The 141,467-nt window shown below is 45.4% G+C and overlaps 5 protein-coding genes across 36 annotated transcripts in view; 2 read left to right on the top strand and 3 right to left on the bottom strand.

Moving 5' to 3' along the window:
* Window positions 1–8,561, top strand: part of KCNQ2 (potassium voltage-gated channel subfamily Q member 2) — a 55,470-nt gene extending 46,909 nt beyond the window's left edge. For all 10 annotated transcript variants that reach the window (XM_015881654.3, XM_015881651.3, XM_015881655.3 and 7 more), the window contains 2 exons: window positions 4,099–4,222; window positions 4,887–8,561. In XM_015881654.3, coding sequence (XP_015737140.1) covers window positions 4,099–4,222; window positions 4,887–5,606 — 844 coding nt within the window. In that variant the 3' untranslated portion in view covers window positions 5,607–8,561. The remainder of the gene's footprint in view (window positions 1–4,098; window positions 4,223–4,886) is intronic.
* Window positions 8,562–44,061: 35,500 nt separating this feature from the next.
* Window positions 44,062–61,690, top strand: CHRNA4 (cholinergic receptor nicotinic alpha 4 subunit). 2 transcript variants are annotated; one of them, XM_015881693.3, is made up of 6 exons: window positions 44,062–44,739; window positions 45,921–46,072; window positions 49,007–49,051; window positions 49,143–49,252; window positions 54,461–55,841; window positions 61,119–61,690. In XM_015881693.3, the coding sequence occupies exons 1-6, from the start codon at window positions 44,679–44,681 to the stop codon at window positions 61,242–61,244; spliced, it is 1,875 nt and encodes a 624-aa protein (XP_015737179.2). In that variant the 5' UTR covers window positions 44,062–44,678; the 3' UTR covers window positions 61,245–61,690. The 2 variants fall into 2 exon arrangements, with proteins under 2 accessions (XP_015737179.2, XP_085376514.1); XM_085520388.1 differs by lacking the exons at window positions 44,062–44,739; window positions 45,921–46,072; window positions 49,007–49,051; window positions 49,143–49,252 and adding an exon at window positions 52,441–53,056.
* Window positions 61,691–66,892: 5,202 nt separating this feature from the next.
* On the bottom strand, window positions 66,893–106,548 carry COL20A1 (collagen type XX alpha 1 chain). The gene is made up of 40 exons (XM_015881694.3): window positions 106,411–106,548; window positions 103,534–103,618; window positions 101,544–101,654; window positions 100,356–100,499; window positions 99,784–99,942; window positions 98,992–99,186; window positions 97,688–97,843; window positions 96,887–97,006; window positions 96,576–96,740; window positions 96,126–96,290; window positions 94,625–94,797; window positions 94,312–94,441; window positions 93,657–93,802; window positions 92,822–92,945; window positions 92,271–92,410; window positions 91,970–92,099; window positions 91,342–91,484; window positions 89,989–90,121; window positions 85,946–86,088; window positions 85,261–85,390; window positions 84,910–84,966; window positions 82,353–82,391; window positions 80,485–80,623; window positions 79,193–79,335; window positions 78,705–78,814; window positions 77,660–77,818; window positions 75,785–75,862; window positions 75,308–75,394; window positions 73,575–73,628; window positions 73,097–73,192; window positions 72,547–72,600; window positions 72,311–72,364; window positions 71,922–71,975; window positions 70,892–70,963; window positions 70,476–70,511; window positions 69,112–69,178; window positions 68,699–68,887; window positions 68,520–68,597; window positions 67,753–67,908; window positions 66,893–67,249 (listed from the first exon to the last, which is right to left on the bottom strand). Exons 2-40 carry the CDS (start codon window positions 103,604–103,606, stop codon window positions 67,236–67,238), a joined length of 4,416 nt encoding a protein of 1,471 aa, XP_015737180.2. The 5' UTR covers window positions 103,607–103,618; window positions 106,411–106,548; the 3' UTR covers window positions 66,893–67,235.
* Window positions 106,549–107,709: 1,161 nt separating this feature from the next.
* Window positions 107,710–120,130, bottom strand: LOC107322979 (DEP domain-containing mTOR-interacting protein-like). Of its 4 annotated transcripts, XR_014935985.1 has the most exons (10): window positions 119,772–120,002; window positions 114,312–114,490; window positions 113,106–113,229; window positions 112,009–112,187; window positions 111,286–111,471; window positions 110,779–110,919; window positions 110,579–110,649; window positions 108,849–108,953; window positions 108,475–108,623; window positions 107,847–107,983 (listed from the first exon to the last, which is right to left on the bottom strand). XR_014935985.1 is itself a non-coding variant. In XM_015881615.3 (9 exons), the coding sequence occupies exons 1-9, from the start codon at window positions 119,855–119,857 to the stop codon at window positions 107,858–107,860; spliced, it is 1,197 nt and encodes a 398-aa protein (XP_015737101.3). In that variant the 5' UTR covers window positions 119,858–120,130; the 3' UTR covers window positions 107,710–107,857. The 4 variants fall into 4 exon arrangements, 3 of the variants coding, with proteins under 3 accessions (XP_015737101.3, XP_085376529.1, XP_085376530.1); XM_015881615.3 differs by lacking the exon at window positions 108,475–108,623 and having other exon boundaries at window positions 107,710–107,983; window positions 119,772–120,130; XM_085520403.1 differs by lacking the exons at window positions 108,475–108,623; window positions 114,312–114,490; window positions 119,772–120,002 and adding an exon at window positions 112,657–112,875 and having other exon boundaries at window positions 107,710–107,983; window positions 113,106–113,222.
* A 4,581-nt stretch (window positions 120,131–124,711) lies between these two features.
* ARFGAP1 (ARF GTPase activating protein 1) lies at window positions 124,712–140,618 on the bottom strand. 19 transcript variants are annotated; one of them, XM_015881617.3, is made up of 14 exons: window positions 140,433–140,618; window positions 139,704–139,767; window positions 138,988–139,097; window positions 138,012–138,183; window positions 137,791–137,891; window positions 136,976–137,062; window positions 136,339–136,435; window positions 135,199–135,255; window positions 134,844–134,876; window positions 133,581–133,610; window positions 132,175–132,231; window positions 130,514–130,573; window positions 129,341–129,417; window positions 124,712–128,888 (listed from the first exon to the last, which is right to left on the bottom strand). In XM_015881617.3, exons 2-14 carry the CDS (start codon window positions 139,761–139,763, stop codon window positions 128,534–128,536), a joined length of 1,296 nt encoding a protein of 431 aa, XP_015737103.1. In that variant the 5' UTR covers window positions 139,764–139,767; window positions 140,433–140,618; the 3' UTR covers window positions 124,712–128,533. The 19 variants fall into 19 exon arrangements, with proteins under 19 accessions (XP_015737103.1, XP_015737104.1, XP_085376518.1 ...); XM_015881618.3 differs by having other exon boundaries at window positions 124,712–128,882; XM_085520392.1 differs by lacking the exon at window positions 130,514–130,573.
* Window positions 140,619–141,467: the final 849 nt, after the last annotated feature.

The raw sequence follows: 141,467 nt of genomic DNA, 5'->3' as shown, positions 1-141,467 counted from the left end.
GGGCATCAACTCTTTACAAGTAGATAATGGCAGAATGAGGGGAAATGGTTTTGAGTTGAAGGAAGGAAGATTTAGGTTGGATATCAGAGGGAAGTTCTTAACCAAGAAAGTGGTGAGGTGCTGGAATGGGCTGCCCAAAGGGGTTGTGGATGCCCCATCCCTGGAGGTGTTCAAGGCCAGGTTGGAGGGGCCCTGAGCAGCCTGGTCTAGAACTAGATATGGATGAGAGTCTTTGAAAATGAATTCAGTCTTTTATCTGGACCAACGTTTTGATATGAAATAGGGATTCCACTGCATTTTGCTCCATTTACTTTGTAGATGCAATCAGCCTTCAACGGCTGGGCAAGATTTCCACATGGAAATGAGTGCCCTGCACATAGGATGGGCACTAGGGAGGGAGGCCCAAACTCTGGGTCAGGATTAGCTGTTGTGATGCTCTTCCTTTTTTAGCCCATCCCTGTTTTAGCCAAGTGTTGCCCATGCAGAGAATTGGGATTAATTCCCCCCCCCCCCCCAGTATCTGATTTAACATAGACTTGTTCTGAAATAGTTGCAACCTCAGCTGGAATTCGTAGGCAACAGATATTGGTCAAAATAGGTCTAGAGCAAACTTGATTGACAAGTGGGGAGATAAGGAGCAGTCACGTGACATGGATGAAGGGGGTTTGGCTTCAATGCCTGGATTGTGTTTAAAATAAGTACATAAATAGATAAAAACAGATAAAGAAAACAGGAAGTAATTGAATATATATTCCCAAACACTTCATTTTTTATCTCATTTGAGCCGTTTGACTTTTTGATGTCTGCTTCTGGCCCGAGGGTGACATATTACACCTCTTTGCATGTACTGTCAGCATGGAGCATAATGAAGCATGAGAAAACCTGCACTGTGGCTGATGCAAGAATTTACATTTTTTTTCGTATCATGAGAAAGAAGGAAAGATATCAAAGTTCACTTCAAAGAGCAACTACCCTTCTCTCCCCTTCCCAAACTGAGACCCAGCAGAGCGTGTCACATGCAGCAGATGGCACAGCTTGTCATGCATCGCTAGAAATCTTGGAATCCTCTTCTGCAGTGAAAAGAAGAGTGTGGGTCTGCCTCCTCTAAAGCCCCAGCTGGGGGCTTTCCTTCACACATGTCTTCAGCCCAGCCAAGATAATGTTGGGAGTGCACAAGGCTGCCCATGAGATGTAGTGCAGAAGGGCGATTTGGCATCTCTGAGAAGATTCGTGGTCCCTTGTCATGCCATAAGAATTCCTATGAATTCTTACTTAGTAGGAATAAAAATTCCTACTATTCCTCACCGCTTGCAAGGGTGAAATGTATCTGTTCTTCATCTTTTGAGCTTTGTTGCCCAGTTTGGATTAGACAGACTCTTAGGGTGGCTAAACGGGCCACCTGCCCTTTGCTGATGGTTGTGTGTTTGCAGTGCTCAGGCAAGATTGCACCTTTGGGTTCTCAAGAGGAAATTCCTCTTTTATCTTCTATCAGACAAGGCAGAAGGAAAGCTCCTTGTTTTGCTGAGGATAGGAGCACGCTCTCCCCAGCTTTCTAGCTTCTGCCATGAGGAGCAAAGGGATGAGAAATCTTGAGCCTGGTTTCTCCTACCCATATGCCAAGAGAAGGGCTTGCTTCACCTTCTGCGCTGAAGCCAGTGTCCCACAGCTGCCAGCACCCTAAGGTCTGTGAGACCAAGGTGACATCAGGCTCTGGTTTCTCAGAGCTGCAGAAGATGTAAAGGTTGGATTGTGGCATAGCTGGGAAAGGAATGATCCTGATAGGAGTTCTGCCAGGCTCTGCTATCAAGGACATATGGGCAAGGGCTTCTGAATGCCTTATGGATGAGCTCTTTGAAGCTCTGCTTATAAGTCACAGCAGGTCTATAGGAAGTTGTATCCCGCCTGATGGTGGTGGAAGAAGTCAGTGCTTCTCTGTGTGCGGTGGTTGATCACTCCATCTGTGAAGTACAGTCAACCTGTGCTTCCTGTGGGTCCTGTAAGGCTCACTTACTGGATAGCTTTTCTTTTAAAGACGTGGAAGAAAGCAGAAGTCCTTCCTCAAATTCTGCAAGGTTAGAAATAAGGTTGCAAGAGACTCTCTATGCTATTACAACATACAGTAACATGGCCATGTTTGGTTTTTCTCTCTGTTACCATCCTGCCTCCCTGCTCTTCTCCACAATTGTTGAAGGACATCCCATTTTCACTAGTGCACACATTTAGGTGTTAGCATTGTGCTAGATGTGGCAGAGTATCCTGATTTTTCTTGGCCTTCCCCAGTATTCAGTAGCAATTAGGCTTTGAGCCTCTTAAAATGCATGTTCATTGCTTTACTAGTTTACTTGCTTGTGCATACAGGAGAGGAGTTCGTACAGTGGCTGTACTACGCCTTGACTTGTGATTCCAAACCAAGGTAGCCCGAGGTATCTGATTTAATACCTCTTTGCTTACATGGTAGCAACATTGTCTTAGGATTTCTTGTGCTGTATGTCATGTCAGTAATTGCATCCCTTGTGGGGAGTTCCTGTACATGTCAATAATTTGCTTCTCCCATTACAAGAGAGAAATAAGGCATGCATATTCCTCACACTTGTAATTATAGCACTTGGTGCTCCTTGTACTCCTGTGCTTATGTTGCTAAGCAAAGGATCAAATATGACTTTAAAAACTGAATGGTATTTTGTCGCATCCTTGCCCAAATGAAGTATGTTCTGGGATCAAACATAAACTCCAAAACAATGGTTGGCTTATATTTTCTGTCTTTGGTGTGATGTGCTCACCCACTTCATCACTTTGAGCCAGATCTTCTGGTGCTGCAAACTGCTGTCACTTTGTTATAACCCAAGGGAGCTGCATTGGTCTATACCCACTGATATCTGTCCCTTTATGTCAACAGCTAACATACATACTAAGTCCCTGTCACGTGTGAAGAAAACAGATGGCTCTTGTGTTGGAAATAGCCTCACGTCTCATTCCTTTCCTTGTTTTTTTTTATGTTTGTTCATTTTCCCCTGTCTGTCTGTGTTCAGCTCCTTCCTTTTCCTCCTCCTGGTGCATGGACCCATGGCCCACACAGCAGAACTGCGTAAGAAGCATTTTGAGTTTTCCGCTCAAGATACCTCAACTTGATTTCAGTCAGATTAATTAACCCTTCTTTTCCCTTGCCACCCTTACATTCGGTGCATTATGCAAGAGTAAAGTTTGCCTGGCGTAGAATTGGGTTACGAACCAGGCTGCCATTAAGAACCTGTTCCAAAACTGGGTTGCTTCCCCTGGCTTTGGAGGGATCAAATAATCGACTTCCAGTTTCCAAACTGGCTCTGCCATCCTCTTTCCTGAGGTGTTTATGAACCCAGTTATTTTCAGACTGGGAAGGAGGAAGTGCAAATGTAACGTATGTAAATAACTTGTCGCCAAACAACGTGCCCAGTAGCTTTACCTGCACATACTGCAAGAATGTCCTCTGATGTTAACAGCTCGGAGCCCTGCTAATAGAAAACGTCTGATGACACAGGTGAGAGCTGCAGCAGCACTGAGATGGAGGCATTTTGGTGTTGTTTGGTGAGTTATGACCAAATTCAGCGCAATTCCACTAAAACAGCACCACAGCTGTTGGTTTGGATCTGAGGGCAAAGGGGCTCATTTTCATGGGCATGAGAATTGCACGTCTACATTTGCATGAAGGAGAGGAGACTGCTGCAAAGACTGAAAAAAAATCCCACCAACATATGCTAGACAGAAAACTTGATCTTCCCCCAAAATAATACAGCCTCAGTGCAAATAAAAAGCTAATTGATTTGGAAGAAAGCCAGTTACAGTGATTCTTTGCAGTGGGTAAATTTACTGTGCATAATGTGCCAGATTTTATCTGTATAAACAGAAACGGATAATTTCAAACTCTGCTAATACTGCTCTGAATTTTGCATCTGAATTAACACTTCAGTGCCACTGCGTGTCTGTGAGTAATTTGGAGTGCTAGCGGGGAGAGAGGCTGCTGCTTTATCCCCCAGAGGCGCGATGAGCAAAGCCCCCTCCCCTGCTGCCTCCGACTGACTCCAATCCTTTTCGGGGGGTGGGGGGATTTTCTGATCCTGGTAGAGTTGACCAGATTGTTGGGCGAGGATCCTCCATGACTGACAAAGATCGAACCAAAGGCCCAGCTGAGGGGGAGCTGCCTGAAGACCCCAGCATGATGGGCAGGCTTGGGAAAGTTGAAAAACAGGTATGTTGGAGTGTGAGCGTTTCCTGTCTGTGGGTATTACCTACATTGTGGGGTTGTTTGGGGTTGGATTTGTTGGTTGGTTGGTTGGTTGGTTTTGTTCCAATTGTATATAATCATTTGGAGGCAAAACTGAGAGCAAACAGTATTTTGCAAAGGAAACGATGGGTTTTATGAAAGGGTATGAACAGATTTAGGCACTTGGAAGTCTGTTTCTTAGAGGCTTTCTGTTTCTTTTTGATGAGTCCACCAAAAGTCTATTTTTGAAGATGGCACTGTGCCACTCTGTTAGATGTGTTTCAAATGAGCCCATGAGCCTGGCTGCTGCTTGCTGAACATGGAAATCCTCACAGAGAGTGAGACCCAGAAATCCTGCTGAGCACCTGAGCCCAGGCAAGTGCCAGATGCAGCAAAGAGTTGGAAGGATTCAAGAGTCCTCCAGCTCTCCTGGAATTTGGTGCATGTCAGAAGGATCGCAGGAGCTTAAGGAGACCTGCTAATGAGCAGGAGAATTAAAAGTTCTTTCAGAATATGACAAATATCTACCGAAATTTCCACCTTAGAGTAGGTTGGTGTAGGCAGTGAAGTCGAAGCCCATATTTGTGCATAGGTGGATTGGAAGCTGCTCATCCTCAGGATGTAGTGCTGGATCTGTGGTGTTTTGTAGGTTCAGTCGATGGAGAAGAAGCTGGACTTCCTGGTGAACATTTACATGCAGAGGATGGGCATCCCACCAACGGAGACAGAGGCCTACTTTGGGTCCAAAGAACCAGACCCTGCCCCTCCCTACCACAGCCCCGAGGACAGCAGGGAGCACATCGACAAGAACGGCTGCATCATCAAGATCATCAGGTCCACCAGCTCCATGGGCCAGAAGAACTTCTCAGCTCCGCCGGTCCCAACCAACTCGTGCCCACCCTCGACGTCGTGCCAGCAGCAGCCCTACCAGCGGCAGAGCCATGGCTCCTCGCCTGTTGGAGACCCCGGCTCACTTGTCCGCATCCCACCTCCTCCCTCCCACGAGCGCTCCCTGTCAGCCTACAGCAGCGGGCACAGGGCGAGCGCGGAGTACCTGCGGAACGAAGACATTACCACCAAACACCATGAGAGTGCCCTGAGAGACAGCGACACGTCCATCTCCATCCCCTCAGTAGACCACGAGGAACTGGAGCGCTCTTTCAGCGGCTTTAGCATTTCCCAGTCCAAAGAGAATTTGGACATTCTTAACAACGGTTGCTATGCAGCCGTGGCCAAAATCAGACCCTACATTGCAGAAGGGGAATCGGACACCGATTCTGACCTCTGCACGCCCTGTGGCCCTCCTCCCAGGTCGGCCACGGGCGAGGGACCCTTCAGTGACATGGGCTGGTCGGCCCCCCGGCAGTGAGGGCTCCGTGCAGCCTCAAGCCATGGCCGAGCCCCGGCAGCTGCCCGCTCCAGCTGTCCTCATGTCGAACTTCTCAAGGAGATGGACAGCTAAGGGTTTCCTCCATCTAGGACATCCTTAGCTGCCGGATGCTTTCTTGCAGCTTACTCTGGGGGGCAATGAGCAGGCCCAAGCCTGTGGGAGTGGAAGAGGTCACGGTGGTGAGCGAACTGGAGCCGTGAAGTCCGGATTTCTTTCATACTCTCTTTCTAAGATCCTTAGGTGAAATTCTTTCGTGGTGCAGGATAGGCAATTTGCATTTCTTGGGAATGTTCAGAGATGTGGGGCAGGAATAAATCATGCAGCCAGGGCTTTTGGAAGTCACATCAAGAGTTAGTGAGCAGTGTCACTTGGTGGTTGCCATACCATGACACTGGTGATTACACCTATCAGTATTTTGGAGTCACAGAACGAACACGTGTCAGTTTCTAGCTTAGATTTCAGGTCGCATGAGAATTGCTGGGGGGATGTTAATCCGTGGTTCATCATTAACAATCAGGAAGATGGGAGAGTTGCAAAATAATACATGGAATTTTGTATGGGTCCCTGGAAGAGAGGGACAGTGGCTGGAATATTTGTGTAAACAGAAGTTATGGTCTCCAAGAGGGACCAGTTAAGGGAATGCTCTGAACCAGCATGGTTTGGAAATTCTACTTGTCCAGCAGCTTAGGAAAATGAAAAACTCGTAAATATGAGCTTTCATTCAAGAGCTGAGACAACTCAGGGAACTCAGAAACAAGGCACAGAAGGAGGACAAGTGACTGTGTGGCTGGAATTTTGTATTTCAAACCATGTATTATCTTTAATTATCTCTCCTCCCATTGCCATGACCCGGAGGTGCTTTGGAAGCAAAGGCAAACCAAAGGCAACTCCTTTTCAGGACTGCCATGGTATGAAACTGCCCTTATGGCCAGCAGGGCTGTTGTGGAGTCACAGCAACAGCAATCCAAAGGGAGAGCTGGATATGCAAGATGCTGCAGTTCCTGCATTGCTGCAAGCAGAGTGCTGAGCTCCATCCTTTTGAATTCCTGTTGGTCAGAGCAGGCCCTTTTCTTACAGTTTGCATTGTGCCTGAACACTTTTGCATACACTATACCCCCTTTCTTCTTCTGCCCTGGCAAGAATCTCACACTCCTGTCCTCTGGACATATGGCTTGTTTGGATCTCTTAAGCTAAGAGATACTTATTTGTTTCTTCATGAACTTTCAGAGGCCTCTTTCTTCAATGTGCGTGCCCACAAGTTGTGCCAATCCAAGTCTGCCCCATTTTGTTGTTCTTGTTTGTCTTGGAAAGATTGTGTTGCTATCAGGAACTCCGGCGGTGTATTCAGCTGGGGGAAGGTGAGAGGAGAAATGATGCTTAGTGTTTCTTTTGGGACCAAAAAAAAAAAAAAAGCCACGAAGTGATCTTTTACATGGATAGAGAGATTTCTTTTGACAAGAGAATGGATCAGATAAAGTGTGTTTTGGGATCCATCTCCAAGGCTAGGACACCACAAACAGTGTTGTGCCTCTGATGCCTCCTGTGTACCTACAGCCCAAATCCTCCATGTGTTTTTTGCAATAGCCATGACTGTATCTGTGATTTTAAATCCCATCTCCCCACTATCTCCCCGTGTTGTACCAACAGCTCCTGAGGATATTTAGGTGACAGCTTAATTTCTGCATGGCCTTTGAGAGGTTGAACATTGACTTGTTTGGGTTGAAGGGAGAATCACGGCTTCCTCTGGCAGCAGCCAGCTGAGACCCAAACTGTTTTGGCCTCTGGGAAGATGTGGGTACAGTCTGTGAGCTTACAGACAGGAGGTAAAACCATCCTTTTGCTAGTGCTCAGACTAACATGCAAGGCTCCACGTGGAATCTAGGAGTAATAGGAGTGTAAAATGGCCATAAATTGTGCAGATTTGGCCCTGCTGTGTTGCAAGTTTAGATTCCTTCAAGTAGAGCAAAATCTTCACCAAATCAGAGATAACAAACACTTGCAATCTTTTTTATTACTATTATTATTATTACTATTTTACTGGGTTTTTTTGCAACTACTTTTTGAGGCCTGCTGGAAATTTGGCACAGAATGCTCCAGATGAGGATGAGGGTGATGATGTCTGGTCCTATTACAGCAAAGGTACTTGCCTGGTCTTAAATATAGGTGACAAAGCCAGTGTTACTTCAAGGCACAATTAAAGCTGAATGTAATTTTCATCATGTCCTAAATTTGAAGCTCTGTTGGCTCTGATTTGAATGTGCATTTTCCAGTTTTTAGTACAAAACCCCTTTCTCTTGCCCAGCTGATGTTATACCCTCAAACAGAGGTAATGCCACTGTGTACTGAGGGGAAACAGTTCTATTCTGCATCCACTGTAGGTTTTCCACATCGCAGTCCTTTACGTCCTTAGGGACTGCACAGGAAGAATTGTGTTTCCCTCTTTAGACCAAAGTCTATAAAGATTTTGTGACTTGTAGCTTTAAAAGGTGTTGTTTCTGTCCCAAGATCACAGGAAACAAGTTTCATATCTGTACAGCATAGATTGCATCTTAATGCTGCAAATTTCATCAAAGATTGTTTGGAAGAGATAAAGCAATATTGCATTCTGATCCATAGCATCATTTCAAAGAACTCCTACCCTCAGCCATCCCATAAATCAGCACTTCTTGTTCATCCCAGCAAAAAGGCTTGACCTGGATTTTTGGGTTAACTTATGCCAGAATTGACTCCAAATAATACTCTTATTTCTAAGAAATGATTCGTGGCTGTGTGAATGGGAACAGAGCCTGCTCTAACTAAAGGTTTCGTTCTTTATCAGCAAAGCTCCTTGCAAAGCCTTTGCTTTCAGTCCCTTGATTTCCCCATGCTCGTATCACACACTCCTGTTGATAATCTTCCCCCAGAAGTCTTAACCACTAAGTTAAAAGAAATAAATTGGTTTTCCTTTGCTTGTAAGACAGTCCCAGTGATGAAGACTCTTAAAATGATGTGCAGGACAACTTTGTCCTTTTGCTGAGCCTCTCTTGGGCTGTCTTTGCTCCCCTATTCTTCTTATCTTTGGTTCCATATTTTTTGTCAGACCCTAAAGGACTGAAAGGAGCTTCAGGCCATACTAAGTGTGAACACGGGAGAACTGAAGAGCACTTTGAAGGCCCAATTTCCAGCAGGCCATCTTGAGCTGCTCCAGAGCTGCCCATGTGGACACATTCTACAGGTGACTGCACCTTATGGGATGGGGTAATCCCTGACACACTCCTTTCAAGAGGTCAAGTTGCCTGAGATATCTATGACAAGATATGTAGCCAGAGATGCTGCAAGTTCCATGCAGGTGGCCTTTCCTAACATGACCCTGAGATGTAAGAACAGAGCACTAGCCATAAGTTGCATTTCCCAACATTTGGGAAGAGAGACTTTAATGTTACTCCAGTGCAGATTTTGTATGTGAATTTCCTTGTTGACTCATTTTCTTATTAATGATTTTTAGAACAAGAATATCAAGGAACTCACTGAAATAATAAACCAAATCTTGTCCAGCTCAGAAAGCCATCACAGTTCTTTAGACAGACTATGCGACTATGTTTCAAATGCTGCTTAATAGATCCAAGCAAATTCAGCAGGGCCATTGCAATTTACTGATAAATAGGTATATTTTTACATTTTTAATTGATTTTTAAGATTTTGAATTGAATTTTTAGAACAAGTTTATATAATCTACCTGAAAAGCCAGAGCATTGCTGCAGGTACAAGTGCTCCCCTTCCTAACTGTTACCCAAGACAAAGGAAAGATGTTATTTCTTCATCCCTTTGTCAGGAGGGAGCTACTGCAAGCTTCATTTCCTTTATGTCCTCAGACCATTGTGGTCATGGCAACATTATTATGAAACACAAAATGAAAGTGTTAAAAGAGAAACTGGAGTTTCTGTCCTGCCAAGGCCAGAGGAGGAAGTGTGGAGCCAGGTGGGCACTCAGATGGTAGCACTGAGGTGGGGTATTCTTGTTTCTCACCCAGAAGGGTCTTTCTCTTGCCTGAATAGCAACTGCTATGGCCTTGTGGCCACATTCATCTTGTAGGAGACCAGAAAATGATACTGGCTTGCTTCAGGACTCCCTTTATATGAAATTCCTAAGGAATATATACGAGTTATCCCATATAAAAGCCCATAGCACTGAGAATTACATTGGGAATGTTAAAAAGCCCAGGAACAGAGTAAGTCTTTCTGTTTCTCCATCCACACTCACGCAAGCCTTCAGGTTGGGAGAGCCACCAAGCCCCCCATCCCTTCCTCCCCAGACGCTGCTCCCTGTGCCAGCAGTGCTCCAAGGCACAGCTGCACACCCTTGTCCCTTTCTGTTTTGATCAGCTTCCTTTCCATGAATGAGGAACAAGGAAATCAGATACAAAAGCTCCTTCACCTGCATGTAACATTGAGGCTGTGACACAGAAGGATGTTGCCCTGGGGTGTAAAAGCAAAGTCTTGCTTTTAGCACACAAACCTTTCTGTCTCAAACCCCAAAGCTTCTTAGGGCAAAGGCTGTGGGTTGGTTGGTTGTTGTCTTTTTTCTTTCTTTTTTATTTTTAACAATAACAATAGGGTTTTTTTAAAATAATAATATGATAATAATAATACATAGGAATCTTCTTTAGTATACCTTTAGTGTTTGATGCCCCAGTGACACAATACTGCTTGCCTTATATTAGTGTCTAGAGGGAGAGGGACTACACACTTTTTGATACCGTATTAATCACGCTTGTAATTTAGGCAGCCCCAAGGAGCGGCTGCTGCAAGAGGAGCAGCCAGGTCCTTTTTAATGTATGAATGTGCTTTCCAGCCTATCTCACTGACTGTAGTCTCAATTTTGCCTGCTACTGCATGCAGCCTGAGATGAGTAGACAGCAATACGCTCCAGCTGTATCTGCACTCCCAGATTGCTGTAGTACCTGGAGAAGGGTGACGTAGCTAAAAGTATTATTCTGGGGAGACACAATCCTCCCAGAGACCCATCACGTAGGGTGCTGCGGTGCTTCAGTAGGTAACACTGATATACCAAGTGTCTTTCATGCTGCAGCTGATCATTGCCTCATCCCTCTGATACAGCATGCACAAACTCCACTTCTTCTGCTTGTTAATAAGGGGTAAAGAACGCACATTTGTAACCTGCGGGCCATTGAAATGTGTATATGGGGAGAAAATAAGGGAAAATATGTGAATTTTATTGGCTCTGTGTAACAAGCTCCTTTCCACCCAAATGTCTCTGAAGAAGGGCATCCCAGATAGCCCTTCCTGAGAGCGTGGAGGAGCAGGCAGAGCAGGGCAGGTGATGCCAAGGGCAGAGCCCTGACCTTCATTTTAGAGATGCTATTTGATCCCACATGTGTGGGACTTCCCATATTTCTCATTCCCATAAGGCTCTCTGGTGTACATGTGCATTGTGCCTGCAGCCAAGCCTAAAAGGCAGGGGAGAATGCAACTCCCAGACTTTGGAAACCCTCTTTGGAGATTTCATTGACAGCACTCGGGGATCCTGGGAACCCTGCAGCTGTGCCATATTGATATTTCACATAAGCATTTCTTACTCTCCTTATGGAGGGGCACTGAGCTGCCTTCATATCGCCATAAAAGTTTTGCCACTGCTATCACCCGCCATGATAGCAGTCTCACAAGGCCTTCAAGATTTGCCCACATTGCTGGTGTTTGAAGTCTCTTGTATCTCTTGTGATGTTGCTGCAATCAAGTTTGCCATTGTGTCTTTGCATTCCTTGTCCAGACCACATGCAAGTGAACATGCAGTGCCAGAACTCTGCTCTGAGACTTTCTTTTGGTGTGGCATCTCTAGATTCCCCTTTGGGAATCTACAACACATTTTTTCCCCAATCCCCTTCAGCAGTGCACATATGTGGCTTTGCATGCCAGCCTCCAGCTTGGTAACAGGGAGACCCTGAAAGCAGCTAGTCCAAGCTGTGCTATTTTCAAAGCTGCAAGGGAAGTTTGAAGCTTCTTCCTCTCTCCTCATTTCTGCATCTGCCTCAGATGAGTTGTTCAAGCAGCATCTGTTTGCCTAGTCCTGAGAAACTTGAGCTAACTGCAGCTACGAAGTTTTCCAAAACTCAGTGCCAAGCTCAGGCTAGATTTCACCTGCAGCTATGCCTACAATCTTAGGGCAGGGTTAGTGGTTACAGGTAAAAGCCATGCTCAGCGCTCCAGCTGGGATGGTTCTGGCCCAAAACCAAGGCTGAATGTCATGCTGCTGGTGCAGCCTGCCCTGGGATTTCAGCTCCATGTGGCACTGCTGAGTGTGGACCTGAGGAATTGCTCCCTCCTTCTCACTCTGCACAAGGAAAGCAAGCCAAGATGAGACAATGCCTCTGTATTTCAGCATGTTGCGTGTGCCTCCCATTTAGGCAGAAGCAGCATTTCACTGTAACCTCTTGAATCTGACCATCACAGTGAGCATCACCCAGTATTTCACATGTGTAGTGGTGCTCATGAAAGGGATTTATTACAGATGTGGGTGTAGAGGGCTTGTTCCTCTAGCATCTTTGTAGACAATGAGTTCAGTTCTTGCTGATGGAAAACTCATCAGTGCTGGTGACAGATCTCTTCTGTCCTGCCAGGTTAGCCATGTTGGTCCAGCATCTCCCCTAGAGCTGGAGCTGCTCCAGTCTATGGGTGGGACATGGACCATTCTGTGTTAGTTACTCTTCCCCATTACCTGACCCCAAGCCCTAAAATTCAAATTAAGATGGTTTTGTGTTTGGTTTTGTTTTGGGCTTTTTATTACCCCCCCCCCCCCCCCCCCAAAAAAAAAAAGTGACACCTGTGTAGAAAACCTGAAACTTTCAGGATGCTGGGGGCAAAAACAGCTGATAATTACAGGGATTTTGTTATTTTAAATCAAGAGCAGATTTTAAGCATAGTTGCAGTTGCTGCGTGGTATCATCAAATGCTTTAGGAGATTCAATAAATGATTCTCAGAAATGTTTTGTTCTTTTATCAGTAATTTGTATAGGTGGGTGCTACTGCTCTTACACAGCAATGCCCCATATGCTAAAACTGTACTCTTTCTCCAGTATAGCCATTGTATGTATGAAATTTATCTTGCCTCGTGTCACTTTGGCACAGTACCCACATGTACTGCAGACGGATTGCACATTACATGCACATGGCTGATATCTGTCCTTACATGTAATAGGCATTGTGTGTGCTGAACAGATGCCAAACAAAGCGTTACCTGTCTGGTTAGTGGTGTGACTCAACATAAGTGGGACAAAAGGGAAACAAAGATCCTGTTTTGTTAGGAAATACACCACATTCAAATGCTTCTTTAACCAGACTTTACCAGGAAACCAAATGAAGGGAGATGATTGTTTTGCAATGTGACTTAAAGACAGCGGAACAAAACCGATCAAACAGCTCTAGAATACTTCACTGCTGTATTTCTATATATTCTTCACTGCTGTTCATCTGAACTGTAAATTCTGTACAGATTGAATGAGGTTCACAGTCTGTCATGACCTGCGAGATAAAAGGACAACACGACTTTGGCTGCAGCTGGTGTGTGTTGTTTGCACACATGCACTATATACACGTGTGTGTATACAGACACATGCACATGGAAGCTTTAAGGCAGAAACATTTGCATCTAAGATGCACAGGGGAAGAAGTGGCAGGAGAGTAGGTAAAACCAAAACAAGAGGCTATTTTGATAGCACTCCTATCAAAAATGAAGTCTCCAATTGACCCTGTGCTGAGATTTCAACGACCTTAAACAATTTCCCCTCTAGGGTTTAATTTTGCCCATATTTTCACAGATAAGAGATTGGATAGAACTTATTCTTCAGTGTTTAATATAAACAAAAACGCCAATGCACCAAGTGCTGACTTTTCCAGTTAAATGTTGTTTGGGTGCCATTGAAAACAAATTGTAACTAAATTGTTACTTGAGCCTGAAATTCACCTCTAGTTCTGAAATTATAAGAGCCATTTAAAGATACCACACCAAAGGTACACTCGCTGCTGGAGCATGTCACCATTTCCCTGAGGTACCTTGAAGCTTAGCATGGTTTACAGCAGGATCTGGCTCTTTTGGCCTTAACCGGGTCAGAAATGGTTTGTGTACTGTCCTGAGGGTGAGCAGAGAGGTGAATGTTGTGCTGCAATGGGCTGCTCTTCACCTCCTGCTCATCAAAACCTCAGGCTCCGCTGAGCACTGAAGTTTGGTTGTCCTTCAGAAAGCAAAGGCAGCTGCTGCTTTGCTTCCTTTCATTTGCTCTGTTGCCTTGGCTTTTTTGCACTTTTGTTTCATCTCCAAAGAATCTCTCATAATGCCTTTGGTACTTCTGTACAACTTTTGAACGTTTTGTATGTAACTGAATGGTACACACTTGTAATATAGCAATCGGACTTTTTTTTTTGGTGAATGTGTAATTTCCACTGTACATTTCCACCATGACTTTTTGCAATGTACATTTTCTAGGGACAGACGCCAAGGGAATGACCTGTAGTTTTCTAAGGTTACAGCTAGGAGCAGAACGACACAGACACAGATGGTTTCACATTAGCACTGCAGAAGAGCAACGTAGCCCAGGCTTTTAGCATTGAGCATGACACAGGGTGTACCTTCACGTGGATGACTGTGGCAGCTGCAAAACTGTCTACGTGTGATATTAGTCAGCAGCGATGGTTGCAATCAGAAGGGAAATGGAGGAAAATTCAATAATCACACTCATTAATTTAAGCCTCGAAGCATCAGAATGGAAAAATTTGCATTCAGTAAAATTACCAGAGATTTAACCTTCATGAGATGAAATACACATTTATTTTTCTTTGCATTTCTTGAGTGTGCTTTGTTTGTTTGTTTGTTTGTTGGTGGTGATTTCTCAGTGCTTTGGGGACTTGCTTAATGTGGGATGTACTGAGGAGGTGTGAGATGGTGGCTGAGGGGCCTGGCATCAAACCTTCACACCTCCTTCTCTGCTTTCTAACTTCAGACAACTCTCTTCTTTCTGATGTATAAAGTCAAGCTCAGAAATCTCAAGAGCCCGTAGCTGCAAGGACACCATCCATTTGGAGCCCTTGGAATATATTGATTTTCTTACTGTCTGGCATCAACCACGTCCTGGCAGATAAAGGATGGTTCCTGCAGCTGTTTGCCCCCATGCCAGCTTCTTATCACTGTGCTCACATAGAGGTTGGTGCCATCAAAGCAGGCTCAGAGCCAAGGAACTGCACCTTTATCTGTCCCACACGTTATCTTGCTTACCAGGCACCGGTCCTAAATTAAGAAGGCACATGCTGGATTTTGGAGAGTACTCTCGAGGATTAAAGTGAATGGGCTGACAGTATTTTTCACAGCAAGGCTGAGCGATGAAACAGCAGTTTCGTGTTGCAAGAAAAAAGGGAAAAGCAAAACCCATCCGTTCACATGGATTGTGTTATGCCAAAGAGATAAACAGTGAGAATTGAGTGCTGGGATTTTAGAAAGTCTCCCATCACGGACAAGGCTGTGACATGAGCTCAGCAAGAGCAGTGGCTCATTTTGGGCACAGCAGATGATTTGGCTGCGAGCCGCCAGCAGTGCCCATCCCCCCAGATGCTATTACAGGAGCCCAGGTGTAAGCCTTTCCCAGATGGAAGGGCAAATTAAGGTGCACTTAGATAACATGGTTTTATTTGATCCCATTATGTTTCTCTCAGGTGAGATAAACAGGAAAATTCTCAGCTTCCTAGATTACATTCCCCTGCCATCCCAATGGGCTTAGTGCCAGGCTCTTTGCTGATGCAATAAAAACACAAACCCTTGTGATGCAGATACAGTGTGCTTATTGCATGCTTACATAGATAGTAAGTGCCAATTGGCTGTGTATACCTTCCCTTTAAATTACCAGGGAGGACCCATAGCTGATCACATGCACTGTTAAAAAGCCTGCCTGCTGTTGTGTGCTCCCATCTATAGGACTGCAGTCATTCTGGCTGTTGTATGAACACTTGTGCATGGTTGTCTCAGAGCTCCAAAAACACAAATGCATTGGGGTGGCCCAGCAGCAAACCTATGTGGGTTTGCAGCCCACTGACTCCAAAGCAGCTGTTTCAGGAAGTTAAATAGAAGCTCTTTTCCTAACGAAGCATGATTATTTGGGGTTGGAGATGTATTTGCAGTGACAGGGCGTGAACTTCTGCAGGATGAGTTCATCACCATAAGCTCCAGCAAGGTTTAAGCTCTGGATCCCAATGCTGGTATCTCAGTGCCTCATTCACTGACTAATTAAACCATACACTGTCCTTGGCAATTAAAGACAGGTTTTCTCCTTGCTCACTGGGTAAGCATAACTCCTCACAAGCACTCAGGCTGTAAGATGTCAGTTCTAATTTTGAGCAGGCAGCTGAAGACACCTGCAGTTTCTCTGCCCAAGGAGCAGCTCCAGGCTCTGATCCCACTAACACACCTGAGTCCAGCACTTCAATTGCCAGCCCAGGCAGAAACAATAGTACTACTAATGGACTCCATTTTCTTCTCCAAAACTGTGCAATAACTCAGCAGCAGAGTCATGAAAGAAGTCACTCATCCCTTTAACGTTGCTCCACTGTTGCTCTGGAGCACAGCTTCCCTCTATTGACTTCTTGGTAGCAATCTCGTTTGCCATCAATAATAATGTAATGGTGGTTTTGGACATAAAGCATCTCTCCGGAAAGAGAAACCTTCTGAGCAAAGGCAGCTGCTGTTTTCTTTTACCTGCACTGTACTACAAGCAAGTTAATAATGCATAGCCAAACAGAAAGACAGACACCAGAGCATTAGGAAAAGCACAAGGGACATATTTTAAAGGATAACGTAACTTGGCATGAATAAGAGATTCGGGGGATAATAGAATTCTCTTCAATTGAATTTTCTTCACAAAGGTGATGTTTTGTGGGCTGGCTGTCCCTGCTGAGGTGCAAACACAGCTCCCACATCTCATGTCTTGATTTCTTCTTCAGAAGTCAAACTGACTCAGCTGAAGCTTGTACTAAAATCAGAGCATGCAGGAGTCGGTGAATATAAATCAATTAGGGCAGCTGTAATTAAAAGCCGTTAAACAATGAACAGCATCCACCAAGGCTCGGTGGAGCAGCCTCAGCTCCCTGCCATTCACAAATGGGGCTTCATCAGAGGGACCACATGGAGGTAAGTTGTTCTTGGTGGGAAAGCATTGAGATAACAGATAAAAAGCTGTCATAGGTGAGATAGCTCCTGTGCCGATGCATCTGATGATGCCAGCAGGTCAAGCAACGGCACTGCTTGAAGCCACCTGCATTAACTCATCCCTGAGCAGCGCGTTGGTGCATGCATTCGTGTATTGTGCACGTTGCATTTATAGTACGGGTTGTGCGCTCCAGGTTGGAGTTTCCATGCCCTGTGTGGACCCTAGATGGCAGAGCGAGCTCACCGTAAGCACAGTGCTCCCGTCCTGCTGCTGGAACGGAGACTCCCTGCTTCCAGGGGCTGACAACGTGATGAAGTGCTGCTAATGAGCCTCTGTGCTTGTTTATTTTAACAGCCAGAAAAAATTACATTAGTGCTCTGCGGTGAGCGGGCAGCGTGGGTTTCTTCGGGGAATCCCTTCGGGTTGCTCGGAGCAAGCAGCGGAGCTCCCCTCGCTTAATTGGGAGCGGACTAATTTGCTGCCTTTTCCAGCTGAGCTTCTGGGTCCCTCAGAGTCCGTAGACCGGCTGACCACTGCTCAGTAATGGTAATGAAGTGCTAATTGGACAAACGCAGTGGAGTTGGCAGGGATTCCCAGGGAAGCGGCTTTTAGCAGCACACACCTTGAAGCTGCGCTGCTCTGTCCCCTAAGATTCTGCATGGGGAAAGTTTGGGCTCTTGCCCAGATCTAGGAGGTTTCCTAGCTTCTCTGTTGTTTGCAGAGCAGTAACTCATTCGGAGTTCGGTATTAAAGTCGGAGCAGGTATTAAATTAAATTAAGGAGGGTGGTTTTCTGTATGGGGAAAATGTATTCTTGTAAGTGAAGGAATAGGAAACCACCCAAGACTTGGGTGTCAGCATCTGTTGGCCTCTTGTCCTTCCAGCTGAGGGTGAAAGCTGGAGAGGAATTGCATTTTTGTTTCATGCTGTGATTTATTGGTACTATTAGAAACGTAATTCAAAGCTCCCTTCTCAGTGCTTTACAGGGAAGGCAGCGGGCATTTGCAGTCCCGTATCCTCACCTCCAGGTGAGCGTCAGGCTTGGTTTTGCTGCAGCACTCAGAAATCGCTGCCTTCAGCCTCACGGATGGGAATTCCGTGGCAAGTTGGCTTAATGTAGTGGTTTAACAAGTGCTTTTCCTTGAGCCCCCTGCGGTCGGGCATGCAGTGCGCCCGCGGGCTGCTCCCAGCAGAGGGTGCAGGAGTTTCATTTCCAGAGCCCGTAGCTCATAGCTGGGCTCATTCAGGAGCTTTATCGCTGTGCTGGTGGTGAACTGGTCCTGTTTGCTCCCACTTGTGTTGCTGCAAAGAACGGGGGCTGTTCTCGTTTTATATGTACGCAAAGATTTGACACAGTGCTGGGAAAAGGGAATGAAACTGCCTCATAGCTTCAGTTCTCTGTTTTCCTCCCCCCGAACTGTGCTGTTACCCCCATCTTGCATTATTACTTGCTCGCACTGAGCAGTGCTATTTAGCTAATGGACATGAAGCTCTTTGAAGATGTATGGCACTCTGTAAAGTCTTTGTGCGCTTACTCTGCATTAGTCATAAAAGGCAAGGATGCAATTCATCTCCTACCTCAGGGCGGGAGCTGCTGGGGCTGCCTGAGAGCTTATTTACTTCCTTTCTTCTTAATGAAGAAAGGTTTGGAAAGGCTGGAGATGGTCTTTGAGAGAGATGCTGTGTGATGGGTATCGATACGGTGGTTGAGAGAGGGATGGGATGCCTTAGAAAAGGACTGAAGCCCACTCCTGCACAGCATTCAGGCTGCCTCCTCCAGCTGCAGAGCATTCCATGAGCTTGTGTTGGGGCACAGGGATGTGGGGGGGCTCTGAGCACTGCCTGGCACAAAGAAGGGGGATAAAAAGAAGAGCCACATGCTGGATTGCATTCAGAGTCTGGGAATTTCATCTGCTGTATGATGGCTTTCTAAGAGTAAATCTTAAATAGGTTTTTCACTATGTTAGCTATAAGACATTTCCAGTAGTCAGAAGGCAGCCTAATCCAGCTGGGGGGGGAGGGTAGGAGGGAGAGAAGCTTCCAAGGAGCAGAGGTGCGCTTCCCAAAGCTTGCTTCCTCCTTCAGTCTTCACAGATATTGATCTGTATTAAAATGGATTTTTACAAAGAGGAGGGGGGAAAGCAACCCCATGACCTTCACATCTATTTAGTGATTGGAGTCACATGGGAAAAATACCTTGATTATAGCCAGGCAATTTTCTCCAGCTGTTGTGTTTACAAGAATTGCCATGTAGGATACCCAGCAGCTTTCCTAGGAGCCACACAGCTGGGGTTTGATCAGAGACAGTGCAAAGCCACACCAGGCATTTCCTTCATAGTCAGTGGTACATCAAGGGCATCATAAGGTGTTTGCATGGACTTCTGATCCATCACTGAGCATGTATGTGCTTGGGATGTGCTTGGCACAGAGAAATTCTTATCAGCTTCAGTTCCACCAGCTGCAGGCACCGTCAAGCAAGCTTTCCTTAGGGTTTATATGGGGCACTCAATGCTAGAACAGAAAGAAGTGTTTTGCTTGAGATATTTCATTAATTCCCCATGCAGACAAGACATGCACAAGCCCTAATAGCTTCGTCAGAAGTTTCATGCCCTCTGTAGAGCTGCAGTCACAGAGCCCTGCCCAGTTGCTGCCATGCTATGATATGCTGAGTCGATTAAAATTCTGTGCTTATCATGGTCATACAAAACAAACGTTATCTACCCCATTAGCCTAGTAAAGCACAGGGCAAGCTACTGTTCTTCGTGATAATAAAATAGTGCATTAGCATAAGTCAATCAGGAGCAGATTTTAGAAATAATTGGTTTAGATTTTGAGCTAACAGCTGCTTTGGTTATTAGCTCTCGGACACTTTGTTTTTAATTGGACAATCTGAAGAAAATGTTATCCAGTGCCTCCAGGCTTCCTTCAGTAGGAAAATTCTCTATTAGAAAGAGGTCCATGAAAGTCTGCCTTTCTATAAAGACAACCGTGTGCAACAGCAGCTGTGACTATTACTAATAGCAAATGTGGCCAAGGTACTAAACTGAAGGAATCAAAAACTGATTAACCATTTTGAAAGGAAGCAAGGAGGAAGCAGAGCATCCTGTGGGTGTTACTACATGTGGGGTTGGATTGTTCGGCGGCATCCAGGGACCTCCTGTGGCAATCAGCAGCCTTGCTGGTAGCCTGAGCTGGCAGGAGGAGCCCTATTATCTTCTGCCCAGCTTAGAAACATAGGACAGTCAGAGCCCTGAGTTAGCAACAGCCCAAAAAGTTTTCTATTATAGAAAATGGATCATGTGTTTGGAACTTCAATTTAGAGAGCTAACAATACACACCAGATGGACACCCTGTTACTGACTCCAGAAGCTTGGACTGCTCTCTGGCCACATCTGCCATTGCAGTCCTTCATTAGAACCTTATCCCCATCAGATCAGGTGTGTGGAGGGTCCTTCAGGGGGGTCAGAGCTCCCCTGAGTCACTGCTCGTACAGAAGCCACTGCCGACCCTTCCCAACAACTGCTCCCTTTCCAGCACAGCCCTCTGGAAGTAGCAACCTGCCCACACTTGGGCACCTTGCTTGAAAGGTGGCAGATGATGCTTATAAAACTCTTTTTCCTGACATTCAGAGCTGCTAATTTTTAATACAAAGTGTTGCCTTGGTATTTGCATTTGAAATGAGTTTGCATTTCTTTAACTCTTTGCCACCCCCTCTGCAGCTATGTAATTTCACAGGAGCAAGCAAAGACACCAAGATATCACTGGGAGGTTTACTTGGGTCCCAGGATGTGCAGTTTAATAGCTTACTATTGTATTTCATCACTTTCTTTTGTAAGGATGTTAGCTACAATAACTTGTTGTTGCTACCAGTCCCTCTGTTCCTGCAAGCCTGTAGAGAAACTCACGTTGATGTCTCGCCTTCCTTGGGGAAAAAAAAAGATGGCATCTGCATGTGGGAGTGCAGTGCTGGTTGGAAGTGAAGTGAAAGGATTTAGTGCCAAGCATGAGCACGTTTCTCATGAAAATGAATTGATTCCAATGTACTCAAGCTGGAGATGGAATGTTACGCTTCGTTAGCTTCTTCTGATGTTGTAATTTATATGGGAACTGTTTGTGCGACCACCAAAGTGCTGAGATGAGTGACTTCCAGAGGGGGATGAAGCTCAATTCCCCTGGGTGCCACAGGCAGAGAGCTGAGGCACCTCCCAGAGCTCCCTGCCCCATCCTTCTCCCAGAGAAAGGCTGGCTGTGACCTCAGACCCCATTTTGAAGTCAGAAGTCAATCTGTGAATGCCTTCAGGGTTGGAGACATTCTGAATGGCAGGAGAGTAGACACCAAGTTGGCTCTATGGGTAACCCAGTGGTGGCAAAGCTCATCAAACAGACAGCGCTCAGTTATCTAAGCTGCATAGACACATATGGAAGTGTCATAATCTTCCTTTTGGCTTTTTTTCTTTCCCCTGCCAAATCACATAAGCACGTAATCAACTAAAATCAAATTATGTCAAAGTTGAGCTTGCCAGATGAGGCAGGGCAGAAAACCTTAAATGTGCTTTTATCCCGTCGGATGGTGAAATGTGTTTGTTTAAGCTTCTCTCATTAAGTCAATCTAATGTGATCGTGTCAGCTGGCACCCTGTAACTGTTTATACTGATGTGGTGGGTAGGATTATGGAAACAAATCGGCACTGTCCCCTCTGTCCTTCCCTTTTCCTCTCTATGCAAAACAAATCAAGACATGGCTGGATTGGGGGAGGGAGGAAGGGAGGAATGCTGTTTTGTCAGGTGTCAGGATCATGGGGAAAGTCAGTGTTATTCACTTTTTAAGGGTGATAAGCACTGAATATGGCAGTAGGAGATAGCCTGTGGGCAGCGAGCTGTTATTTGGGAGCTTTAATTTACTGCTTTTTGCAGGAGATAGCAACCCGGTACGATAGAATCTGGACACAAATAATATAATTCAGCCAGACAGCTAGGTGAAGGAGATGCTTTGCTGTCTCAGGAACCACAATACGGTGTGATTTTAGGCTATGATAATCAGCATGCAGCTATTTTGTCACACCAAGAGTGACTGCAGTGAAACCTTCCTGCAGCATTATGGTTGAGATATCTGGTCCCAGTGGGAACCCCAAGGAACTGTGTTAGAAGTCAAAAGCCCCACCCTGCAGGCAGCAAATAAATTCTATTTTGTCAAAATAGAAGTATAACTTTGATAGTATCCAGACTCAAAAGACTGAAATTTCAGCTCTGCAGGCACTGGCTCCAGAGATTGGCACAGCATCCGCAGCACCACAGAGCTGTCCAAAGCAGTCTGAATAGATCTCAGGTACCTTAGCTCAGGATTCTCAATCTTAAACGCATTATGACCTTTTCTGTTAACTCTTTAGAATCCTGTACTTAATCTTTAAAGAGGAGCCTGTCATGTCTGGCTCTATCTATGAGATCATCCTTTGAGCTTTTTGGAGCATCCATTCATCCATCCATACTGTCTTTTCAGTCCCTTACCAGAAATACCTCAGAAACAGAGGTTGCAGGACATGGTTTGTAATTTATTCTGTGAAAGGAATCTGTCTTCATTAGATCTCTGAGCAGCCAGGTGCATCCAAATCCTATGTTAATAATAAGCAGTCCCACACTTGATTAAAATGGAGGCACAAGTCCAAAATTCTTCAGGTGCAATGGCCCAAATCCTATAAATGTTCCAGGTGCCTTAATTACAGTAGATGAGTGAATAGATAGATAGTCCTGTACTTCTTGACAGGCAGTTCCTCTGTATGACAAGGGCACAGAGAGCACAGAACTTATTAGAATGCATTGCAGAACTGCAGCCCTCAGAACAGCCTGAGGAAAATATCTACCATATTTTAATGATTATTTTTTTTTCAGCTAATTTTCCACTTAAGCAAGGGAGCAATATCAGTTTACAATCAGCTGAGACTGTGACACTAGCCCCCAGTGCTTCCTTATCACATTTACAATAGCTGTTTTGTATGGTTTGGTGGGAATTAGCATTCAGGACCAGCAGCAATGCAGGCTCCCAAGCCAAGCACCTGTATAAGATAGGAAATGAAAATCAGGAGCCAGAACTGAAAGCCAGATCTTGCATACAAGCACCCCAAATCTCTAGAGACGTAGTGTGTACTGGAGGATTTCATGCTGTGTTGAGCATGAATGCAGCCTCATTCCTATGTCCAAATCCATTCTTATTGCAAGCATAGAGAGTAAAAATAACTCACAAGGTAGGATTTGGGATTGGAGACCAGGGGAATCTTCTTTGCTACAAATTAATTTTGATCAATTGCTTTATTTCTATGCTCCTCAGTTATGGGTAAAATAAAAATGGCAGCTTTTCTCCATCCATTCAAAAGGCTGCAAGATGCTGAAATCTGGGTGGGAGAATAGAAGAATAGAAGCTCTATCACCAATGGCTTCCATCAGTGGGGACTCCCAGTGTGGAGCTCCTCAGCCAAAGGGAGAGAGGAGTGTGGTGTGCTTCCTGCATTCAAGGAGCAGCACTTAGATCCTGACCAATTCATCTGCTCCAAAGGGAGCCTGGGTGAGCTGGGCAGCTCGACCTTCAGGTACCCGTGGGTTGCAGCTACTCCCATGTAGAGCCAAACCCCATCTCAGAAAGGACAGGACCCATCTTAGTGCTGAAAGACAAATATATTAATCTTCTTCTCACACCTTCCCAAGCAGGGTTGAAATGTTTGCCAGTTCTTAGTTTATATAAGGCAGATAAGAGTCTGGAAAAACAAGATTATATACACCGAACACTTCAAAGGCAAGAGGCAGCAATTTCATGCAGTAGAACTGGCTCTGCCTTTCTTGCACATGCAGCAGGGTGGTAGGAGCACTTTGGGAGGGGAAGCAAATTGGCTTGTTCCAATCCTTGCTCCCTTCCTGTCCCCATCCCAGCTCTGCACTACAAGCACAGCAAAGCTCTCTCCTTCAGGAATATTAAATCTGCATTTTGCTTCTCCCTGGCATTTTTTCTTTCATTCCAGATGGCACGTGATTAGAGTCCTAATCAGCTATTAACTTATAAACACTGCCCCTAAGTACTGACAGCCCCATGATAAGGAAAAGCAAAAGGAAAGGGAAAAAAAAAGCAATCAGTTGATTGACTCATCTGGGCCACACGGGTCTGTGTGAAACAATTAAACAGAATCCTTTGGATTAACTTTCTATAGCAAAGGATGCCCCTATGGACACCTTGGAATAAAATTCATTATGAAGAGTTATAATGTGAGGGGGAAAATCTTGAAAAGGGTTTAAGTTCATTCCTTCACCTTAAACAAACAAAACAGAGTAAATAATTGTTTGCACCCAGGCACTATTCCACCCCTCCCAGGCTCAGAATCACCCTGACGTGCACAACCTGAGGTGAGTCAAAACCTACTTCAGCTCAAGCAAGATCTCTTGGTTACATCCACAGTTAATCAAAAAGCAGCTGGATTTGCTCATTTTCACTGCAGTGATGCTGATTTGTGTCCCTTTGATGACCTGGCCTCATTTTCATAATGAGCTGCCCTTTCTCCTCCACTTCAGAGTACCTTTAGGTGGCAGCTCACGTCTTGGCACCAATTATTTCCTCCTCATTACAACTTGGAAATCCTTTTATTGCCACATTGTCCATCTTCAGACAGGCTACACTGAGGATTGCTCACTGATGCCCTTTCCTAAATAGAAAATCTCTCCTGCTATAGTTAGAAATGCAGTTTATTTTCCTGTTTTACAGGAACTAATCAGAAATTTGGCACGATCTGAGGACACTGCCTATCTTTCCTCTTGCTGGGCTGTGTTGAAATAATAAGAAGCAAGGATGTCAGGTCTCAGGGTCCTTTTGAAAGAGATAACGGATTCATGTAACCCAGGTCCTTTGAAGCATCAGCTTCTTCATTACATGCAGCTTAATGGTTTCTCGGGATGTCAGACAAATCAGATCTGCCTCTACAGGTGGAATGAGTGTATTGATAAGATGTTTTATTCATATGCAAATACAGCACTGATAATATGGCATTGCTCAGTGTGTGCTGAAGGCACAAGAGGTGGCACTGCTTAGGGTCCCTCTGACAACACCCTGGAGGGCTCAGACATCTGCACAGCCCCATCTGGGCTCTGCCCTTACCTCGAACTCAAGGGCTTCATGTTTCACTTGCTACCAGTCCTATAAATAGGATTCTAGGCTGACCCTTCAGACAGCTGATCCTGGCCTCCTTCCCAGCCTCCGTAACTCTGCCCGATCTGCTCCAGATCAGAAACGAGTTGTAGAAAGTCCCTGAAGAGTGATGTGGAGCTGTTCTGCATGGATAGAAATTTTAGGGTGAGAGCTATGAAATCTCCCACATTTTGGATAGCGCAGAAAACTGGCTGCCTCACTAATTCTCTCATCATATATGTACATGTGTTACATATCGGGCTGCTTGTAATTAAGGACAGCTAGGTGGCAAAGTGGCTTCCTTTCTCCTGTCTGATTTCTCACAGCCCTTTATTATGGCAGAGATCATTGCCACAATGTTTTGGGTTGTTTCTCCAAAAATTGATCAGCTCTTTAGCAATTGAGGGAAGGAGACTTCTAGGAATCTCCTGTGCAAGGGGGAAGATAACAGCAGGAGTGAGGAAGCCCAGACCCCTGTGAAGCTTTTTACTTCCTTGGAGACAGAGTGAAGGCTTCATGCACTCTTAACAGCCACCCCAGGGCTTCCTCTGTTGAAATGGAGAGGGATTGTTAGTATAGAGGGGCAGCTTTGCTTGGTAGGATTGCTCACTTAAAAATTCCATGCACTTTGTTTTTGTAGAATCATAGAATGGTTGGGGTTGGAAGGCATCATCTAGTTCCAACCCCCCTGCTATAGGCAGGGACATCTCCCTTTAGACCAGGTTGCTTGAAAGTCCCATCTGTTTTTATTATTCTCTTAAATAAAGGTAGTGGAAGATCTGAGTGAGAAACTTATTTAGGTTGTTCAACAAGAAGAGTATGACAAAAGAGAGCAGATTTTGGGGTGGAGCTGCATGTTTTAGTTATTAAACCTCCATATTGCACCGGCCAGGTATTTTAAATCAGAGTAAGCAGACTGAGATTTCACCAATTCATGCTTTATATTGACAACTCTTAACAACAAAACAAAGGAAATGAAAAAAGGAGGTAGAAATGAGTAATGTGAACTGAAACACTTTGCATGAGACTATTAATGTTTGATTGCTGGTGCCCAGAAAGAGGATATAAATAATGTATTGTTGCTGAAAGCTGTACCCAGCTTGGAGGGGAGGACACAGGATGACAAATAAAGCAGCAAGGTACAGAAGTGAGCATCACAGTCATCCACCAGTACATTTCCATTCTACCTTTTATGCTTAGAAACAAAATAATGACAGAGGCAATGAAGGTACTTAGCACAACTTGGAACAGGTCATCGCATCTGTATCATTACATACGTTATTATAAGTCTGGATGCAGAGTCCCTGCTCCTTTCTGAGGATAAAATACCTGAGATTTATCAAAAATATTCAGCGTATTTTAGTGCTTAATAACTGCTTTTGAAATCTAATTGAAGAGACCAGAAATCTCTCTCTCCCATTGGCTAAAATGGTCACCAAAATATACAGAATCTTTAATGAGAGCCACCTAGGGAAAAGCATATGATGTTAAATTACAAAATACATCCCATCAGAGTGAACTGCTAAGAAGGCCATTATTACCCTATTTAAGAAGCTGTCAATATAGCCTTGCATTTTCTCTTCTCCAGCAAGAGTGACAGTGCCTCTGGTCAATGCCATTAGATTGTGGCTACTGGAAGCCTTTGAAAAGTTTTTCTCCTACAGTGAAAGGGAATGAGTCACATCAAAGTTGAATAATGCCAGTTAAAAAGCCCCTCTTTTCCTTTTCCACTTCCTAATTAAGATTAGTGTGTAATCTGCATGAAGAGTGAGGTTCAGCAGAACCAAGCAATGGAAGTGCTGCAGATACAGGGCGAGAACTTTTCTTTGCTAATTGAAGCTTTTCTAGTAGCCTCCACAGGCCACCAAGAGACAAATTACATTCTGGATGAGTAGGACGAGGGAGATCTCTGAAGATGAAAGTAAGAGGAGGAAAAAGGGAAAAGAAGATATTCTAAGGGATATTTTGGGTGGGAAATTTCCAATTCACTTGTAACATCTATGCAAACTTTATAGCTCTACTTGGCCTGAGATTGGTGATATTCACTCTAAGTTTCAGCCTGAACAGCCTAACCAGTGATTTCCAGTATGTGGCTCTAGAGCAGGCTTTGAAAGAAATAGCATTGACTTCCCTTCCCTATGACCAGTCCCAAGGCAGTTTTGTGCAGGAAAATGATCTTGTAGAGCAAACTGGGCACTGTAGGAACTGAACAGTTGAAGAGGCAGAACTTTGCTGCTGCCTCTTTTTGCAGGCAGCCTTTAGGACGCAGCAGCAATGCTGGGTGCTGCCAACCTGGCTGAATGCTTGCTTGCCTTCTGGCAGAATAATTTGACACAGTGAACCAGAGCAGCCTTGTGGATGGCTCCGAACAGTTCCAAGTTCAATCCAGGGTGCAGAAAAGGAAGAAAACTGGAGTTTGCAATAGTAGGTCTTGGTCCTTCTGCCCTGCTGTCTCAAATCATCTCTACTGCGCAATACTGCAACCCTTGTACAAAACCTGGCCCTGACTCCTTTGCTTCTAGCATCTGGCTGGCATTAGACAGTGGCCTTGTGTTTGTGAGGTGAGCCCAGGGAATAAATAATTATCCCGCTTTGTGGCGAGACGTTCTGGGGGATGGGAGGACGAGATTAAAATAATCTTTTTGGAAAATGGATCATAAAAAAAAAAAAAAGCCCTAAGCGGAGATTATCTACTGCCCAATGCTATACATTAAATAAATAAATAAACAAAATCTATTAAAATGAAAAGTCAGAAGATTGACATAAACCCCACCAAATACAGCCATCCGTGGGTAGCTCGCTGCCTGGCTGCTAGGGCCAACAGCAGCAGAATGACAACAGCCAGCTTAGATCAGCAGGGCGCCCTGTGAATCTGTTCCACTAATCGCCTCCTCCCACGGGCTTATTATTATCATGTGTGGGTAAAAAACCAGCTTGTTCCCAGAATATCCATCAAGGGCTACCAAGAAACTCACATAGGGCTTTTCCCACTGGCGGCAGATTAGGGCAATCCATCTGTAAAGAAGGCCAGGAGCTCAAAAGTTGCTCTAATGATGAGTGGATGGCTTTATCCTTTCCAAATCCAGAACAACAGGGTGTTCTGCTACTTTTTTAGTATAAGAGAAGAAATCCATTGAGAAAGGGTGCAATTCCCAGTTCCCCAGGTGATGTTGGGGAATCCCAGCAGAGCCAGACTGAATGTTTGAGAACAGGAAGAGGGTTAACAGGGCCTTCATGTCAGCAGGACATCATTAGGGGGACAACCCTCTTTCTTCTCACACATGGAGATGTTTGGGAAGTGGCACAGCTGCTTAGTGAGATGGTGGGGTCACTGCCCCTGGAGGTGTTCCAGAGCCATGGAGATGTAATGAAGAGCATGGCAAGTGGGCATGTTGGGCTGGGATTGGACTTGGGGAGCTTGGAGGACTTTTCCTACCTTAACGACTCTATGATGCTATAAATGAGGTTGCATCTACCACTGCTGGTTGCTCATCCCAGGGAGGAAAAGGGTGAAATTCAGAGACTTGGATGAGAAATGCAGGCACATTACTGTTTACTTTCAAGTTCTAGATTCCTAATTTTAAAAAAATTTTTAAAAAATACATATTTCATGACTGCGTTTGCCTAAAATAAAGGCTGTGAGTCAGAGGGAAATTGGCAGTAAGTTCAAGTGGGCAAAACTAAAAGAAAGCCATGGATTCAAGGTAAAATGCCACGGGTTAACGTGCCTAAATGTCCTGGAGTCCAGTTGACTGACCATGCAAGAACACTTGGATGAAAGCTGAAGGTATGGGCCAGCCCTTGGGAATCTTTTTACCTGAATGCAGTGGGCAGAGCAATGGAGGGACTGCCATCCATCCTGCTGTACATCCAGGCAGAGGGAAGCAAAGGAAAAAGTTCATCTTACATCACTGCATCACGTCTCTTCCCCCTGCTTCTCTCCCTGACTCGCTGCTGGTTCTGATTGCTCACACCAGGCCGTTTCCTAGGCACTGATCCAGCCCAAATCTGCATCTCTCCTTCACTGAGGAGTAAATACAGCCCCTCTCCCCCGGCAGTGCTGAATCATTATTTTGCCATAAAGGACAGTCTGTTCTGCAAAAGGAAAACGGGTCTCAAAGGGGCACTTTTCTACACTTTGTCAGACACAGAATTTGTATAGACATGCCTGTAAACAGCGTTGGTCCCAGCAGGGGTGAGGAGGGAGAAGAACAAAAGCTCAGACATCAGAAAGGATTGCCAGTGACTGGGAAATAAAAGGAAGGGCAATTGGAGATGAGGAAAGGAAGGGGGTACAGAGAGGAGGGAAAGTGGGGGGAAGAAGGAAAAAAAGGAATGGGAAGGGAGGAGGGGGGAGGGCAGGCAAGGGAAAGTGAAATTGCAGAGCAATTCAGAGCAGGCAGGAGAAGGGCTGTGTTTGGAGATGAGAGCACACAGCCCTTCAGCAGAGCCTGAGGATGGGGATGAGCTCTCATACGTAGGGCCAGGGAAACAGCCATTTTCTGACCACCTGCATGGGGATGTGGGACCAGAGCTTAATTCCCACTGCTTCCCCTTTCCCTAAGGAAATTCAGAGCACCTTTGTCACCCTAAACCACCGCTGCCTTAAGCACAAGTACAGTGAGGTTCATCAGGCTTGTTTGACACCAGAGACTTCTCCATCTTCCCCGAGTGCCTAGGATCCTGATGCTTTTTCTTTCAGCTCTTGAGACATAAATAAATGAATAGAGGTGATTTTCCCCTGCCTGCATGTTCCCCAGTACTCAGCAACAGACTTACCACCTGCCTCAGTCCCTCTTGCATTATGCAGTAGCATAAAACTGTTATTTTGTACCGAATAAAAATGAAAATCCTGGTTTATGCACGAAAAGAGATCTTAAAGGGAGGAACATGCACCAAGAGGAAAGGAACGAGGAGGGGTGTGTGGCACTCACAGGCAAGGAGTTAGGTTCAAGGTCAGTAAATCAATCACCAGCCAGGAGACAGTGAAGAAATTGGACAACGTAGAATCTCTCTGTCACCTCAATCCTGAGCACAGGCCTTTGGCATGTCTCCAGCAGCACCAATAAAGGGTTTTCATTCCCTGTTGCACCTTACATGTTTCTCCTTTCAGCACCTGGGCAATTCTTCTTCACACAGCAGAGTCAGCTTTCATCATCCGTCATTACACTTACTTGGAACCTCTGGCCCATCCATCAAACATGTCAGCACTCGGAGTGTTGCAGACCTCGCATTTCATGCCCCTCGGATGTGTCCTTCCCCTTATAGGACAGACCTGCCCTTGGGTTACTGTCAGCACCACGAATTATTACAGCCAAGGGAAAACTTGGGGCTGCTCAGACAGCCCAAAGTCTCTCTTCCACCTCTTCCCATCAGCGTTGCACAACTTCAACTTTCATCTGACAACGGGAAAACAACCGCAATCTGCTGCTGCCTGTTGTTTTTGCCAAGTCTAGAGCCAAGGCATGTGATCGACATGAATTCTGTCTAACATATGTGTATTTATTTAAAATACCAGCCTGCCTGCCCTCTGCTAAGAATAGCTCCCGTTGACATCAGCCACGCTATGTGTAAATGAGTCCAAATATCCAAATAAATAAATAAGAAATAATCAGCATATACGGTGCTCATGAGAATTTTTAGAGCCAGCCACGTAACGAACGTGGGGGATTTACTATCCAAATGCATGCTGCTATATCAAATTGATGCAGCTCCTTTGCATCCCAGAGGAACATGATTCATGAGACCATACTGCTACATCGAGGCTTAAACATGTTATACAATTAAATATGATTAACCAGCTTCCCCACATCAACTCAGTCATCCCATTTTAGTCACTTTTCAGTACGAGGGTGGGGAGAAAAAAGAACAACTTAAGTACTGACTAACTTGGGGAGGAAGAGAAGAAAACATCTTCAGTTGCTGTTGGAACAAATCAGCTGCCCAGTAGATGGCAAAGGCTCAACTGGGCATTAACACTGCCTGACACCTGCGGCCAGCCCACGGCCAGCTCTTCGATTACTGAAACCAAGAGGATTTTTTTTGAGGGCAATGCTGACCTGCTTGGAACAAACCCAAGGACCCTCTGCAACCCCTCAGTGGGAGGCTGGGCTTTGCCATTTCCACTTCTTCCATTAATTTGGTTTCTTTCTGCCTGAAGGAAGAGCAAAGCAAACCTCGTTATCCTGCTGACAAGATGACATGTGCAAAGCTTGTGCCAGTCCAGATGACATTGGAAGGCTCTTGTTCCAGCCAACTCCATGCTGATATGCTGCTTCAGAGCAGAAGTCAGAAATTGGGCCTGGAAAATCAGATACACTGGGGGAGCTCAGGGATCTACACATTGTAGTGAAGAGCATTGTCTGGGCTGCTTTCACACTCTTTGTGTGCATGCTTGTCTTTTCCATGCTTTCACATGTGCATCCACTGCCCAAACACTGCTGCAAGGGTTTGGGAATAGATAACCCATGCACTCCCTCCTTCTCCCCCCTCAGCTCCCATCCTCTCCTGCCCATCTTGAAAGCCAACATGGCATAAATTGAAAGCAAAAGAGGCTTGGAGAGAGTGCAAGCCACATCTAATGACACCACTCGGCCCCTAAATGGCTGTCACTGTGCGTACAGCTTGAGTCCTGACAAGGAGTCATTATCCCTGCAGCAAACACAGGCAGAGCGTACAGCAGGCTGCCAGGGCCAGGAGAGGCTCCCAACTTCTTTCCTTTGATGGGGCTGCTCAGAAGCAAGCTGATGTTTGTCGCCTTGATGAGATGCAGTGAAAGCGACGGTAATTTTCCATCAATGTTAGCAACTCCCATTGCAACTTTATGCTGAACCAAGAGCACAAGGACTGAGGGTCTGTTCTTTGCTGCTGTAAATTCACCCATTGCTTTCGAGTATGACCTATTTTCCTCAGTGCAGCACTTTGCTAGAAACTAAGTGCTCTCTCCTTGGTGCCTGTCTCCCCTCCAGCCTCCAGCCCCTTTGCCCTTTCCCCCCAGCTTTCATCACACTGAGCAGAGGAGATAACAGAAGTGATTTCCTCATCCTGATTTCCTTTAAACTTTCCAGAGGGCCCTGTGCTGCCCCCAGGCGCATCTGACAGGAGACACCTGAAACTCTCTGTGAATCAGCTCTTCTTCTTACATTTGTAACAGAGGGAAAATACTTGGGAAGAAAAGTTCTGGGAAGAAAAGCTTGCTGAAAAGACAAGACAGAGCCTTCTGAGCAGGGAATATCAATGAGGATTCAGAAAGGGACAGAAAAGCTCTACAGCATTAATCATAGAACATTCTGAGTTGGAAGGGACCCATAAGGATCACTGAGTCCAACTCCAAATCAGACTTCATCTCTCCAGATTATTCCTGTCTTTACTTCATGCCCTCAAAAGTGCTGGTCCCCATGGAATTTGTTTCCCTCCTCTTAATGTCTCTCTCTCTCTATATATATATATAAAGAAGATAATAAATCTAGACATAGCAGGAAGCTCAGCTTGACCTGCCTGAATCTCAACATAATGAATAAACCAAATTAATGAAAGATTTCTCAGTCAGCATTCACTCTTGATATGAAGACAGATTTTCCCCTTTTCCTTGTGCTGCTGCCAGGCTCTGTCCATTCATGCTTGATCAGTGCCTTCCTGCAGGTGCTCAGAACCCAGCACAGCTCTTCAGGATCGGGCTCACCTGCTTCCATGGGGCCCATGAGTTTCTCTGCCATAGGGCAAATGAATTGTCATTTTTCCTTTCTGGATAACCAAGAGAACACAGCAATTGGATTGTTTCCCTATTAAGGAAATGGCAGCCTGGATTTCTCATGGGTGTCCCCTGAAACTGAATGAATCCCAGAGAAACTTTTTGCTGTAGATGAGATTTAAAGAGTTTCTACTGCTTGCTTTGAAAACAAAATGAAATAACCCCCCAAAAAGCCTTTTATGGGAAATGGAAACCTATAATTCCTTGTGACAGCAAAGTTCTGTTTATTTAACCTATTTACTGTGCTGGCTTTCAAGTCTTATCCTCAGAAAATGTTATGTCAGTGCGTTATCATTTTTTCACAACTTGGACTTGAAAAAAAACCCATCGTCTGTGTTATTTTCTTTAAATCTTCATAAACTTTAAACAGCATTTTTCTGCCTTCATCACCACAGCGCTCAGGCACAGGCTGACGAAACGCAGGAGCCGAAACATTTCATTTTATTCAAGCTTTTAAACTCTCCTCGTCAACAAATTATTTGAGCATCTCTGCAGAGCGTCATGTCACTTCTCTGCCATCTGTCATATGTCACTCTTCTGCTCTTGCTCCCCAAGGAGAAGCGTCCATCACTGACTTACATTTGCTTTACAAAGGAAAATCCTGTTAAGGATACAAAGGGACTGAGTTTTGGGGCTCTTGTTCAGCTTCATGGGGGATATTAATTGTTCTCTTCCAGGCACTGTGCAATTCCCCTCAACCAGCATATTCTGTTATATGTTGTATCTCTCTCTTTTTTTTTCCCCCTTGAAGCTTTGGCTTATTTTAAAGTAAAACAAACATTTTAAAAGTCTCAGGAGAAATAATGATTTCTCAGTCTTGGTGGGAAGATGCTCTTATCAAATCAAAGGGCTGTGGGTAAAATATGAAATTAGAGGGGAAGAAACATTATTACAAGTACTGAAGCCCAGGACAATCTCAGCCTCACAAGGTTTGCTTTGGGAGAAGATATTTTGCCATGGATGATTTAAAACCTTTTTCAATTAACTCTCAGTTAACGTGGAATGAGAATTTGCATATGAGTAAACAAGACCAGCTGATGTGTTTGGACAGGGAAGGACAGAATTAAGATAACTTTTGGATGTCAAACCTAAGGAGGAAGGGAGGTTCTTTTCTTTTATACTGCTCCCTCCTGCTTTTTGCTCACCCTTACAACCACTGCTCAGCTCAGGGCTCTGCTGGCTCATAGAGAAATAACAAAGTGCTGCTTTTCTGCCCATGGAAATTATGTTTAAGCTGATGTTTAAGCAGGAGATGCCCAGCTTAGCAGCTTTTGGCTGAAGAAGAGCAGTGATGGCCTCCAGCCTTCCTTCTTCCTTGGGTGCTCCCTCCGAGCCCCTCATTGCCATTGGGATGAGCAGCACGATGCCACAAGGGGAACATCCCAGCTGTGTTCCCATCCCAACATTTTAGCTGCTGAGAAAAGGAACCTTTGACACAAGAAGTGAATAATATGATTTGCTGGTTGTAATAGCTGCAGCGTGCTTGCTTGTGTTTGCTTGTTCTTGAGAGATACTTTGCTTGTTCTTTTTTTCCTTTCCATGCGCATTCACCACTGGAAAATGGTGTTCTGATCCACCACTAACGAGTCTCCCATGCCCTGTGCTGCTCCTCCACAAACATTTTCCTGACAAACCAACACTGCAACCCAAAGTGAACCAAGCAATAGGATTTCTGAGCTGAACATCCTCGCTAAATACCTGCAACGTTGAGCTAAAGAACAGGTGAATCATTTCTACAGAAAAATGTAACTCCTTGCCTTGAGGAAACCTGATGTTGTTGTTACATCCTCCCCTTGCTTGCAGTGCTTTGCTGTTTCCAAGAAAAGGTGAAACGCAGTCACCCCTCCAGATTCCTGTGCGTTGCAAATTGCATCCAGATGAAGCTGGCTCTCATTTAAACACCCTTGCAGGAGGAACATCAGGGAGCTGTGCTTCAGCTGATTAAACTTCCAGCCGTTCACCTTTGCGGGAGCTTAATTAGCTGAGAGACTGACTTCTCTATATTTATCTCATATGTCTCCCCAAGATGCATGAAGAGCAGAGGTTTGGCTTGCAGGCTGTTCCTGCACAGGTGTGCAGGAGCTTTTCAGCTCATCCCCATGCAAGGAGAGCTGCTGTGCAGCAGTGATCGAGTGGTGGGTTTCTCTGCATGAAGTCTGGATATCCAAAATACCTGCATGGTTTTGGAGAGGTGAGCCTCATAATTATAGCTGTGGTCGCAACGTGAGATATGTCAGATGCTTTCAGTGCTGAAGTGACAGGAGCAGAGCTGCTGCACGTGCAGACAGCCTCATCTGTCAGCTCTGCTGCTCTTTGGATTGAGACTGTGAAAAACAACTTTGGGTAAATGTTCTTTACTTCCAGATCACGTCCATTATGTTGAAAATAAAGTACAAAAGCCACTGAAATCCCACCCCAGCTCTCTGCATGGTGCATGCCCTGCAGCTACTTCCATTCTTGCCTGGGTTTCGTTGCTGCTGGCTTTCTTCTTGCCTCCCTAACCTCCTTGCCCAGGTTTGTTGTTGACTAACAAAGTGTGTTCCTAGTGCAGCCGGGGCAGATGCCACCTGCACTGTGAGCAACATGGCAGAGGGTTGAACAACCTGTGCTTCGTGCCTTATCACCCATGTGTTGGCTCCTCCAAAACCCTGAGAAGAAGCTTAAAAATGCTCAGGTATGTTTTCCTACTTGATATCCTCTCTGTTTCTTTTGCCTGTTGCTGAAGGATTTTCTCTGCAGGTTCACAATTTACTATAAAAAATAATAAGAATGGGTCATTTTTCTGGCTTCACAACCTCTAATTTTAAAGGCAAAGGAATTCACAGGCAAGTAGCACGACAAGACTATGAGAATTGGCTAAATCTGATGTTGATCTCAGGAACTTTTATGCACTAATTTACTACTTTCCCAGAAACAGAATCATTTGAATTGGAAGAGACTTTTAAAGACCATCTGGTCTTATGGTGCTGCAACAAACAGAGACACCTACAGCTTCTATAAGTGCTCAGAGCCCCTCCAGCCTGACCATGAGTGTCTGCAGGAATGGGGCACTCACCAGCTCTCTGGGCAGCCCTGTGCCACTGCCTCACCTCCCTTACTGTGAAAACATTTTTTTTTCTTATATCCAATCTTTATCTTCCCACTTATTGTTTTTTCATGCAATTATCACAGAAGACCTTAATTTGCTCATGGGGAAAAAAGGAGGGAATGGTATTAGAACATCATAGAAGTGCCACAATGTGCTACAGGTCAGGAAGAGAATTGCTTTGATATATATATCACTGTCTTCGCTATGTCTTGGGAAATACCTGTAGACACCCTATGATACAGCAATTAGTATTAGCAGGGCTTTGGTGGATGGCTTTGGAGGGTTTCTGATTGCCACTAATGGGGCTTACTAAGCCTCCCTTGTGCCATTTATCCAACTCAGACTTTTCTGGCTGATATATTTTTGCCCCCCTCAAGGCCAGCTCTGCTCTGTTCACACACAGCATCCTCTGCCAGATCAGATCCAGAGAGGGAGGAGGGAAATGGAAATGGGGACCTGAGGGACAGGAGCTGTCCTGTGAAGGTGGGTGACGAGTGCAAAGATTAGGAAAGCTTCTTCTTCCCACCTTTCTTCCCCAGCAGCTGTTTGTAACACTTGTCTGTATCTCTTTCAGTGGCAAAAGGGAAGGTTTTCTAAGAAGCCTTTCTCTGCAATTGATTTCTTCTGGCTCTGCCTCTGATGTAACTTCACTACACCAAGGTATTGGCATTTACAGGCTATATGGGCTACCAATCCTGCAAGACATCTTGGTTACAGCCCCTACTTGAATCTTACTTAAACTTCACAGGACCATTTATGCAGGCACATGCTTGCCTAGTTAATTGATTTCACAGCTGCCAGCTGGATTGTTTGAGCAGAGATGTTTAGTTCTTGGGTAAATACCAAGGAGTTCAGCTTCTGATCTGGAGTGAACATACCCTCAAACATTTGGGGAATTGCTTCTAATAAGTTGTTGCTATGGCTGTGGACAGGTTTTTCTGTATCATAGCAATGATAGTGTTTAAGCAAAGCTTTTCATGGAACATCCAGCTCCTGGTGGCAGTGCTCACACCACCAGCCCCTCACCTGCCCTCCTGCCATCTCTCCAAAACATGATCTCCCATCCCCACTGCTGAACTGATGGCAACATCATTCTTTGCAACCTCACAATTTGCACCTTGCAGCAATGATTGTGGTGTTGGAATAACATCAGTCCTGCATGTGACCTGACTTGATTTTTAATAAACTGCAGGGCTGGTGTGATGGGTGCATATGATTCACTGGCTGTAGCAGAGCTGAGCAGCTCTCTGCCTTCAAGCCGCTTGCAGTGAATCCCCCCCTTAGAAACCTTATTGATTTTTTGCCTGCATAATTTATACATTTGCTTCTGCCTTCTGTGAATAAAGGAGCAAACAACGGCTGGGTCTGCTCGCTGAGATGGCCCTTTCGAGCAAATATTCCTTGATGAAACAGTTTCATGAACTGCAAAGTGCTTTGATTTCCATGTCAGCAGTCAGGATGTTCTTTGCAGAAAGCAAATCGTGGCTCAATGATTTGAGCCTTCATGATGGACAAAGATGAGAAATGCTGGTGTGGCAGAGAGAAGGAACAGCAGAAACCTGCTGGAGACGTCTGGATTTGTGGCTCTCACTCATGGCATCATGGCCTTTTATTTTTTATTTGCTATTACTAGTGATTGATTTTTCACTTTGTGCTGCACTTCATGCTTTCCACTTAAAAGCCCTGCATTGCTTATGGAGCTTGTGTGTGTTATGTATATATAGCCTACGGGAGCCAACTCAACTATTCCCACATGGGAACAACTCTGCATCCACCAAAACTTTCATGCAAGTGCCTGATTTGGTTCCCCTGCCAATAAGAACAAGAAGGTCCCAGGATTGCAAATGCTGTGTTGTGTGCACTTTCTGGACAGGCAGTGAGGGTAACTGGCCTGTGCTCATCTTCTCTTCCTTTACGCAGATGGTACATCTTAATGTAGACCATACATGAGTCAGCTACTCTGAATGCACTGAAATGCCTTCAATACTCTCGTAAAGAATAAGTTAGCACAAGCCTTGCAACTAACAAGGCTGCTATTTACAGCCTGTTTATCCACATTTTTTGTGTGTGGAAAAAGCTTAGGAATCCTTTCCCATTTTTTCTCTTTGTTGAGAATGACAACATTTGAAAGAACAGATGAAGTTTTGCTCCTGATTGTCTTTATAGCACCAAGGATGTCAAAGAAAGTCAGTAGGGAGATGTCACTGTGATTTTTGAGTATTAAGAATATGCCATTTTTCTTTCCTTTAAATCTCTATTACCAGCACATTCTCAAGTGTTTGGTTGAATTTCCATCACCTATGATGAGAGAAGATACTGGATCTGGTGTACTTTGGTTGTGGGTGTTCCATGCGAGGGCTACCAACCCCCTTTGAGGCCAAGGATTCTGTTCTGTAAAGAAACCATTTGATTTTTACCTCTGATGACCAGTGGTGGGAATGGATTTCCATTCCCCTAATCTCTGTTCAGAGATGACTGGCTGCTTTGAAACCGTTTTCCAGTTGGAGATGTACTAGAGGAGATCAAAAGAGGACAATTTTATCCCCTTAGAGAACAAACTTTTATGTCCGTTACTCAGTGTAGAAAGTGTCTCCTTCCTGTTGAACAGTGGGATAAAAATGACATGCCTATTTCCATTTGCCAAGAGCATTTTCAGTCTGAGCCAGCCCAAAAGCACAACTTGGTATTTTCAAGTGTCAATCAAGCATGCTTTCCCTTCAGCTGGTTCAGGGTCCAACAATAGGCCATATGGGATGTTAGTCCACGCCAAATGAAGAAGAATTGAATTGGGAATGAAATACATCAGAGTATCTTTAGGCTATTTTCAAGCTCACCAGTCAATATGATGGGAGGGGACTTATTGTAGCCTTTCCAGCCTCAACAGCTCTGTAGGCAAAATCAGGAGCAGCACAGGTATAAATTCACCTGTATCTTTTTCACCTTAGAGTGGTAGGATAAGACCTAAAGACATAAAGATTTGTTTGCTTGTTTGTTTCATAGAAGTTCAGCCCAGAACTCCGAAGATACTCCAGCATTTGTGTTCCTTTACTCAGACTGAGCAGTGAGTAGTGATGTAAATAACTGCAGTCTAAAAACAAATGCTGTACATGAATCTGGACCCAAGTAAAGTCCTGTGTGTTATTCACATGTGGGCTTTAAGCTTTGAGCAGGGGAAAAGAAGCTGTAATTCAGAGAAAGGGAGCTTTGGAAATCAGTGGGTGCTGGGTGCCTTTAGAAAAGAACAGTTTCTTCCTTAATCAGCAAAACTCTTGTGATCCAAAGAAAAATGGGGGAGTAACAGATGGCTGATGTTTCTTTACATATAGGCCAATCAGCAGGAGAATAATACAAACCTGTGTTACTACCACGAAGATGTGGACCTGAAGGAACCAGTCATATGGGAAATGGACACAAATGAACCAGGTGACCTCTCTGCTTATTGAAACACTTCCTTATCTGTTGCTCAGAAAGGGATCTGGGGTCTGCAAAGGGAAGACTGGTCTGTGGATGGAAAATGCCCATTTTGGCCTCTTTTTCTGAGCCATGAGCTCTTGGGCTGCAGCTCCCATGCCTGGTATCTGTATGAAGTGAGTGGCTGCAGCTCATTTGGCAGCTATAAAAAGATGCTGAAATATATAAATATTTCATCCTATCCCTCCCAGGCACAAGAAGGACAAAATGCTGTTGAACTCTGAGAATCACCAGAACTCAGCGTTTCAGGGTTGCTTATGAGAGGCAGAGAAGCTGCAGGAAAGCTGCCCTTATTTCCCACGCCAGCAAGGCAGGACCCCAGTGCCAATGAGTGTGAGCCAGTCACTACTCAACTATAACTGAGATTTAAGAGCTGTCATTTCCTATTGGTTAACCAAGGAAATATTTATGGCCAAAGCCTGGTGCCAAGCACAATATTTATAACCAAGTTTTTAGCACTTTTTTAGTGCTGATTTTTGTGCAGAGGACAAAGATCACATCCACGGTGATGTGGGCATGAAACTGATCTGTATCTAGCAATGATTATGGGAAGAAAAGGGAAATAATTTGTCAATCAGTCAACTCCAGATTTCTTTAGTGAGTGAGTTGGGCAGCTTTTGCCCTTTGGTGAGGAAGGACAAGAGCTTAATTTAGATCTACAAAGCTGAGCCGTGAAACCAAAGCTATCCTTGGATAACAAACTTGTCTGGAGAAACATGCTTCTGTTCTCTCATTTAGAAATCCATCTTCTTAGATCTTAAGAGAAGCTAAAGAGCCTTCTTGCTCTTTATTGGCTCTTTACCATGAAATGCCGCATTTACAAATAAGATGTTGAGGTTCATCTCGTTTGTAACAGGAGTTCTGTAAAAGCTTCTGGACTGCAAACTATAATGAGGCCGTGATCTGCTGCTTTGCTGCCTTTTCATTATCAGTGGTTGGCTCACTTTACTTGTTGATTTGTTTTAGCAAAGACAGAATCACAAATCCCTTCACTGCTTTAGTAACAGTGAGCGTTGCTCAGAAATTCCCAAGGTATGTCTGGATGGCTGGGGGAGAAAAATAAAGGCAAAAAGGTTTCTATGTCTAGATTAGCACATTGTCATCAATGTTACTTACTGGTCAAAGATATCAGCATGGTATAAAACTGTGGAGGAAAGAGAAGGGGGGAGCAGCAAGGAGACAAAGGTGGTGGCGGAATTCCTCCTGTGCTCCATGGCACTGCCTAAGGGTAAATCCAACTGCATGCTTCATGAGGTCTAGAGGTAAATCCAACTGGAGGTTGCCCAGAGCTTCATTATGGAGCAAACCATACAAGGTGCTGAGCTGCTGTAACTCCCACCTCAGGAATGCATCAGGATTTCAAGGAAACATCTTGCATTAAAACCATGCCCTACTATGAAGTTTGTGTATTATCTGCTGCGTGTCCAAGCATCCTGCACAGCTGGCAGCTTGGGTGCTGCCCCAGGTCAGGATCTTGGTGCCATAGTGGGAGGACCAGGACCTGCTCTGGCACCCAGGGCTGGGCTCTGAGGCAAATTTGGTTTGCTCACTGAGTGCATTTTGTGATGGAAATGAGTCTAGAAAGAAATTACATGGATGGTGCAGCTTTGGAGCATCTCATGTCCGATGCGTTGCTTATCATCAGTAAAAGGTGCTTTCTTGTTGAGAAAGCTGTCATACAGCACTGGCACTGCCTTTATCCCTAGAGTCTGAGCACTGCCATAAAGATGCTGCTGAAAATTAGAGGCTGTGGTAGTATCACATGGATGGAAACCAATCCACTCCACAAGCAGCTTCCAAGAAAGAAAGAAACCTGGGGGAAGCCTGGGTTTCATAACCATATTTACTGCTTTGGAAGTGATCATTACTACGCTTGCTTTTCCTCTCTTGTTGTTACTCCCATGCAGGTGCCTCTGCTTCCCCCATGGCCAAAAGTCTCCTACGCAGTAAACAGGTTTGATTTAGTCCAAAATGTCTTTCAAAGTCTTCTGGCACCTCATAGGGAATCTGCAATAAATCTGAATAAATCAGAGTCACTCTTGTGAGACCAGCAGTACCTGGCAGATTTCCCCAGAGGCAGACTGAGCCTGTTCTTCTGAGAAGCAGCTGAGAAGCAGCCTTGCACGTCTGCTCTGCTCATTTCAGTGTGCATTTTGCTGAAAAGAAGATCTCTCGCCCTTTTAAGTGTTGGTTTTCTTTCACTGCTTTTGCTCCGCCTGAAGTCTCTGTTGGATGAAAAACCAGTTAGGGAAGGGAGAGAGAAACGTTTATTGCAGGAGTGGAGATGAGAAAGAAAAGTGTAACAGCTTTGAATGCTAAGGCGTTGTTTCTTGAGTGTGCTATTAACTAGCTGTGCCCGCTGTGTGAAGCCCAAAGAGGGAAGGAGTAAGGAGACACAATAATATATCCCACTTCTGAACATTCAAACATGCAGATGATGTTTTCCAAAATAGACAGAGGCTGAGTTTTTGCCCCAAGGACAGACAGTGACATCTAAGGCAAAATCATGGAGAGGGTAAATTCAAAGCTAGCATCTGGCCCTAGGATTCTTTGTTCATGCCTCTGTTCTTTGGCCAGTTGAATGTTTTCCACATTAAAGCAGTGATGGTGGGAGAGGGGTCTTGGGCACAGTTTATCATCAGGTACCCAACTCACAGGGAATCTCAACCCCCATTTAATGGAACAAAAATAGACTTCAGAAAGGGCTAAAAGGGCGAAGATCTTTGCAGGAGTGTAGACTGCAAGACGGTGGATTCAAGAGTTAGCAGCTCTTTGCAGATTCATGGAATTCTACTGAATGACCCCAAACACTTGAGCTTGAGTGTGCATTACTGCCTTGTCCTTATTCCAAGGACAAGTCTGAGATTACATTGGGAACCTTTGGGGAAAGCACTGCCTTAATTATGTTTAGTGAAATCTGCATTCTTCCATGGCTGGGATGTTTGCGTGCAGTTTTTATGAACATCTGGATTGCCCAAATTACCCATTTCTTTTTCAAACAAAGGAAGATGATAATAATGAGGCTCAGAGCCGGATGCCTGGGAATCAGACTGGAGTTGCAGCTTTCTCCCACAATAAAAAAATCATTAAAACCCTTAAATGGTATCTGTTGTCCCAGTCAGCCTGAGTCCCTTGCACATGTACCAATGGAAAACATCATCCTCCAACGACATACAGAGCTGATGGAAATTTTATCATGGCCCAATGATGCAGAAAGAAACAGGCAGTGAGATTTAACAAGGTCACTTCAAGGCACAGAAACCCCTGTAAAATATGCTCACTGCCCACAGCATATAGAAGAAGAGCCGGGGAACTGAGGGATAAACCTTTCATTAATCAGAAATGATGATTTATTATTAATTTCCAAATGAAGGAAATCGTTTTTTAATCAAAGTTATTTATAGAGTTAATCCACAGGCAGTATTTGCTGGCCAGTTCCCTTGTTCACTAGCACAGAAAATAAGGCAAGGAGAAGATGGATGGGGTACGTCCATGGGATTTGAATCAGCTCTGTGCAGGAGGGTCTGTAGTCAAGGATACCTGTGTTATTTATGGCCAGGATTTTCAAAAGGGAATAACTGATCTTGGATCCCTTGGGCTTGGTTGTCCAATGCTTGACCTTAGGAGCAGCTTGAAAAATGGCCTTTGTGAATCTTACTTCTCACTATACCTTTTAGGGTATTGTTAAGATTTGTCATTTCCGATGCTTCATTTGGGGCTGAAGATGAGGATATGGGCTTTTATTTAGAGACTGGACTGGGTAGGCCCTGTTGCTGGTTGAGTTTGATGATCTTGGATGTCTCTTCCACTTGGATGGTTGTACTATTCTATGACTGAAGTCACCATTAATACTGTTGGGTACAAACTGCATGGTGCTTAACCCAGTGAGGAGCAGAGTATGGAAGCACCATGCAGTGTATGGCAGTGCTGTCCTTATCCCAGTGAGGAGTGGGTGCCCATCTGCTGCCCCTCTCCTGGATGTATCAAAGAGGTGCTCAGGTCACTGAAAGGAAGGAAAGCAATCTGTACAGCAGTCCATGCACCCAACAGGAAAAAGAGTGATGGGGTATTGTCATCCTGAAAGGCTCTCATTGCTTTAATCCTTCCCACTTTCAGCTCTTCATACTGGAAGATAGTTGAGATGCTTGAGGAGTAAGGAAATTATTATGCATTAAATATTTAGTTAGTATTATTAGAACAGACTTTGATTAATTTTGCAGCTGACAAAATTACCCCTGCCTGAAAACGGAATTCATTTACTATCCATATGGAAGTAATTGTGTTAATATCAAAGCTGGTTTTACAATAATACAGAGAGGGCTCTGCTCCGTGCCTCCAGTGCAAGGAATGGGGCTGCATGCTGAAGGGCTAAGCACTAATTTGCTGCTGACAGTTTTCCTTTGCAGACAGCTGTCAGGACTTCAGCAGGGTTAATTGTGGTGTATTTAAGGTGCATTCACAGATATAGATAAATTCAGGTAAGCTCCTACCTCACCTTTGATTTGCATTTGCCTCTCAGCAGCCTAACACTTGTGTTTTTGCCATGCGTTTGTGAAGAACCAAGCACAGCTGAGCCCTGTTCTCATGGGCAGGCTCATTAGCCTCAATAACCTTTGACAGCAGCTGTATGTCTGGACCAGAAATACCTATCAGGCTAATTACCTCGTTAGCGTACAGGAGCAATCTTGAAAAGCACTCGGAAAAGGTGAAACGAACAGCTAATGTTAATTAAAAATTATTCAGGGTTCAGGTGCTATGTAAAGATCCCGAACAGCCCCAGCACCACCATTTATGGGTGCATGCAGCCAGGTTCTGGACCTCCTCTTATCGCTCAAAGTTTTCCTCGCCTGCATCCTGTTTGCTGGCAGAGCTCTGATTCCCTCCTCCTCTCCAGCTAGAGGTGGGCAGGTCTGACTACACCAAGTACCCAAATGCGCCGTGCTCTCTCTCTCTGCTTCACCAAGAGCTGCTCCTCGGCATCGGTGGTCTACCAGCAGCAAAAAACATCACCGAACGCTGCCCAAAGGGCTGGGGGAAGGGCGGCAGCAGCAGTGAACAAACCGAGCAGTCAAAGCGCCTCGGAGCAGAGCGAGGAGCGAGCAGGGCAGGGAGGAAGGCTGGGTGTTGTGTGCGTCCTAACGGGAGCGCTCTGCAACCCTCCTGTGTCTCTTGTGAGCGGGCACAAGTGTCCATCCGTATCCTGGGGAAAGAGCATCTTCCTAGTGGGGAGAGCTGGGAAGCAGGCAAAGAATGGGAAGAATATAAATCAGTTGTTATGCCCTCCTGAAAAGAGGGAGAGAAAGGAGCTGAGGGGAATGAAGCCGGAGGATTCGGAGGCACGGAGAGGAAAAGTTGCCCCGACGGGAGACGCTGCGTACTAGAGCCCGAGCTCTGCTCCACAATGGGATTTCTCGTGTCCAAGGGAAACCTCCTCCTCCTGCTGTGTGCCAGCATCTTCCCAGGTAAGTTTGAGAAGGCTCTTCTCCCCCTGCTCTGCTCTTTCTCTCTTTTCTCCTTTAGCCATTCTGCGATCACCAATCCCTTTTTGCAAGGAATTTCCCCCACTCCCACACATCTCCCCTGCCCCGTTGTTACAGATCCACTAAATAAATCGCGTAGTGCTTCTGTTGCTTCTGTTTTTTTCTCCTTGCCCGAACAGTTGGGGAAAGGGTTAAAGCACAGCAGGGGACATGGGGGAGAACGCACACAGAGCTCAGCCTCTCGCTGGGTTTTTCTCCCTGGGTGAAGTGTGTTGATGTGTCTCCGGGCGATGGCTGTGGTTGGGGAGAGCGCAGGCAGAGCTCTGCTAATGCTTCCCTTTGTATAATCCAGGACAGGCTGCTGCTAAGTAGGAGCCATATTCCACAGGGGACGCGGGGAGAGCCCCCCGCTGCCTCTTCCCATGTTGGAGGATGGGATGTAGCCCCCCGGCAGTCTCCAGTGAACTGAGGATTTCATTTTTAATTAAACCAACTGGCACCGCTGACAGCACCGTCGGCGAACGTGCAGAGTCGGGGCTGCTCTTTGCAGCATCCAACTTCTGAAGTCGTTGAGAGAAACCTCACTCGTATTACCCAGTCTGAGCTCTCCTCCTTCCTCTTCCTTCTGCCGTCGTTTTTGAGGAGGGGCTGCTGTGAAGCTTAGTTTGGAGAGCTGAATTTGTCTGTTTTGTGTCTTTTTGTTTTTAACTGATGCATTAGATGCCAGTTTTCCTGTGTGAAACCAACCCACCACCCCACCCCCCTGCAGTTTTTGGATTAAAGATGCTGCTTTTCTTTTTGCCTAGCATCCCCCTATCCTGTCCACAGACTTCTATGCTAGAAGCTTGCCACAAAGACTAAAGATTCGGGCAAAAATGGCCCGTGCAGTGTATTTCAAATGGTTTTAGTGGTGGTGCCCTCAGTTTCTGCAGACCGATCCTGTTCTGAAGTAGAAAACCTACTTTCTATACATGAGAACTGAGCAAGAAATACACAGCAATCAGTGCTTGGGGTAGTAGGGAGGAACGTCACCACGGTGGCATTGCCCTGCTTCGTCCATGCCCGGGATCAACCCAGTGGTCCCCCCAGGAGGGATTTTGCTCCCCCCCATGGCTCAGGGTTGCAGTGCACAGCAAAGCGAATTCACCTTACCCTGCCCGCAGCTTTCGGCCACGTGGAAACGCGAGCCCATGCGGAGGAGCGTCTCCTGAAGAAACTCTTCTCCGGTTATAACAAGTGGTCCCGTCCCGTCGCCAACATTTCGGATGTGGTCCTGGTCCGCTTCGGCTTGTCCATAGCCCAGCTCATTGATGTTGTAAGTGCACCCTGCCCATGAAGGTTAACTAGTTTGGGGGGAGGATGCTTGTGGTGAGTGGGGGCGTTTGCAGGCTGATTCAGGGTAAGGGTGGGAAGCCTTTGATCTCAGTAGGAGTCACCACACAGTTCTGCTGTATGAGTAGCTGGTCACCAAACCATGTCCTTTATTCTTCACTGGCTATAGCCAGAATCCCAAATTCCTTACCAAAAGCTAATGGGACTAATCACAGCAGAGCAGTGGAACAACTGGTTTGAGTGCCAAAGGATCCTGGCTAAGGGAAAAACAAGCAGCTGATTTATAATTTAAACCATAATTGTTAGCACTAATTTGCATGGGCTGATTGGACCGGAGGTTTGTACATCTCTGGGAGATGGTTGGTCTAAGGAGCTCCCTAAAAATGAAAGTCATGAGGGGTGTTAACTGTGCAGATAGATAGTAATGAGAAAATGATTCCTGCATGTTTGCTCAGATAGAAGTTACTTGTTCAAACTGCCTGTATGGAACAGAGTGATTTGCACTCTGAGCTGGTATGCATTGAATTGGTTTTTAAAGGCTTATCTTCTTGCAGTGTGTTTCCCACCATCACAAACACAGGTGATCCCCACGGGGTGATGGGATGCACACACACACTCTAGCTTGTGCACGCCTTGCTCCTATGTGCTTCTTTCAGTCCACTTGCACTTATATTTTGAGGCAAAGGTGATAAAATTGGATTTTAGAGTTTTAGACCTTAGATGTAAGGGAAATGAAGCCAAGGTGGGGCAGGAAGAGGAAGTGGAAGACACCAGTTACAGGAGGGTTGCACGAGATATCAGCTCTGCAGCAGGGCAGCAATCCTCCATTCTTCCTCTCTCTTTATGTCAGCCTGAGCAATACAGAGCTGTCTGCAGTTGCTCATGATGAAGTTGTTCAGTTCCCATCTGAATAATTGATAAGAGTAAAGATGAGACATTAGTGACTGTGGAGGCATGGTAGAGATTTCCATTATGCAACTGAAGAACCACAGAGGGGTGGGATCGATACACCTGCCTTGTAGAGCTCTTCCTGGGTTCCTGAAGAAGAATAAGTCTTTTTTAAAGTCATGTTAGTAGTCAGGAGTGCAATTGACTGGCCTCTCTGTGCAGGGGGGAGGCAAGAGGAGGGATCTCATCCCATTCCACACTACTGGGGTCAGGGGATGTAGGTGTAATCTCTGCTACCACTGCAGTACTTTGACTGCTTCTCCCCAGCAGCAGCATTCCTTGTGCAGACTCTTGTGTGACTGTTGTTCAGCTCCCAACAAGAAGTCTGAAAGAGAAATCAGAGCCGTATTCAAATCCTGGCTCCCACTGACAAAAGCTGAGAGGGAAATAAAAATCAATGGGGAACTTGACATCACCATGTGTCCTCAGCTAACCCGGGTGTTTCAGTGTCCAGAAGGGCATGAGATCAGGCAAATGTCAGGGAATGGCCACTGAGAGACATCCTTGGAGTCCAAACCCATGTCTCTACATGGTGCCGCATGCTGCGTTCACCTTGAGGAAAGAGACCAGGCAGAGCAGCTGCACTGTAGCTGCAGAATCCCCTGCTGTGCTCTGTGTGGAAGAAGTGAGCCAGGAAGGCAGCGTCACATTGCCACCACAAGGAACCTGGTGGGTAAGAAGCCATCCTTTGCTTGGACCAGGAGTACAGCAGAGCCCTCAAGTATCGCCTGGAGGGAGAAAGTAGGCAGGAATTTCCATGGGAAGATGTTCAGGATCTGGTGGCACCCATGAGTCTGCAGTGCAAGGGGTGTGTTAGAGACCTTTGGATACCTGACTTGCAAAGAAGCAGAGTGGTCCAGTCCATTGCCCCACTGGTGGCGATCCTGATGTCTTACCTGCATCCAAGGAAACAGATGGATTTTGTCTTTCCTTTGTCATTCATTTGAGTGCTCTTTGTGTTCTTCCTTCCTCCACGTGCTGCTGATGCCCATCTCCTGGATGAAGGTCTCTCTGCTCAGGTGCTACATTTGATGCCATGGCCACAGAGAGTGGGGAGGCCCAATCATGTGAATCCTTCTGGCTTTTAACGCTCAGAATTAATCCTGAACTGGCACAAGTGCAAAGTTAATGATGAGCAGTTTGTTTCCAAATGAGCCCTGTCATCCAAGCGAGGTTTGATGCCAGACCAAAGGGAGAGAAAAGAAACAAACACGCCGATAAGCTCTGAGCTCTCTTTAATTCATGCTGGTGATTTACACAGGGTTGGTAACTTGAATGCCAGGCAAGTGGAGAACAGTAATACTACTGTGCTATTAATTCAGCACTATTTGAATCTATATGTGTAGTTCTGCTGTCTCATGCTATTTCTAATTAGGGGTAGGTGCCAGTCAACATCATGGGTATACACTAGACCACCTAAAGGTTATATGTCAGTAGAGTAGCTTGGTTTTGTCTGAGTAAGTCACTCCATGATGCTTAAAGTTCATATATTTTATAGAAAGGGAAATACCACTGAGCTTCATGTTTCCAGAGCTGTGCTCACTGATAACGTTGCATGAAAATACTAAATGCTATTTGCTGCAGAGCTGAGCATTGCAAGCAGTGCACACATGTGACTGAGCATATACATCCAACAGTCCCTTCCCTCTGCTCAGGACAAAGCTGAGCTGAGGAGTGCTTCCTTCTACCCGTCCCTATCATCTGAGGATGAACCCAGTAAATTCAAGCCAGTCTGCTGGCAGGATTGCTTCAGTGCAGTCTCAGCTGTTGTGTGGTATCAGACAGCTGTGCCCTGTCCCATGTTGAATGAAGGAAACATCTGCTTTTTATTTCCAAGATTAAACTTTTATTTGTTGCAGAATTGGTTTGTAATTACAGAAATAAGGTACAATTAAGTTATGTTTAATTTAGTTTAATCCTTTGGCCACTTTGTCTGCTCTTATAACCAACAACTGATCTTACATTTCAGGATGAGAAGAACCAAATGATGACCACGAATGTGTGGGTGAAGCAGGTGGGTGCACCAAAAGATGTGCTTTTCCCTGTTGCATTTCAGTTTTGCAATCTGAACTCTCCCAGTTCTGTAACCACCTACTTCTTGGCAGGAATGGCATGACTACAAGCTGCGCTGGGACCCCCAGGAGTATGAAAATGTCACATCCATCCGAATCCCTTCGGAGCTCATCTGGAGGCCGGACATTGTCCTCTACAACAAGTGAGTGTGAGCACTGAGTCCAGAAAGCAAACGTGTTCTTGCCAACTTTCCTTTCCTGCAGCATCAAGGAGCTTCTTGCAATTGTCCTTCCTTAGTTTGCTCTTTTTCCTTGAGGTCTGTGTAGATTCTTGTAATATCTGTCCTACATTCTCACAGTATCTGTCCCAGACATGCATTAAATGACATAACTAACACTCATCACAGAGGTTCCTGTCCTCTTCTGGGCTTGCAATGCTTTGAGCTTTTCCTTCCTTAATGCTTGGTTCAATGAGGTCTGACCCAGCCACCAAACCCTAGAGCTCTCCCTTCACCAGTACTTACTGTTTATAATCATGTGTTCTCCTGATGGTTATCATGAGTCCATCATGCATTTTTAATTGGTTACTTTATCCATGAATTAAACATGGCTGTGGGCGCCAACCATTAGCCAGTCAGCAGTGGCTTTCCCTTAATTCTCTCTCTTTATTGCTATACTTTCTCGTGCTCTTTCATATAGTGTCCAACATGTCTTGTGTAGGCTGCTGTCTGTCCTAGCTGCTCTTGTCTATCTGTAGCTGCAGTCACTGTCTTAGTTGCACTACTCTGGCAGTGATGTTTCAGATTATACAGGGTTTGGTTTTCTTGTTTCCATCCTGAGGAATGTATAGAAATGGTAACACTTAATGATGTAAACATGAAATCAATTTAAGGACTCATATCTAAGCACATTGTTGTCCAAAACTTCCATTTATCCACTCTAGAGGCCCAAATTAAATGAGCAAACTTGGATGGTTTGTCCTCAAGAGTGTAGGTAGTTGTCAGCGTTCATAAGGAATCTAAAAACAAATTAATATCCTACAGGGAAATGAATGTGCTGTTGGGTTTTCAGGCTCAATGAAGTAAATTCTAAGACTCTGTAAACGGTTTCTGTTAGACAGAACAAAACGTGAATAACAGAGGAATGAGTTAATAGGGGACTGTCAAAGCTTCTCTTCTCTTAAGAAAGCCAGCTGTTCTGTATCCAAGGCTCTAAAGGCTCTTCAGATGCCGCCAAATCCTTAGTAAGCAAATTATCTAATTCACTGCATTGACTTAGATTCCCATTCATGAATGGACTTTATGTGCATTTTAGTGTTCTTGTGCCTATTTTAAGTGAAAATTTGTCAGTCTTATCAAGGAATAAGCGCTGCATTTTGATGTTTTCCCTGCTCTTCCACTGTGTTGTGTGATTTGGATCCAGCCCATCACTGAAACTCCACAGGAGTTTGGAACAGCAAATTTGCAGCCAGGTCCAATTGCTAAAGAGGAATGCAAGAACCTTGAGCTTAATGGTTGGACAGGGAACATGAAAGTTATCCAGCAAAGCTCACGTTTCGTCTAGATGTTTGAGATAGCATTGCAGCATTTCTCATCCCTGCTGAGTATAAGGAAAGGCTATTGGAAACATTCTGACTTCATAATTTACTTACACTTTTTGTCAATGCTTTCTGGAGTTGGCTCTTCCATAAGGAAATCCCTGCCTTATCCTCCATAGTAACAAAAACTGAATAAAAGACAGGATCATGCCTTAGGGAAATTCAAATAATACAGTTCTAGTAATTAGGAGGGGGACGTATCTTAAGGAGATTCACCCAGTGATAATTTGCACACAAAGGACTGCTGGACTGGATTAGAAGTTCATGTGGCAGGCAGCTTTTGAAAGTCTTGAGGAAGCAGAGAGTTCTTTGAACTGTACTGCAGTTGCTTGTTCTTTTGAACTGTACAATGATGTTTGCAACCAGTGAATTAACGCTGGTTTTCTGAGTCATTCCAAACCTCTTTGGAAGAGAAATGCCAAAAGATGCCTTAGTCTAACTTGAGAAATGTTAGAAACATGCTTGATATTTTTCTTCCTTTGTGTGCATACTCAGATCTTGCCATTTTGAGCCAGGATGTAGTTCTAAGTTGCAGTTGCTGCTTCACACTTAAGCTTACCTGATTCTTCTGGGAATTCAGTATATTTTTAGAGAGGAATTATCTCTTCTGATGCCTTTTTGATTCGAGCAAATGCTGGGATGGGACCTGAAATCAACACCCAAACTCTGTATCGACACAAATGTTTTATACCCCAGTTGCCAGTAACCTGGAGATACTCCAAACTCAACAGGACAAAGTCTTGACCGCCCTCTTGTAGCTGATTGCTTTGAGCAGGGAATTTGCAGTAGATAATTTCCAAGGGTCCTTTTCAACCTATGAATTCCTGGTGATCATTTCAGTAATACAAAGTAATTACTGAACAAAAGGTGACTTGATTTGCCCGTGGAGAGTGCTTTAATCTGAACAATACAGAAGCATCTCTGTAATATCTACCAAAAGGGCACAGGGTGAGTTGTTTAATGGGGTCCTGAATCCCCATTTTTGCCTTGTTTCCTGTTGCTGGGTGACAAATGCTTTAAATGAGGGCATTCTAACTACACCCATACGTGTGTATAGCTAATTTTCAAGCTTTTAAAGCTCTGTTTGGATTTAAATTGTATCATCAGAAATTAAAATAAGCGTGCTCCTCATTTACATGCATTCTGAAAACACTCAATTGTGTGAGATGATCCATCTCCAACTGCAGGCAAAACAGAAACGGGAAAAAAAGGAACCAACAGCAGAGGTTTTTAATGAGACATGGTTGATGGCTGCCAGCAAAACAATGCCACCCTTGGACCCTTAGGAGCGTAGAAGGTTTTAGAACTACCTGCATTCTAGAACTGAGGAGTCCAAGGCTGCAGAATTCAGTAGCACTGTTTCCATCAGAAAAGGAATGAGAAACTGTCTTCTGTCTTTATTAGTGTGCACAGTTGTGTTTGACGTGAAAATATAAAAGCTCTGGCACTTTATCACTGACAGATTTTTTAGAGCTGTCAGGACGGAGCAACCAGGAGAGCCTGTCTATCTTAATTCTCAAGTCCTTGTTGTGATATTTACCTTTCACTCACTCCTGCTTCCAAATGGATTTTCAATGCATCTGTCACAACACGGTGGTCGAGACTCAATGAGATGAAATTGTGCTACCACTGACTGCTGATTTTCCCTGTCGATTTCCCACCTGCCTGCCTAAGGCATCCTTCACGTTACATAGTGAATGTTGGCACAGCTTGACCAAGAAGGGATTCTCCTGTAGCAAAGCTTCCCGTGAGAAAAGGTTTCCCCAATCTTGTAACTGCAGACTTCATTTACAGACAGTCTTCTCAGCTTGACACCTTGGAGAAGACGGGAGCAAGGCTTTTTTGAAGACTGTCAACAGCCTGGTGATCTTTTTTGCTTCTTTTCTCATGTCAAGATGAGCAGAATGAAAACCTCACCCCGAATGAAAGCCTTTCTCAAGCTCCACCCTGCATCGGCAGCATGCCAGTGAGAGTGATTTCCAAGCCAATGAGCATATGCTTGAGGGTCCAGTGTGGGTGGGCAGCCTGGGAAAATAGGCAAATAAATATATATGTATGCACAATGGTCTAAGGCAACAGCTAACACTATCTCTGCACAGCATAACTGGCTTGGATTCCATCTGTGTACAGTATTGAGGTTAATTTAGCCTGCTTAAAATTTGCTCAAATATCTCTATGCTGAACTGCAGTGAGAAGCTCAAACACGTGCTGTAAAACCCATCCGAAGCCAGCAATTACTTTATAGCCTTGTTAGGTTGTTATGGGAAAAGCAGGAAGATGCCAGGATGTTTTAAGACTCCTCAGAGTTGTTAGCTAACCCCCAGGTGCAAGAAACAACTCTGCCTTTGGATTCGTGCCTGCCGTGGCACTGCATCAACATCTGCCTTGGAAGATAAAGCTGCAGCTATCTGTAAGTGTGTGAGCTGGAGAGGACCAGGGCTGAGGCTGGGTTTGTTGGGCATGCAATTCAAATGTCTTTCTAATCATAGAAGCACATCAGTTACTGAAATAATTGATATACAAGGCATGCAGCAACTGTTGTCCCTTAGTGCATTTTTAGCAACTTTCCTGCCCTTTAGCAGCAGTGTTAAATAGCAAAACCGTATAGCTGTGGTGTTTTCCCAGCCACTTATACATCATTCTACCTGAGAAAGGAAACACCAGTGGATGTTCATTATCTCTTTGCTGTAATACCAGTCCAATATTGTTCCATTAATGAACAATTTAATCAGACCTCCAAGGTCTCATTAAATACAGAATTGGATTCCAAATTCCTATTGAGATTTAGAAAGAAAAACACCAGGAAGAGCAAGTGCTGGAGCATCACTTGCTGCGCATGTTTTGTGTCTCAAACTGGCTTTACAGGGTAGACAAAACCCAGGAGAAAACTAGATGGTGTTCATCCAGAGAAAGAAGTTCACGACTGTAAATTAGACGTGAAAAAGAAAAGTCAAGAAAGAAAATGCATGGTACAGTGATAATGCTCTTATTCATCTGTGTTAGAGAGAAAGGTATGGCTGTTTTTGCCTTAATCCCTTGGGGAGAGCAGTCTGGGTTTGTATGTATTTTTAGCTTTCTTGTCTTAGAAAAAAAAACTTCAGCTTTTCCAAAACTTGCCACAAAGAGTAAAGACCTTTCATTATTGAAGCAAGAATTTCATTAAAAAGCTCAGTTCAGCACCACAGAATAATTACTGGGTGTCCCGGCTGTGACTTTCCAAAGACCCTGGCTTTATGAGGCTTTCTGATTGAAAATCCTGGGTTGTTATTCAAGTATCTGATGTCAGCACACATCTCCCAGTGGAGAATCCCTGTAAAAAGACACTGTAAATAATTCCCATACTGGGAAATCAAGATTCTAGCTGTTGTTATTCTTATTAATAGGATTTTCTAACTGTTTTTTGTGTAAGAGACTGACTGATTACCCAACACTGTTCACTTACAGTGGCTGTCACAACTCTACAGAACTCACAGCTACAATGGCTGATTATTTCTACCCTCTAAAGCAGAGGAAAATCAACCCTTTCCAGGGCATTTTCCTCTTCAAGGGGAATTTGCATGCATTTAGCTCCAGGGTATGGCTTATATACATCAGGATCTGACATTTGCATTCAAATCCAGTGCTAGCATAAGCTAGTAGAGTTCAAAATCTAGGTAGGGTGCATGGATCCAGCAATGGTGTGTGGTGTATGTCTTGCATCTCCAAGGTGCTCTGAGTGCATCTTTGGAAGCCAAGCAGTAAATATCCTATTTCTTTAGTAGATTAGAGAAGTTTCAAAGAAATTCAGTCTCTTTTATCTTCTCTTTCTCCCCAGTGCTGATGGTGACTTTGCAGTCACCCACCTGACCAAAGCCCACCTCTTCTATGATGGGAGAATTAAATGGATGCCACCTGCCATCTATAAAAGCTCCTGCAGCATCGATGTTACCTTCTTCCCCTTTGATCAGCAAAACTGTAAAATGAAATTTGGATCTTGGACGTATGACAAAGCTAAGATAGACTTGGTGAGCATGCATAGCCATGTGGACCAACTGGACTACTGGGAAAGCGGGGAGTGGGTCATCATTAATGCTGTGGGCAATTACAACAGCAAGAAATATGAATGCTGCACAGAGATCTACCCTGATATAACTTACTCCTTCATCATCCGGAGGCTGCCACTGTTCTACACAATCAATTTGATCATTCCCTGCCTTCTTATCTCCTGCTTGACCGTCCTGGTCTTCTACCTGCCCTCTGAGTGTGGAGAGAAGATAACCTTGTGCATCTCGGTGCTGCTGTCCCTCACGGTGTTCCTGCTGCTTATCACAGAGATCATCCCTTCTACTTCCCTGGTCATCCCACTGATAGGAGAGTATCTGCTCTTCACCATGATATTTGTCACCTTGTCTATCATCATCACTGTCTTTGTGCTCAATGTGCACCACCGTTCCCCACGTACCCACACGATGCCTGACTGGGTGAGGAGGGTCTTCCTTGACATAGTCCCACGTCTCCTCTTCATGAAGCGGCCCTCCACAGTGAAAGACAATTGCAAGAAGCTGATCGAATCTATGCACAAAATAACCAACTCACCAAGGCTTTGGTCTGAGACCGACATGGAGCCCAACTTCACTACCTCATCTTCTCCCAGTCCCCAGAGTAATGAGCCTTCACCCACATCTTCCTTCTGTGCCCACCTTGAGGAACCAAGCAAGCCCCAGCCCATGTGCAAATCCCCTTCTGGACAGTACTCGATGCTGCACCCTGAGCCCCCACAGGTGACGTGCTCCTCTCCACAATCCTCCTGCCATCCCCTGAGTGACACCCAGACCACATCCATCTCAAAAGGCAGATCGCTCAGTGTTCAGCAGATGTACAGCCCCAATAAGACAGAGGAAGGGAACATCCGCTGTAGGTCCCGAAGCATCCAGTACTGTTACCTGCAGGAGGACTCTTCCCAGACCAATGGCCACTCCAGTGCCTCTCCAGCATCGCAACGCTGCCACCTCAATGAAGAGCAGCCCCAGTACAAGCCCCACCAATGCAAGTGTAAGTGCAGAAAGGGAGAGGCAGCTGGCACACCAACTCAAGGAAGCAAGAGCCACTGCAACAAAGGAGAACACCTCGTGCTGATGTCCCCAGCCCTGAAGCTGGCAGTGGAAGGGGTCCACTACATTGCAGACCACCTGCGAGCAGAAGATGCAGATTTCTCAGTAAGTGTGTTAACTTGGCCTTTTTTGGGTAAGCTGAAAATAATCTGAAGGAAACCTCACCAAACGTTAGAGCTGTCAGAGTGTACTCATCATCATGGGTCCTGGACACGCTGGCACTATGGGTAGAATCATAGAATTATAGAATCATTAAGGTTGGAAAAGCTCACTTTGATCATCTGATCCAACCATCAACCCATCCCCACTATGCCCACAATGCCACGTACCCTGGATGAAGATAGAGAGCTTGTCTCTGGGGTCTTGTCAAGCCAGGGGTCTGACACAACCAGGTCATATTCAGTGCTGCTCTCAAACAATAGGGTTCTACAGCAGAAAAATAGAGTTGTTCAGCAAGTTTGACCAGCTGTAGAAGAGATGAGTCATCTTCCCCTCAAATCTTTTCAAATTTTGGGGTTGGTAGAAGGACATTTAATTTATTTTGCTTCTTAGGGGATCAAATTATGGCTAGAAAAAAAGAGAATTCCTTTGGTATTTCAAACCTGAACCATTTCAAAACACCTTTAATTGCAGCGAAGGATGTGATTTTAATTGAGGCTAGAGGGCACCTTGCAGGAGTGATTCTCTCTTTGCCTGCTATAGGAAACAGCCAGAGAAGGAGCCAGCGTGACTTCTTGTTGTCCCATTCCTGAGAACAGTATCAGCAAGTGCACTTTGACGTTGGATGCCCCAGCATTGCCCTAACATCCTTGCTTTGGTAGTTCAGCAGTTCACAGCACTGTTCTTTGCACAAGGGATCACATCGCAGCTCTGAATTGTGCTTTCAGTTTTCTGCAGATAAGAGCCAAAAACTGTTTTATAATGAGATAAAGCGCAGAAACAGAATCCTACCAGGAAGTATCTTGACCCTTCCTGGGCTAAGGCTGTGAAAGAAAAGCAGTCATCTTTGTGGGAATGCAGCAGAATTCTTTATAGCAAAGCCTCTATCAGACAGGGATTTCTGTCTGAAATGGATGGTTTCTTTTCAGCACTGACTGTGGTTACTGAGCCTGGCAAGGCAGATTCCTGAAATAGGCTGTGGCTGTGGGAAGTGTGCCGTAGCGTGGGGATGCTGCAGGGTATGTTTAGCCATGTGTGACGCCATTCCTCATTAGCGGACTTCCAGTGAAGAACCACTTGGCTCAGTCTGCAGGAAGGTGGGTGGACAGACAGACTTTGTGCTTACTCTGAAGGGGTAAATATGGCTACAAGCAGAGAGGGAAAGTAGAGGCTGAAAGGTGTTTTTTTTTAATGGAGATGGTGATGCACATACAAATGCCACATCCTTTTATATCATCTCATAGCTTTTCCATTACAATACTATGATTACAGTACTCCAGCTAATTATGGTCACAGACACAAGCTTCTTGCTAAAGAAAACGGGATCTAGTTTTTCTTAGAGGTACCAGTCAGCAAAGATACCTTTCTGACAGTTCTTACAGTTCGATTGTCACCAGATTTACAGTCAAAGGAAGTCACAGTGCTTTTAGGCAAGACTTCCTGGGCTTGAAGAGTGTCTTTCTATTTGCATTTTTCATAGCACAGAGCACTTAGCAGCAGCAACAAAGGATTAAGTGCTACTGTCCATTTATGTGCTCTTTGGTACCACAGTTTTAGAGGCCTCTGTTCTTTAATGTATTTCACTTCACAACATCCCATTGAGGAAGCAGCTGTTTATTCCTCATTTTGAGGAGTGACAGCCAAAGCACAGAGATGAGTTGACCTGCACAAGGTCGCAGAACAAATCTGTGGCAAAGAAGGCTGTGAACCCCCACCTTCATTAGCTGACAGCTCAGTTCTCTTGCCTAAGCTAAAACATTTCACCATCACATTAAGGCTGTGGGAATTAAACTCTGCTCTCTCCAGCTAGTAGTAATAATGAATAAGCCCATGGAAGTCAATTGATTTTAACTCACGTATTTCCCCGTGGTGCAAATGAAAAAATATTGCATCAATAATACTTCTCATTTCAACTGATGCTCTCCCTGCTAAGCCTGTTGATATCAACAAGAACTGAGCCAATGAATACCTTGGGTTGTTTCTTCTTAATCTATCACTTCTTTCTTCAAGAAAGAAGATTGGAACAGGTTGCCCAAGGAGGCTGTGGATGCCCCATCCCTGGAGCCATTCAAGACCAGGCTGGATGTGGCTCTGAGAAGCCTGGTCTGGTGGTTGGCAACCCTGCATATAGCAGGGGGTTGAAGCTGGATGATCACTGGATGAACCCAGGCCATTCCATGATTTTATGATTCAGAATGAACTTTCTTCTTCCACTCTCTGCTACTCTTCCCTCCCCATTTCCTTCTTGAAATGAAACAATTATCCCATCGAGATATATATTTAGAGCACTAAACATCAAAAGCAGAAGAAAAGGAAGAATTCTTTGGGCTCTAAACAGACCTTTATGGTGAGCAAAGGCATCACGTGCACATCCAGTAGTGAGTGGAGTCTGTCAGTGCACCAGGCTCCCTGGTATTGTTAATTACTGTTAAGGAACAGAGCTGATCTCATAAAATGAGAATTTACCACAGAAAAAAAAAGACATCAGTACTCATACATTTGCTTTCATCTTAAATTGTGGCATTTCTACCAGGAATGGAAGTCTCCCCCAAACCCATCAGCAGACAGCTCTGTGCAGCTGCAGCCCTTGGGACCCAGCTCACTGCCTCTTGGGTCATATATCCTGAGCCACAAACCTTTGCAGGATGGGAACAAAGCTTCTTTTAAACTTCCTTTTTTTTTGTTGTTTTCTAGAGAACCATTGCCACAGGGGCAGTGTTTCTAAATTAAAAGTAAATAGCTCATTTAATTAAGTGCTTTGGCAAAGAGAAAATGGGAAATGCAAGAGGGCAGTTAGTTGTTTGCTACAGAAACTTGTCTTTGACCAAACCAGCACAAGAAGACACCGGGGAAAATGCAAGACTGAATTGTCCCGGCATGTGATAGGAATGCCATTAGAAATTAATTACAGGCTGAGAAATAAGATGAGCTGCATGTCACACACCAGTCAAAATAACCAGCCACTGACAGCACCGTCTGCAAAGCCTCATTGTCCTCGTGACTGTGTGCGTATCAGGGCTACTCTAATAAGAAGCCCATGAAGACAGCTTAAAAAATAAAATGGGAGAGAGAAAATAGCTGAGGGGGAGGGAACACGGGATAATCTCACTGGTTTATTTTTAACAAAGTACAATAAAACCACTCGGGACTCCTCTAATCTGTGTTACAGGCTCTGGCTCCTGAGCATCAGATGGCACCTGGAGGTCCCCAAGGCACCTCCACCCCAGTCCAAGGGCTGATGCCCTATTCTGCTGCTGGGATGGACTGGGGAAGAGCCAGAGAGCCCCCGACCTTTCAGGAATTTGGGGGTGATCAGCTGGTTGCAGCCCCTGATCCTTTCCCAATAAGAGTTTTGAGTGAGCCTCTTAGAAACTAATCAGGGCGCAGCTCAGGAGTTGGGGCAGCAGATGCTGACAGCTGCATGGATGCTGTCAGAGAGGCCTCTGTGGATCACGCTCTGCGTGAGAAGCTGGAGAGTTTCAATCATGGGGAAATGCTACAGAAAAGTCACAAAACAAAACAAAACAAAACCCCAAACCATTTGCTTTTCCACCTCCTCCTCCCCTTCTTTTTTCCCTCTCTCAGTATTTTCTAATTTCACCCTTCTGTGCTCTTGCTCTAAAGCTGGATATTGATTTTGCAAACATCCAATGTGCTCCCAGCCATCGTTTTCAAGTTGGGCCCACTGTTTATGTATAAACCATTGCGTCTGAAAGCAAATTTCAGCTGCACTTTTCAAGCTGTTCCTCTTCTCCCATTCCTCCTTTCTTCTCCAAGAGAAACTCATCTCATTCGTTTCTTGCATTCAGGTGCTCTACCACTCACTTCTAGCATAAAGAAGACTCAAAAAAAAAATTATATTGCCATAATAGGGAAGTATTTATCTCAACCAACCTTTCCAGATTGACATCAGATGGAGAATTTCAGTTTTTCTTTACACATTGCCTCTTCATGAGATGCTAAACCTCTAAATACAGTCATCCTGAGCTTGCTGAGTGGCCTTCTCACCAGGAATTCTAAGCTTCAGAGACTCACTCCAGCTCTCAGCAAATGATGAATAGATCAGAAAACCTGTGTGGCAGAAGGGGGCTATCCACAGCAACTTTATCCTTGGTACGAGAGGATAGTGTTTCATTTCAAGGGTTGTTATTTCTTTTACTCACCAATGATAGCTCAGTCATTTGCTCGAAGAAAGTAAGTGGCTTCAGCACAAGCCATTATTTAATTTCATTTTTTTAACCTGGCTGTTGAATAATAGAAACCTCTGTTTGCACCCACTGGTGGGTGCAGGAAAGCAGCCCCAGCAAAGCACATTCTCAGCTTTGCTGCCTCCTCCTCTTCTGTGCACCACACTCCTGATTCGCTGCAGTCACGAGCGCAGAAGAGGCAGGAGCAAGCTCCTGCTGAGATGTTTTCCCTAAGGATCAGGGCAGCCTGCCAGATTTCAGCCTGAAGCACAAGGCGACATCAGGGCTATTCATCATTGAGCAGTATATTGTGGGGAATTATAATGGGTGCAGCCGTATCAAATAAAGCTTCACCATCTGATCAGTCCTCTTCCTGGGAAAGAAATTAATAACAGCAATATAATAAAAGGGGTTTTCATGTGTGTGTGGTTTCTTAGTTGATGAAATAGCCATTTATAACAGATCTTGCCTGATGGTACTAATAAGAACTAGACTTCCCTAGAGAGGAATTGCTGGAATATCATCCCACAGCAAGACAAAAGTGGAGAAAAAGCAGGATGAGGCAAACCACTTCTTTTATTTGCTGGTTCGTTTTCACTGCTCACTCAGCCAAAGCTGTAATTCCCTTCACAGAATGCATTTGGCTTCATTAATCTGTAAACAAATCTGTTTACCAGCACAAAGAAACAAGCGATTTCTTTCCCTCTTAAACTTGAATCTCAGTCTCATTTACACACCCTGTTACAGCTGTTGCTCGTTGAAACTGGAATCGTGAGTGTGCACACACACTTAATTATCCACAGACATATCATGCCTGAGGAGCTGTGAACAGGGTTTGTCATTGGGGATGTCTCCCATGCAATTGATGAGAGTAAAAACTGCCATCATACTCCACCACTGTTTATAAGCAAGACCCTTCCCTTTCTCCCTACTTAAGGAATTCAAATACTGTATTTAGAATAAAGCACAAAAAGTCCTCTTACATTTGAATCTCAATTAAGCATTAATAACTGGCCTTTCATCTCTGTGTTGCCAGGTGAAGGAAGACTGGAAGTACGTAGCAATGGTCATTGACCGGATCTTCCTCTGGATGTTCATCATCGTGTGTTTGCTGGGGACTGTTGGGCTCTTCCTCCCACCGTGGCTGGCAGGAATGATCTAAGCACAACCACAGAATGAAGAAACACATCCTGCCCTGTGGATCTGAGTTCACCTGGAAGGAGATGAGCAGAGAAACGGAGCCGGCCCTTTGAATTATTTACTGCGTGTCCGCGCATGAGTTGTTCCACAGAATCCTGGGGAACACATTCTGAATTCACATCATTTTGCCAAGCCATTTTCATGTCCTCCATCTATTTTAGGGGAAAAGTTCTCATTAAAGTTTGTACATAGCATGGTGCCACTCACTGGCGTATACTCAGCAGTATAAGGCCACAAGCTTACCCCCTAAAACAGCACATGCAGAGGCTTTGCATATACAAACCGGCAACTTAGCTCATCTTCAGAGGTCTCTGTGTGCCTGTGTAACCTTGCCCTGTCCAGCTGAAGTGAACTGGGGTTGCTTGTCCCTGTATGAGTCATTTTATAAATAAAGTTCCAGCTTTGGGATACCCGTGCTGGATGAGTCTGTACCAGACGGTGGGGCTGAAGGAATTGCTCAGGGCAACTGTGTCCCTTTTGGAACAATAGGGATCATTAGCCCATCAAAACACAGGGTTTGCAGTGTTCATATCGACAGGGGTTTCTTTGGCCAAGACCCTTCAGAAGTCATGGGGATGAGCATCTCTCAGTGAGGCTCAGACAAAGCAGCCGGTCTCCCCTCCCTCCCTGCCATTTCTGTGATGGGCTGGAAAAAGTTACATAATGAGCATCAGGTGCTGAACTCACACAACTAGACCACCTTGTTCACTGATGCTTCAGCAGCCTTGTTTTTCCCAGCTTGCTTGCAGCCCATCCGGCTCAGCATCCCCTCTGCTTGGCACTTAGAAATTCACGGCTTCCATCTCCACTGCTGGCTGCCAGCTGGGAACAGCACAGCAGCACTCAGTGCCACAGCTCCTTGTTTGCTTCTACAGGCAGAAAGGCTTACAAACAGCTAAAAAATACAAACTAGCCTAAAAACACAACCTTCCCGTGGGACTTACATGGCTGTGTGACTCAGAACCCAGGCGTCCGTCTGCAGCCCACGCTGCAGTCAGTGCACACGAACCCTTTGGGCCACAGGGAATTTGCTGCTCGGCAGCTCTAGCAGCCCCAGCTTTAGTAGATGCACAGCTCACACCCAGAGCTGCATGAGCTCGTGAGGCTTATTCACATCCAGAGTGCTATCTCCTTGCTCATGACAGCAATGCTGGGCTGGGGACCTGACCTGGTAGGTGGCAATCAGCCCACAGCAGCGGTTGGAACCTGGTGGCCTTCAGGACCCCTTCCAACCCAACCATTCTATGGTTCAGTGATGCTGCACTCAGTTTAAGAAGGGCAGCAAATGCTATAAACTTACACATCAAGGCCAGGCTGGATGTGACTCTGGGCAGCCTGGTTTAGTGGCTAGTGACTCTGCCCAAGGCAAGGGGGTTGAAACTAGATGATCAGTGTGGTCCTTTTCAATCCAGGCCATTCTATGATACTATGATACCAGATCTAACTCATAATGCCTGCTAATTGTAATTTGTTCTTCGTAATGCTTTATAAAAAAGGTGAGGGCCCCAATATTCTGTGCACCATTCACACCTAATATATGGGCATTAGTTATGCTAGAGAGAAATATATTCATTCTACTTATAATAGAAAGAATTGACACATCTATTGGCAGAACCAGTAGGGAGTCTAAAGACTGAAAATAAAGAATTTTCACATTTTATCCATCTTGGAAGGACTGGAGTTGAACCATTTCAAAAACACCACATCAAAATTCGAGGACAAGATCAAATCAAAGCAGTGATCACCCTGGTTGGCCAATCCCATCAATCCCACCTGCTTTTCCTCTTGTCACAGCCTCGGTTGTGTGCCCTCCATCCATGCCTCTGGCAGATACGCAGCCCTGGCGTGGTGCTGCAGCCAGGGAGCTGCTGGCTCTTTGCTTGTTTTCAGAATAGAGACTCACTCTTTAGAGATGCTAATTTATCCTTTTTCACAGTCAGTGAGCTTGCTTACGGCAACGAAAAGAAAACAAACAGAGAAAAATCTTCAAGGTCTAGTGCATAATTGCACCAACTGCAGCTGCAGACTGCATGGAGGTTATGGGCTGCGCTGCAGACAAACCGGGCTCCCATTTTCAGTGCAAAATACATGAAGGTGGGAGGAGTTCTGACCCCGGGGCATTGTTGGGTCCTGGGCAGTGCCCAAGGGCTTCTCAGAGCTCAGTCTGCAACTTAGGAGCCCATGAGCATCAGGGCAATGGAGCAGGCATGGGCTTGGCTGTGTGCACCTGCAGAAATAAAACCATCCTGGATGGCCCATCTGCCACAGTCAGACCCCTGTCTAACACAAGGGAAAGATTTGGGTGCAGCAGTAGGAGTAGGAAAGGATTGAGGGCACCACCTTCTATGCAAAAAGTGATCATCAGTGCACACAGTGCACACAGCAGCATCTCCAGGGGATCACTGCACTGTGACAGCATGGGAGTCTGGCAAGGGCACAGTAATGAAATCCAGTCCTGGCATAGCTGCCCTGCCACCCTGGGCTGCCCACACACATCTGCTCCATTAGCACATCGAAATGCCAGGTGTGATGGGGAGTGCTGAGGATGTGGCTGTGTCCCTGAAGACTCAGTGACACTGCGGGATCACAGAGTTTGGCAGAGCAAGATGAGAAGTGACAGCTGAAACCGGTTACAAAGATGTTAGTGGCATTTGGAAGAAGCTCGGATAATGCAGGTCACTGGTTTCCTCTGGTGTTGCTAACATCATAACATTTCTCATGGAGTGGCAGCTCCATTTCTTCTCACATGGCATTAATACTTCCCCAGTTTAAAGTTCAAATAATGTCTTGCTTTCTGCTTCTGATGTGCCTTCTGGTAAAATCCAAGGGGAGAAAACAGGAATCATGCCCCATCACTCTGTCTTGGACGACTTACTGCACTCTGGAGATAGCTAAATAGGATGGTATCCTTCCATAGAATTCAATGCTCAGAAACTGGAATAAAACTGAGATATGAACCAGACTGTAACTGTGGGAAAATGAATAATTCTGCTATTCCAACCTCATGAAAAACAGAGATTTTAACGTATGAAAGACTCTAGAAAATGTGTATGTGCACTCATTTTGCCTCAGTCATTCCTCAGCCATACAACACTGGGAGATTTCATCTGCAGCTGGTTGGTAGGATGAGCTGTATAACCTGCATTTCCTCAGCTGTTTTCAGGGCTATTGCCCATAATACCATCTTCTTCTTCAGTGAGCTAATCCACATAACCTATATCACCTCCTTTTTGCTTAACTTTCTCTCTAAACACTCATCTAGAAACCAGACTTAAATAAATTCACTTGCACAGGGACAGGCAGGCAGAACGATGTATGTGAGATGACAGACACATATGAAGCTAAGGATCATTCCTTGTAACGGCCCAACCTACCTTGATGGCCCCTCTGGGCTCTGCCTCAATGCAGTGATGTGTTTTCATACAATCTCCTGTCCCCACCCAAAATCTCTCTTTGGTCTTCAGACCTTTTTATTTAGGAAAGCTGAGCTGCTGAGCCCAGGAGAGAGCCTTCTCAAGCTGCTTGTTAGCAGTACTGCTAGTTAGTCCTCCACGCTTATCATATCTTACCCCTGAGGCTGATTTAATGATGCTCGTAGCCTAAAAAAATCTGTCTCTGAAAGGTCCTCAGTCTCTGCCAGCATGTGGCTGCACCAGGTGGGCCAACCTCTGCAGCAGGGGTAGAAACCCAATTTAATTGTAATTTAAAGACATCTGAAGATGTAAGAAAGTCTGAAAATACGACATCACGTTACGTGCTGTGTGGAAAAGAAAGTCTCTGTAATTATTGCTTGGGGCAGGAGCGATAATGAGAAAATCAAGACAGACTTTCCTTGAGGACTGAGCAGAGGGGGAAGTAAACAGGCATTATTTTGTGAAGTGGGGAAAGAATAAGGAACTGGTGGGATTTTACAGGGACATGCTACATTTGTGCACTGAGATTAATTCAGAGTTATCTAAAAAGAAACAGGATTAAATCCAGACAAACTAATATCCAAACTTTTATTTGTAGAGATAAACGCTTTGAGAGCAAAGTCCTTGCTAGGAAAAATCCTGCATTGCTAATGCATGCTTCTGCTTTTACCTACAGTTTGCATTAAAGATAATAAATGGGGTGGGAAAAACTTGACAGGGGGAACAACAGGTTGCACCCCAGCAAAGACTGTACATATTAATTCCCCTCAATGGGTAGTTTCAAGGAACTGGGGTTTGAGGATCCAATTGTGGATGCCCCATCCATGCAGGTGTTCAATACTAGCCTGGATGGGCCCTGAGCAACCTGATCTGATATAGGCAACCAGCCCATGGCAGGGGGTTGGAACTAGGTGGTCTTGAAGGTCCCTTCCAACCAAAGCCATTCTCTGAAGGAACTGAGTGGCAAAGCAATGGCATGTACACTCTGTAATAGTGCGTGGGCAAAATCCCCGATTTCAAGTAAATGAAACCACTAGTGGGACAAAGTTTGGGGCTATTAATGAACAAGTTGTTTGAGCAGGTTTTCTTTCTCCTAATCAATAGCCCTCCCAGGACCTGGTTTTGTTAAAACCTGTCCTTTCCTGCTCTATCTGAAATAATCAGGAAAAGCAAATGCTGCTTGAAATTCTAATGCATGGATTAAACCCCACTGTGAGCAGTGAGACAATGTTAGTCACTTTCAAAACTAATCGATAGAGAGAAACAAAGGAGCTCTGTGCCAAACCACCCGCAGCCACTGGGTTTGAACAGACAGAACTGCAAGCTCAGAGCTGGGAATTTGGCTGCCCTGATTTACATTTGCATTACATTACCTGCAAAGTGCAGACTTTGCACTTCAAACTACCTGCTTTCTCCATTAGTGGGTGTTTGATGGGGTTGATTTTAGGTTTTACTGTGCAGGGTACCCCTTTGGTCTCCTTGCCTTTCCTGCCCATTGCTTTGCATCTACCAATGTCCACAGCTATTAGGTTTGACAGTCAGCTGAGAATGCAGAAGCTCCCTGCATGCAAATTAATGTATGCCACGTAATGCATTAAGCTAAGGGATAATTGATTGTGATGGAAGGAGTGGAGGATTGAAGTAGAAAGGGAGCCCAAAGTACCAACTGTGAAGCTGGGGGGACTTTTTATCAGTATCTGCACAGTTTGGATCCACATCAGACCATGGCTCACGAAAAGGAAAAGAGCGTAACAACACAATTACCTCTGTGTTAGATGGATAAGTGAGACTTGGAGCAATTCAATATTCTACCTGATAAAATGCAAAGTGACCGATCAGATCACAGGAAGTAAAGGTAGGAAAGGCCATTGGGTTGATCTCCAGCTCCTTGCAGTGCACGGCTGTGCCCTGCCTGACCTGGGGCCCTTATCAGACCCCGAGGCTGCAGATGGGGTTTGTCACATCACAGGAAGACAATCACATTGACTGCAGTGCTTCTGCACCATTGCAAGAAAGCCATCAGCCATTCGCCAAAAGTAGAAACAGCCCAAATGGTGCTAGGTTTTGTTACCTTGTCAACCAACAGAAAACTGCTATTTTACTCCAGTGGATTTTCACATCTTTGGGCATGAGGTGCTGTTTCTCTCTGTGCTGGGGATGCAGAATAACAAGTGACAAAAATAAACCACAAGCAGACAAATGGGCAAAAATCTGTTATTTCTGAGCATTTCCACACATTATTTCTTTTTCTTACGAGTCCGTCAGCCTGCAGCTCTGGCTGCGTGCCTTGCTGTGGGACATGCAATGTGAGTTTGAATACTGCAGGTGTCTGGCACTGAAAAACAGTGGATGGCTGAGATTCATCAGGCTGGTTTGGTGGCTTCGATATTGGCTTCATTTGATTGATATGTCCATATAGAAATAGTGGGAAATAAGAAAACCACAAACACATTTGATGTTCGGGTTGCTGCTTCTCTTGGAGCTTTTACCCAGAGATTTCCAGGGCAGAGAACTGTCCTCAGCTGCTTCCATATTGGCCATCAGGGGATGAAATCTGTGTGTGGAAATGAGGTGAGGCCACTGAGCAAGAGAATAAACCAGAGTAAAGCAGCACTGAGAAGGAATGCTGCAGAATGAATTCTTTCCCCTTTAAAATCTTTTGTGCAGTGCCAGCAAGTTCATTTTTTCCAGGAATTTTTGAGCCTCCACAGAATACATGTGCAAGAACTGAGATATTCCTCTCTATCCACTATGGAAACATTGTCAGGGGCATTAAGGACTGAAGATAACCAAGATCACTCCACCTGCTCCACTACTACTGCAATTATGTGTTAATCTATGATGGACGGCTGAGGAGTAGCCAATTGAGCTGGCTGTTATCCACATTAATAGGCTAATTGCAGATGAATCATCCTGATTGCTTTGCAAAGGAGGCTCTGACAAAGGAGGATTGACAGCGCCTGAAGGATGAACAAAGGTTCCTCCCTAGTTTAAGGGAAGTAACTAGAGCAAAGAGCTATAAAATATAACTTTTGCATTTAACTTATCAAGACTTACCTCTTCTACCTGGCCCATAACATCCAGACACATCACAGCCCCCTGAGTATCCAGGCTGCCCAGGCTGTCCTCTGACACCAGGAAAACCTTGAGGACCAGTGTTTCCAGGGTAGCCCTTTGGGCCTGGTTTCCCCAGCACAACTTCTCCTGGTGGGCCTAAAGAAGAAGCTGTAAGCCACAGCACATCTACACCTTCATTGTAACACTTCTATACTTTCCCCATCCTACACAGCAATTCATTTTCTGAGTATTGTTTATTTGGGGGAAAAGAATTGGAATCTCTGTAACTAAAGGTCTTCTATTTGGCCTTAAAGAAAGCCCACCTATGCGTCAATGCAGAAAATCACCTTAATTCTGGGATCCATCTGAGTCACTGTTTTTGTGACTTCACAGTCAGTGGTAAACTTTGCCTTGACTTCAAGTTAAAAGGATCAGGATGGAGGAGCACACAAAATCCTAACAGATTACTCAAAAAACTCTTGTGTTCCATGAGCTGAATTTTTGAAGAGTTTCAATCTCCTGAGCATCTGGTCTTGCATGCAAAAAATGCAATAAAACCCTCTGGATGTAACCTCAGGTCTTTAAAATTCATCATTACCTAAAAATGGGCACCAAAGAAGAGAAGAACGGTCTCATATCTGAACAGAAAGGAACTGTCTGAAGTGCTGTGGTGGGGAGGTCCATCAGTCCCAGCATAGTGGCTCTAAGGCTGAAGAAGCTTTGAATCTGGCAGCCCTATGTAGTCAATACAGAGAGATAGTATTTACCTGTTCTTCCTCTGGGTCCTTGCATCCCTTCCTCATTGATTCCAGCCATTCCTTTTTCTCCCTTGGGTCCTGGGGCACCTAATCACAGAACACAGACAAGTGGCTCTTCACTGCTGCCTTCCCACCAGGCTCTTCCTAAGTGCTGAAGTGAACATGCTTATAAGCACTTGTGCCCATACCTCTTTCTCCAGGATACCCATCTTTTCCTGCCTGACCAGGGATTCCATTTTCTCCTCTTTCTCCATTGCTCCCAGGAGGACCAGGAGGACCTGGCAATCCTGGCTCTCCTGGCTTCAGTCTTTCTTCCCAAATGGGAACCGGCTTCCTTGCATGTTGATGAATGAACGAGTCAAATTTCAACACATGACCTGAGAAAGCAAAACAGAAAGGAATATTTACAAGGGCACAGAAGTCTTAGTGCTAAAACCACCCAATGAAACCAATGGATAGGACAATGTGGTGGGACCATGTTTGGCATTGCATGGGACAGAGGGGATCTATGGCTCACTACAGCTTCATGCCATCTTCCCTTGTGCTTTTGTCCACTGCTGCTGGAGAAGCATCAAAACAAGCTCAGCGTGATTATACTCACTCTGGATCATCCGCTCACAAGCCTGGCTAACGAGCTGGTAAATTGTGGCCAAGGACTGTGGTTCCCCCTAAAGTGAAGCATTACAATTCTCTTTTAGAAAAGGAAGTATTCATGTCTTCATTGACATCTTTTAGAAAGGATCAATATCACAATGCAGGATAGCTTTCTGCCCTTTCATCGTGTCAGCCTGTGTTACTGAGACATTAATTGCTATGAAATGCATTTTCTTGATTTATTTATTACAAAGCTCCGAAGCCATAAAATTGTAATTGGGAAGCATCAATAATTGCTTTTCTCCTACACATCAAAAAGCCCAGACTGAACTGATATAATTACTAAAGCTACCAAAAAAAAGGAGAGTAAATTTCCCTCTCAACTTTCATCACAACAGATAGGCAGAGTATAACTCAATATTCTGTGATATGTAAAACATTTAACACAATCAGATGTTGCAATATCCTATCTTTGTCTCAATCTTTTATGAATGTTGATTCTTATCCTTATTAAACTCTAAATAAATGACATCTGAGGTTTTTCTTTAGCAACATAGGGGACAAAAATGCAAAAAGCTGCTTAAAAAATGAAGGCTGAGCCTCTTCATGAAAATTCATAGCTAAGACCCTGGGTGCTTCCAGAACCATTTCTAAACTGTACATCTCTGTGTGGACCACCATGCAGATCACCAAGCTTAAACAAAAGCTTGGCACAACATCCAGGGGAAGGAAAAAGCAAAGAAGAAAAAGAGAATAAAAAAAGGAAAAGCTATTGGAAATGGAAGGAGGACAGTGTTAAAAATTATAATGCTGGGGTATTCACTTGAAACAAAAGGAGAAAAGCAGTCTGTGAAAAGCAGCTTGTGCCTGTCTGAAGCTTAATTCTCTTAACTCAATCTTGGCAAGCAGACTTGGACTCCTAGAAAAAACACAGGATTTCTTTTTAACCGTAAGTCAAGAAGAATAAAACCTCCTCTGACAATAAACCATCACAGACAGCGTTACTCGCCTGACCTTGGGGGCTCTGTACCTGAGAGTGGCACAGGTTTGTTAGAAGTGAGCCTCAGCCTTATTGCCACACGCTTAAAACAAAACAAACCCTCAGTGAAGATGAATGGTTTTGGTTTTGACTTCTCAGCAAAGAATGGCTTTTCAATTGGCTTTTCTTCTTTGCTACTACAATTGGTACTAAGCAGCTCATTATTCAGACCCGTCAGAACAGCCAGTGCAGGTGAGCAGAAAGCAACAAGGCCTTGGTACATTATCTTATTCTGTTCTGAAAACGTCTTCACGTATAAGCATGGCTTGCTAAGCAGATTTACCACATCCACTCTTTCAAGTACTTGATTTACGGTAACCAGGAAAACTCACTTTCTCTCCTCTTTCTCCTTTTGGACCTGGTAGTCCCTGCAAGGAAAACAAAAGGAAACGTCAAGGTCTAGGGAGAGGAGGAGAAAGCAGAAGGAGATGTAGGTTACGTCAGCGGGATGTGGAGCCCAAAGTATGTTTCCCACACACTTGTACTTCCCTTGACCTTATGAAAATGGCTAAAAGTACTGTGAGCTCATAGGAATATTTTCTGTTCGTGCTTAAGGCGCTGGAACACCATCAACAAGGATGCAGATATTCCACAGATACAAACTCAGTATTTGCACGTCCATATGAAGGGCGAGTGTGAATTTAAATTCTCCTTCAGATGCTGAGGAAGAACTACCATGGGAGCAGCTTACTTATACACAATGATTTCATGCCTTGGCCTTCTCCAAGACCCGCACTCAGTCACTTACTGTTGGTCCAACATCACCTGGAGGTCCCTTCTCTCCACTGCTGCCCCGGGAGCCTGTCACTCCTTGGAAACCCTGCAGACACCAATTAAAAGACACAGATAAAAGTCTGGATACTTCTCACTGCTGTTCTTTTTCTGTTTGACGTCTCCTTGCAGCTCCAGGGGCACCAACTGTTTGAGCTTGGAGGACTCCAGCAAGAGCTCAGCAGCCTTAAGCTTTATGTCAGTACCTCATCCAGCCATGAGCACAATGTTAAGAGCGAATCATATATGAGTCATCTTCACATCATTTCCTATTACCGTCTCAGCGACCATCAAGCCAGCAAAGCTGAGTTTTGCCAACAAACTGCAATGTGATTTTTAGCCTACTGGCTTTAGATCCTTTGTTACACATTCAGATTTAGGCACAGCCTGGAGCACAACCTTCAGCCTGCTAATACCATGCCACTGCATTTTTCCCCCCCCGAAGACCTGTGTTTTGCTGCTAAGTCTTTACAATAGCAACTGTAGATTAGAGAGTGGAAAGCGCCTTCTTTGGTTATCTCTTCTTTGCAAAGTTTCTGTGCCCTTTGGAGCCAGAAAGGGAAGGCAAAAAAAAAAACAAGGCAAAATACAGTAGAAATACTTTCTTTTGTAGTTCTTTCAGCTGTTATGTTTAAGCTCAATGGAGATTAGCAAATCTTCTGATCAGTGGAAAATGAAAGAAGACTTTAAGGCAGCACCAGGCCATCTTTCAGAGCCTGGTCCAAAGGCTGCAGTGCTTTCCTCATGTTTCAAAAGCTGATGTTCAGTCCCGGTTCAGTGCCAGGATAAACAAGACCAAGTCAGGAGCTGAATGTGGCCCTCACCATAGATACATCACCACAGCTGCTATGGGATTCAATGCAAATGCAGCAGTAAACAATTTCTACTGCCTGCTTCCTCTGTCTCCAGCCGACTTCACTCTGATGAGTCCATATACCCCAAGCAGTAACCCCAAGCTCCTTCTGAGGAAGAGATTTCAAACAGATCCACATTGCTCCTGTACTCACCCTTGGTCCAGGAGGTCCTGGGGGTCCAGCTGTGCCTTCCAGTCCCCTCACCCCCTGCAAAACCAAGTCCAGTCCAGTATTAACAAGAGGACTCAAAGACACACAGTAAGCAGTGAGGTGGTTTCTCCCTGTGCCGCTTTTAATGGGAGCTTGCCAGCAACAGGTAAAAATATATCTGCCAAGCAGGTAAGAAAATTAGCTGGCCAGCCATGCAGATTTGGCCAAACATGAGATGATCCAATAGTTGTTTTTTTTCCCTTCCATTTCTTCCAGATTTGTGAAAATATCATTCACTTATGCTCCGAGTGCATTAAGAGAGCTGGATTTTTGGATCCAATTTGGATTTTAGGCAGCACTGTGTGAAAACTGGGGGGTGACATGCATTTTACCTTTGCACCTTGAAGACCATCTCTGCCTGGAGCTCCCTGCACGCCAGGAATGCCCTGTAAATCAGAACTGCTGGTAAAGCTGATGTCTGTTTATCATTGTCATGCTTCATCTTGTAGCAAGGGAAATGAGAAGGCAATAGGGAACAACACTATGGCTCTTCAGTCTTGCTTTAATTAATTACTGGGAGAAATGGACAATTCTTTGATACGATTAAAAGGAAGATGTCTACCATTACCTGCATGCCAGGACTTCCAGTGTCTCCTTTCTCTCCTTTAATACCTGGTGGCCCCTTGGATTAAAATGGAAGCACACAATCAAAAATTGCAGCATCTTTTAAAGGAAAGAGAGTCCTTCTGCTGTGCGCTCACACCCCACACTGCTGCTGCTCTCTGTGATGCTATGCAGGGAGCTTTGCAGCAACAGCACGTTCATGGGGATTCTGTCAACCCAGACACGCGTGCAGCAGCCTCCACCTCCACTCCTTGCCAAGTAATGATGATCACTGTAAAGAGATATGCCTGAAGACTGCACTGGGCTTGTTTTCATTAGAGGTACACAAGGGGCAGTCTGGACAAAAGCAGTCCTTTGCCAGAATGACTGAATGTAAGGACTAATCACCATGAAAAAATTATTATCATCTCTCTAGTGCAGCTGTCTAGCTGTTAATGAAGATGATGTCAATACACAGACCAGGTTTGGGGGTTTTGTTGTGACACCAATTTCCAAGACGTGTTCCAACTGCAAAGAGCAAGAGATGAAGAAAGGTAATGGAAGAGGTGACATACCACAGGGCCCTGAATCGTGATTCCTTGGGAACCTGGGGAGCCTTGCTGGCCACTAGGACCTGCTGGTCCCACTTTTCCAGGTGGGCCTGGTTCACCCTAAAGCCAAAGATATGAAATCAAAGAAAGAAAGCAATTAGAGCCTGCCCTCCACAAGGCCTGAACTGCATGGCCTGAGTCAGCATGAACCGTCTATGGGATTCAAGATGAAGTCAGGACAGTGGGAGGTCTCCAGCAACTTCAGCAGCCATTCAGGTGTAAGGTTTAGATGCATCTTTGATAGGAAAAAATGACAAGGCTACACCAAGACCAACCATTTTCCATCAAGGCTGCTTCCAAGAACATTGCTGACCACAAAATTTGTATTAATTCAGCTTCATCAAGCCCATCACTTCAATTTCCAGAGACCAATTGAGTGTTTAATTAATATGTGATCCCATTCTTCTCAATGTATGACTTCCCAAGGAGCTCCAGGACTCACCTTGGGGCCCGGATCCCCCTGATCACCTTGTGGTCCTCTCCTCCCAGGGCTGCCCTGCCAGTGAGACACAGAACTGCTGTTATTAACATCATAATCCTTACAGCAGTGCAAACAGGCATCAGAAGGGCACTGGTGCCTTTTGCTATATGCATGATGGAAGATATCCCTCCAGAGAACTAGCAGGAAATAGGGGCAAGGAGAAAATAAATTGAGTCATCCAGCAAAGGGGGAAGAGGGACAGAAAAGGACAGCATGGCCTCTCCATGAAACCACGTCACCTACAGCAAGGAGAAATGAAGTTCAACATCTTCAACCTCCTCCCTCCAACTTCCCAGTAAATCCATGCTGGGGTAGCCAGTGGGGAAGGGATCACATATGAAGATAGAGAAGATGGATCAGAGAGAGAAATAATCTTCTGGCACAAACCAGTGCCATGTGAACTTGTAAACTTAAAATACCACATGAACTTGATCTGAAATTTTCTCTTCTTGATGGTTAAAAAAAAAACTCACAATGGATTTGGGATAAGAATTACAGGGAGCTTTGGAAAAAGTGGTTCTAGAAGCATCCAGAAGCCTCCATTTCATTTGAGTCTGGTCAAAAACACCCATTAAGGACAGCAACACAGCCTTGCCAGCCTTCAGTGACAGGACTTTAACAAGTAGCAGTGAGTGCTCTTGTAAGGGCAGCAAATTAGCAAGGGTCTGATGGTGTGGGGATACTGCTGTGTGTCAGAGCTGTATTTTCTCTAATGCTTGGATCCTGCTTTTTAAATAGTAGTACTGCAGAGATGTTTAAACCACAGGGCAATGCAAGCTGCTAATTATGCACTTAGGATATTGAAGCACACTGCGATAGTGGAGTGTGCTGAGTAATTAAACTTCCACCGGAATGAGCGTGTAATTACTCTGCAATGAGGAGCCTGAAAATCGTGGCACTGAAGTCACAGTGAAACTACAGCAATGTGAGCAGTTTGCTGAAGCCTCCTCACTTGAGCAAGGAGAGCTGCAGTGTTCCTCGGTTCAGTATCTACAGTGGGGCTGTAAGAAAGGAGCAGACAGGCTCTTGAGCAAGGTCTGTGCAACAGGACATGGGGAGATGGTTCCAAAATAAAAGAGGGGAAATTTAGTTTGGATAGAAGAAAAAAAGGTTTTTACAGTGGGGCCAGTGAGATACTGACACAGGTTGCCCAGACAGGTGGTGGATGCTCCAGTGATGGAGACACCCAAGGTCATACTGGAGGGGCTCTGAGAGTTGATAGAGCTGCGATGTCCCTGCTCACTGCAAGGGGAATGAGCATTAAGGGTTCCTTCCCACACAAACCATTCATTCAAACCCACTTGTACAGACACTTATCAGCCTTCCTGCTTAACAGAGAATCCAGATTTTGTATGTTCGAAGCTTTTTTTTCCCCTGTCATTTACAAAGAGTTTCAGAGCCGCTGATCCATGAAATCTCTGCATGCACACACACACACCGAGGTGGCCCGTCCTCCCCTCCTAAGAGGATTAATACAGCACTCAGGCACGCTCAGCCTGCTCCCAGCTGCAGCTGTTGCACTCCCAAAATGCCACAGCACACACAGTAAAACAAAGCTCTGGGGTCTGTGCTGGGCAAGGAGGAACTGCTTTAGCCTGGTGTGAAGGCAGGAGATGGGTCACAGAGTCCCATGGAGCTGAGGTGCACAAACAGTATGAAATAAGACATGCAATATGCACAAAGGATGAACTTACAGGGGGACCTGGAGGACCTGGCAAACCTGGGCGGCCAGAAGTGCAGGAGCAGGCAGGAGCTATGGTGGGGCAGCTCTCCTCATCCCTCTGAAAAGACAGCAAGACATATGAGCAATGAGTGGGATGGGTGGCAGGTAGTGATGGCAGCACTTCAGAATTCAATCTTGGGGAAAGAAAACCACAGACACTGTGCCCTGGGTCTGGGAGGTGGCAGTAGAGCTGTAGAGTTGCCAGGGGGCTCAGGTGAGCTCAGGGCAGGGAGAAAATGTGCTGTGTTGAGATTTTGCCTTTTGAAGCAGACACGGTAAGACAAGACACGCTCTTTGATTCCCTTCACCAAGATGCACCCAGTTGACATTCCCAAGAAATGAGAAAAGAGTGGTTTCCTTCTTGTCTATGAAGAACATTTGTGGCCTCACTCCTGTGCCATCGTGCTCAGCTTCATCCCACCCAGCATAGAACCTCACATCATCTTACCAACGCAGGAAGATCACAGCACCGGTCCTCCTCCGCCCCTAAGCTGTTGCACACAACCTGCAATGACTGCAGCTGGAACTGTGAGGAAGAGAACAGGGTTTGATGAGAAGGTGACACTGGCACACAGGCTGCACTGCCAAAGCTCACCATGTGCTAAAAATAATGTTTGGTGGTGATCTGACAGACTCTCCATGTGGTCCCAATTGCACCAAAAAAAGCCACGATACACAAAGCAGCCGCATCTCTATGCCCTGCTAAGCCACCCTGCAGCCTCACCCCTGCAAAAGCTGCCTCTCTGATTTTAATTGGGCTTCAGCACTGTCAAAACGTGAAAACAAACTTCGCTGTCTGCACTTCCCCCTTCAGATGAATGTAGCTAAGAGGAAAAGTGGCAGCTGCTCCCAGGAGAGCTGTGTTCCCTCCCAGGAACCCCTCCTGCCTACACCACATCCCACCCAACCGCCTCCTCTGTGATGAACACAGGAGCAGACATTGCACAAAGCAAACCAAAAACAGAAGACGAGTCAGAGAGCTTTTTTTCGGGTTTATTTTTTGCTCCCCTTAGCACCATTTCTCCTCTGCTTTTAATTCTGCTCCATACATTTAAGCTGTACAGTTGAGGAACGCATCACAGATACAGGTGAGCCCCCTTGATCAAGCAGTATTTAATGATATCTCAAATTAAATGAGGTTCCGTGATAAGCAATAATGAGATGCTCCATCTTCTCAAGGGCAGCAGAGCTATGGAGGACGTGAGCCTTACGCTGGGCTTGAAAAGCAATAGGAGCAGAGGCAGCATGAAGCTGCTCATTAGTCAGCTGCATCTGTCTGGCTGAGCTGTGAGCAAGGAGAGTTTGGGAGGGAGAGAGAAAGCTCAGGCTCTTTTCTGACAGGCTTGTGATCCATCTGAACTGCCACAGCACTTATTTAGAAAACACTGCTTGAATCCCACTGTGCCCTGGTTTGTCATATGTCACCACTGCTCACAGGTGATTCCAGTGCCCACTTTTCCCTGGTGTACCTTATATGTTTGCATTGTGCTTTGCAGGACCAGGCAATTTGGGATGGAACAAACTGTTCTTACTGCACTGCTTTGGGGCAAGGGAAGCTGCAAATCAGTGGCTGCACTGTTTCCCCATAGAATTTCAGGCCTAAAAGCAGAACCCAGGAGTAAAAGCTTCACAATCATGAATGATTTCCTACAGTCTCACTGAGCAATTCCTCCTCATTCTACACATATTTAACATTCCTGTTTTGTGGAGGAAGCATGGCAGCAGGCTCCTGGGCATGCAGGGCTGGTTTTACCTTTTGGGTGATGCATGTGGCTGTTGCAAGGCACAGCACAGATTCCACACTTCCTTTGCTTTGTCCTCTTGCAGGGTGCTGTGCAGTGCACCAGGGATGTACCTGCAGGCTGGCACTGAGCTGCTTTAATTCACACAGCAGCTGACAAGGAGCCTCTGTACTGAAGAGTATTTGGCCACCATTTGCCAAGCCCGAGCAAACAGGAGACTGAGGCACCTCCAGACCCAACATTTCCCAGTGCCACTCAGTGGGGGCTGACGGCACAACCTTCTCTTCCAAAGCAGTTGCCTATACCTGCTGCCTGTTAGGGCAGGGTCTGTGCTTCCAGCATTCAGTATTGGCCCCTCAGCCCAGACCTCAAACCCAGGCAGAAGGCGAGGAGGAGAATCCCCATGCCAGGAAAGCTCATTAACCCACAGAGATCAGTGGGATCAGCACACAGCCCTGAGTCACAGCTGCTGTTGGAGGTTGTCAGAGCGATGACTGTGAGGATGGCACAACTCTCCATCTGCCCAACTAGCTTCACATTTAACCCCCCAATTTCCTAAGCAGGCACCTATGGGCACTCACTGATGCTGATCCACTCCTGGGCCCTCTGGTCCGTGTCACTTTTCCCAGCATGATGAAGCCAGCGGTGGAGATGCTGCCAACGGTGTTGATGGGTCTCTCTGCTATTTTCTTACAGTCCAGATAGAGCTTGATCTTGAAAAGACTCACTGCAAGATGCACCTGCATGGGAAGACCAAGGTTGGACCTCTGCAATGGGGCAGGGAGATATTAAACACCTTCTGCCCAGTTCCCAGATTGGTGCTGGTATTTACTACACATGACGTGGTTTTTGTGAGAAGCACCATGTTCTTCCCTGCTGGTTCCCTGCTGTAGCTGAGCTCTCCTTGGGCAAAGCCTTTTTGGAGTCCCAGTTCTGAGCAATTCAGTTCTCAGAACCAGCTGAATAATGTAAATACTGATAGAAAGAGCTCACTGCTCAATATGAGTGTTATGGGGACCAGCACATCACACTAGAAAGGAACAAGGGAATATGCCCATAAATAAACTGGTTGGGGATGGAAATAATAAAGGGGAAGGATTTAGAGGAGTGCGCAGTCCATAAAATGCTCCCATCCAGTAAATTACACCATTTGTGCAGGGAGGCTGCATCTTTAGTGCAGCAAATATCTGACCGTGTGATACAAGTAAGTACTGAAATGGCAAATGCCCACCTTGTGAAAGGTGTACCATTTAGTACACGTTTTGTGTACGTTATTTTGATGCCATTTCACATTGTTACCACACATTATATGTAAAAATGATGGCCACCACATGTGACTATAATTTACCCCATCCTCATTCGCACTTTAAAAATGCATAAACATGCAGTGCATTCTAAGAAGCAATCAATTTGTGAGAAAGATGTCATACGCATAGGATGAACCTATATAATTGGAAGGTCTGCAATTAAAACGTTCAGCATATGAAAAAGGTTCACTGGCTCCCTAGCAATCTGGATGCAAAGCACTTATAATCATTCCTCGCTTTGAACAATACGCATTGATGACATAATAGTCTCAGAATGGATGAGATCGTGAGCTACATTTCTCCCTTTATTAATAAGGACCTTATGAAAGCTCCCATAGAATATCTTCTTCACTTCCTGCTGGTCAAAGGAGACTTCCTGCAAATCAGCCTTGTAGTCATGATTGAAATAGGTCAAGGTTTTCTTATTGGCTACAGGGAAAACATGACAAATAACAGCTTTTAGAATTCAAAGAGAGTTTGATTTCACCCACATACTGAGCAACAGAAAATAAACAGGCTTAAGCATTGTGAAAAAACCTCATGTATCGCAATCAAATATTTCTAAACAATGGAAAACAAAAATAACAGCTAAAAATAAGGAGAATGCTACAAGCAGAACAACAATGAAAACACAGCTTTTAATTGCTTTAGGAAGCCTTTAAAACGTAATGATGGCCAAAAACTGCAGCTGTACAATAAAAGCCCATAAACCCACCACACTTCCCAAGTGAATCCCAAAATGAGGTCTGCTGCCTGCAGAAATGTTAGCAGATACCTGAATGTAACACATTCAACATGAAACCTTACGGTCGAGGTTAACACCAAGGAGGGGCTGGAAGTCCTCATCGGTTATTTGCCACACAGCAAAGGGCTCCTTGGGGGTGTCGGGCAGGAGGCGCAGGAGGATGCTTATGGTGTGCTCGGGTGAGATGGTAAAGAGGTGGACATCGCTGGAATGAGACAAGCCAAGGAAGCATTAGTGGCTTAAAGCAGCAAATGCCAGCAGCTCCTGGCACAGCACAGCTTCCTCTGCAGCCACTGCCAAACCCCTCAGAGGGTGCTAGGAGCATAGTGAGAGGATGCAGTGAGGCAACAAGGAAAGTCAAATTGGTTATGCCTGGAATACATCTGTAATGTGAAACGAGACATTTGCATGGGCATGCACACAGTTCATCAAGCATCATTTCAAGACTGATTCATAAGTAATATCAGCTTCTTATTTCTCTTGTGATGGAGTGATGTCCTTGGAAAGGAATATGTGCCAGATGAACAAAAGGACTTGCCCACAATTTCTGGACTATTAGACCAAAGAACTCTCTGAATTTTTCCAACTCTGTGTACTCTAAGAAGCTTTGCTTCTTTAACTAAGATTAAACTGAGCCAGAGCCTCAGTAATTAGGCTTTAAACAAAATAGCTCTGAATGTCAAGAGTCAGATCGTTCTTGATTTATTATCATAAAAAATGAGTGAGGTCATGGGAGCAGCCTGGCCCTCTGGGACTCACGGAGAAAATAGGGTCAGGCCACAGCCCTCAGCGGTTATTCCTTCTCAACAAGTAAAGCCCAAGCTGCTGAGAGGAGTGAGGAGACAATATTTACTAAGGCAAAGCTCTGTCTCCAAACTAGAGATGCTGGGAGGAGGGATTGAAGATGAAGACATGACCTCAAACTGCCATAACCAAAGTGTACGTGGTTGTGGGCAGAATGCCTAAAGAATCATGCAGTGTCTGTACGTGATATAATCCTTACATCCATCACAGCAACCAACTCTGCTGCAAAAAGGGATTCTGCTGAATGGAAAACCCTTGCCATATGAAAACATTTGGCAGCAGACAAATGAATAATGAATGCCCCCGTCGTGTCCTATTGACTTCTGAGATTTATTCCATACTCATCTTAAAATCAACCCAAGGCTAATTTCTGAATATATTAAGGAAAGCTGGCATTCTTCTCAGTCTACCTGCAATTCAGTTTAGCTGAATCTTTACAATTTCATTTTGAAGATGCCAGAGGGGATTTGTCATTCACACACAAATCAGTGAGCAGTGTGAGCACAGGGACCCATGATGAGCTCAATGCTGGTCCCAGCTCTGCTCCCACCTGGTCCTCAGGGTTAGCTGAATGTCTTTAAACAGGGTGAAGGTGCGGGAGCCACTAAATATGAATGGCTCCATAGCCACTCCTTTAATGGAGGCGTATTCCTTCTCTACTAAGCCAAACGCTTCCATCATATCGAATCCTGGAACAAAGAAAAGCAGAAAAATAGGTGGTTAGGAAAGACAAAAAATGGGATGGCAGAGCAGGTAGGATGAGCTTCTAGCAAGCATGGAGGCCTCAACAGGAGAGAAAAACATAGGAGCAAAGGCATCAGCAAGGCTGCACAGACTCTCTATAAAACTGGATTGTATTCCACAAGCAGCAGCCAAGGGCAACAGTTGGCATCTGCATCACTCACTGCTGCAATCGACTCTTGGAAAGAAATATACTAAAAGTGAAGGCTTCCATAATTTTGTTTTCAAATCTCCAGAATGAAAAATGAGTGAGGAATTCTGTGATTCTTTAATGATTCAAAAATGTTCATTTCCAATAGATGCAAAAATATCATCTTTAAAAGACATGGAATCTGTCCAGAGATTGCTGGCAGGAGGAATCATTTCTGCTCTGAAGTGCCTGATAAGTCAGAAAAACTGGGGAAGGACTTTTAAATATGTTTCCATTTCTCTCTATTTCCATTTCTCTCTATTTCCATGAGGCACTCAGAGGTTGACTCTCCTTATGTGATCTACAGAGAGAGGTTCTTCCCTGACATCTCTGACATCGCCTGTCCAGCTCATGCAGCTTCATCTCACTTTCATGGCTCATCATTAAAGCTCTGAGTCATTTTCTCATTTCGGTTTTCTATTTGCTAAGACAAGATCTTGAAATTGGATTTTTATTATTTCTTTTTCGCTTTATCTCAGTTTGCAGCAGCCCGGGTTGAAGGAGATAGCTCCTGCTTCAGTAAATGAAGGGATACAACTACACTACAATGTGGTCCTTTCAGTTTGGATTCCCTCACCCCTTCACCATTTAGTTTAATCTGCAGTTGCTTGGCTTGAGTGGTTATTTTGCATAGAGGTTGGTCCAGAGAGCACTTTTTTTTTCATTGCCCAACACATTAGGGAGTTATCCAAAAGAAATGAAACACTTGTGGGCCATTTATCTTCAACGTGGGGTGCCTGGCACTGGAATTTCATTAATATTATATATTAATATGAAACAATGGTGTAAAGACTGACAAAGCTCAATTCACAATTGTAACCTGACAATATTATTCTCTTTAGCAACGTGTGTCTCAGGTGCAACCCACTGCAGCTCAATCTCCCAGTGCACCTTTTCCTGTCTGCCCAACTTGGTCCCATCCCATTGCATGCATTTTTCTTTGTATATTCACTGGAGCAAGGAAGCAAACAGGCTGCCCCACCGTGCCTCAAGTGCGTGCCCTAAGCAACACATTCATCCTCTGTCTTGCACCTAGTGAACAGTTATTCATATAAAGACAGACTGCTCAAGCAGCAGAGACAGACTCGCCCTGTAACAGTCCAAACTCTGATGAGAAGAGCAATTGCTTTGGTTGCAGGTTAGGACAAGGGTCAAGTCCCTGGCTGAACAGCCCTTGAATCCATGTCCTCCATACTCTATGAATACACTTCAGCCATTCCAGATCGGGGCCATAGCTCCCTCTGAATTCTTCTCCCTCAGCTAAAAAGTGGTCTTCAGTGTCAGCATTGGAAGGGTCTCAGGCCTTACCTGATAGAGACTGTTTCCCTATCTCATTCTCAGACTTTTCCCCTTTCCCTCAGGGCAGGAAAAGAATTTCACCTTGCTCAGCTGCTGAATATTTCTCATCTCCATCCTCCCCCCCCCAGCCCCTACCAAGATAAGACAGTTTGCACATTCCCAGCAAAGGTTTTGATATGATACTGTACCTCGTATGGAGCCTGCAGAAGAGCTGATGGGGGGACAGGCTGTGGGAATGGAACAGAAGGGGAAAAAATGAGGGAAGAAAGAGAGTAGGGGATTAGTAAAGCAAAATGGATGCAGTTCCTATGGGCTCAGTAATGGAAAACACAGCAAAACATGGTGAATATTATAACATTATACAGCTTAAGTCTGGCCTGAGCCTTGTTTAGATATATGGAGGGAAGGAGAGGATTTATGTTTATACTAACATAAAAGTTCTTCCTTGTCTTATTCATCACAAAAAAACAAAATACCGCCTTTCATCCTCAAACATCCTCATGATCACTTTCTTTTCACTGAATCATCTGTCACCTTGTGATATGAAATACGAGGGAACATCATTTTCTGCAGGCTTCTTTTTGGAAACAGACATCAAAACACTATTCTTTATAAATGGTGCTTTTACTGAAACATGCACCTTAGTAGGCTGGAAAATAAATAAGCATATCTTCATCCTGAATATTGCACCTAAAACTTAAAATACAACACAAATTCAAATAGCCAGAAAGGGAGGAAAGATGCAGCGCTGGCCCATTTTGTATGGCATATGACCTGGCTTTGACTTATTGCAACAATCCAGTTAAATTCTCTATCTAGTAAGCCAAGGTTTTTTTGCTCTTCTTCGCACTTGAGAAACACAAATGGTTTTGGCTAAGTTTTGCAGGTCCTTTGTCAGAGACTCGCTTGATGAATCCTTTAATATGCCACAAGGCAGAAAACAACATTGCAGGGTGCTAGGGAGAACTGGCTGTAACGTGAGGCACCACGGTTATAAGCATTCCCATTTAAGTGGTTCAGGTAAGGGGGTGCTTTAGAAAACAACACACGAATGCTACTTTCAATTATCTGCTACCTAAATGGCAGTAATCCCAGGCCATGGCTGCCAGATGGAGCTGAGACAAAGGGGATGCTTGATGCAAAATGAGACATGTCCCTGAAAAATCAAGGACACTTGACAAGATAGGCTATTTCATAAGTGATTTTCTAGGTCACCAGTAAAATAGAATCCAGTAGATCATTACTGAGGCTTCATTGTAACTTTCATATTGCTGTTCTTACATCAGTGTCAGTTTCATACCTCATGAGAAATGCAGGGCTTACAATTGTCTGGCTTTTCTAACAACAGAGGGGTACCATCCTCCACACAGCAGCTGAGCTTCCTTCAATACAATTATTCATAGTCAAGTAATATGCAAAAAGAAAGGGCACCCAATGCAATGACAGTCATGGGACTGCCAAAGCCTATGCCTACAAGCCATACCTCTGCTCCTTGCCTTCCCCTTACAGAAGCAGGACAGCTTTCCAAATGCAAAACAGTGCTAAGAATTGAAGTATGATGAAGAAAACATAATTCCCTCCAACATCACACTGACAGGCTGCAGTTCTGCCTGTTGGCCAGGTATCCAGCTTCCTTGCAGGGGGGTCAGGGAGGCCCCTTCTCACCTCCCTCCCAGCACTCTCATTGCTCACAGCTCTTTGATCTGGCAATGCTCAGCTTACACAGAGCACCTCAGAGTCAGGGTGAAGGATCCCTGACAGTGACAGCCTGCATTTTGCTTTGAAGATTTTTCCTAGACCTCCCAGCATAGGATTCCTGCTGTCTTGTTGTTCTCTTTGCTTTTTGTTTTTCTCCCCAGGTCTCAGATGAATGCAGTTACTCACTGTACAACATCCCCTCCAACAACAGCTCAGACCACTTCTCTCAATAACGTGATCAAAATCAGATTCTTTTACTGCAACAGTTTTCCCAATACTGTTACATATCATCTCCACTCCTTCACATCATTCATCTTATGAAACACACAGAATTTAATATTTCTCCTGTTGTCTTTTTAGCTATCATAGCCACACGCTACATTTTCCACCAGCCTTATGGGACGATTGTTTTCCAGCTGAAGGCTCACAGGGTTGTTCCTCTGTGATCTGCACACCTGCACATTTCCTCAATAAGCCACAGAAAATTGAGTCTGATATTTTCTTTGCTGAGCACAATCTAAAACATTCTCATCTAATCTGCTTCGTTCTCCCCTCTCGGCTTCTCTCAACAAACTCTAAAGCTGAGGTTTTGTTTGGAATCATTTCACATAGACAGGAAAAGGCATTAATGCCACAATACATATATTCTAATATTTGCTTCTTAACAGCTTTTTATAACCCTGCTAATTCAACATTTCTCCTTAATCCACTTCATATTTTGCTTTGTATCAGCTAGGAGAACATATGCTCATTAAATTTAATAAGGGACTTTACAAGGAACTTTAATTTAAAACATGTCATCATTCTCTTTGTTCCATTTTGGTCAAGTTGTGCAGAAACCCTTTAAATATCCTACAAGACTCTCTACTGAGTGAGTCTGCTTTTAAGTCTGTGTGGTTCTAGGCTCTCCCTGGACAGATTCTCAGGACCCAAAGGCATCTGTCAAGAAGAGACGTGCCCAATGTTGCCTGTTCTGAGGGATCCACACTGTGCTATTTGATACTGAGAAAAAAATACCAATGCCAGAAGTTATGTGAGGTGATTTACCTTCTGCCTTAGATGGAACAAATCCTCGTATTGAAGGCAGTTTAGACATCACAGGAGCTGAAAGAGAAAGCAGTGCATGTGTGAGCCCTGCTGCTCAGAACAGTGACACTTGGCTCATGACCCGTATGGTCACCAACCCTTCTCATTCATCCTGGAATTACCAATAATACACAGGATGAGCTGAAACTGGGGCAGGATTTTCCCTTTTCCAGGCTTTCTGAAATTTGCCGAGCAAAACCTTGGCCACAGCCACAGCTCAGCACAAGAAGGACAACGCTGCCCCTGGAGAGGCTACGCCAAGCCTGATAGATGAGATCAGATGAAGATGCATGTACTGATGGATGCACTCACCTGTGCGACCCGTTGCAGTTGTGCTCTCGCTCTCTCCCATGTAGTGGACAGCAGAAATTGTCACCTTGTAGGCTCGATCGGGCAGCAGCGGCTGCAAGGTCACACTGCTGCTTTTCCCAGAAGCCATGATCTACAGCAGGATGGAAGAAAGAACCCAGACTTTGGCTTTTATCCACACACTGGGGCTACTCTGAAGACTTCTAGTAGTGAGTTCCAGAGCAGCACTGCAGAAGCCTGACTACGCATTGCCATCAGAACTACCGTGTCCAGGAGGAGCGTGTTTTCCTAATTAAAGAATATTCCCTTTGCAGATGGTTCAAAAGATCCTTAAAATGTGGTCTCCAGTTTGGGTTGCTGTGGCAAATGGACACTGTAAAAGGTTAATTGTTAACCTGTCAAATCAGGCGGGCAGTAGAGTTATCCTCTACCACTCTGCCTCCTAGAATTCCCATCTCTGTTCCAGGGAGAGGGGAAAGCTGTGTTATTTGCAGCTTTGATGGATGCCAATAAGTGAATCAGAAGACAGATTTCTTCACAAAGCAGCTTGACAGCAAGTCAGAGAAAGAAATTTGGTTTTGTTCTCATGCAAACTAATTCTTGATAAGCAAAACCCTACTGCAGTGAACAGCACTCTGTTGGCCATGAAACAGACCCTCTGTCCCACCTGCCAAGGAGCTGAACTTACTGTTTGATGGCTGCTGGGGTCAGAAACAGGACTGTAGGTGATTCTGTAGTGCTGTATGCGACCCTCAGGGGGCTTCCAATGGATCTGGAGGCTGGTGGGGCTCTCGGAGTCTATGAAGAGGTTGGTGGGTGGGCTCCGAGAAGCTGTGCAGGGATTAAAGGGCAACAGCATTAAAGTCAGATAGAGAAGTCTGAAATCAGGGCCACCAATGCTTGCTTCCAGATCCCTTCCCCAGTGCTTCACTACTGTGCTGTAACCAGAGCCTGAAGCAGAAGCAGCCACCTTAGGGACCAGGCAGGAGAGAAAACAGAGCCTGGAGGGGTGAGTCCTGCCTAAGACAACGTGGTACAACTCAAGCATTCAGTAATTCAAAGCCTAGGTCCTGGGGGAAAAAAGGAATATTTGGTAGAGAGAAGAATCCTGGAGGCAGGAAGAAAAAAAGATCCTTTGGATGCATCACGGACAAACACAAGATAACCTTCAGAAAGACTAAATTGTTCTTGTATTTCATCAAAGACCTGGAGACACACTGGAGAAAAAGCTTGATTGCTGGTTAAGCCTGGATTAAAGTGAATGTATCATCATTTCTACTATTTCTCAGCTTGGCCTTTGCTTTAAAATTATCTTTCAAAGAGAAAAAAAATTACACAGAGCAGCCAGCACACAGCACTTTGTCTAACACTTCTCACTCAGCACCCACAGCCTTAGGGAAGGATTGTGCACAAAGCCCGAGCTGCTCTCCTGTTCCTGGCCCTGCAGCACGGTGGATGGATGGATCCCAAGTGGGTGATGGCCTGAGCTGTGGTCAGCAAGAACAGGGTTTGCCAGTGACAAAACGGAGCATATTTTAATTATGTAAATGCATTTCTTTCCCTGGAGTGCTGCTGTGTAGCAAGCTGGACCTGGCAACGGAGACAGTTACAGAGTGATTCCTCTGAGCAGGGGTTGGGGGTTATTAAGAGAAATGCAGAGGAAGGCGAATCCATCTGCTGTTCAAACAAAAGAGACTGAAAACTAGAGAAGAAATTTCAGCCCATGGCGATGATGGAAAAGTATGACCTCTGTAATCACTGCAGATGAGTATCATGATGGAGCATTACGGGAGTCACACATGGGAGTATGAGGTCACCTACTCCAAGAGTCTATTTCCAAGCAGTTTCTTGCTCTGTATAAATATCTGGCCTTGAAACCTCACTGCTGTGAAGACAAAGAGGTCTTGAAAAGTAGGCTTTTTTTTTTCTTCAGAAGACACTGAAAATGATGGGCAAGTCCCAAAGACAGCCAAGGACACACACCCAGGCTATGAAGTTTCTATTCTGCAGTTTTACCTGCAATGCAAACAAGCTCTTCTGCCCACCCAGCAAAGACTGAGGTGACCTTAGAGCACATGTTGAATGAAGATTATTTGCATCTTCATTGATCCTCCTTCCCTTTTCTGGACAAAACAAGCCTACTTTTACTGAAGCTGAACCAAGTTTTCCCAGAGCTGAATCAGGCTGAAGGCTGTTGCTGTGCATCACCGCAAGGTAAAGTGGAGAAGAAAACAAGTGTGGGAGGAAAAGTCATTTCAACATTGCTATTCTTAGTGCTGTGCCATACCTCTGCATCTTTGCTGTCTGCACTGGCTATTTCATTCAGCTGATGTAAGCGGTGACTGTTCAAATGTACAAAAGGAAAGTTAAGTGAAGTCTTCCAAGTTGAATTTGTTCTGGAAAGCCCCCAGGCTGAGCATAGTCTGACAGCATGGATGTGACAGCCAGGGGAAAGGTCACCTCCCAGAGCTGCCCATGGGGGATGGAAGTGTCTCTGACACCCAGGGCACCATCTGTGCTTCTGTTACCTCCTGTTCCTTTGCAGGAGGAATCTCGAGTTAGTCATTTTCAGGTCTAGCCAGAATCACAGATATAATTCCAAGTAAAAGTACAGTTCTGGAGTCTGCTCCATCACAATAGACATCTGCAGTGGTTGTACAGGTCATATTTGTTCCCTCAGTTCCATGGGTTGAAGTTTCTTCCCTATATTTCGAAGCTGTTTTGTTTGCAGTGTGAGCTCACTGATGAGCAGGAGGAAGAACGTGCAGTCACTTCTGGCACAGCTCTGCTGGAGGAATGGCACACATATGCGACCTGTAATCTGTTTCAGCACAGAGTCAGCCCAGGTGGTTCAGCCCAGCATTAGCAGCACTCCCATCAGACTGCCCTCTTGCTCTTACTGCAGTACAGGATGAAGTGCACTCACACACACTGCACCAATTCAGGGGCAGAAAGATTTATGTAAATGATGCTACATAGCAGACACCTCAGACAGGGACACCCACACCCTTTGTCCTCTAGGACAAAACAGGTGAACAATTTTGTTCAAGCTCTTTTTACTCCCTATAACAGAGAGGTCCCTACCAGCCTTCTCAACATGAACAAAAGCAACCACTTCCAGTGCCTCCCAAGGGCCCCTGCTCAGCACCACCCAACTTCCCAGCAGCTTCCACTCCAAGAGAACATCCTCCATACTCCCACTAGCTTGGGTGCAAGGTTTGTGTCCATCCAAAGTACCACAAGTCTTGTCTATTAATATGACAAATGAGCACTGCACAGAGCCTTTAGTCAAGGACAAAGACTTTGTTATGCTAGATCATTTACAGGAACATAATGAGAGGAGAGCTCTTGACACAAATAAGCCTTGAATCTAAATATAATCAGAGACAAGAACGTATATCAGAACTGCATGTAAGTACGTGGTAACACATTAGTTATCTGTGGGAAATACACCAATGTGCTGTTGCTCCTACTTTGCCTTCTGGTAAGTCTGCAGAGAAGAACTTGCTTAAGTGTTCTGCTCAAAAAATATCCCTAAACATCATATTTTTTTCTAGTCAAATCTAAGAATTGGGGAAAAAAAAGTGCTCCATTCACTGCAATGACGGTGGATTCATAGAAGAGCACTGTCAGCCCTCCTGTGTTACACAGCCCTGAGGAGGGATGCCTGTGCATCCCATTGATATGAAGGCAGATGTTCCTAATGCATCCCTGTTCCTGAACAAGAACAGCAGCTGACAAGCAGAAGTCAAAATGTTTTCCCTGTACTGTTGGGGTGCCAATGCCAGCAAGGTTTGGCCTGCTTGAACAGAGTTCAGAACACCATCACATGCCATTGGCAGTGGGTTGAAGGAGCAGCTCTGACATTTTGCACTTCATGCTTTAAAACAGCTATTCATTTTTCTGAAACCTCTAAACATTTTTCTCGCAGAGCTGCAGGATGCTTTCATTTCTTATTTGTTCTTGTTGGCATGCAGCTCCTAGGTACTTGCCTGAAGTAGCTTTCTATAAACAAAAGTTGTTATTATTCATTATTAATAAAACCTGAGCTTCTCGTTCCAGGATTGCCATTTACTCTGAACTTCATCAGCTCAACACCAGCCTGAAAGACTTCATTCTGCAAAGGAGGTTGAGAGCTGAGAGAAGGAGGAGAGGATTGCTGCTGCTGAATTAATTGTATTCCATTCGCTGCCAACAAAACCATTATGCAGGCAATATTAATTAAGAGGACCTCTGGGAGTACCACTTTTTAACCTCACATCCTGCCTGTACAAAGCAAGATTTAGATAATGCCTCCACGCAGAGTCCTCCTGAAGGATTCTCTCTCATTTTTGCAAGTGCCCTCAGATGAAGCACAGCTCAGTGATGATGTAGCTGGAGAAACCCACACCCTTCTTAGCAGACAATATTTTACTAACAGGAAGCATTCATTAGGCAGCACAGTGACATATTCAGCTCAACACCCAACAGAAAGCCAATGCACTCACATTGATATATGTTACAAAAGAAGAAATGTGCCAGCCAGCTCATGCTTGCCCAGTGTATTTTTACCAGGAGAAATTCAGAATATTAATATGGGAGCCTAAATGTCTCCAACCACATTTAGATATACGGGTCTGGGTTTTCAGAGCTGCGGATGACTAGATTTGAGCTCCTGCCCTGTGCCTGTGTCTGCATCCTGTGCCCTCTTTGTTATCACCAGGCTGTGGAGGTCCAGCACCAATCACTTACTGGTTCTGTGCTGAATGGAAACCGTGTCACTTCGAGCACCATCTTTGTAGTAGGCCCAGATGGATATTTTGTAGTCTGTGTTCTTCTGCAGTCCTGGCAGCACAGCAGTTGCTGCATTTCCAGCGATGGAAAGCTGCAGCAGGGCAAGAAATGAGTCAGTCCAATTCCCAGGCTTCCCTAAGCTAGTTCATGCCATCCAAGTGTCTGGCTCACAGACTGCCTGCAGGCACAAATGAGTTAGCATAGGGCTTTGAGGACAAAGCCGACTCTTGTGGGTTGCACAAAATCCAAGCAAAGGCAAATTTCCAGCCCTAATGAATGCAGAGTAGATGCCCGTGCGTTGCTAGTCAGTTGTATTTAACAGCTACTTCTGTCCCACAACGCAGAGTCTCTGGTACAAGGCAGTAATGCTGCTATGAGCATGAAATAACCCCGCTCAGTTCCCATCTTTTAGATATATTATGCATAGAAGCCTCAGTATACTCCTATTTCAGCCTAAATGTGAAGCACAATAGGGGGTACTCAAGCACTCACTGTAAAAACAGGGGCTTGGGATAGAAAAGGTCCCCTGGTCCATCCCAACTCCTACTGCATCAGCTCTGATTCTGATCAGTCTTTGTGTCCTCATCAGTAAGACCTCATCCTCCCTGCAAAGTATTATCCCCACAGTATTCAGGACTCACCACCACTACAAATACCTGACTTATACTTGTCTTTTCTACAACGACTTGACATTGTGGGCTGGTGCTTCTCTGCAACCCCAGATCTTTTTCTACTGAATCGCTTCTTAGCTGTTTGTTCTACATCCTGTATACCTGTCTTTAATTATTCCTGCCTAAGCTTAATACTTTCTTTGTCCCTATTGAATTTCATCCTTGAGTTTTTCCAGAGCACTTCTGCAATCTTCCCAGAGCCTGCAGGACTCCAAACCTGCCGCCCCGCTGTCCCTCCTGCTTCCAGCACTCAAGGTGACTACAGCACTCAGCAAAGCCAGTGTGGGATAGATCCTGTCTTAGTGCTGAAGGTCCCGAGTGCATGAACCCAAACTGATTTGCAACTCTGCCACTCTTGCAGATGGGCACAGAGCTGCCATAGTATCGTTAAGGTTGGAAAGATCACTAAGATCATTAAGTATCACCAACAGCCTATTGCCACCATGCAAACTAAACCACATCCCTCAGCACCACATCTTCCCCTCTTCTTGAACACCTCCAGGGACGGCGACTGCACCACCTCCCTGGGCAGCCCATTCCAGGGCCTGATCATTCTTTCCGAGAATAAATTTTTCCTAAATACCCAACCAACATCCATTGAGCAGGCACAAACCCAACCCGGCTGTACGTGGGTCCATACCTCCTGAGGCTTCTCTCCACCAGCTGTGCTCCATTTGATCTGATAGACAACCACATCAGAGGCAGCGACAGCTTCCCAGTGCAACCGGAGGCTGTTCTCAGAGAGCTCGGAAACCTTCAACGCCCGCGGCGGGGGGACCTTCACTGAGGGATGCAGGAGGACAGCGAGCTGAAGCCCTGACAGCGCCTTGTCAGAGCTGAGGTGGGGAGCAGATGGTTGGGAAGCAGAGCATCAGCCAGGCAGATGTCTGAGATCAGCCTGTCTTCCACTTCTTCAGATCCAAATGGCAACAGCCATCAGGACAGAGAGGAGTACACTGTTTTCAAAACCCTAATTAAGGAGGATTATTTCATTTGTGGAGAGGATATGTATCACTCTGATACTGCAAAAGGGAGAAGGCTTCCAAGGACAAAGAGGTTAGCAAAATGTAGTGTGCTTTCTTCATTTGCTTCCTCTTTTTATTCCTTTACCTCTATTATTAACAGAGTGGGGAATATTCCAGCAGTCATTGGTTTTGTACAAGGATTTTGGCCATAAGCTGCTGGACCAGCACTGAAAAGATCCCAGTTTAGGCACACACAGGACAGTTTGGTCAATAGGACAGAAAGCATTTTCACTGCCTACTTACAGGTGGTGACATTGCCAGTGATTGGAAAGGAGTCACCCTCATCATACATAGAGCGAACACTGATGAAGTACTGGGTGAGGGAGGACAATGGTCTCAGGACAGTGGACATTGCAGTGCCAGGAACCTCAACCTGCAGTGGAGAGGGATGAGTTGGGAGAGAAGAACATGGAGACAGATGCAGAGAGCTTAGCACATGCCTCACAAGTGCCCATTTCAGAGATAACACTCCCTCTGTGCACCCAGGAGGACAGAGCAGCTTGTGACCTCCCAGCTCTCCCTCCAACAGCCCCCAAAGACTCACCTCCCCAGTGTTGCTCTCTCTGCTAGACACATATGTGACGCGATGACCTTTCACTGCCAGTGATGCTGGCTCCCAGCTGACCCGCACGGATGAGTGGCTGAGCTCTGAGAAGCTCAGGTATCTGGGAGGGCTCAAGGCCACTGCAACACAGTGAGTGACAGCACTCAGGGTTTGAAAGGCTGCATCAAAGCAATGCCACTGGTTGCCTCCTGCTGCTCACGGGTGACTCCATCCTGAACTAAAAGACTCAAAAAAAAAATCCCATTCTGTGGGATGTCATGGAATGCTGTCTGTGCTTTAGGTGAAGAAATAGCCAAGCAATTCCTCCCTTCTCCCCAGATGAAATGATCTTAAAGAACAGTCCCTCCAGGAGTCCTATTTTACCAAAGGGTAATGACTGTTTCACTGCTCACCAGGTGATTAGAGACCACCTTAGGGACCAGTATAAGAAGAAGCAGGATTTAAAAGCAACAGGCACAATACAAGAAACCCCTAACTTACCTAACCACTCCCACCTTAAGTGTTTACAAACAACCATCTGCAGCACTTACAGGTGGTTTCCTGGATGCTGGCTGGATCACTGGCATCTTCCCCATACAACGCATACACTGCAATGGAGTACTCAGTGCTGGGTGACAGCCCATCCAGCAGGACCTCAGGCTCAGCCACCTTCATCTGTCACAGGGAGAAGTTCAGGGAGACATTTCAGTTCTGGGTACCCCTCAGTCCTGGGGAACACTTCAGTTCTAGGACACCCTTCCATTCTTGGCTGCCTTCTAATGCAATAGAGAAGGAAGCTTGCATGGTTCTCTCCCATTTCCAGCCATCCTGCAGTGCTCAGTGGGAAGAGCAGAGTTTGCACAGGGTGCAGCATTCCTGTGTCACACAGGGAGGGAGGATGGAAGGGGTTTCAAGAAAGCAAGGTTTTAAGTGAGAGATGGTGAGCCTCTTTTCCTCTATGGCCTGGGAATCTTGCATGAGAGCTGCCTGCTGTAAGCAGGGCCATAATAGCTGAGCTGCTGCCACCTGCTGCTAACACTGCCTGGCACAGCTCTCCCTGCACAGCCTGCTTGCGGAGCAGAGATTTATAAAGGGATGGAACACTGTAATGCTGGTACTTCTGACAACTCATTAAAATGTTCACGTCTTGAAGACAAGCAAAGCAAAAATATTTCTGTGCAGCCTCGAGGATGCAGAAGTTACTCATGGGCTGCAGAGGTGTGAGCTCAGCCCCTGGGCTGCCAAAGGTTTCTGTGCTTCAGGTCTGCTCTGTATTATATTGTCAGAACTTAACCCTATACAGAGAGACAAGCACTCATTTTGGACTCTTTAAATGAGGAGAGCCCAAAGATAAAGCAGCATTGCCACCATTCTCAAGGAGCGTACCTCTGTCGTATCATCCTCTGCTCCATCGGGGGCTGCAGAGCAGAGCACCAGGTACTGTGTAGCTCCCTGGGCTGCCTTCCAGCTCAGCCTGATGCTGTTGTGACTCAGCTCGGAGACACGCAAGGAACGGGGGGCAGACAGAGGCACTGGGAGGGAAATGTGGCAGAAAGACATCTTCAGCATGAGAAGTCTGCAACAGCTCCAGCCCCAAAGGAGAGCTGGCTTTACAACAAGCTGGGGGACACCCAACCCACATCTAACACAGCCACTTGTGAAGGAGTAGGATTAGTCCTTTTGTAGCCCAAGGGTGGAAAAGGGACAAGGGTTGTATTTAATTTCTGTTGGGATGTGTTAGTCCCCATAGCAGGCTGAACTCAGCATAGTGGTGTTACTTGCGGAATGACATAGGTGGAATGGGACACTTGAGGACCTGTGGTCCAACCCTGCTGAGCCAAATTAGAGGAGGTTGTTCAGGGTCTTGTCCAGGCGAGTTGTGAACACCTCCAAGGATGGAGGTAGTTGCAGGCAAACCGTCTGAACCAGAGAGAGGGAGAATATACAGTGCAAGGCTCCAGACTGAGGTGGATGCAAAGGCAGGGTTATGTTCACCCCCCACAGACACGCATCCAAGGAATGTTCTCTACTCATGACATACATGTGGAGGTGACACCTCTCAGCCCATCCCCAACGGCTGTGTCATAAATGGGAAACACCGACACCAGGTACTCCGTGTGCGAGGTCAGGTTAGAAAGCTGCAGAGAGGAGATGGCTCCATCCAGAAGAACCTGAAACACAAAAGAAGATGGTCAAGTCCAGGAGGTGCCAGCCAGTTTCCTTTCTGTCTCTAGCTGATATCCCATGGTCATTGCACTCCTACCCTCATCACTCTGCCTACCCACATCTGCCTGAATTCCCATCCATTGACTGGAAGGTACTGCAGCCCCAGGTGTCCAACAGACACTTCTTACCTCCTTGGGAGTGCCGCCCTTTGATGGATAGTACACAACCCGGTATTTCTTCGGTGGACTCAGAGGAGGAGTCCAGGCCAAGTTCATGCTTTTAGAAGTCACAGCTGATATTTTAAGGTCTGTTGGGCTCAGCTGTGGACCTGTATTTGCAGGGATATCTTTCACAGCTCTGCCTGGGTATTAAAAACACAGTTACTTTCTTGTACGCAGACTTCTCATAGCAAATACACTTTTCAGCTCATAAATACAACTGCCATTTTTTAAAACCAAGTTGCAATCCTCCTCCCCACAGAGCAGAGAAACTGTTCCAAACTGCTGTAAAATTAATATTAAAGAACTGAGCAAACAGAGAACATAAATACTCCATAGAGAATAATTTCTGCATTCTTCTGGTTGCTGGGAATATTCTTTTCAATAGAAATACGCGTTTTTTGCCTGGATCCAAAACACAACCCAGCTTTTTTTCAATTATGAAGATCTGTCAGGATGAACCAGAAGTTATTTCGACTTCTTTTTCTATGCAACCCTCTTTCTTTAGGCTAACCTGTACCTGTAAAAAGACACCCAATTACATCAAACAGCTTCAAATTACTAAGAACGAATCAAATTACAGCTATGTCCATCCACAGAGCATTAAAATAAATGTATGCATGAAAGTTAGACTTTCCCATTCTCCCTAGGCAAGTCTGAGAGAAGAGAGAGATGGAAATGTGTACGTGATATTTCTCCTGAGGATCTAAGTTAACATCTGGAGTCATTCTTCACTCTCTTGTACATCATGCAAACTGCCCTCCAGCAAAAGAAACAGAAAAGAAATAGACTGTTTGGTTTTGATTTGAAGATGCCTTGGAGATTACTTAAAGTGTGAGGGGAAAGAAAATGCGTTTAGATGCTTTGCTGTCTCCTCTTCCTACTCCCAGATTTCTTCCATACAACTAATACATTCTCAAATTAGCTCTTTTGCTTTGAATTCCTCCTGTCGATGGAAAGAAATGCGGAGAGAAAAAAAAAGATTGCAATGCATTTTTCACAGTTGAATAACAAAAATGGGAAGAGAAGCCTCCTGTTCCCTAAAATGCCAGTTATAGCCATTAAAGGATTTACAACCACAAAGAGGTATCCAGTACCCTGGTGAGGATGGCTGTTGCCTGTATTGGCAAGAACAAGAGCAGATACCTAAACCAAGAGCAAGAGAATGGAAACAAGTGAATAAGTCCCCTCTAAGGCTTATTCACAACAGCAGGGAGTGAGGGTGGAGAAGCTGCATCCAGAGTCTTGTAAACATCAAGATCACAGCTGGACCTGGCCAGAATGTTGGCAAGGACTGTTTTCAGGCAGCAATAGTACTGAGGATGGAGATCAACACAGGAAGGAAGAGTCAGATGGTGCTGAGGAGGTGGTGGAGCTCATGGAGGGAGAGGTATGAAAAAGGATTTTTTGATGGAAAGGAAAGCTGATGGCAAGTGGGAGGAAGCTCGTCATCACTAAGGTTTAACCTCACCTGCACTCTCCTTGCTGCTTCTCTCTTTGATCCTGGTGCAGAGGACCCGGGTGAGCCTGCCAACCAAGGAGCTGAGCAGGGGGAAGTCCAGCACGTTGTACACCGTCAACTCGAGCGGCTCTGAGGCCACCTGCTTCAGCTCAGCCTCATCCGCATTCTTCACCCCTACAGACAGCAGAGCATAAGGCTGAGGAAACTCCTCAGAGAGGACAACTTCTGCCTCCTGCTTGGATGCTGGTTGCGGAGATCAACAGCAGACAACTGAATTTGTTTTCCAGTGCTAGCCTTTAGGCCATCATAGCACTGCCCATATGAGGCAGGGGTCCTCCCCACTTTGCTCTTGCTTACTACCTTAGCTTTACAGCTTCAGGGTGTTCTTGTCCTTGTTGAGGGAATGTAAGCTTCAGCATGAAAAGAGAAGGAAGGTTGGCTTGATGCCTGTGATCTTACCAATAGCAAATATCTCTATGCCCAGGTTTTTCAAGGTCTGAGCAGCCAGGTTGGCATCATCCTGAGATTTTCCATCAGTCAGAAGGATTACCAATTTCTCAGCTTCCAGCCGGGCACCAGCATCTGGTTTAAGGTTTTGTTCCAGGACGTGGGTTAGCGCCAGGCCTGGGGAGGAGGACAGATGGATGGTGGGCTACAACCAACAGATTGCCTCCAGCTTTATCCTTCATGTTGTCCCCCCGGGAAGATGCTATCCCATGGGAACAACTACTCCCAACGCAGTCCTGCTGTGATCTGAGAGATGGAATTACCTGTGAAGGTGTTGCCACCCTTGTACCGAAGGTTCCTCACTGCCTCCAGCACCTGGTCCCTCGTAGTGTAAGTGCTCAGATCCCACTCTGTGCGGGGATCGCTGCTGTACTGGGACAGCCCTGGGGAAGGCAAAAGCTATCGACATTGTGCAAGCCAAGGTAGGCTGCAATAGGAGTCCATGTATTGTCATGGGGGGGATGACATAAGGAAATGAACTGGAAGGGGAGTGAGCCGACCCAGCTCCTAGCTCCACTTTTCCCCGTGGTGGTATTAATCTCTAAGTGGTGCTCTGAAACGTTTTAAGGTCTCAGAGTTATTCAAGGACAAACCAGCCAGCTGCACGGAGCAGGAAGGATTTATGTTGCCCTATTTCATACACAGCCTGGCCAGTGCCATCCACTGCATTCAGCATCCTTCTGAACTGGAAGCGGCTCTGTTCTCAGCTGAGATCAAAGAAACTCCAGCATGGCATTGCCACCCCACATTTGTGTCATACTCTGTAGGCTGAGCATCCCATCAGAGGGAGACAGCAAATTTCAAGCATGTCTCAGCATCAAGCAGATGCTCCCCCAATGCCTGACCTGCTGCTGCCCATGCATTGACTTTGTTCACCATGCAGCTCTTTCTTACAGCCACTAGAGGCCAGACCTTGCTACCAGATGGGAAAGTTGTTAAGAACGATGCACAGAATCCAGCCAAAAGGAATAAAACTCCTTAGGGCAGCACAGTAACACAGAAACAGAGAGCAAGGTCTCTTCTGTAGGCATTTCTCAAAGTCAGGAAACAGGGAAACATCCTACCTACTCTAATCTTGTCTTGGGCAATATTGAATGGGGAAATTAAAGCACTCAGGAACTCTTTAATGAGCTTGAAATTGCTGCGCCCAATGCTCCACGATCCATCCACAAGCAGGACAATATCAGTTGTTGCAGACGTGTCACACTGAAACTGGTAACCTGTAGGGAAACAATGTTTAGTAAGGAGCGAAGTCATTGTAAATGAGGAAAAACATTTTAGTTTTAGTTTTAAGATGAGAAGCAAGTCTGCAGGGTAAAGCCTTGCACCATCTGCCAGCCCGACACATCCCAGCATCTTGGGAAAACCATGTGGCTAAGGGTAACGTATCTCAGAATCAAGATACTGAGCAGTGAGCAGCAACCTTACTGTGAAGAAAGTGTTAAACCCATTGGGAAGTGCGTGCCTAGGCCAAGCATTGCTCTCTGCACGCTGTCAGCTCCATTACATCTGAGCCCCAACCCTTGCTTCCCTTTTATCTAGCCTAGGTCTCCAAAAGAATTGCAGGTGATTACTTAATTCCATTCCATTGTGAGATATCCTGTGGGCTATAATTATTTCCTGGTGTTATGTTAAATCCAATCTCCCCGCAAAAATCTTCATCACAAATACTCAAGGACTGCCTTCCTCCCCACCCCAGGCCCAAAGCTTAACAGAGGATACGATAGGGCATGTTGATGATCGAATGCCTCTTCCCTGAATATCTTTCAGATGCGGAATTTTCCATCTTTAGTAGAAGGAAATAGATGGCAACATCCAACAGCAGTGAGATGCAAACTGGTCACTCTCCTATCTGTGCTCATGGCCATGAATTTCTACTGTTATGAAGGGACCACAGAGGGATATTCTGGCCAATTCCCCTCTCACCACTGCAGAAGTGCCAGGAGCCAGTCAGCTGAAGGATCTGAAGTTTCAACAAGGATCAGTTAGCTGGGAAACATGAAGAACAAGACCAAGATGCCAGTGTGTGCAGAGAATGATAACTCATATGGGTCTGAAGTAGGAAGAGGTGGTAACGTGCATCAAGAGAACAGTGGGAAATTAATACATTAAAAAGCTCCTTCCCCTTGTGAAGGATTTTTTTTTGCCTTAGCTCCAGTTTTCCTTTAAATCTGTAATGCTTTGCAGAACTCCAGACTCTTTCAGTGATCCCTGGCAGCTCTCCAAACCATGATCTAGCAAATAAGAGCAGTAGCAGCACTCGAGCTCCCTTAAGTGACAGAGGAGACAACTGGAAGGCTTGTGTTTAACAATCATTAGAGAAAACAGTGGGGGACAGAGAGCAGGACATGCGTGGAACAGCTCTCACCTCTCCTCAGTGAATCCCTTGTGGGTTTTTCTTTTCCTAGAGACTCTTGCTCCACGTTTGCATTGGCACGCTGGGGTGACTTTGTGGTTGGTGACGGTGTTTGTGTCACACCAACACTGGGCTGGCTCTTCGTGGTTTCTCCTGAGCCCTTGGGCTGAGTCCCTTTGTGCCTTTTCTTTTCAGCTCTGTCCTTTGCTGTGCTCCAAACAGAAAAAGAATACATTTTCCCTTCCTATCTTATCGCCATGCCATCTCCTCCAACCACTGGCTGATTTCAGCCATATTTAAGGTTCAGAGATCATAAAAATTCTACAGGGTTTGTGAAAATAAGCAGTTAGATAGAGGAAATTCTGTTCTTCATCTACAGTCGTGGGGGACAGAGCCTTGGGAATAAGGCTCCTTTAGCCCTGGTGCTTGTTCCTCAGGGAGCAGTGCTCATCTGAAAGATTTAGCTGTATGTGCTGAACCTGAATACCTGCCAGCCCCGGGCATCCATGGATGTGCTTCATTTGGCTGGCATGAGGGGCAAATATTTTTAGCCTGGTTACTGTGTTTTAGTATTTAAGAGGTACATCTAGTGTACCCCGTGGCAAGGAGTCAGAGCTTGATGATCTGTAATGTCTCTTCCAGCCTAAGCCATTCTAAGATTCTATGAACAAACAAGGTACAAGGCTGAGCCCCACGTGTTACTGAATGGAAGTCCCAAACAGAGGAGATCTCTTGTTGCTTACATTTCCATGGTGGTATGTGCATATACCAGTGCAGTAGCCCCAGGACACTCTGTGTACTCACCTGAATGTGTCAGGACGGTGCTCAAGGGTGGTGGAGTAGTTTCCATCCCCAGGCTCTGCTCCACTGCTGAGGTGCCCAAAGAGGTGAGATTCTTTCCTGGTGCAGCTCCCGAGTTCCTTCTGTTATTTCTCGTCTGGGATGCATTTTTAAGGTCCTCTACTATAGAAATCACAAATACAGGAAGGAGGAGTCAATCCAGGTGGGTCTGTGAGTCACCCCTTATCTCATTGGTATTCACCATCTCCCCTCTCCAAGCTTCCAACAAACTAGTATAGGGCTTCACAATCTAAGGGGGCACTGAATATAGGAAAATATATCCCTTTACAATAAGGGTGATGAGCCATTGGCACAGGTTGCCCATAGAGGTGTGGTACATGCCCCATCTCTGGAGGCACTCATGGAGTGGTGGATGCTCCTGTTTGTTGCAGGGGAGTTGGCCCAAATGGCTTTTAAAGGTCTCTCCCAGTTCAAACAAACTCTTGATTCTACTATTTATCTGCCAGAGGACGAGATCTGAGGGGTCACAGCTCCAAGAACTCTCAGAATGGTAAAATGTAGATCTTTTTACTTACTCACAAATTTCCTCTTGGCGAATAAGGCTTCCTGGGAGCCATTAAGCACATAGACCTGCAGCGTGTATTCCTTGGTAGGGCTCAGCCCCCCCACTGTGGCTTTGGGAGTCTTTGTTTTCAGCATGACTTCTTGCTCCGAGTCCCCTGAGGTGGGATGAAGCCACAGTTCAGAAACTGTTGGAACTTACATTTAAGCTGACAATAGCAGAAGTATCACCAAAATGCAGAGAATGTCTTTCTGGGGACCTCAATCAATTCTGATTTAATTTTTAATTCTGTGGATCTCTGCTTTCAAAGCTGAGAAAGTCTTTTTAAAAGCCCTGATATATGCTCCAAATGGAAAACCAATTCCCACCTAGCACTAGTGCAACTCCCACTGACTTCTCAAAGAGCTGCTGACAGAAAGGCCAGTTCCCGGAGGGTGAAGGTTGGGCAAACACCACTTATGGAAACATCCATCCAAGTGATGTCCTTGAGGTCATTTGTGACAAAGTGAGGAAGTGCTCTGATATCCCCAGAGTTCTGTCCTGGCTCTTTGGACTCATTGTACTTAGTGCAGTTGTTTTTGATGTCTTCTCTCTGCAAGCTTCATCTCCCCCTAAGAGAAGCTGCCCTCTGCACAGCAATGAGCAGTTAAAGCAAGGCAGCTCTGCAGAACCACAGCCAAATCCTGCACCATGTCTCTATTATGGGGGGTGGTAATGAAGCAACTTTGGACCACCGTAACAAAGCAAAGGGAGGGAGGCAAAGTAGTCCCCTAAAATTGTCTGAGTAAGAAAGGTGTGTGAGCCTTTAAATGTGGAGATGGATGCTTTTGTGATCTCATCACCCCTAGGGCTGGAAATGGAGCTCCTCAGCCCACACATGGGGAAAGCCTCAGACGTGCTCAGTGTGAGGATTCCCCACGTTCCTGGGATGCCCATCTCTCCCTGGCAGGGGAGGAATGAGAAACCTCCAGCACAGGCTGGGCAAACAGCTGGGAGCTGAGCTAAAAGGAGGCAGATGGGCACAAGCTAAGATATATATAAATATAACTATTGCACAGTGAATTTTTTCTGTCTTCTGCTCCACTTTGGGCAAACATTCAGTGGTGCAGACAAGGAGAACGAGCATCCAGCAAACACCCGGTGCTAGACAAAAGCTGGGAGCCCGTCCCTCACTCAGAGCAATCTGCTGAGTAGCACATACCTGCCATGGGCTTTACCCGCACTTTGTAGCCATTGATGTTTCCTTCGGTTTCTTTCCATTTCATCTGGAGCCTGTCTTCTGAAAGGACTGTGAGTTTCAGCCGGCCTGACCCTGGGGAGGAGGAGAGGTGCACAGCTACTCCTGCTGCCCCTGGACCAGGAAACCCACTGCTGCAAATCCACCCTCCATCCTATGCTAAGAGGCAGCTACTCAGGGTGAGCCTTCACTACCTGCTGCTCCAAATGAGGAAAGCAGCTGGGTTTAGAGAGGAAAGAAAAAAAAGAAAAGAAGAATAAAGAGAGAGAAGGGGGGAAAACCAGATAAAGTGTAACTAACACCTCCTGGCAGGACTGTAACTCACGGGCACCAGCTTGCATTGGTTTGCTGCAGGGATCAGTGAACTGAAATGACAAATCCTGATGAAAAAAATAGTATCAGACAAGGAGATAAAAGGGAGAAAGAGCACATCCTCTTATCAGCTCCAGATCTTTTAAAGCCCTACTAAATGTCTCAACCCGTGTGTCAGCCTTTGAATCAGAGATCCCTCAGTGAAATACAGTCATGCTGTCATACAGATGTCACCGTATGAAACATTCCCACTCGACTAGATGTAGGATGGCAACTCAACATACTTGCCTCCCCTCCTCCCTGCTCCGGAACCTACAGCTGCCTTTCCAGCAAGCTCATTCACGTGCAATGAGCAAGTGCCTCCTTCATCTGCATAGTAATAACACCTGCCCTCAAATGACCACCTTGCTGGGCAGCTGTTACCAATCTCTTGCTAATGGCCTCACATTGAACCAGCACACTATGTGTTCTGTAGGACTCCATGTGTCCCTGTTTTGGTCTTGCACGGTGTCAGACATCTCCCAACATCTTTACATGAAATCACAGCCCAGGAAAGCAATGGGAGCTGGCAGTAAGGACTTGCTTGGCTCAACCCAGCATCTGTGCCTCAGCCTCTCCTTGCAGAGACTTCCTGTGGGCTGCCCAACAAGCAGACAGCTATTTTGGGGAAACAAAGCTCAAATTCACATCTCATCCCATGGAAATGTGAAGAGGAAGAAAGAAAACATGGGGAAGAGGGGTGAGGGGTGAAATCAAATCTCAGAATTGTGCTGAAGAGAAATGATAAAATATCATGCAACAATGAGGGGAATTCATAGAGGAAACATGAAGCTGTCTTCTTCTGGACAAGTGTGGTCCAGCTCCTTGGCCATCGCTCTAGGAGCTCAGAAGTTAAAAAGGCAAGAATGTCCCCAAAGAGATCAGAAAGGACAGCATCCTCTGAAGCTCCATTATGTGCTGGATGCAAATGAAGCTCGGTGCCATGAAAGCCCCACTGTTTCTCTGCCCTGTGTTGGATGTGTGCTCTCTGATGCTGTAACCTTGCTCTCCAGCTGATGGGGAGCAAAGCCCAGACACACTGTGTGGAAGATGCGCAGCACAGAGATAAGTCTGTCCTTAATGTCACACGCCATCACCTCTCAGGTGAGGTGATCCCTCATACTACTGGTTCACAAAGAATAGAAAGGTGGAAAGAAAATGGCGAGGTGCTATAGGTACTTTACATGCTACAGGAGGACGCACATCATGTACTCTCTTACCCAGATGTCACACATCACTATGTAGCTCCACAGTTTCACAGTGCAGGACAGACACAGCAATGAACAGAAGCAACAATTCTTTTCTTTCTGTTTCTCAAGCTCTGTTAGCAGGCCCCACAAGCATCCTTCCCTGCTTACACAGACTGAAATTCATCCCCAGTGCAAGGGAGAGGCGCGCTGAGCTGCTGCCAGAGATGAGAACAGGCATTGCAGTCTGGGGTGGGATGGAGACACTCCCCCAGCATGGGCCCCCTGATCTCCTATTGCTCTTTACATACAGGAATACTCTGCTATGAGCTTCCACACTAGAAAGGCTGGCAGCTCAGCCCAGGTTCCAGCCCAGAGTCCCCCCCCACCCAGAGCAGTGCAGGTGAGGTCCTTACCTTGCCCCCCTCGTCCCCAGACGTGGCTCGCCACAGGCAGGCAGGCAAAAAAGAAGCAGGTGCGAATCAGCATGGTGAGCAGGACCTGTGAGAGCAAACACCAGGAAGAAGCTCCAGTTACCATGTCAAAACCCACCTGCATCAGCTAGTTCTGCCACCCTGCAAGCACTGCTGCTCTCTGCAGGGATGTCAGTAGTGACCATCTGGGCTTTGTTACAGCACTGGGAACTGAAGCTTGTTGCTGTAGTGGACTTTGTTATCGCTCAAGTTATATGTCATTAGCTTAGGAATGAGACTTCCATTTGTTATATACATCACATCCAGGGTGCATTGGGATGGTCTTGTTTTGCCTTGCTCACCTTAACAAGACTGAAACGCAGTTATGGGCCTTATAAAGTCAGAGGATCAGTTTGACTTAGAAATACCCTCCTTGACATCCCCAGAGCTGGTAGCTAAGGACAGCCACCCCTCAGAACTCACCCTACCGCTCACAGACCTCAAGGACCTTCTGGTGTCTTTGCTGGCCTGGACTTAGGTGTCATCTGGGACAGAAAAGTCAGTTCAGCATAAAACCACCCTAACAGATGGGCACAGACCCTGGCCTCAGCTTCAGTACACCAGGTTTAAAACACATGCTGATGGTTTTTTTTTTGCATCTTTGGCATCTGTCATTTTTGTGCTATGCAATTGCTCTCGGCAGAGCCATACCATACACAAGTTTCCTCCTCTGCAGTGACATTTCGCTTCCCTTCATTCTGATGGACAGGTATTTACAGGCTCTTGGCAAATGCCTGTTTCTCCTCTGTCAGCTTTAAAGTGATTTCAAGGAAAAATAAATATGCAGGAGTGACCTAACCATGATCTCCTGGGTTTAAAATCAGTTCAAAATCGCTGTAAGAATGAACGGAAATATACACTACAAGTTATAACAGATAGATGTTAACCATTCTCCCCCTGCACACACACTCATGCATGATACTCAGTCTGTGATTATTTTTTCTGATTGAAGATCAAGTTATATGGAACAACTGCGGTGTAACTGAAGCCCCTGGCCATGGGAAACACTTGCCTTCCAGCTAACAAGATGAAGTCATCGTTCATAAACAGAAGCATATTACAGGTGGGCCTTGAGATCTGTGCTCTCAAAAAGAGCAAAGCCTGCTCTTCCTGCAGGCGTAAACGTGGCAATGGGAAGAGAGAAGTTTGCATTTCTTCCTATTCTGCAGTGGCACTGCATTTCTGTGCTGCTTCCCTACGGCTTTGCTGGCAAACAGGACTCCAGCTCCCAGCCACAGCGATGTGTTGGATAGGATATTTACATTAACCAGGGTTATATGGGATCTAAAATCCAATGAAATAAGCACATGGGCTTCTGCAACCTGCACTGAGCTGCAAAATCAGACCCAGCAAGGATCTTCCACCTGGATGTTCCAGTAAGGAAGAATTCAACACTGACCCAGGTTACACCCAGTAAGTCCCAGCAATGTAGATCCTCACTGGCAAAGCACTGTGGCTGAAGCAAGGACTTCATCTCCTCTTCCTGCCTCAGAGGCAAAACCATCAGCATTTTGCTTCTTTGCCAAATTTCACTTTCCTATCCATAAATCAAAAAGAACAAAGTTTTAAATGGTGGAAGATGAGAGCTAGGAGACCTATTGCTTACTTGTGCCATAGGGTTACTCGCCGGACCCCAAATCCCACTCATTTCTGCCTTTCCCATCTATCTCCGACCCTTCCCATCTGCTTCTGTCCCCTTGGTGGCACCATGGCCATGCTGAGCTACAGACCCACAGACCAGGGGACCACGATGACATCAGCCCAGCGGAGTGCAGGGAGCTGCCAGCACGCCGGTGCCTCTCTCCCATTACTTGTGTGGGGAAAGAATTTGGAGACAGCAACATATGGAGCAAGTGGTGAGTATTTCAAGGGCCTGGAAAATGGGAGGGGGACACGCACCACTTCCCCTTTGTCCCAGCTGTGTGCTCAGAGGGGATTTGGGGGTTAAAGCTGTCCGAGATCCCCTTATTTGTCCAGGAAATTATAAGAACAGCCACTTCAGTTACCAATGACTTTATGCAGAAATATCCCTGCCGCATTTTTAAGTTGGTGAGGATGTGGGAGCAGTGTGTGAATTCATTCTGCCCTCCTCAGCCCCATAAAGTAGCTGATAGTTTGGGGATGTTCCCGTTGTTATCCCAGAGGATATCACCAGCCCTGCACAGAATTGTTGGCAATGATGTCACCTTGTGGCCCTGCAGGTGGGATGTGGCAGGGATCTCCCTAAGGGGTGCAGCCTGCCCACTGCAGGAGCCCATGCTCCCTGAGCACTTTCCTAGTTAAAGAACATACAGCAGATGAAGAAAGCCTGTATCCATCAAACACTGCTTGTTCTTGCCTGCAAACCTTCTGTGTTTCACTGCTGAGCAAAAATCATCAGTTCTCTCTGCATCAGTCTCAAAAAAGTAAGGGATAAGGTCTGCTATGAGGCATGGACCAGGCAGGTTTAAGAACTTTAGCTTGCTGCAGACCCACACCATGCCAACAGGTGGAAGAAACACACCCTGAGCTGCCACTGCCAGCACTATTCCCTTCGGCTTAAATTCCCTGCAAGTTTTACACTGTGAGCCACTAAAGAAAAGGGAAAACAAACAACCATCACCACAAAAGAAACTTCATCCTCTCTATAAGTCCTGGTGACATTCACACCTGGATTGCAGCAAACACGAGACCTGAAGCAACCCCTCTGCAGCACAACCAGCTCAGCTTCAAATGTCCCATGGCTGAGAACCCCCTTAGAACTCCCTGCTACCCCCACACGCCCCAAAACAACGCAACCCCTCCGATACCCCCTCCATCGCACAGGAGCAAAGCACAGACCTGTTGGAGCAGCTCTCCAGGAGGCAGTTCAGATCCTGCTACATTCTCAGATGTTGGGAAAGGAGCCCCCAGTGCCTCGCTGCACGTCGGCGTGACTGGAGAGATCTCAACAGAGAGAGCTCAGTCCCAGAGTCAGTGCAGCTAAGGGAGGGGAGAGAGGGAGGGAAGAAAGGAGGGAGGAAGGGGGAGAGGGACAGATTCCCCCACCTCCCTGCACCGTGCAGCAGAGTGATGGCCCGGATATGTGGCTCAGTAAAGCATGCAAGGAAAGAAGGAGCCTGTGCCTGCAAATCCCAATGAATGGTGCAGATTGCTCATGGTAACTCAGTGCTAAACCTCCATCGAGGAAGCTGCTTGCTGATTTCCTAGAGCGCAGGAATAAGCTGTACCTCCCACCCACTGTCATGCTCCCAGGGATGAACTCAGTCCAGCCACATTCACATCCCATTAAGTATTTCTGAGAGCCCAGCGCTTGTGCTGAAGGCCAATTGCGTTGTATTTGAATAAGGGAATTAAGCACATCTGGAGGCTCTGTGAGGCCAGGAGCTGATTCATGAGCTGGAGAGCAAGCAGTGCCTGCAGCCCTGACCTTCAGCTGTGCATCACTGGAGAGCCAAGGCTTCATCCGAAACCTTTTGTCCTCACTGCCACAAACGGGACAACTGATAGTGGTGTTTCTCCTCCCAGCTGCAGACTGGATTTGCAGGAAGATCTCTGGTATCGGCCTTGCATGGCAACAATGAGCTTCAGGAAATAAATGGTCACCTTTGGAAGTGTTGGAAAGAAAAAAAAAAATAATCAAAGTTTCTAAATATTTTTGCACAAAGAATAAACATTTAGTACTTAATTGAAGGTTTTTGTTATAATGTAGTAAAAGCTTTAAAGCACTGGAGTATACAAACCAAAGGGTAACGGGACAAGAAAACACATCTACCATGGAAGTCTTGCCTTTCAGGAAACCCAGTTGGGAAGAGTAACCAGCCCAAAGAGTAGGAGGACCCTAAGACTTTCTTTACAAGGAAGAATATACATCACAGCTGATGGCACAGCTTATGGAGCCATCATAGTAGACTGCACAGACAGCTCAGGAGAGCTCAGACACGCTTGCTTGCTTGGTATCAAGCTTCTTGCTGCTCAGCAGCTTGCACCACCTGTCCTGCAGCCTGGTGGGGTGACTGGCTTACTCCAAGACTTGGTTTCATCAAGTACTGAACTCTCCCACCAGCATTAGAAAGGGGTGACGAGAGCTCAAGGTCAGCTAGAGCCAAAGATTTCGACATCATCAAAATCCAAGAGTCGTCCATTAGAACGTGTTTATTTGAAAACGTTAAAATGACTGACTAACAACACTTCAGAGTGAAAGGTCGAACTTGGTCCCTGCCCACAGTCCATCCCTACTTCACAGTGCCCTGCTCTTCCATGCAGTGGTGGGATGAGGCTCCTCCATTCATTCAATGGCCTCCATGACTTCCATGACGAGAGTCCGTGGTCCTGTCATGATGAGGCTGCTGATGGTCTGATAGTCCAGATGCAAAACGTACATGCCATTCACTGAGAAAACAAACTGGCACACCTGCAGGGAGAGGAAAGGCTGGTTACCTTCAGCTGGAGCTTTCACAGCAGTTTCTGCTCAGGGCTTACTGCAGCCAGAGGCTGCTCTGCAAATAGCGTGCTGCAAAACCCTGCAAAGCCTAAAGCATCACTGCTCTATAAGCTACACTAATAACCACTATGCTATAATCACTGTTTCATAAAAAAGAGACCAAAGGGATTTAGACTGAGCTAATAGAGAGAGAAGATACTCGTTTATGAGCAGTGGTTCATTTCACAGATGGAAATGAGGCACAATAATAACATTTAGCAATTTGGTAGCAAATTAGATTAGGTGAGGAGAAACAAACTGGGCTCTGGAGCAAATGAAATGAATTCACACATCTCCTTCCAACCCTGCCTGAAGCAAACGAGTCACACTGCCTCTGAAGAACCCCATTATTTCAAATATCCACTTGGCTGCAGGGTTCTGTCAGCTTGTGGAAATCACTCACTCACTGCTCTGCTTCTTACCAGGTAACTGAAACTCCATTGCTTTTATTCACTCCTAAATCCAGGCCCGCAGCTCTACACACAAAACCCATTCACGCTTGGATGGTGGGTCTAAAGTGATGTTCAAGACCTCCCTTCCTCTCACCTGAACCAGGAATATTGGGCATTACCTGGGGAACCAAATCAAGGCACCAGTCTGAGCTTATTCTGCTCTCATGAACATGGGAAAGAGCTCCATGCAGAACCATGTTGTGAACAGCAGACGAACACAACCAGAGCTCCATGCACTGACTCCACCTCTGCTGCAGGAGGTGGGATTACCATGGGGGATGTGTTCAGCCTGAAAGGCTCCAACAGGACACAATTCCTGCCCCGTGTCACTGCGAGCAATGTACCTTCATGCCTGCAGCAGCAGCGGGTCCTCCTGGGTCCACGGCCTGGATGTGGCATGGTCTGCCTCCTCGAACCACAAAGCCCCAGCCCACAGCATCCCCCACGATCTGCAAGCAGAACAAAAGCACTTAGAACAAAGGAACGGGCTGGATACACTACAATTCCTACTGATGCTCGAGCTCTGCTTGCAATCCTAATTTCCATCTAGCATGGGACAGAAACAAAAGGACCTTCACTCTTCGTTTCCAATTGCATTAGCAATAGTTGCCATTACTCTGTGGTTTTCTCAGTCTCCCAGATAAAATAAGAGCACCCTTGGGCACCAGGAAACTTTCCATATAAGTTAAATACTTCTGCCACCTCCACGCATGACAGCTGGGGACTAATTGCTCTTGCAAATATTGGTTTCAAGGACGGTCTTTGTCTCTCTCTTTAATTCTGGAGGTCTTTTTCATTCACCTATGCCAGTGTCTCTCACAGTATCCTTGACAATGACACATCCTTTCTGTCTTCCCTCCATGTTCAGCCACAGGTACAGATTGGCTTCATTCTTCCACTCTGTGTTCATACATTACCTGAAAACTCAGCACATTGGGGTCTTGGCCTTCCTGGGCTGTTCATTTTTCTTATGCCAACATGAAGCTCAGTGCAGGGTGTGCACCAGGAGCACATCAAGCATTTCCAAAACACAGGGACACTGTGCTTTATTGTAATATTTGCAGGATGGGAGCAGCTCCTCCTAACCTTTCCCATTCTGATCTCAGCATGGCAAAGCAGTTTGCCCTAATGCTGAAGCCATATGATGTGACTAAAGGAGAAAAGGAGTTCTCGAAGGACTTTGCACATTAGCCATATAAATAAATAACAGCAAGTGCACAGCGCAGCAGAAGGCAATGAGCCATGAAAGGCCCCAGCTGGCAGAGTTGAAGGGCAGGGCAAGAGCGTTTAGGATGAGAACGAGTGGCACATCTTCATGCATGCCACACCAACCAGCTGCTCTCTTTTCCTCGTTCTTTCCCTCCAATTTCTGCAGCACAGTTAACTTGGGGATCAGATCCAAACCCAGCATAGCGAGAGAGTCAGAAATAGCCAAGCACAACAGGATCAACAGGGCAAGAACTGTCCTGTGACATTCACAGCCCCCAGCCCAGGCAGGGCTGCCTTAATATGGTCCTACAGCTCTAGAAATAACATGAAAAGCAAAAGCCCCAAACTAAGGGGCATATTTTATTCATGACAGAAAACCCACCATCATAATTGCAAGAGCAACCCTCAAATGTTCCCTCTTCAATTCTACCACATCAGAAGCTGATGGAGCATATTAATATATCTTCTCTGCAACAGGAAATCAGAAGCTGAATAAAGCAGTGCAAAGGTGACACACAGGATGAGTGTCAAAGTCTCAGCTGCCACAAGATCTGATTGAATCTACAGTTTGTGTGGAGCTGGTGATACAAAAATTGGATTTCTTTTCCTGTCCAGGAAACATTCTATTTCCTGGATATCTCTCTGATATGTATTAAATTAAAGCAGAGGCCACAGCGGTCACCGCTGTTTTCAGCCACAAGGACATGTGAAGACATCAACCCACTGAGACGCACCATGAAGGAGCTGGGATGAGGTGACATGCAATCAAAGTTTCAATGCTGAGAGGTCAGAGCAGCAGACAGAAAGTGATCAAAGAGAGCTCAGTGCTATCAGAGCACTGACGCTGCTAGTGATGGTCACTTACAGTTAATGTCTTCTTAACGTATGGGGCCCCAGGGGACAGGAGCTCTTCATTGGTGACGGGTCTCTTTAACACTAGGCCAGAAGGTGACAGATCTGATTAGAATTGAGGGTTTCATACACTAAAGCACATAATAAGGCAGCTCATGCCCAAGGGAACAGATGTGTCTTGTGTAGCAAAAAGGACAGTGCAGTAGCCCAGACCTGATTTGGGGTTGCACTCAGCCACAGGTGGGAAAACCAACGTGGGAGTAATGCTGAAGTAAGGGTTGGAGTTTCCAGCGAGGGAAGTGATGCTGCTCCTCCGAACAGCTGAGACAACTTTGATCTCCTTGTTGGGTTGGACTGCAAAAACCAGAAGTAACAGTTAGCAAGGGAAGGAACGGACCAGCTTAATAAACTTCCCACAGCAGCCTGACCCTCATCTGAAGTATGTGCAAGTACCAAATACAGCATTTGAGTATAGGCAGAATTAAACCGGCCTTAGAGAAGGACCAAGAGCTGAAATGATGAATTGTTTCCTGGAATGAGGGACTGTGATAGAGAATGCCACCACGCTGTGACATCCACCAGCATGAAGGACATGTGGCTGCTCCATAGGATGTCTGGAGGAGCACCCTATGGTGTATGCTGGAGCTACACCTTAGCTCTGTGATGCTCTAGCAGCATAAGCCTCAGTTTCACACCATTCAAATACACAGAGACATTTACCAGAGAGAAAGCTGGTGTTGCCTGGCTCTGGGTTGAGCTTGCGGAGGCAGAAGGGGCTGTCGGGGCTCTCGGACAGAGCACGGGAGGAATTCTCACTGAGCAGCTCGGTGAGACGCCGCCGCCGTCGGAAATTGATCCAGAATTGGTAAAGGATGTCAGTGTCCAGAAAGTGGTGCCTGTTGGAGACTGGAGAGGACAAGGGAGGAAGGAGAGGCTGAGGGGGTGATGAAAGATGCAAACTATCTGGATTAATTGCTTTTACTTGGTTTTTTTCCTGACTGCTGGAGAATGTTTTGTGCAAGGAAGGAAGAACAGCAGGGCCACCTCCCCAGGAGATGCCGTCTCCCATCATTACACCACCAAGCCCCAGGAGCTCAGAGGGTCCCCTGCCTCAGGGATGGAAAGCTGAAGTCCTGCAGGTGGGTGTGACCTGCAGCCAAGCTGAGCACTGTACCCTCACAACCAGCCCTGGAAACAGTGTGGGGCTCAGCCCTACAGCCCATGGCTTTGAAGGACCGCAGAGCAACAGCTCAGATTGCAGCTCAAAGCCTCTGCGGGTGGTGGATTGCTCTGGCTTCAAAGGTCACCGGCTCCAAACATAGCACTAAAAGGCCCCGTTGCTATCTCCAAGTGGGCACTTGACCAGCACTTGTTGCATGCCATGAATGGGGATTTGTTCTTGGCATGACAGCTATGCTCATCGCTCGCTTCCCTTCCTCTCACCGTGCTGAATGATCCCGTGCTCCAGCAGTGCCTGGCCCAGCTCCACTGCTTCCCTCCGGCTCTCTGCTTCTCCCTCCTGCACCAGCCACTCCACCATCTCGCAGCCCAGGAACGCCCGCTGATATTTCACTGAGTTCTCCTCCCTCACCTTCAGGATGGAGCCCTCCACGCTCACCAGCCTGGCAGAGGTGGGACAAGCGCCCGTGATGCCACGCAACCCGAAGCAAGGATGAGAAGAATGGGCAAAGCCAAATCATCGCTGCCTGCGAGCGGTGGGAAGGGAGGGTGGAAAGGTACTGCTGCATTTACAGGTTGGTAAATCTTCATCCCGGCGGTGGGAGCAGATGCAGAGGAATCAGTTCAGCTGCAGCCTCGGCTAAAGGCTGCAGTGGAAAGCTAAGCAAGCAACCGAATGCGTGCCCAAATAACAGCTGGTCCAGATGGATGGGGAAGGTGCGTTGTGCAAAGCCCACGTTCTTCCTGCGGCGTGGTGGAGCTGAACGCAGTGCATCCACTAGAGGGTGCAGCAGCCTCAGCTGTAAGAATCTCGATGCTCTCCCATCCACTGCTGAGCAAAGGCAAAGGAAAAGCAGTGCAGAGAGCACGGAGAAGCAAAAATCACACCTGTATGAAGGACAGAAATCACACCTGTCTGGAGGACATCCCTGTGCATCCCTGGAGGTGTTCAAGGCCACTATGGTTGGGACCCTGGGCAGCCCGATCTGGTGCCTGATTTTGAGGCTGGCCAACAGTAGAGAGTTGGAACTAGATGATCTTTGGGGTCCCATTCAGCCCAGACAATCTATGGCTCTTGTACAGTAATTTTGAAGCTTGCTGGGAGTCTATGGGAGTGCTCCACTGATGGGACTGGGAGGGGAGCAGGTACAGAGAAAGCACATCAAAGCACACATTAGTTCAGAGCCCAGCTCCTCTCCAAGCCCATTCTGTCCCACGGCTGTGACACAGCTCAGGAAAGAGCATTTCCCAGGGCTGCAGCATACAGAACAGAAAGAGACAAGCTTGCCGTGGTTCCAGCCATGAAGCAGCACAGCGAGCGCAGCTGGCAGACCCGAGGCCTTGGGAAGGGACTCACGCACTTCTCATAAAGGCTCTGTCCCCGCATGAACACCTTCACGTCCTTGCTGAGGGGGAAGGTCCCATCGTCCTTGCGGAAGCGGTACAGCAGCTTGGCGTCCTTGTAGTCCGAGTGCTCATCACAAACTGAAAGGACAAGAGCAGGAGGTCAGTGTATGCAGGACAGGCAGGTAGCAGCACTGCATGCAGGCTCAGAAGGGTGTTATCCATAGGTTCTGCTATGGAAAACGTGCTGTGTCTCTGTGCCTCTCAGACCATGTTGTCAAATCAGCTTCTGAGACCTCAGTCCCTAAATCAGCCCTGTGCAGCTTCTGGGAGAGGTCAGCCCTGTGGGAAAGCCCTTGGGACAGCTTGACTTCAAGTCTACACTCTGACCCAGTCTCTAAATTGCTTCATTAGAATGGGAATTTTGTCATGTGTAAGCAGACTTGGAGGAGAGAGAAAACAACACTACATCACTGCCTCCAAAACTCCACCAAATCAGCTCAATCCATGCCAAAAATACTCGTGAATTACAATGTGTAATGACATAACGAGAAACTTTTCCCTACCATTTTGTACCAATTCACTTGTATGGCAAGCAGACCTCAAGAGAGAGTTTTTCCTGCTGGTATGTGCATACAACTGGGATGAAAAGGCCCATAGGACCAACAACAACTAATGATCCCACAGCAAGCTGGAAAACCTGCTTGTGTGTTCTGCAGGAGCAGGAGGGACGTGCCCATGATAAGCAATCAAACCAGCACCAGCAGCCACGGCTGTGCAGGTTTAAGCCAACTAATGGGCTGATTGGAAATTGTTGGCTGGAGTGATGGAAAAATAATCAGTCTGAAGTGTTAATGGTTAACCGAGAACTCACTGCTTCAGTGCTGTGCTTATGTGGTAAATCACAGCAGTGGAGCTGATTTTGATTCAGGGCAGCTTAATGAAGATCGTGAAGCCCAACAAAAGAGCAGATGGCAACAGAGCACGCTGCAATGGTTGGAGGCAGCTTGTGCTGATCCCTGCAGAAGAAAGGGCAGAATTCTGTAACTGTCACCTGCTTTTGCCTCCTCAGCTCCATCCAGATTGCCTTTATGTCCCAAAGACCTGGGTTCAGGATGAAGGCTGAACATGGAGCCCAGCTGCAAGGGTGTGCCTCTAACTAGGCACAAACAGTGACTAGAGCAGCGTTCATCCCCTGGGGATGCACAGAGAATAACACACACCATGGTGGATGATGTAGTGGTCCATCAGCTTCTGCATCAGGCGGATGCCCGTCTCTCGGTCTGGGGCTTCCTTGTGGTCAATCAGCCAGTCCGTGAGCTCCTTCGCCACAAAGCAGTTGGGGTAAGTTCGGAGGTGGTAACGCCTGTCCTTAATGAGCTTCCCATCGTGTAGTCGAAGCCTGGAGAGAGAAACAGGCACACGGCACAGCTGGCACGGCAGGGATGTCTCAGTGCAATAAATAGCCCAGGCCAGCCCAGAGAACCCACCAATGGGTTGGGACTCCTGGAAAGCACCCAGTGACTTAAAAGTTAAGTGTAACATCTTCACTTTTACAGACTGCATCAATCCATCCCCAGGAGCCTCTTCAAAATCTCCTCTTCTCCCACTCCCATTGTGTGCACTTTAATTGTCTGCGCCAGACTCACTTTGAGCCTTGAATGACTTTGCGCTCTAAATAAGCCTCTAAAAAGCATACAGCAGCCAACCAAAGGGCCATACCACAGGAAACAATAATTGTACATGTATCTGTCATCTTGCATAGCTCTGTGCCTAGTTTTCCTTCCCCAAGGCTGTGGAAGCAGGAACATCGCTGCCCCCAGGAGAAAGGCTGCATGAGGGCATTCGTCCCTTCCAACAAGGACAAATGCCAGGCAGACCTGTGCTCTCCTGTGTTCCTGTACACACTAACCCACAGCACACACTGATCCGAATCACACACATTAGAGACAGCACTGCTTTTCAGTCCATAGGCAGTCCTGGCATTTTCTGGTTCAAACTGGGACAGAGTTGGGCAGAACTACAAGTATCCTGTCCTGAGCACCCTGACGTTATGGCTCGTCTGCAGCTCTGATGGAAAGATACATAAGAAGGCAGGCTGCTCAGGTGGGTACAGCTTTGGCTTTTCAAAGGACTTTTGCAGCCAGTGAAGCCACAGAGCACAAAGAACTTCTGTGTCCCGGCCAAAGCCAACACAGCCTGGCAGGACACCTGACCAGGAGACAAACTCCTGCCCTGTAGTCTTTGCTGTTCCCACAACACCAACCCTGGAAGGTGCCCAGTACATGCAGCAGACTCAGAGAGATGTTAAATTAATATCTTCTCTGTAACTCCGGGACGTTTCTGCTTTCCAGTTATTCATTTCAGCTCACAGTTTTGCTGGTATATTTTACAAAGGCATTAATTACTACAACATTTCTTTAATTCCTCAACTCCTTTTGTTCTTTTTGAAGAAGTTCTGTGTACAGCACAGCATATGTGGTGTTGCCTGTTGGGCAATAGCTTCAGGTACCATACGAGAAACAATAAACCTACTGACATCTATTGCATAATAATGGATTAACCTCCCATCTAGGATTAACAAATGGTAGGGTCTCAAAAGTGTTCAGATAAACCTCTGTTGAATGAAAACGTAGTAAGTGATGGCTGAAATTAGTGCTTGGGCTACTTCTGGCCAACACAGTTCTTAGCAGGTACAGGTTCAGACCTTCCTGAGAACCCCCAAAGAAACACAGCAGGATTTGACAAAGCAGAGACACAAAGAAAGCAAAGCAAATGCTGAAGCCCAATGTGCTACACAGAGCTGGCTCCTGGTTTTGCCTTGACTGGCCTCCCTCAAACACTGAGCTCTATGTCAGCGTTTTACTCTCCTTACCAGGAAGATTCATTCCCACAAGTAACCAACAGATATTCTGCATATTGATTTTACCTGAAGAACAGCTCACCCTACCGCAGACAGTTGTCTGCTATTTTTACAGCTTTCAGCTCTTTTTCCTTCCACTTTTTTACTGTGCATCCCCCAATGCAATCACACACAGACAGCAGCCACCACAGGCAGAGAGGCTCCTTCTCCCCACCCAGACAGCATCCCCCAGTGCCATAAGTGACAAGCAGGCCTTTCTGATATGCTCTATTTCCTTTGGAACCATCATGTGGGATGCCACTTTAGAGGGATGTTTGTTGGAGATAGGAACTGTTTAAGCAAGAGCCATCTATTGCTGTTAAGAGCTTGCAGAAGTCTACAAGGACCACGTGTGTATATATTTATATACACACACATCCTAACACTTAATGACACAGACCATAATCACACAAGGCAGTCTAAAGCAGTCTGTCGCTGTGTTGGGACAACAAAGCCAGTGAATTATGATGAATTCATAACCACGCTTCCAAATTAAAACAGAAAATGTGAAGGAAGTGTTGTGTAATGCAATATTATGACTTTTCTACATGCCCAAACCTTCCCCATGTACATATTGCTACTTCAAAAGGACAAAAAAACAGAATAAAATGCTTGCTGGAACACAACAGCTGTTGTGAAACACTCCTTGTCTGGCACACCAGCTCTCTGCTAACACATGCTCTTGCTTTGGATGGGCTGCATTGGGGAACCAACTTTTCTTTGTCAAGGTCACTAAGAAGACATCCTCATTCATCCTGCTTAACCTTGCTGGAAGGCAACAGCTTCCCCATTTGGAAAAGGAGCTGGGTTTCCTGCATGGCAGCTGGACCTTGGAGCCTCCCCAAATGGTGGAGCTCTCAAGGATGTGAACACAAGGCTATGTTCCCACAGTGATTAAATACAAATGAATGACCCTGAAGGTACATCATCCAAGTGATCTTTTTCCTATCTTTAGAGGAAGATAAAAAAACCAACATAAAGCTGAATGCTCAGTAAAAGGAAGCAAGAGTCACAAAAGCACTGGTGCTAAATAGCTGCTGGAGACGAATGCTGATGCAAAACAACTGCTGCAAAACTCAGCTTGCTGCTCTTCCAAGTCTACAAGAGCACAAAGGCTTTGGGAAGGGAAGAGCCCTGGATGCACAAGGCAACACACCCAAAGCAATACAGGGATACAGTCTTATTTTCCCTTTCCTATTTAAAAGCACAAATAGGAAAACAGGACTTAAATCTCATAAAGCAGTCCCAGCAGGAACAGTTGTATATCCCAGTACCCTCCTTCACCAGCACTAGACAACAGAGCAGTGGGCTTCCTAAGACCATTCTGATCATGTAGCATGATCTTCTGAACATCAGCCCAGAAGGGTTCCCTGGGGACTACCACATCAGGTACCCACAGTTCCCAACAGAGGTACAAACCAGGACACATTCAGCCCTGCACCTCAAAGTGAGCCCTAAGCATCAAAGTCTTCACACTCTGCTTAACATCCTTCCAATCTGAACATCCAGATAAAGGCACTCACCTGGACAGCACCCGAAAGCCCGGTTATGTTCTTTGTGGGAAAAAACCTTCCATCTCTCCCTTCTTTTTGCCCAGGACATGAGTTTACCGAGAATATTTAATTTCTCAGAGTTATTAATGCAGCTTAGCAGAGTTAGTGGTGAACATCTGGTTCACCTGACAGCAAAGAAACCCCAAATTGCACCCAAGGACCTGTCTGTACTTGAGAAACCCAGGTCACATAAGAGCAAGACTTCAAAGTGCAGTAGCTCCTCCAGAACACTTCCGTGCAGATCAGTGATTTGCTGCAATTAGGAGTGACTAATTGGGCCTCTCTTACAGAATGCCACCCAGGAACACTCAACACCCAGTAAAACTGGGGCAAATTTCAAGCCAGATTTTACAACAGAAACATAAAGACCAATAGCAGAAGATGTAAGGAATGCCTGACTCAGTAGCACTGCAAACACAGCAGTGACTACAGTGGAAATTAATACTTCCATCTTTCTAGGGAGAGGCTCGAGACCCAGACTTCTCTCCTACTGCTTTCTTTGGGATTTGTTTGTTCCCGGCCATCCCCAAGAAGCACTTCCTCACCCCTCACTTGCACAGCTATTTCTGGCTGGGAAATGAGTCCTGACACTGAACAGACTTAACTCTGTGGCCAAAACAAACTGAGAGGGATTTGCAAACTTGCCGGCAAGCCAAAGAACCATAAAGACAGAGCAAAGGTTTGTTTGGCAGGATACAATAACGAGAAGGAGGCAGGGCAGGAAGCAGAGAACAGGGAAAACAAATGGTTGAGATTTATTGTAGATGCAAGAGCTGATCAAGACTTACTGAGTGTGTATGGGAAAAGGCTATAAGACCTTGAATCCTTATTCTTGGGCAAGCAGAGAAGCACAATCTTTCCCTCAGACAAGGTCATCCAGCTCCCTGCCTCAGTTTCCCCATCACTACTGACCCAACTGACTTCGGGAAGGTTCACATCACTGCCTCCTCTCTAACTGTCAGGGTAGAGAGTCCCCCAAGCACAGACAAAGGTCTCAAGCACTCAGTGAAGTGCTCAGCCATCCCTTGGTGGGAGCTTGGTGGAACCCATCTCTCCACCTTCCTCCCCAGCAGCAATTTACAGCCTTTCTGTGCTGGGAATAAACTCCTGCCCCAGCCCAAAGCAGAAGGATGCATTTTCTCTAAGCCATACCACAAGCAAAAAATTGCAGTGCCTCCATCCCTGAGCACTCCAAGGTTTCTTGCTGACATTTCAACCCATCACCTGCAAAGCACAGGTGTAGAGCAGTGCAGCCATGCTGGATGAATGAAGGCCACCTGACTCTCTCTAACACGGAGCAGGAGAGAGCAGCTCTGGGGCATGAAGCAGCTGAGGCTGCCCAGATCTGCTCCTCCCAGCACCGCGTTTGCAAAGCAGCACAGGAACCCACTCTTAGATCTGACGCTGCTCCTGTAAGAAAGTTAAGTTCAATTTTTAAGCCTCACTTGCAATATGAATTGTGATGTGATGCAGCCCATCCCTGGCAGCTGCTCTCTCCTGTTCACTACCAAAAATACCAGATTTAATATCTGGACCAATAAGAGAAACCATTTGGAAAGGCAGCAGAGATGGGGCTGACTACAACGGCACTGTTAAATTCCAGCCACCTTGGCCACAGGCTGTTTTCAATATGCAGCTCTAATATTTAGCTGGAATTTATCAGCCCTTGATATGGTGCAGATAAGTAAAGCTGAGATTGGTGTGACTCACAACATAAGGACACAAAGCTAACTTTGGGAATCTGGTGCTACAGCAAATACGGGGCTCTGGGCTCTTTATGTTACTTGAGGATGTATTTCCTAGTTCCCACCCATATTTCATAACACAACAGAATGGCTCGAGATACAAACAAGCAAACTGCTCAAGAGCTGGAAAACCTTTCAGCCATGCACTTAGAAGCAGTTCTGGTATTTTGACCCCATCCATACAAGGAACCACGTCCTCAGCCACACAGGTTTTGTTGTACAGCAGTGTGCATTTCTGCCTTCATAAGAAGAAAGCTTAGAAGTTGTTTGAAAACCAGGACCATCAAACAGCAGAAATACCCAAAGGTAGCTTTCAAAACAAAAACCCCTTTGCCTTGCCCTGCTTCAGGCATGAAGCATCCAAGGGACACCTCCGCAGGGCTGTCCCCATCCCTGCTCCAGGCTTGGGGCACCTTGGGGAAGTTCTTGCTCAAGGACCAAGCTTTGAAGCCGTGTTAGCGCAGAGCCCAGGCTCAGCCCTACCTCAGCTGCTCTCCGGCGATCATCACCTCCGCTCGGTAGTGCTGCTCCGTGGCTCTCTTCTTCAGCGCTCCGCTCAGTAGCTCCATACCGGGCTGTGGGCGACTACGGGCCGGGGGGACACCGCACAGCCCATGGGGTGCAGGCTGGGGGGGTGAGGGGATGGAAGTGCCCACGGTGCGGCGGCCGGGATGGATGCGGGGAGGATGCCGGTTCCTACTCTCCACCCCTCCGAAGCCGGAGGAGGAGCATTGCCGCAATCCGGTTTGCTGCTGCCCCGCGGTGCGGCGGGCACGGAGCTCTGCCGGCGGTGCAGAAGTACTTCGCCCTTCGGTTTGCAGCAGGACGGATAAAGCCGAGCAGCAGCAGCAGCCCTTTCTCTGCCCTGCACCTTTGCTTTATCTGGTTCCAGTTGGAGCATTCCCCAGCATAACTCAAACCACGCACCTGGATCTGGATCCCAGCCCCTTCTCTAGGTATTTCCTTCTCACCTGCTGGAAAACGGGCTCTGCGCAGCACAGCTCCTTCTTTGTAGCAACCATCACAGGGGTTTGGTGGGAGCACTGAACCCAGGCCTGGGACCCTGAGAACAGAAAGGATGCAAATGCTGCTGTAATGGAGCTGGAGGACGACACAGGGATGCTCAGAGGGCTGCAGCAGCTCTGCTATGAAGGCAGGCTGAGAGCCAGGGGTGTTCAACCTGGAGAAGGTTCCAGGAGGGCTTCATTGTGACCTTTCAGTATTCAAAAGGAGCTTGTAAGCAGGAGGATAGCAGCTTTTTCACGTGGGTAGATGGTGATAATGCAAAGGGAAATAGATGAGGAGTCTTTAAGGTTCCTTTTCAACCCAAAAATTCTGTGATTCTATGAATAGAAGAGCTGGCACTTATCAATCTGGGACAGTACCAAACTGTTTGTCTGTGTGATGCTCTGGCCATTACATCTGCCTCAGGCACTGACTCCTGCCATTCCCATTACCTGAGATTTTCCTCTGCTTATCTCACAGTGATAGTACCAAGTAAAGAAATAAGCAGATGAACTGGGATGTGGAAGTGGTTAATTACAGCTATCACTGCCATTAGATGCATGTGCAGCTGTATTTCCATTAGTTAGACCCAGAGTGCAAGCTGCTGGCTGGGAAAGAGAGCAGAACTCAGAAATGCAAAGGATGGGGGAAAGGGGAAGGAAATAGTGTCAGCAAAGGACATTTCAACTCAAAGCTTAATAAAGCATCAGTAAACTCTGTCCATCCCTCTTCCCTTAAGGGCCCACCTGCCTATTGTTTGCAGTACCAGGAGGATACAAACCCTTGGACTTGGAGATCTTAGAGGTCTCTTCAAACCTCAGTGATTCCATGATTCTGATGTCCACCTCTCCAAGCAGACAGAGAGAGGGTGGAAGAAGTTGTTTCTGCACATAGAGGTGGGGGCAGAGTGAGGATGGAAGGTCTGACACAGGATGCAAGTACCCACAGCTGTGTTCCCCCAGCTCTGTGCTGATAGAGGAGCAGAACAAGCCCCGGCCACAGCGCTCCTGTCCAATGCAAACAGCATCCAGGGCTGCACCAACAACACTGCTTCTATCCTGGCTCTCCCAGACATCCTCACTCCCATGTGCAAGGAACACAGGCTACCCTTGTGTGCCTTGTGCAGGCTCAGCCCGCAGCCCAGTGCTGCACTGTTGGTCAGCAAGCAAATAACTGGGCCTGGAGGAGCAGCTGCTGGCTGTTAGTACAGCAGTTCCAATGTCACACCCTTCTGATTTCACAGCCCCAGTGGTCACCAACTCAGGAGGAGCAGGCTGTTAAACCCAATGCATTTATCCCCACTGATTTTGATTCAGTTTAGCAAAAAGGGCATTCACAGCCAACAGGTCCAACAGGGACTGAGAGGTTTGGGCAGATGTATCACTTTTTGCTGGTTGAACATGAGCCTGCTGGTCAACAGTTTCTTATTTAGGCAGTTATAAATCTAAGCTGGAGATTTCACATCATTGGGTGCCCTTTGGCTCCAGAAAATAAACGAGGATACGTTAGGGCAAAAGACAGCTCTTCTTTCCAATGTAAAGACTGCTAACACCAAGCAATGAGACTAAGGAGAGGAAAAACAGACTGCTTGGCTACAAAACAGCCACTGGAGGGATCCTTGTGTCCTGTAACATTGTGAACAACTGCAGCTCAGGGTTCTCCAAAAAGCATGAAGAATTGAACCCTGCCCTGCAAAAAAGAAAGCAATCCAATCCAATCCAACCAACAAGCCACCAAAACCAAGAAAGCAATGAAAAAACCCCACAGTTATCCTGCAGTAGCGTTGTTTCATGGATGCACAGCCATAATGAGAACATCAAACACCAACCGGTGTAATAAACTGATGAATGTTCTCAGTAAAAACAAAACAACAAAACCAAAACCCACACGAGTTAAAGCAAAGGATGACAGAAAAACCACTTTTACGCAGCACAATGTGGAACCTGCATCATCTCCACTTCCCCATTCCTCAGCAGCTGCCAGAAGGAGCTCTACAAGTTCCAATAGCCCTTAACTTTCACCCTCCAGTGCTGGGTATGAAGATTCAGAGCAGGTCTGACAGGTTTGGCTCTGCTGTTCACCTTTGGGTGAGGCTGTCACCCCTGTGTTAAGCTGGGAGCTGCAGAGCACTACGACAGGGACACAGACCCACCTTGGGGTCTCTCCTTGGGGTCAGAGTGGTGAATGCCACGCAGGCTTTGCACATTATGAAAGTGCAAGGTGGGACAGGATGGGAAAGCAGATAAGCAGACACATGAAGCGAACCGACCATCACCTTGCATTCAGCTGCTCAGCGCTCCCTTAGAGCCAGGCACAGGGACACAATCCCCTCTAGAGGAAGGAAGGGGAAGTGAGGCCTCTCTGCAGCATCCCTCCAACCTGCTCTGGGCTCTCAGAGCATCTGAGGCTATTGCCCTTCTGTGCTCCACTGCAAGGTCTGTGGCCAACCCAGAGATGAACCGCAGGTTGGGCAACAAGTTTAGGTCTCCCCAGCGGTTTTAGGTTCAGACTCTATTCTTACCTGCACTGCAGAGCCCACATTGAGTGGTGAAGTCCTGGTGAGGAGGGCTAAATTTGCCATTGAAGAGCAGTGCATTGCAGCTGAGTGCAGGGAATTGCTGCAGTCAGCAGGAAATCAGCGAGCAGAGGGCAAATCCTGCAGGAAGGGCAACAAGCTTATGTGCAAGAAGCGCAGGTTACCATCAAGAAGTGAATTTCTATTTCAAAGATGGATCACAACATCCCACATCCAGCCTGGCACATTGATTTACATACGTACCAGACAGTCATAGCAGGGGTGCAGAAAAAACTCTACACACAAGAGAGTTTGGGTCCATGTAGTCACAACTGAATACTTCACTGGAGGTAACTTTAGCAGTCCTGTTGTTATGAAGCAGTGGCACTTCAATCAGGAGTGGACCAATTTTATCTGTATTTTTTCCCCTGGAGAGACACACTCCAGCCTTCCCATGTTTCCTGGCAGGAGCTGATTTATTTCTTTACCTGCTGCAACATTCTGCAGCCTCAGCAGAGCTGAGCAGTCCTCGGAGGGAGCACAACTTGGCAGTGCTTAATGGGAAATACAAGGAGGGGGGGGGGGGGGGTTGAAAACTACAAGGAGCTGATAGCACTGCATTCCGCTGCTTGAGAAGCAGCCACGCTACTGAGATAAGTGGATTGATCCATCACCCAAGTAGAGAACCAGTGTCTTCCTCAGAGGAGGCGACCTCTCTTTCCCTGCACTGCTGATGGGATGCAGCCTCCTGCAAAGCCAAACCAGACGAGTAATGAGTGTTGGCTTATGTGTGAGCCGGTGATTTACAGGTGATGGACAAAGATGCTGCACTTAGGTTGGACCTTTGGGTTTTACTGCTTTCAAATGGGACAGCTCAGCTCTGCTTCTCTTTATACAGGACTTTTTGTTTCACCCACCATCCTGCTCAGAGCAAGTATTTGTGATTTTCATGTTATTTTGTACATTTCTAGGTAACAGGCCTCCATATGCTTTCAGAAGGGATGGCTCCAAGCTTCCCTGCAGCCAACACATCCCACTGCCTGCAGCAACCATAGTGAGAAGCTGTGCATCCCACACACTGAGCACTGCAACAGGAACAAGTGCAGCACATCACTGCGATGGTGATAGTGCAGCCACCCAACCCACTGCCCACTTTTCTGGGGGGAAAAAAATCAATGCAATTCCCTCCCACAGGTCAACACGACTGGATCCTTGTACCACTTATATAAAGCTCAGGGCAGGCACATGCACAGCCACATGGCTGTCTGGCTGATGGAGGGGACTGGAATCTGAACATGAAGCATCACCACCAGCTGAAGGATGTGCCAGATGAACCTGGCAGCTTGGGAAGGAAGACTATAAAAAAAACTACCTCATCTCCTGCAGTGTTTGTAGGCAAGCTGTTAAAATAGCATCCATAGAAGTACGTGCAACCACTTCAATTTGTATTTTGTAGCTCACATCAATCAAGATCCAAACACTGTTGTTATCAACTATTCCTAACACAAGTTCTTAAATTGATTTTTGAAGTAAGACTATGAAACCCCTACACAACACAGATGAAGCATCCACTGTGGTCTCTGACATAGGCACACATAGGCAACATAGGCAGCTTCCTTTGTCCTTCACCACCCACAGCAGGGAATGTGCAGAACACCAACACCATCACACTGCTAACGTCAGATTGTTCTCATCCAAAAAGACAGTTACATACTGGCAATGACACGGAACTTTGCTTGTATCTTAATTAAGTGCCCTATTTTGAGTTCATCCTGTGTCGCTAACCACAGTAAGACCTGCTTCATTCAAAAGCCACATAGTGACACTGATGGAAACCAATGACTTTTCCCAAGGCTTTCAAAAAAGTAATGGAAGTCTCCTGAAAAAGGGCTTAACACTGCTCTGCTCCACAGCTCTTTGCTTTATTATGATGCTCTTTAAAAGATGACACTGCAGTTCAAGTCTGGTATCACTCTACAGAACAATGAATAGCGTTCACTGAAATTGCCATTCCTGTGAACTTCACACGAAACACATCAGGAAAATTAAAGATACAGCATTCCAGGCTGACCAGGTTTCTGCTGGCCTCAAAAATGAAGAAGGGCTCTATAATGAGAGATCACCATGAACCGTTACAATCAAACTCCAATGATGCGCATCATCTCAATTCTTGATTTCTGTTTAAGTCATTGATTGCTCAATCCATCATTACTGGAATTCAGAACTGCCAAAGTAGAGGGAGAACTGAAACACCTTGGTTGGCTGGCAGCTATTTGCAAAGAAGACCACTGTATCTTTAACTGTATCCTGGACTGGATTAAACAAGAAACGTTTTACCTACACTTCGTTAAGTTATTGCACAGATCATTACACTCATAAATACACGATGAACCCATGGAATGTTACATATCTGCCTGGGAAAACAAAAGCAGCGTTACCCTTCAGGTCTCAGCCAACACGAAGAGCTGGCCAAGCACTTCTTGAAAACACTGTGACTATTAGGAGGCACCAAAACACAAATGAAATGTTTCAAAGCAATGCCCAACTCAAATGCTCTTTATGGCAAGCAGCACTCAGTTGTAACACCTTAATGTTTCTCTGATTCCAGGCCACCTGGAAGAACCCAACTGCTCTGTGCCTTCCAAAGCTAAAGCTGTACAAAAGCTGCTATCCACCACTGCAGTGCCTGGTTGTTTGCCTGTATGGCTCAGAACTGCTAATAACTGGTGTGGGATTGAAACGAAAGTGATGTGCACCTACCTAAAAGTCTCATGATCAGGAGAAAAAAAAAGAGGAATTGAGGAAAAGAGGGGAAACAATAAACTTCCCCTCTAATAACACAATAACTTCAAACAGCACAAGCTTCTGAACCACACACTCTTAAACAAAAAGTCCAATAAAACTGAAGCTGTGCAATGGAAAGTGGCTTCATTTCATCCTCTCCATCAGAAGACATGATGAAATGTATTTTTTAGTGACTTGTCTGAATCTGTACCAACCTGTCCATCAAACCAAAGCCAATTAGCACACAAGATTTGTGGTTGCTGTTCCACTTTCTGTCATGATGTTGGGTTTTTGTTTCTTCCAGTAACACCCTTCTGGGTGCTACATCAAGGAAGACACTGCTCTGCCATCGTCTCCTGAACTGGAAGAAAAATTAATGCCCAAAAACCTTAGCAGGGCTCTGGCCATTTACGTTAATGTAGAAAATAAAGTCTTAAAAATCCAGAAGTAATACCAGAAAAGCAAATGAAAGGCTCATACCAATCATAGCTATAAGTGAGATATAAATAAACCAGTTTTCTCCTAGGCAAAGCACACAGCTGAGAACGTATGCAAACACGTCATAGCACTGCTAACAGAAAACACTAAAATAAAGCTTATCCCACTATCAGCTATTTCAGGAGCTTTATGAAAAGAAACCATACTAAGTTTGTCCAGAGGAGGCTGATTCAGCTTTGCATCACTCCAGACAGATACCAGCAGTCAGGAAATGCAACAGGTGCATTTTGCTGTCACTGCTGCAAGATGTCACAAGGACACTGTCAGCACAGCAGTGCTCCTTCACATACACCACGGTATGTAGCCCTCAAGGATGTGCATCACAGCCACGTACTGCACCATGGACAGGTGACAAATAGGCAACAGAGGTATATGCATAAAGAGACAGTTCTGGTTGACATGCAACTGAGTGATAATAAAGCTGTATCTGGAACAGGATTAGAAGAACAAAATCCTATAGGCAAGGCTGTAACCGTCTGTCTATAGCACCAGCAGCAGTGCTGCAAACCAAGGCCTCTCCTCTGACCACTCCCCAAGGAGAAGGTATGACTCAGCCCAGACCTGGGCACTGGGCAGCACCACACACTGTGTGAGCTTCAGAGCATCGCCTGAACAGCAAAGGGGAAAAAAGAAATGTAACTGCCGTAGGACAGGGTTAGAGAAGTCTAGGAAAATATTTTGTTCATTATCTGAAAGGTAACGCTAATAGAAATAGAGAAACAGGCCACAAATACCTGTATGGTATTTGCAAAGATTGTAAGCCTTTAATAAGTGCTACATTTGGGAGCGATTGGTAGGCCCCTTCCTCTTTCCCCTTTCTTTTTTAGCTGCTGAATGTAATTTTTTGTCTTCTTGGTACCACTACAGCATGGAAAAACTCCGTGATGAGCTTTTTTCCTCCTTGATGAGGGGGGAAAAAAAAAAAGAACATCATTTGAGGTAACTTCAGTAACTTGGGTCTATCAGTTACTCAAACAATTCATTGCTTTTAAAAATAAAAGGCTTTTTGGGTAGGGATTAAGATCCGCAGGGTCCATCATATGAACTCCATGCTGCTACCAAAGCAGACTATAACGATGTCATGAATTGAAGTTTGATTATTTTCAGGCAGTGTACATTTATGATCCACCCCCTAAAATACAAACATCTCGACTGTTGAAAGATCACAGGTCTTTTGTATACATTATGGTTTGTATCATGAGAAGCACCTTCAGGGGTCAAAACTGAGACAGAACTGGATCTTCTGTCCCATTCCTTAATGCTGACAAGGATTTCCTGAAGCTTCCAAAATTGTATTCCTCTAACAGGATCCAGGAAGAAAACGTGGAGAAGTACATGACAGAGAGAGATACAGTTTGACATATTAAAGATTAATTTGGAAAACATCTGCTTAATCTAAGTTTTACTATTAAACATAGACATCTACTCATCCTGGAAGGCACTCACCGCCAGACTCTCTCCTCAATGTACTCATATTTTCCATGCATTTTTTCTTACTGGAATCTTTTTACTAACTCATTTCACTGCTGAGTTGCCAAACAGATGTCCAGAAGGCCATAAGCAGCAGGAAGATCTCATTTTTGTCAGTATAGATAACACAGATAGGTATAAGAAAAAAAAAGATAAAAAAATAAAACAAAGCAGACCCTACAAAATACTTAGAGCGGGAGAAGGGTAAAGGCAAAGAAGGAGGACAGACAGCACTGCATCACATCTGTGTAAGAGAGCTGCTATTCTTGCTTGATGGGTTAAGAATTTACACAGTGCACAAGGAGCCATTCTGAATATCCCTTGATAGCTCAGGCTGCCAAAATGATCAGTGGGAACAGATAATCGTCTACCTCCAGACTCCTGATTAATTCTAAGGGGAGAAAATAAATCTAAAAATCTCACAAAGATTAAAAACAAAGCTCCAATAAAAAGTACCTTACAGACCAGTTTGAATTGCCAGACCTCGTACAGTCACAGCAATCCATAAGGCATTTCAGCTGGATCTACTCAACTTCAGCTTGTTCGTTTAAAGGCTGCCTTTTCAAGATACAGCCTGTTCTTTATTTGTGTTAAACATCTCTGGTCATCTCAAATAATATGAAGGCTGGATGAATACCTATGAGCTTACACATGCAAGACTATGGCATTAAAACGTGCTCGTGTCTTTCAGATCGCTCTTAAAGTCAGTGTACCCAGCCTCAGTAGTGCAAGGAGAAGATATATTTCTCACTACCCATAAAAACGAGAGAACCATCTTCACGTAATAAAAGATTCAGACACTACTTGTTTTTTCTTCCTAGACTGGGGCAGAAGGAAAACAAATGGAAAAAGCACAGAAAGTAACACATCAGTAAAGTCAACCAAGATACTCCAGATGGGTGTAAAACTTTCTCCTCTCAATCAGCCAGCGTGGTCTCCCTTTCCTAGCTGCACCAAAACAAGGTTAACAGTTCTACCAGTCATCCCACTTATCATCAGCTGAAGATGCCTTTTTTGTTGCCTTAGAAGGTTTTTTGGCCTTGCTCTCCCCTCCTGTGTTTTCCCAGTTGGTCTCCCAGTTTTCCCAACTGTCGCTGTTACTGTTCTTGTTGTTGGAGACTGTTCCTGAGCCCCACACGTCCCAGCTATCGGAGCTCTTCTTCTCTGTGGAATTGTCCACATAGGTCCAGCTCTCACTGCTTGGAGATTTATGAGCTTTCGGTGGCTCTGAGTTGCCAAAGGTCTCCCAGAAGCTTTGATCTACAGCATTGTTCTGGTAGCCCTCCTCTCCACTGTTCTGGTAGCTGCATCCCTCAGCTGGTCTGTTATTGGCAAGGCAAGGAGAAAGAAGAAGGGAGAAATAAATTAGTTATAACAAACACAACAATAAACAGGAACGACCACAAGGAAAACGATAACATTACTACCCTTTGCTGAAACAAAAACAAAAGGCAAAAGAATTTGATGCATTTCTCAGAACAGCGCTATTTATTCTTCTAATTCAAATGTAGTGCTAACAGTCTACAATACAAAGACATTGATGCATTTGGCATCACTTAAACATCAAGGTGCAGAGCACTACTTTGCTCTCAGACTGAGAACAGCTTTATGGGCCCCCCAAACTACTTTAGAGAAGGACTACTTGCAATTTTATCCCCCCAAAGACAGAATAATTTCTTCACATTTACAAAGAATATCTGGTACTCTGCACTGCAGAGAACACGGAGGGGACAAAATGAGGTGTTTAAAGAGACAGAAAATAATAACAAAAAAGAAATACCTTTCAGAATGATCATCTGGTTTCCCAGAAAAGAAAGTGGTGACATCTCGCCATCCCTTACTCCCAACTCCCTGAACCTAGGCAGAAAGAACACACTTCTCATCTGGACTGAGCCCACATAACCCATTCTCCCACTTGTTCAGATACATATAACACACTATGAAAAATTTCACTACACTGATTAATATTAACACTTTTGATGAGCAATTTCTAGTTGATCCAAAGGAAAGGTGTTTGACAACCCCACTCTGCTGGATGAGAAGTACATAAAGTTCAGCATTTTAATCTACTTCTTTAAGAAAGGGCTTTTGTATGTATTGCCTTCTAGAACTCCGTAACAAAAATGTTGGGAATACTCACGTGAAACTGAATTTAATGACAATGCTACTCTTTGGATGCTTCACATGACTAGTATTGACATCTCTAATACTTAATACACTGCTTTCACTCATTCTCACTAGTATTATTCATGCGAACAGGACAAATGTTGAGCTCTAGAGCAAGTATGGCTAACTGACCACTCTCAGGGTTATTATTTTGGACTGGCATTTAGTTAGAAACACAAGTGACACCTATGGAAGTCACTATTCTAAGTCACAGACATGGAGGAGGAACCCCAGAACTCAGATTCCAAGTTGCCAGGCTTTAAGCAGACCAAGTAACACAAAACTTGCTTTATTCAAATATTCCCTGCACTTCAGGCACTGAGCTGTTATATGATAAGATCTGAAGCACTTAATAGACAAACAAACCCTCCTAAGTAACACTGATTCTGCAAGACTTCTGCACCTAGCAGGCACAGAGAGCACTTACCACAAAACCAAGCAACGATTGCAAAAGAAGACAAAGAAAAAGGTATGCAATGTTAGTTAAGTTCAACCACACAAACACAACACAAGCTGTCTCCATATTCTCCAGCAGAGGTTTTCTTTGTGTGTTCAGGACATTGGTTGTCTTACAGCCCTACAACATGCCCTCAGTGAAGCCATTAAAGGGACTGCATCAAAGCTGTAGAGCTCTTTTAGTACCCCAAATACTGCAGGTTGGAAATTGCATTTCTATTCACCGCAAGTAGAGACTAAAGATGTTTAGTGGTCATTCAAAGTGCTGTATAAGAATATGGAGACTGGCTTACTGCTTGGCCTCCTCCAAGGGAAGCAGGCCCCTCCATACCTTGCTGGCCAACTGCGATACCCCCACGGTGACCTCCTCAAAAATTTTCCCCTCTTTCACCTAATGAATCAAAGTATTGGTCATTAGTCACCGAACAGGGCACTGCTGAAGCCTTAAGACAAGTTTTCTTGTGGTATCAGCTAGTAACAAGAAATGAACGAGCACAAAAACCTGACGTGAATCACAGTAACCCTAAGTCAGGGCTAACAAATTTAAGATACGAATAATAATCCATTAAGATAATACAAAATCCATTGGTCTCCAGTGGAACAGATCTCAGCCCTTTGAAATACAATGAAATGCTCTATGGGCAAACAGAACCTGAGGAAAGCAGTGTTACACTAACACTGAAAAACAAAGAAAACTAAAAGCACTAAAAACAAAGACACTCCCCCAAAGTTTTGCCCTAAAATAACATTCCTAAGCACTGTGAAAGAAACTGTGGATAAACTGGGGGAAAATAATCCCAATTAGCATTTCAAATCACAGAAGAATCCAAGTACAGAATGTTGAATTAATAAAAGCAATGCAAGTCAATTCCTGTTGTTACTAAAAGATACTTTTCAAATTGGAAATTAACCTGCATCCCAAAGCAGCGGCATCAGCTTCTCTTTGGAAACCAACACCAGGCTGCTTTAGAAGCACAGAACAAACATATGGCAAATGGGGAAGATGTAAAAGTAATACTTTCTTTTTTTTAACCACAGGAAACAGGAAGGCAACATTTAATGTGAGGTGAACCAGAGGTGCCCTGCCTGCAGCAGGGGGTGCAACTTGATGATCCTTGAAGTCCCTTCCACCCCAAGCCACTCTATGACCCTAAAGCTGGTGCTGTCAGCATTCAGGAGCACTGCCCGCCTTGCTTTTTGGTGTGGCTACTTCCTACATTCACCAAGGTGGCTGTGTGTGCTTTCAAAGAGCCATTAGCCGTATGTTCGTGGTCAGTAATAGTGTGAAGAAGGTTCTCCTTCTTAGAGTCATCTGTGTTTCCCAGAAACAGCACAACTAGAACAGCTCAGTGTTACTTTAGACCATATTCTGCTGAAGAATGCATGCAAAACTTGGTAATAGCCACCAGAAGTTTCTGCACAAGTACCAAGTAAAGGTTGCAAGATCATTATTTCTATCTGATAACCTGTGCTCATTCACCCTATTTATGTATGCACACACATACACACTTTGCTCCAAGCTTTACTGTCTCCGATGAGGCAGCAGATGAACAAACAGTGGCTTAAAGATGTTTGGCTGAATGTAACAAATACTGACGTGCAGAGAGGGGAAAAAGACTATCAACTTAACAGCCATAGTTATTAATATTTACAAAAATGATTTCTTTATTCATTTAGGGTCTCTTAGCCCATCTTCCATTACTGAAACCATTAAATCTATACAGGAATATCTAATGGTAAAGACTTCAACAGACTCTTTTGGACATAGAAAAGCATAGCAGGGAGAAATGCATTCATTAACCCTCCTTTGGTCACTTATTAGCTCCAAGTTATTTGATTTTTCCCCCTCACTAGTGAGCTTGTATAAGAAGAAAGAAACCAACCCAACAGAAGGACACACTGAGAGCTTGGGAAGTTGTGATAGGAAGATACAATCTCTCCCTGAGTCATTGTGATCATATTCTGTAAGGAATTTACTAGTTCCAAAGTTACCTTTTCCTGTGCGGGTTTGAGAACATTTTCATTTAATGTCTGACCTAACTCTGATGCCTATTTAAAAGCAAAACAAAAACAAAAGTCAGTTATGTTTTCCTTTAAACCAAAACAACAACAACAAAACAGCCCATATTTTCAGCAGATCCATTTCTCAGCAGTGTCTCCAAAAAAATACATGAAGCCTTAAGCTTTGATTCAGACAAGCAGAATGAGCTGAAAGCACACAGTACAGTGCTGAGGAAAACCAACCGAGACCAGAGACACATGGCAGAGGGTTGCTGGGGCTGCCCAGAGCCAAAGCAAAACCTGACCTCACACAGCAGGAGCAGAAGCAATGGATCAACCAGTGACAGCCTAAGGACAGGCCCTATGCTGAGCCCACAGATGAGAATTTGGGAAGACTGACTTCATTCACTATTTTTTTTCCCTTGTTCTCCCCCAGTGATATCACATGTAGAATTACATTTGTTCTGAACATTCCTCACCAATTCTTTTGCCTCACAGTGCTGCTGGTGCTACCTGTTAATAAGCCAATGGTTTCTAAGCCATACACAGGAGGCAACACTGTGTTGGAAGACTCACACAGTCTCATTTCAGGCTGCAGGGAGAGGAAACAACACACTCCAAAACTTCTCTTACAGCCCAGAACAAGACACAGGGTCATCACAAAATGACAATTCCAACTGAGACAGCAAGGTTTTACAAATGCTTCACATTGTCTGCACTGGAAGTGAGGCTAAGGAAGCGCTCAAGAAAAACCACAGAGGGGATTGAATAGGATTCTTCAAATATGACAGATCCCCCCCTGGCAAGTACTCAGCCCGTCACACTGAGCGGATGTTACCTAACAGAAGGTGTAACAGACTAACGGTTGAGCCATGCTAAGTGAAGCAATTGCTTGTATCAGCATGAATTGTGATGTAAAGCCACATCCTCAACCACACAATTTCATCAATAAAGAAAAATGAGATTTGGGTATGTTTCCTTTGAAATCACTATCTTTGCTGCTGTTGGTTTTGGATAGCACCATTGCTAACACTACATCACAGTGTGTTTATTAAAGAGCCTGCCTGCCTCCAAACAGCACCCCAGGGTAGTGCCTTGAGTACCTGGATCAGACATGCAAAAGGAAATCCTGAAATCGGTGTTTATGGGGAGCATGGAAAGAAGCACAGAATGTTTTCTGAGCACAGAGAGAGAGATATCTCTATCTGGATATCTCTATCCATTTTAACCTCCTTTAAGTGGGTTTGAAGGAACGTTACCATACAAAACACACAACATTATTCTGAACAGATTTGACTTAAAAGGCACAAAAAAAAAAAAAAAAAAAAGCAAATGCACATATTCAGCACCAACAGTGACAAGGAATCCATGCACAAGAACATATGTGAGAGTGTTACCGGCTCTGGCTGCTGCTTGTAGCCCCAAAACTTTACCCAGACAGCAAAAGAGAAAGAGCAAGGAAGGTAGAAGAAGCAGCTTTTAGCAAATAATTTGGAAGCACTCTTTCAGGCAAGTTACGTTGCACCAACCTCACATCTACTGACAGGACTGGCAGTGAACACGTTTGGTCAAAGGACATCAAATGCACTTACAATAAATCCATCAATAAGATGCTCTGCCTGTTCTACAGAGGGATAGAACACATTTCAGGAAGCAAACGTGAGCTTCAATAACACAGCTTAGGCCGCAGGACATCGCACTGCTGAGGTCCTTGTCAGTAGATGTGATGAATTTGTACACTTTGCATTTTATTTACACGTGTTATGAAGAAAGAGCAGTTCTCTGAAAGGTAAACTACTGGCTGAAGTGAAAAAGGAAGACCTGCCAAACAGTGAATACTTTAAAGCTCTTAGGTATAAAGTTTGGCTGCTCTCATTTTTGCTCATTGTGAAAAGTCACACACAAACTTGGCTTGTTCTGTGGAGCGCTGCCATCCAACTGCACACATCTCCTGCTCAAACACCTGCAGATTCACACCTGTAAGGCACAAGAGCAGCCCAGCCACGTGCCAGGTTAGTGCTGCGCTTACAGGCAGTCACAGCTCCAAGTCAAATACCTTATACAAAGCATTGCCACATGCAGGTGGCAGAACACTAGCACTTTAAAGACTCCCCTCCTTTTACAGGTTTTAACATTCCAATTTAATTCTATTCTATGCAAATAGATCTTGCTTACACCACAGCTCTGCATAGCTCAGGTTTAGCTGTTTCTGTCTTAACCTTAGTTTGAAAGAGGAAATATTTCTAGAATTTCCATTGTTTTAAGTTCACCCAATCAAATGAACTTAACAATATTAAGCAGTTCACATATGCAGTATCTTAATAGAATTTGTGAACGGACTGCTTTACATTAGAACACCTGCAAAAGAAATCTACTTTCAGACAGGCATTTAAGCTTCATATAAATAAAATAGGAGTGCTTTTTGTTCTGCTGCCTTTTGAATACACCTGACAGTTACACATACAGCAGCCTATCACCCTGTTTTCTATTTAATTTTATCACAGTAACTGAGTGCAATTCCCATGGAAATAAGAGCTAGAACCTAAGAGTTACTGTGCACCACGAAGATAAATACACAAGCCTGAATCAACTAGTAAGACAAATGCATGACAATAATTGGCTTTTAAACATCAATGAGATCAAGCTTAATCTATGATCACCTTTTGACTTGCTTGAGATCCAAACCTGGTAGCCTGCAAAAAAGAAGTTCAGATTTAAAAATAACAGGTTTTATTCCTAGCAAACACACACACCTGAAATGCTGAGATCCTTTCCAAAACGAATGGAAAACTTACAATTGAATTTACAAGAAATGACCACTCAGAAACATGAGAAATACAGCAGACAGGAACACTGCCAGTATTTCATATGCCATGGGCAGAGAAGTGCAACAAACAGGATTTAGTCTGTCTTGGTAATGCTTTTAAAGACAGATCCCTATTGGAAGCCAGATCATGCTGATGGAACCACTTCTAGTTCACAAGAAGTGCACTAAAATACATTGTGTTTACTTACCCCCTCCTTAGCAGCCGAGGCAATCTTGCTTGCTCCAGTTGTAAAACTGCTCCATCCCTTTAAAAGAAAGCAAGAATGCACCGAGTTATATGAATATTAATAACAGACCAAGTGTTCACTATTACATACCAAATTAAGTCAAAATGTGCTCTAATACAGCCTGTCCTGTGGATATAGGAATCACCCATCAGTGAGAGCAAATGGCAGCCTCTCACTCAACTGTAAAATAGCAATGAACGTCCACTACTTGTGACAAAACACAGTTTCAGCTGTTATTCTGTTAGAAACAGCTGGGTGAAAACTATCATTCTAAGAAAGCAGCTAAAGAAAGTGAAGAAGAATGATTCTAATCTTTTTCTTTTAATAAATCCCATCAAAGGACAGATGATTTCTTTCAAGAGTGGATGTTGAGGTAACACGTTACATTTTAGGTTTCCTCACTGGGATGAATACACATAAATGCTTTAAAATCACACTGTAATACACATCCATGGTCAGAAGAGGGCAGTTCAGTCCTATGTGTCAATGACGTCATATATCCCAAGAACAGCTGACAGCCACTTGGACAACACAGGGCTGCCTCTTTTTTTGCTGTCTAAGCACATCTGCAATGTATTATGGATGTGGATCCTGATTTTAACTCTCTAGCCTACAGTCTACAACATAACTAGAAATACAGCTTCCGAGCACATTAACACAAGGGCCTTTCTGTGTCCAAATCATATGATGATGCTCTACATATCTACATACACTTACCCTGGTCAAAAACCATACTACATGTCTAAGTGACTCCAAATGTCAAAGTCTGCCCTGCCCAGCTCTGCAGTAAATGACAGCTCCTGACTGTACCCTGTTTCCTTCCAACAACCCAACTTTCAACTATCTCTGCTTTACTAACAACAACGTAAAACCATATGCTGTCATGTTTTCATAGATCCTCATTTCCTTATCTCTAAGAACTAATCTCAGATATGATGCTTAACTTCAAGTCCTCCAGTATCTTCCCTGCACCCAGGAACTGAACTACTGTTCTGCATTTCATTGTATCTACTTGCAACCTTGTCTACTTGCAGTGCAACAGAGTTTGAAACAGAAGGAAATACTGCTGAAGATCAAAGAAGTCCTCAAATATTTTCTTACAGAGTATAGAGAAGACATGGCATTATTCAGGAAGTCATCCTCTTTCTTTGGAGGGGTTACTGTATTTCCAAACCCTACATAGCGGTTCTCTTGGCCACTACAATAAGAAAAGGAATAAACAGGATCTGTATTAACACACATGAATTCAAGTCATTAATCAAAAATACAAAGCATAAAAGAACGATCATTTTGCAGACCTTAAACACACTTGCAAGAAAAACCCTATTAGTGCTGACAGCTGCTGAATTAGCAAAGTGCCTGGCACCCAAAATACAAACCCACCCACTTAACAGAAACATAACTGGTGAATCCTTGCTACTTAAGGCATCTCTTATGCATGATAATGCCTTCTTAATCATTCTCCAATAGTTTACTCATGTCAGAAACTTAAGTAAACCTTTATGAAGCAATTTAAGAAAAAGGGAGGAAAAAAGGACAAGAGCAGTATTACCTCGATAAACTTAGACTAAAACACATTAGGGTACTACATACAATAAGAGTTTGGAACCTACCACTGTAACATTTGGACGTAACTGTTCATTAGTACGACCCAGTGAATCAGCATCACAATTGCACAGCTGTAGTGTAACATCCTGAGTGTCAGGCACAAATAAAAAGTTAATTAATATTGCATTACCCTTGATAGGAGTTGACATCGTCGTTTAACCAGTCTTCAAAAGCCTTGTCAGAAGAGGCAGCTGCGTTCTGAGAAGGTCCAGCAGAGCTACAAAAGATTTAAAACAGTGAAACTGTAATGCAAAAACTACAAGTTCAGCAATGTATCTTGTTGTATGTCATCATAAATCAGGTGAGAAATTTATTATTTCTTTTCCTTAGCACATAGGCAACTTTAATGTAACCACTAAAAGTCTATTTTAAATGGCTTTTTCAGTTAACTTGACTCATTATTGCAAAAAATGACAAACATACAGGCAAAGGCAGAAAAACAGAACTGCTGTCCAGCTTTGATGCTCCCATTAGTAATTAGCACCACCAGGAAAAGCCTGTTACTTCCTCCTTGGCACTCAATCGTGAACTGAAGTTGAACTGTAGTTAAAGTAAAGCTGTGACACACTACACATGACTGACACAATGAATCTCAGGTGCATTGCAACTCAAAAGAGAAACAGGATGTCTTGTCCTCCTGCTCAGTTGTCTTGGGTGTATTCTTTAAGATACAAGTGGAGTGGGGCAGAAGTTGCATGAACAGAAATTCTGCCTCCTCATATTCAGAAACTCCAGCAAAATAAACATTTGTTCAGATGATGCCATCAACAGCATAAAAGCAGCAGACATTCAAACATCAGCAACAGCAGATTCAAAAGCTATACATAACATATATAATAAATAACATATATAATAAACATATATATATGTTTATATATATATATGTTTATATATATATATATTTTATATATATATATAACATATATAATAAATAACAGTGCATACCGATGAGTGGAAGAGAGAGACGTTTTAGGCTGAGGTGGTGTCCAGTTCCTGGCAGGGGAAGTTTCAAGGGACCACTCCTTGCCCTCAGCTATGGTAGCAACCTGAAAAGGGAAGGAAAACAATCAGAATCCCAGCTACAACTTTCCATACTTACATAGGCACTGGTCCTGTAAAGCAAGGACAAGTTGGCTTTCCACCTGAACATACACAATGGAACTTACTTGATCTCTAAAAAGAGCTGCAGCTTTGCTGTTGTACTTCTCTTGCATTGACCAGCAGGGATCATAGTCATCCTGAGACTCCAAGAACTCGCGAAATTTCCTGTTACCTCCAGCCTTCATTTTCTCCAGCTCAATATCTTTCCATTTGTCCATAGTTACAGAACGTACAAAACTGAAAATCAGTTAAAAATAATTATAATAATAATAATGGCTTCTTTTAACTTCCTGATACATCAGCGGGAACAACAAAAAAAAAAAAGGTTGGGGGTACAGAAATGTTAATAAACACTCTCAAAGCATGGAAAGAAAGAGTGTCTTAAGAAGGCGGTCAAATCCTCACTGAAATAAGCAAAAATAAAGTACTGGCACTTGAAAGACACTGTCAAGAGAAGGAAAGTGATAGAAAAAGCAGCTTTCTCCAATGAGCCAGGAAATCTACCATGCTATGTAAAAGAAAACTTCACTTGGAAGCTTTGCTTTCCTATCTACTTTCAATATTACAAGTGAGTGCCCTGCAAGGCACCTCCCTGCCCCTGCTTCATGCTTCTGCTCACAATGACCACCAGGTATGACAACTCAACTGCTTAACGCAGCCTACACTAACACCTACCATGACCTCATCCCAGAGCATTCATGACTGCAATAAACACGTCAGCTCTACCCTGGGCCATAAATTCTTGCTAATGTTCATTAAGTTATATACAAAAAAAACAGAGCACTATTGTTAAATGTAAGGTTGTAACCTCCAGCTGGAGATGCTGCTTTCTAGACCTGGGCACGACACAGCTGCACCAATGCAGCACAGATACCAGCTAATTCCAGTGAAGGCAGAGAGAATAAAGCTCACTTTGGAGAGGAGCACAAAGCAGAAGTGCCCAAGAAATGCTGAAACTGAAGATATTCTGCACCCCTCCATAATAATCCCTTCTGTTCACAGCCATTAAACCCCCAAAGGAAACCCAAGTGCAGGGCTGACCTGAGGTGGACTCCCAGGCCTCGGTGCTTTCCTGAGCACTCCAGACAGATCCAGATTCCATAGGTCACACTCACCCACTGGGGGTTAAATGCACCACATTCAAAACACACCTGCAAGAGAGAAAACAATCATCTCTAACTCATAACCATCTCTCACCCACATGGAAGTTCCCAAAGCACAATATTTGGTCATGAAACTGTCGTGTGCAGGAATTAAGTTCAGCAGGGAAAGTTCTTTGTGCTGGAACCACCACCCCAGGAGCATAAGCTTCCCTTAAATGTTTATTTATGATGAGTGGAAAGCATTCAATTACCTGAGCTGTATTATAACATCACCACATACCAAACACCAGTAGGGAAAGACATAAACAAAATGAAGCTGTCTGAGGGCTATCACATTTAAGGCAGCATTCTATCAAGTTATTTGAAACAGACAGTTTAATTATACCCAAGACATCACTTGCTTGGACTCCAGGGCTTACAGCACTCAGAGCCCCTGAAAGCCTCGTGCCAAACACACAGCCACGTGTTACAATACATCTACGAATCAATGTTACTAGGGCTAATGCAAATACAGTGCATCCATATTTCTCTGCTACCATTACTTAGACATACAAGCACAGAAATAGGTGAGCTTGTAGGGACAGCAACTACATGTGGAGCAAACAGAAAGACAATTCAGCTCTGGGAAACTACAGTAAGTTACAGTTTTCTCACATTGTTCTCATCTTGGGCTCTGACTTCCTTGAGAACTTTCCTCGTTCTTGGACTTGCCATGATTCTACAAAAGAAGAATAACAAGATCTGAGTCATACTGAAGTGACTACCTGTGAATACAACAGTACAAATGCAATTATACACACCAGCAGCTGAGACAACAGGGCTCAGAAAGAAATAAGGTACAATAAAGGAGAGGGTTTATGAACCAGGTATCTTTAATGGACCAAGCCAATGCCTGCACCACTCAATTGGTCACAGCCTGCACAAGTTTCAAACCCATCACGGTTTGCTTTGAGAGCAGTAATCAGACAGTACACGACCTGAGTTTCCATAGTAGGAACTTCTAGCATGCTAACAGCAGCACTATGTAAACTGGTGTGAGCTGTAACAGGACTCTATATGGCATGGCTGAGATTGGATGAGAGCTCTCAGATCCACAACCCAACACCACACCCAGTAACCACATCCCTGAGTGCCACATCTCCATGTTGGGCATCTCTATGGATGGGAACCCCCCCCAACACACACACAACTACATCCCTGAGAGCCACATCTCCATGTTGAGCACCTCTATGGACAGTAACCCCCCCCAACACACACACACCAGCATCACCGCTCCTAAACATCCCCTAACGCCCAACCTGAAGCATCATGAAGCCATATGGAGCTGCCCCGACTAACAGAACAGCTGTCACGGTGTTATTACACACTATAGGGGCTGCTCACCGAGCACAGCGGGTCGGGCTGTTCCTCCACCGAGAGCTGCGCCGTGCGGATCCGAGGCGAGTCCGGGAGAAGCCGCTTCAGAACATGGTCAGACACCTCTAAAATAAGAAAAGCAAAAAGAGAGAGAGATAGATAGAACAGAAGGACTAAACGGGGCCCGGAATGGAACGAACGCACAGCGCAGCCGCGAACGGCGACGTTGCAAAACAGGGATGGATTGTGGGAGCCGGGTTAACCCGTTGTGTGCCGGGCGGGGCGGAGCTTGGGGCGGAGCTGAGACGTGGCGATGTGAGAGGTGTGATGCTTTCTATTCGTTACTATCGGTGCATAAGAGATTAACAAGAGCTATTTCCATTAGCAGCTACACGCAGAGCAGCCCCTGCATCAATGAGATGATAACGGGACCATCAATGTATGCGTCCAAAAGGGGGAGATGGGGGGGGGGTGAAACGTAAAGAAAATCCTGCTTTGATCATTTACTCTTCCAAGTTAAGGACAAAGTGGTCTCTATTTGATAAGAGCTGTTGTTTTCAGGTAAACACGAACCGGTGGTCAATGAGGTTCCCATCACACACACTGTATGATGAGATCTAATGAGAATATTCATCTCAGTTTTGCTGTAGATAGAAGCAGTGGCTGTGTGCTCACATCCCACGTTCGGTACTTGCTCTCACAGCCTCAGGGGAGCAGTGTTGGGCAACGTTTTCCATCCATAGTGATGCTGCGCTGAGTTCCTGATGGCCGCTGTTTGCTTCGTGTCCCAAACGCACACTTTGGTCTTCCTGGACCCAAAAATACTGCTACCAACCAAGCACAAGCAGTGCTGCTGTGTTCACACTGCAAGCTGCCCCCAGCCAGCAGTCAGCATTAACCAGTTGTGTGCTGAGATGGAAGGTGCAAAGTCTGGTTTTCAGCAGGAATGAAGGGAAGCCACATACATCTGCCTCCCTTAGCAAGTATATAAGTGCACGCCATTCCAATTTGGGCTGGCTGCATAGCTCTCATCCCATCTCTGCAAAATACCTATTGTAAGAT

This window comes from Coturnix japonica, chromosome 19 (genome assembly GCF_054131305.1).
Source record: "Coturnix japonica strain WE chromosome 19, WE-NBRP24, whole genome shotgun sequence".
NCBI lineage: Eukaryota > Metazoa > Chordata > Aves > Galliformes > Phasianidae > Coturnix > Coturnix japonica.
This window is presented reverse-complemented; position numbering and strand designations above follow the sequence as displayed.

What these genes read in the sequence shown, in the direction of transcription:
- LOC107322979 (XM_015881615.3), bottom strand. Translation starts at nt 119,857, where the DNA reads ATGGAGCTACTGAGCGGAGCGCTGAAGAAGAGAGCCACGGAGCAGCAC. An exon ending in GCACGGGATCATTCAGCACG is followed by an intron (nt 111,472 to 112,008) that starts GTGAGAGGAAGG and finishes TGTCCTCTCCAG; the next exon opens with TCTCCAACAGGCACCACTTT. An exon ending in CTGCTGCTGCAGGCATGAAG is followed by an intron (nt 107,984 to 108,848) that starts GTACATTGCTCG and finishes CTCTCCCTGCAG; the next exon opens with GTGTGCCAGTTTGTTTTCTC.
- ARFGAP1 (XM_015881617.3), bottom strand. Translation starts at nt 139,763, where the DNA reads ATGGCAAGTCCAAGAACGAGGAAAGTTCTCAAGGAAGTCAGAGCCCAA. An exon ending in GAGCCCAAGATGAGAACAAT is followed by an intron (nt 139,098 to 139,703) that starts GTGAGAAAACTG and finishes TCTCTCTTGCAG; the next exon opens with GTGTGTTTTGAATGTGGTGC. An exon ending in CCATGTCTTCTCTATACTCT is followed by an intron (nt 135,256 to 136,338) that starts GTAAGAAAATAT and finishes TTTCTTTTAAAG; the next exon opens with GGATGGAGCAGTTTTACAAC.
- COL20A1 (XM_015881694.3), bottom strand. Translation starts at nt 103,606, where the DNA reads ATGCTGATTCGCACCTGCTTCTTTTTTGCCTGCCTGCCTGTGGCGAGC. An exon ending in CATAGAGATATTTGCTATTG is followed by an intron (nt 96,291 to 96,575) that starts GTAAGATCACAG and finishes TGCTGTCTGTAG; the next exon opens with GGGTGAAGAATGCGGATGAG. An exon ending in CAGGTCCTCCAGGTCCCCCT is followed by an intron (nt 73,629 to 75,307) that starts GTAAGTTCATCC and finishes TCTCACTGGCAG; the next exon opens with GGCAGCCCTGGGAGGAGAGG.
- CHRNA4 (XM_015881693.3), top strand. Translation starts at nt 44,679, where the DNA reads ATGGGATTTCTCGTGTCCAAGGGAAACCTCCTCCTCCTGCTGTGTGCC. An exon ending in GTGTGCCAGCATCTTCCCAG is followed by an intron (nt 44,740 to 45,920) that starts GTAAGTTTGAGA and finishes CCCTGCCCGCAG; the next exon opens with CTTTCGGCCACGTGGAAACG. An exon ending in TAGCCCAGCTCATTGATGTT is followed by an intron (nt 46,073 to 49,006) that starts GTAAGTGCACCC and finishes CTTACATTTCAG; the next exon opens with GATGAGAAGAACCAAATGAT.